This window comes from Ranitomeya variabilis, chromosome 5 (genome assembly GCF_051348905.1).
Source record: "Ranitomeya variabilis isolate aRanVar5 chromosome 5, aRanVar5.hap1, whole genome shotgun sequence".
Lineage (NCBI taxonomy): Eukaryota > Metazoa > Chordata > Amphibia > Anura > Dendrobatidae > Ranitomeya > Ranitomeya variabilis.
The window spans coordinates 265858755-266002933 of NC_135236.1; the positions used below are offsets into that span (position 1 = coordinate 265858755).

General features: G+C 42.6%; 1 protein-coding gene across 2 annotated transcripts; it reads left to right on the forward strand.

Annotated features, from left to right (window-relative positions):
* The first annotated feature begins 28428 nt into the window (after positions 1 to 28428).
* LOC143775732 (mucosa-associated lymphoid tissue lymphoma translocation protein 1-like) lies at positions 28429 to 92734 on the forward strand. 2 transcript variants are annotated; one of them, XM_077264222.1, is made up of 16 exons: positions 28429 to 28569; positions 42958 to 43056; positions 48702 to 48820; positions 49656 to 49809; positions 49939 to 50117; positions 53993 to 54089; positions 54171 to 54218; positions 66774 to 66800; positions 68105 to 68308; positions 77097 to 77274; positions 78293 to 78367; positions 82683 to 82810; positions 84768 to 84908; positions 89229 to 89380; positions 91917 to 92030; positions 92154 to 92734. In XM_077264222.1, exons 2-16 carry the CDS (start codon positions 43047 to 43049, stop codon positions 92487 to 92489), a joined length of 1962 nt encoding a protein of 653 aa, XP_077120337.1. In that variant the 5' UTR covers positions 28429 to 28569; positions 42958 to 43046; the 3' UTR covers positions 92490 to 92734. The 2 variants fall into 2 exon arrangements, with proteins under 2 accessions (XP_077120337.1, XP_077120336.1); XM_077264221.1 differs by having other exon boundaries at positions 28443 to 28576; positions 92154 to 92707.
* Positions 92735 to 144179: the final 51445 nt, after the last annotated feature.

A 144179-nucleotide genomic window follows, 5' to 3' on the forward strand; every position in this document is an offset into this window, starting at 1 on the left:
GCGGAAAATGGTGGCCTTACAGTGACGGAAGGGATGTTGCGTTGCTGACTAGCTTCATTGGCCGAGGGTGCTACAACCTTAAGGGACGTTTGGTAGTTACTCCAGGCTTGAAAATGCATGGTGGTTAAGTGTCTATGCATGCAACTAGTATTGAGACTTTTCAGATTCTGACCTCTGCTTAAGCTAGTTGAACATTTTTGACACATGAATTTGCGCTGATCAATTGGATGTTGTTTAAAAAAATGCCAGACTGCACTCTTCCTAGCATCGGATCCCTTTTCAGGGATTGCAGACTGAGCTTTAACCGGATGGCCACGCTGTCCTCCAACAGGTTTTGGCTTTGACACGCGTTTTGGCCCAGATACGGGACCGGCAGATGGAACCTGTTGCGATGTTGATGCCTGCTGCGGCCCCTCCTCCACCTCCGCTTCTGAACTACTGCCGCCTGCACCCTGTTCCCCCAATGGCTGCCAATCGGGGTCAACAACTGGGTCATCTATTACCTCCTCTTCGAGCTCGTGTGCAACTTCGCCTGTGTCACCGTGTCGGTCGGTGGTATAGCGTTCGTGGCGGGGCAACATAGTCTCATCAGGGTCTGATTGTGGATCAGTACCCTGAGAGGGCAATGTTGTGGTCTGAGTCAAAGGAGCAGCATAGTACTCTGGCTGTGGCTGTGCATCAGTGCACTCCATGTCAGAATCTACTTGTAATGGGCATGGCCTGTGAAGTGTTTCACTTTCTAAGCCAGGGACGGTATGTGTAAAGAGCTCCATGGAGTAACCCGTTGTGTCGCCTGCTGCATCCTTCTCTCTTGTTGTTGTTTTTGCTGAAGAGGACAAGGAAGCGACTTGTCCCTGACCGTGAACATCCACAAGCGACGCGCTGTTTTTACATTTACCAGTTTCAGAAGAGGAGGCAAAAGAGCTAGAGGCTGAGTCTGCAAGGTAAGCCAAAACTTGCTGTTGCTGCTCCGGCTTTAAAAGCGGTTTTCCTACTCCCAGAAAAGAGAGCGTTCGAGGCCTTGTGTAGCCAGACAACGAACCTGGCTCCACAGCGCCAGACTTAGGTGGAATATTTTTATCCCCACGACCACCTGATGCTCCACTACCACTACCATCATTACCAGCTGACAATGAACGCCCACGGCCACGACCTCTTGCACAAGACTTCCTCATTGTTTTAAAAACTTAACCAAAGTAACTTTATTTGTTGCTGTCAAACAACTTACACGGTGAGCTATAACTTCAGTATGATTTCAATATCCCTTTACAGGTTGGTGAGACCACAAGGAAAATCAGGCCCAATGTTACACACTCTGTTTTCTGTGGCACCAAATCACAGAGATGCCACACACGCAGGACTGTCACTCAAGCACAAATGTCAATATTAATCTCCCACCTATTTTTTATTTTTTTTTTTTCAGGGAGACTTTAGAAACCAAATAATAATAAAAAAAAAGGCTTTCTATGGCCCACTGAGTGAGAGATGGCACACACAGGAGTCAGGAGTGGCACACAAGCCCTGAGGCCAATATTTTTCTCCCACTGATTGATGTAGTGATTTTATTTCAGGTAGATTTTAGAACCCAAATCAAGCAAAAAAATTAATAGGCTTTCTATGGCCCACAATTTGAGAGAGAGAGATGGCACACCCAGGAGTCAAGACTGGCACACAAGCAGAAAGGGCAATATTAATCTCCCACTGTTTGAATTTTTTTTTTTTTTCAGGGAGACTTTAGAAACCAAATAATAATAAAAAAAGGCTTTCTATGGCCCACTGAGTGAGAGATGGCACACACAGGAGTCAGGAGTGGCACACAAGCCCTGAGGCCAATATTTTTCTCCCACTGATTGATGTAGTGATTTTTTTTCAGGTAGATTTTAGAACCCAAATCAAGCAAAAAAATTAATAGGCTTTCTATGGCCCACTGAGTGAGAGATGGCACACACAGGAGTCAGGAGTGGCACACAAGCCCTGAGGCCAATATTTTTCTCCCACTGATTGATGTAGTGATTTTTTTTTCAGGTAGATTTTAGAACCCAAATCAAGCAAAAAAATTAATAGGCTTTCTATGGCCCACAATTTGAGAGAGAGAGATGGCACACCCAGGAGTCAAGACTGGCACACAAGCAGAAAGGGCAATATTAATCTCCCACTGTTTGAATTTTTTTTTTTTTCAGGGAGACTTTAGAAACCAAATAATAAAAAAAAGGCTTTCTATGGCCCACTGAGTGAGAGATGGCACATACAGGAGTCAGAAGTGGCACACAAGCCCTGAGGCCAATATTTTTCTCACACTGATTGATGTAGTGATTTTTTTTCAGGTAGATTTTAGAACCCAAATCAAGCAAAAAAATTAATAGGCTTTCTATGGCCCACTGAGTGAGAGATGGCACACACAGGAGTCAGGAGTGGCACACAAGCCCTGAGGCCAATATTTTTCTCCCACTGATTGATGTAGTGATTTTTTTTTCAGGTAGATTTTAGAACCCAAATCAAGCAAAAAAATTAATAGGCTTTCTATGGCCCACAATTTGAGAGAGAGAGATGGCACACCCAGGAGTCAAGACTGGCACACAAGCAGAAAGGGCAATATTAATCTCCCACTGTTTGAATTTTTTTTTTTTTCAGGGAGACTTTAGAAACCAAATAATAAAAAAAAGGCTTTCTATGGCCCACTGAGTGAGAGATGGCACATACAGGAGTCAGGAGTGGCACACAAGCCCTGAGGCCAATATTTTTCTCACACTGATTGATGTAGTGATTTTTTTTCAGGTAGAATTTAGAACCCAAATCAAGCAAAAAAATTAATAGGCTTTCTATGGCCCACTGAGTGAGAGATGGCACACACAGGAGTCAGGAGTGGCACACAAGCCCTGAGGCCAATGTTTTTCTCCCACTGATTGATGTAGTGATTTTTTTTCAGGTAGATTTTAGAACCCAAATCAAGCAAAAAAAATAATAGGCTTTCTATGGCCCACTGAGTGAGAGATGGCACACACAGGAGTCAGGAGTGGCACACAAGCCCTGAGGCCAATATTTTTCTCACACTGATTGATGTAGTGATTTTTTTTCAGGTAGATTTTAGAACCCAAATCAAGCAAAAAAATTAATAGGCTTTCTATGGCCCACTGAGTGAGAGATGGCACACACAGGAGTCAGGAGTGGCACACAAGCCCTGAGGCCAATATTTTTCTCACACTGATTGATGTAGTGATTTTTTTTCAGGTAGATTTTAGTACCCAAATCAAGCAAAAAAATTAATAGGCTTTCTATGGCCCACTGAGTGAGAGATGGCACACACAGGGATGGCACTCTAGCAGAAATGCCAATCTTAATCTCCCACAAAAAAAAAAACAAAAAAAAAACAGGGACTGTCCTACAATTACTATCTCCCTGCAGTAATCTCAGCCAGGTATGGCAGGCAGCAATAAGGAGTGGACTGATGCACAAATTAAATAAAAAGTGTGGACAAACAAAAAAGATAGCTGTGCAGAAAGGAAGGAACAAGAGGATTTGTGCTTTGAAAAAAGCAGTTGGTTTGCACAGCGTCGTACACACACAGGCACAGCAACGCAGCTATCAGGGTCAGGGAGCCTTCTAGGGCAGCCCAATGAGCGACAGCGCTGAGGGAAAAAAAATGTAGCTTCCACTGTCCCTGCAAACAAAAGGTGGTGTTGGACAGTGGAAATCGCTACAGCACAAGCGGTTTGCAGCTTTATGTACCCTGCCTATCACTATCCCTGCTTCTGAAGAAGCGGCAGCAACCTCTCCCTACGCTCAGATCAGCAGCAGTAAGATGGCGGTCGGCGGGAACGCCCCTTTATAGCCCCTGTGACACTGCAGAAAGCAAGCCAATCACTGCAATGCCCTTCTCTAAGATGGTGGGGACCAGGACCTATGTCATCACGCTGCCCACACTCTGCGTTCACCTTCATTGGCTGAGAAATGGCGCTTTTCGCGTCATTGAAACGCGACTTTGGCGCGAAAGTCGCTTACCGCATGGCCGACCCTGCACAGGGGTCGGATCGGGTTTCATGAAACCCGACTTTGCCAAAAGTCGGCGACTTTTGAAAATAAACGACCCGTTTCGCTCAACCCTAGTGGTGTCTGGTTATCTTGATTTTTCTCTTGTGAAATTTCTCATCATGCGCACCAAAAAACGCAAATGCAGAAAAAAATGCATATAAACGCGTACAAACGCGGCGTTTTTTTAACCGCATGCGATACCGCATGCGTCTAAAAAACGCCGCGTTTGTACACGTTTATATGCGTTTTTTCCACCACTTGCGGATGCATTATAAACTCTGCGGATTTAAACGCTAATGTGAAACTAGCCTTAGTGAGGAGCCCTGACAGTGTCGGCCAGGAGGTTTAAATATATATATATATGTCCCCAGCCTGGACTGGTGATGTATATCTCCCCTCACTGGGAGCGCCTCAATAACTCGTACCTATAAGGGAATCCTTTCCGTCAACTATTTGTCCTCGGTGCAGTTCCCTGACTGACCTGGGGCAAGAGGTGGCGCCAGACAGCTGATCCCTGCTGCATCCTTCTCTCCCCTCCCCAGAGGTGAGTGAAGTCGACACACCCCTTCCCCTATGAGATCAGTCACAGTCTACTTTATGGAACTTTCTCCCCATCTCCCTAATGCATCTCTGGAGCTCAACCACAGTGATCTTGGTGTTCTTCTTTACCTCTCTCACCAAGGCTCTTCTCCCACGATTGCTCAGTTTGGCTGGATGGCCACCAGGTGTAGGAAGACTTCTTGTAGTCCCAAACTTCTCCCAATTAAGGATTATGGTGGCCACTGTGCTCTTAGGAGCCTTGAGTACTGCAGAAATTCTGTTGTAACCTTGGCCAGATCTGTGCCTTGCCACAATTCTGTCTCTGAGCTCCTTGGCCAGTTCCTTTGACCTTATGATTCTCATTTGGTTTGACATGCACTGTGAGTTGGGAAGTCTTATAGAGACAGGTGTGTGCCTTTCCAAATCAAGTCCAATCAGTTTAACCCCTTAGTGACAGAGCCAAATTTAAAAAATCTGACCAGTGTCTGACCAAGGAGAAGCCACACTTGTCATGACCCAGGTCGGGGTTTGTTATCTTCTCCCTGGGCTGGTCATGCGGGGGTTAACTTTCTCTGCCTCGCTTTGGGACGTGTTTGGCTATTTCAGTCCGCGGCTGCCGGCAGGCTGCATCAGTTATAGTTCCTGCCCTGGCTTAAACGGCTGACCCCGTTACACCCTGATACGTCCTCTGCCTGATTACTGAGTTCCTGTGTCTGCCCAACCCAGTTACCTTACTCATCTTGTGTCCGCTCCCCGTTCTGTGACCTATTGGTATTTGACCCGGCTTGTCCTCTGACCTGTTTGACTGTCTTCCGTCTCTGGTATCTCTGCTCCCAACTGGTGTTGACTTCTCCGTTGCTGACCCGGCTTGTCTGACTACTCTCCCAACACAATAAGCAATATAATCACCCAGAAGATCTACTCTGAATGTCTCTGACTAAATATCAAACAATTAACAGCAAAGTCAGCCCTTTAAATCCTAGTAAAACTTAGCATTTATTAATACACCTAAAAATAAAAACATAATTAAAAATTGTATACATAAAGTGCTCATGATTAACAGTGCACTAGATAAAAAATGGCACAATCTCACCCAAATTGTTAGCTGGCCCTCAGATACTGCTCCATATACCAAGAGACCAGATGATGGGGAGAAAGGACATCAAGACCAAATAAACGACATAGGGGGGGGAGTGGGGAACACGGGGGCCTCTTTTACCCTGTCGTGCCCTCTGCAATCAGCTCCCGCCCTTACAAGGGCAGTACCCAAGTGTGAGCCTATTTTTCAGTGCCCCTGGTCAGATATAGCCTCCCTGAATAAAAGTGTGTATCTTCCCTACGCGTTTCCCTACCCGTTTGGGGGGTTCATCAGGGGAAGTTTAACTGGGCTAAAGAAAACCGAACGAAGTCACCTGCAGTGGCAGGGTATGACCTCTCTGTATGCCGAGATACTGTGTATAAGAAAAAATGGTCTCCCACCTGTTCACTATTCACTGCCATTATATAGAGAGGGGAGATGGGTTGGAGGGTGGTGCTAATTTTTAGCGTCTGACATCACTTCCTCCTCCTATTCCAAGAGAAAAAAAAAAAAAATTATTTCTTTTCTTTATATTTAGTCTTATGTTTTCCATATATTTATTTGATACCCCTTATTCTCACTTACTTCTCTCATACCTTCTAGCGTTCTCTTTATAATCCGTTTCTACACATTTTCATTTTCTACAGCTTGTGTAGATACCATAGCAACCGTACCATGTGACCTAAGGTCCTGGTCAGCCCTAGTTTTCATTTTCTACAGCTTATGTAGGTACCATAGCAACCGTACCATGTGACCTAAGGTCCTGGTCAGCCCTAGTTTTCATTTTCTACAGCTTATGTAGGTACCATAGCAACCGTACCATGTGACCTAAGGTCCTGGTCAGCGTTAGTTTACTATTCCCCATGCGTTCTCAATAAGAGAATAGGAACCCGTCAGCTCATCTCGATTACCGAGCGTTATACATTCCCGACGGTTTCCTACATTATTTGCTAGGGTTTACACTAGCGCTGCGACGTCTATACAGACCATGTGACTTCAGGTCCTGGTCGGTGCTATTTCGCTTATGCGCGTGCGTACTAGAGACAATATCAGACTATCCGGTCAGCTGATCACATATACTGACCGTGGTACGTTAGTTATTTTCTGCAAATTGTGCAGGCGCAATGACGACCTATATACCATTTGACCTCAGGTCCTAGTAGGTACTCGTTTACCTGTATATTCTCAGATCATACCGAACACCCGGTCAGCTGATCACAGGTACTGACCGTGGTGTGTTGCTGACGGGTGTACTCAGTGGATAATTACGGCGCTCCTGGTCACATGACCCTCAGATCTCAATGTACCACCCATAGATTATTACGCTTACAATGTCTCTAGATGTAATTTAGCATGTTTCTGTACATCTCTATTGAACTAGGAGTATCAAACTAAATAAATCTATTTACTCTCAGAAACCAATTATTCCATTTCATATTACCCTTCATCCCCTTTACTATTAGGTATACTTTGTACAGTACTCCACTGTTAACGAAAAGCTACAATTTACATATATATCCAAATGTGTAGCGTCATGATACAGAATACAACAGTGAAAGTATCCACACCTATGTATGCTGCTTGATGCAGCCAAGGCTTATTATTTAAGATCATAAATAGATCTGTATAAAAGTTGCTTCTCTTGGCCCTGTTTAGCTACCATCATAGTACGAACACCGCATCGCCAAATGTGGGGACACTCTCATTAATGATTAGTCAGAGGGGGAGACTTGCTTATAAAAAGCAGCTGTAGTTAAGTTGTTCATTTAGTCCTTGGGGCCACTGGGTGTCCAGCCGATAGATCCAGCGGCACTCCCTCTGTAAAATCAGTCTGTCATAATTCCCCCCTCTCTTGGGCATTCTCACTTGGTCAATACCCATAAACTTGATAACTCCACAATCTCCGCCGTGGCAATTGTTCACATGTTTTGCCAATGGCGTGTCTCTCTCATTACGTATGTCCCCTAGATGTTCTCCCACTCTGCGTCTGAATTCCCTGATTGTTTTTCCCACATATGCTTTTCCACAGATACATGAGGCCTTATAAATTATTCCTGTTGTTTTACAGTTGATGAACTGTCTAATTGTGAAACTCTCCTGAGTGATATTGTTCACAAAACATTTTCCAGTTTGTATGGAATCGCATGCCACACATTGCCCACACCTATAGCACCCAGTGGGTTTTACCGGGAGCCATGTTCCTCTAGTCTCAGGTCTCTGTAGGTGACTGTGTACCAGTCTATCCTTAAGGGATCTTCCCCTTTTGTATGTAATTTGGGGAGTCGCTCCGATTACTTTCGCCAGGTCCTGATCCATTTGGAGAATATTCCAATGTTTCCTCAGGACATCACGTACTGCCGATGTCCCATTGTCAAATGTAGTAATTAAACGAATAGGCCCCACATTCTCCTCATTTCTCATTTTAGGTTTCAACAAAGCTTCTCTTGATTGAGTTTGTGCAAATTGGAATGATTGTCTCAGGACCCCATCCGGGTAACCCCTCCTATGAAATCTCTCTCTTAAATCGTCTGCCCAGAATTTGAATTCCCTTTTCTCTGAACAGTTACGTTTTAGTCTCAGGTATTGCCCCTTCGGTATGCCTCTTTTTTGGGCAACCGGATGATGACTCTCCCATCTTAATAGGGAGTTTGTTGATGTGGGTTTACGGTAGATGGACGTTGTGAGGACACCTTTATCAAGTGCTTTGGTGATACAAACATCTAAAAAGGGTAACCTGTCCGTCTCAATCACTGAGGTAAACCGAAGGCCTATTCTGTTGATATTAAGGGCTACCACGAATGCCTCAAACCTGTCCCTCGTACCACTCCACAAGACAAAAACGTCGTCTATGAATCTCACCCAGAGATCCACAAATCTGGTGAATTCCTCCATAACCTCTGAGAAGACTAGTGTGTCCTCCCACCAGCCCAGGAACAAATTTGCAAAACTTGGCGCTGCCGGATTACCCATTGCAGTGCCCCTGAGCTGGTGGTAGGTGTCTCCATCAAAGGTGAAGAAATTGTTTTTGAGAGAGAAATCTAGGAGTTCCAAAACAAATTGATTGTGTTTTATAAACTGGCATCCTCTAGATCCAAGGAAATGTTTAACTCCTTGTATCCCCTGATCATGGGGTATAGAGGAGTATAACATTTCCACATCTATGCTAGCCAAAAACGTTTCTTGGTCAATCGGGATACCCTCCAATTTCTGTAACAGGTCTGTTGTATCACGGATATGTGAAGGCAACGCTGTCACAAAGGGTTTTAGGATGTGATCAACATATATCCCCAAATTATTGCAAATACTCCCTATACCAGAGACTATCGGTCTCCCTTTTAGAGGGGTATACCCTTTGTGTACCTTTGGAAGGCTATAAAACGTGGCCATGATCGGGTACCTGGGCAAGAGAAAAGCCAGTTCATCTTTACTAATCAATTGATTCTCTTTTGCTCCAAACAACAAATTTTTAAGAGTGTCAATACTTTTTGTTAGAGGGTCACCCCTGACGATTTCATATGTCATGGTATCCTGGAGAAGAGAGAGGCACATTTCCTTATACCGTTCAATATCCATTATAACAATATTGCCCCCCTTATCGGAGGGCTTAATTGCTATAGAGTTATCTTGTTCCAAATTTTGGAGGGCTTTCATCTGCTCTCTAGAAAGATTATGTTGTACATGTGGCTTTCTCATCTCTTTAATATCTTTCGTCACCAAATTAAGGAAGACATCAATCGCCGATACATCCCCTCCACCCGGGGGCATTTTAGTGCTTGGATTTTTAAGGGGGGTAAATGGACCCAAACCTAATGACATTGGTGGCACCTCATCAAGTTCTGCTAGACACTGTACATCAGATAACAGCTCAGGGGGGATATTATACTCACGACAGATTTTCTGATCCTTATCCTTAAAAAACTTGTGCCATCTAAGTTTTCTAACAAAAAGGTTCACGTCTTTAATGACATCAAAGGTTACCATGTCAGTTGTGGGCACAAATGATAGCCCTTTACTGAGAACTGTCATTTCAATTTCTGTAATGGGTCTCTGAGATAAATTAATAATTTGTAGATCTATTCCTTGTTTGGAAAATTGTTCCGATTCCTCAGGGGGTATGCCCGGTCTAAAAAACCCCCTCTTGGTGAAGATGCTGTGTACCTCTCTTTCCCGGAGTACCCTCTTTGTCTGCCTTTCTGTCGCCCCCTGCTGTTTCTCTGTCTACCGTCTGTATCTGATAACTCGGTATCTGTTGATGAAATATCCGTTTCCCTCTCCCTCTCTAGTCTCGCTCCCATATACTGATACACCTTATTATCCTTAAAGTCCTGTAGGTCTCTACAGAACTGTTTATGCTTTCTTTCTTTAAGATGATACTGAAATTTTTCAATTGTATTTTGTAGGGCTACCTCTTTTACACCAAAATCCCCCTCTGTTTTAAACTTCTTAGTGATGTCTATTTGTTCCTTAAGTTTACTATTTAAGATTTCAAAATTACATTTCTCCTCATTCACCAAAATTTGCATGAATCTTAGAGAACTGGCAGTAGCCTCTTTTTCCCATTTACTCATCAGCTGTGGAGACCGACAACGAGGTGCAGGCAATAAATTAATTCGTAGGCCTCTGGGTACTATGTTATTTTTTATGTAGCTCTCCAGACTCTGTATTTCCCACCAAGAGGAAATCTGTTCTTTATAGACCTTAGTAAGGTCATTAAAAGCTGCTGCGTACGTGGGAGTATACTTCTTCTGACAGAAAGTTTTTTCAGAAAATATATCTTTGGCCTCATTAAGCCATGATTCTGTATCCGGGCAAGACGATAGAAAACCGGCCATAACAACCACAAATATATTAACAGAATAAGCAATATAATCACCCAGAAGATCTACTCTGAATGTCTCTGACTAAATATCAAACAATTAACAGCAAAGTCAGCCCTTTAAATCCTAGTAAAACTTAGCATTTATTAATACACCTAAAAATAAAAACATAATTCAAAATTGTATACATAAAGTGCTCATGATTAACAGTGCACTAGATAAAAAATGGCACAATCTCACCCAAATTGTTAGCTGGCCCTCAGATACTGCTCCATATACCAAGAGACCAGATGATGGGGAGAAAGGACATCAAGACCAAATAAACGACATAGGGGGGGGAGTGGGGAACACGGGGGCCTCTTTTACCCTGTCGTGCCCTCTGCAATCAGCTCCCGCCCTTACAAGGGCAGTACCCAAGTGTGAGCCTATTTTTCAGTGCCCCTGGTCAGATATAGCCTCCCTGAATAAAAGTGTGTATCTTCCCTACGCGTTTCCCTACCCGTTTGGGGGGTTCATCAGGGGAAGTTTAACCGGGCTAAAGAAACCCGATCGAAGTCACCTGCAGTGGCAGGGTATGACCTCTCTGTATGCCGAGATACTGTGTATAAGAAAAAATGGTCTCCCACCTGTTCACTATTCACTGCCATTATATAGAGAGGGGAGATGGGTTGGAGGGTGGTGCTAATTTTTAGCGTCTGACATCACTTCCTCCTCCTATTCCAAGAGAAAAAAAAAAAAATATATTTATTTTCTTTATATTTAGTCTTATGTTTTCCATATATTTATTTGATACCCCTTATTCTCACTTACTTCTCTCATACCTTCTAGCGTTCTCTTTATAATCCGTTTCTACACATTTCTAGGAGTGAAGGCAAGAGGCATTTTCTGTAAGGCCGGTGTCACACTAGAGAGTTTTACGGACGTATGAGAAGCGCAAAAACTACGCATTGCACACGGACCAATGAGTCTCTATGGGGCAGCTTCTATCTGGTGTATATATTTCACAGCCGTATTTTACAGCAGCAGAATATCGCAGCATGCTGCATTTGTCAGCGTACTGTGCAAAAAATCTGCCAATGAAAGTCTATGTCAGTACTCTGAACATTTTTTATTACCTTTTGTGCATTACTACCCTTTTCCAAGATGGTGTATTTGGTCTCATGTGCACTGTGTCTTCCTGCTATAAAACTCCACCCCAGCCTTCAGTCTGTGCTAGAGTATTCTGCCTTGCATCCAGCTCCTGACCTCTGGTGACTCCCTGGCTATATACCTGCTCCTGTGAACCTGTGTGGTGATCCTGCTACTCTGCTCTGAGTTCCTGCTGCATACACCAGTTTCCAGTAATCCTCCTTCATCTGCTGCTCGTGTTTACTTCCATCTGCATTTGCTGGACATGTAAGCTGTTGCAGCTCTGCAAAAACCTGAGACTATTACCCAGGCCTCCCTGGTTCTGCTAAGATATTATTTGAACTCCCTTATAAGCATATCTGTGTTTGGACTAAGACAAGGACTTATTCGTGTCAAGTATCCTCAAGAATAACTATGCTTCATAGACTTTCTGGGTGTTTGCATTTTCCTCTGAAGTTCCCTATAGACTGCTAAGCTGCGTTTAATATTTACACCAAGTGTTGTGGACTTGAGTTTCTTTCTGCACCTGTTTGAATCACCGTGTGATAATATAAACTTTACCACTTATAAAACTGTGTCCTGTAGTTGTCTTGTTCCACGCAAAGAGTCTCCTGAGTTATCCCCTATAATTATTACAGGATACTCTAGCCCCAAAATAGACTGCTGGAACAATGACTGCAGAGAGCAGATTAGAGCTGGTGTTTTCCATAATTAGATCACTGCAAAAAGATGTGGAAGGTCTGAAAAAGAAGTTTGGAAGCTTTGGACACAATCAACAAGTGTTTGGACAGACTTTGCAGGACTTAAGCACCCGCATGGCAGCCCAGGAAAACAAACTTGCTGGCATAGAGTCCCAGTATGGACGGACTTTTCAGGACATAAGCACTCAAATAGCTGCACAAGCGACTTTACCCTCTGGGCAACCGCCACCAGCTAGCCCACCTAAGTTGCCCCCATTCAGATTTAATGGTGATCGCGACAAATTTCATGGCTTTGTGAATCAATGTTTGCTATATTTTGATGTGCATGCTGACCGTTTTCCTAATGATAGATGCAAAGTATTGTGTGTAATAATGCTGCTGACCGCACGAGCGCTCGCCTGGGCGAATCCGATGATTGAGTATCGTGACCCACGGTTAATTAACTTGGATGATTTCTTGGCCGCTATGGCATTAATGTTTGATGACCCTAATCGCCGTGCAACCGCTGAATCTGCTTTATTGTCTTTACGCCGGGCTAAACATTCTGTTATTGAGTATGCTACTGAATTTAGGAGATTAGTGGTAGATACCAATTGGGACAGTTATGCATAATTGCCAATTTTTAAAAAGGGTCTGTCTAGTATTGTAAAAGATGAACTAGCTCGCTCTGAGTCACCACAAGAGCTAGAGACATTTATACAGCATTGTGTGCGCATAGACATTCGCCTTACTGAGCGTAGGCAGGAGAAGTTTGCTGCATATAACCGTATTTCTAACTTTTCCCTTCCTTCCAAAGAGCCTGCAGGTTAAACATCTCGGGAGGAGGAGGCGGTGCCCATGCAAATTGATTCCGCTCAGAGGCGCGAGATCAATGAGCGCTGGGAGCATCGCCTTCGTGAAAGTCTATGTTTCTACTGCGGACAGTCTGACCACTTCTTGATCAATTGTCCTAAGTGTCCTAGATGGCCTAACAAGGTGCTAGCAGCAGTAAGGGAGTATGACAACTGTGATGATGAATCTGACATCTCTGAATGTAGCCTGCCTTTAAACGCTGTATTCCATTCACTTTCTATGACTTCACCCCCCAAGGAGCTTAAGGAAAAGAACTCTCACTGTTCTCTCCCTATTAAGATCCTGTGTTCAGGACAGTGGATTTCCAGTGCAGCTATGATTGACTCTGGTGCAGGTGGCAATTTCATGGATATCGCATTTGCCAAGGAACATGGTATTGAAATTCAGCAAAGAGCCTCTCCAATTACCATGGAAACAGTGGATGGGTCACCTTTAATCTCTGGGCCTGTGGATCAGGAGACCGTACCCCTTGAAATTGTGTTGGAGCCTAATCATCAGGAGCAACTTTCTTTCTTGCTAATTTCTTCTCCTCATTTTCCTGTGATTTTAGGCATTCCTTGGTTGCGTTCTCAGAACCCAATTATCAACTGGGAGACCAAGGAGATTATCTTTCCAACAAGGAGCAACTCAGCGTTAACAGAAGCTGTCCCTGAGTCCACGGCTACGGAACCACATGTACAGGTATTTTCTTTACCTCCAGCATATAAAGAGTTCTCTGACATCTGTGACAAGAAGAATGCAGATCAGCTTCCTCCACACAGGCATTATGACTGTCCCATTGAGCTGCTTCCTGGAGCAGCTATTCTTTTTGGTAACGTATACCCTTTGGCGGCACCTGAGCTTCAAGCCTTAAAGGAGTATATTGATGAAAATCTGGCCAAAGGCTTCATACGTCCTTCTTCCTCACCAGCAGGGGCACCTATATTTTTTGTAAAAAAGAAGGATGGGACCCTGAGACCCTGTGCTGACTATCGGGAACTCAATAAGGTAACCGTACGAAATCAAATCGTTACCCTTTGCCTCTGATTCCCGAATTACTGGAAAGAGTCCGCCATGCAAAGGTGTTCTCTAAACTGGATCTTCGTGGGGCTTATAATTTGGTGCGTATTTGTCCAGGGGATGAGTGGAAGACAGCATTTAGATGCCGGTATGGACACTTTGAATATCTTGTGATGCCCTTCGGGCTTTGTAACACCCCTGCAACGTTTCAACACCTTGCTAATGACATTTTCAGAGATTTGTGGGACCAGTTTGTGGTGATCTATTTGGACGATATACTAATCTTTTCTGACTCTTTACAGAAACATGAAGAACATGTCAAAACTGTTTTAAGACGTCTGAAAGAGAACCATCTGTATATTAAGCCAGAGAAATGCGAGTTCCATCGTTCTGAGATACAGTTCTGGTAAGATTCAGGCTATCCTTGACTGGCCGGTACCCAAGAACGTTAAGGAGGTCCAACGTTTTATTGGTTTTGCAAATTTCTACAGACGCTTCATTCGAAATTTTTCTGATATTGTCCGTCCCATTACTTCCTTGACAAAGAAGGAGGAAAAGCCCTTTAAGTGGTCATCACAGGCTCAAGAAGCTTTTGATCGGCTTAAGATCTGTTTCACATCAGCACCGCTGTTGATACAGCCAGATCCAACACTTTCTTTCATTGTGGAGGTGGACGCTTCTGATAATGCTTTGGGGGCTATTCTCTCCCAAAGAACTGGAGAGAAGGGTCTGCTACATCCTTGTGCTTTCTTTTCCCATAGACTAACCTCAGCAGAGAAGAATTATGACTTGGGAGACAAGGAATTGCTGGCTATTATTGCGGCTTTCAAAGAATGGAGGCATCATCTGCAAGGAGCTGCACAACAGATCATAGTGCTAACTGACCATCGCAATTTAGAGTTCCTTAGATCAGCTAGATGTTTTCTCGTCAGGCTCGTTGGAACTTATTCTTTAATCAATTTAACTTTGTTATCTCATACCGTCCAGGTTCTCGTAATGGGAAGGCTGATGCTTTATCCCGAATTCATGCTGCGGATTCCGTACCTGGAGCCCCGTCCAATACCATTCTATCTGAGGCCAATTTCATCGGAGTTATCCACGATCAGGACTTGTGGAAGGAGTGCAGGGAGGCCTATGAAGGTGATGTATTTCTGGCCAACCCACCTGTGGATATTAATTTTGTCTTTAAGGGTGGCATGTGGTTCAAAGATCGACGTTTCTACATCCCTGAGGCCGTCCGTCTGCAGATCCTCAAGTTGGTACATGACTCCAAGTTGGCTGGTCACAGGGGGGTACAGAAGACACAAGAGTTCCTGAGCCGATTCTTCTGGTGGCCAACTTGCCTGAAGGATACCAAGGACTATGTTCCCTCTTGCGAGGTATGTGCTCGTTACAAGACTCCTCATGTGGCACCTACGGGTCTTCTACAACCATTACCTGTTCCGTCCCGCCTTGGGGGTCTATATCAATGGACTTTATTGTGGAGCTGCCTACTTCGGGGGGCATGAATACAATCATGGTGGTAGTTGATCGCCTGACTAAAGCTACTCTATTTGTTCCGTGCACCGGCCTCCCCTCAGCTAAAGATACAGTGAACTTGGTTATACAGAATGTCTTTCGGTTGCATGGGGTTCCGGATGAGATCATCTCTGACCGTGGAGTACAGTTCACTTCAAGATTCTGGAAGGGGTTTTGCTCTGCACTCAATATTAATGTCTGTCTCTCTTCCGCTTACCATCCCCAGACAAATGGTCAGACTGAGCGTACCAACCAGACGCTGGAACAATATCTAAGATGCAATGTCAGCCATCTCCAGGATGATTGGTTGGAGTTAGCCGAATTTTCATATAACAATTCTCAGAGCGCCTCCACTAAATTTACACCTTTCTTTGCCAATCTGGGTTATCATCCGTGTAACTTACCTAGGTCTCCAATTAATTCTCCGGTTCCGGCAGTGGAGGAAAGGCTGACTGCGATGAGGCAAAATCTGGAGGTTCTGAAGGAATCCCTGACCACAGCTCAAGAACGTTATAAGAGATCGGCTGATAGATTCCGTAAACCTGCACCCATGTTCAAGGTAGGAGATTCCGTGTGGTTAGCAATTAAGAATCTGAAGTTAAACGTTCCTTCACAAAAACTTGGACAGAAATTCATTGGCCCTTTCAAGATCAACGGTATTGTGAGCTCTGTGGCTTGCCGGCTGAAGCTGCCTAGGACTATGAAGGTACACCCAGTTTTTCATGTATCTTTACTAAAGCCTGTATCTCCTAAAACCTTCCAGGGACGTGTTGTGCCACCTCCGCAGCCTGTGGTGATTGATGGGCAAGAACAATTTGTGGTGGAGGAAATTGTTGATTCCAGGATTTGCAGGAATCGGCTCCAATATCTGATAAGATGGCAGGGATATCCCCCTAAGGAAGACTCCTGGGAACCTGTGGAAAACATAAATGCCCAACGGAAGATTTCTCGTTTTCATCAGAGATTCCCTGATAAACCAGGTCCAGGATTGTCCTGAGGCCGCTTCTAAGGAGGGAGTAATGTCAGGACTCTGAACATTTTTTATTACCTTTTGTGCATTACTGCCCTTTTCCAAGATGGCGTCTTTGGTCTCATGTGCACTGTGTCTTCCTGCTATAAAACTCCACCCCAGCCTTCAGTCTGTGCTAGAGTATTCTGCCTTGCATCCAGCTCCTGACCTCTGGTGACTCCCTGGCTATATACCTGCTCCTGTGAACCTGTGTGGTGATCCTGCTACTCTGCTCTGAGTTCCTGCTGCATACACCAGTTCCCAGTAATCCTCCTTCATCTGCTGCTCATGTTTACTTCCATCTGCATTTGCTGGACATGTAAGCTGTTGCAGCTCTGCAAAAACCTGAGACTATTACCCAGGCCTTGTGCTTAGATATTATTTGAACTCCCTTATAAGTATATCTATCTGTGTTTGGACTAAGACAAGGACTTATTCGTGTCAAGTATCCTCAAGAATAACTGTGCTTCATAGACTTTCTGCGTGTTTGCATTTTCCTCTGAAGTTCCCTATAGACTGCTAAGCTGCGTTTAATATTTACACCAAGCGTTGGGGACTTGAGTTTCTCTCTGCACCTGTTTGAATCACCGTGTGATAATATAAACTTTACCACTTATAAAACTGTGTCCTGTAGTTGTCTTGTTCCACGCAAAGAGTCTCCTGAGTTATCCCCTATAATTATTACAGTCTATGGGTGCGCAAAAAATACGGATTACACACGGACCAGCAGTGTGACTTGCGAAACATACGCCAGACATCTCCAGGTGACAGGAAATATGCCAAGCCCTCAATCAGGAAGCTTAGACATGCTAATTAGCTGAAACAGCCAGACAGACATCCCGGAAGTCTGGCGCATGCCTCCACGGAGTTGCAAGCAGCATGGCATCTATCATAAATGTCGATATGCTCCTGGTCCTGGTCCAAGAAAGGCTCGAAATTTGGGACCAAAGTGATTCCAACTATGCTAACCGGGCAAGGAAAGAGGCTGCTTGGAGGACCATCTGTGGGATCCTTTTCCCAGATTATGAGTAGCAGCCACGTGAGGGACAGAGGCAAATAAGTACACTCATGTTTCTCAATTAATATTGTAAACTGCAGTAAGAACAATATTTTTACACTATTATTATTTATCTTATTCTGATTTTGTATGTATATTGCAGCATTTCTGTAATGGTGCAGGACATGATAAAGGGGTTATGTACAGCGTTTATAGATGTCGCTTACAGTAAGCAAATTTACAATGACAGACTGGTACAGAGGGGGAGGACCCTGTCCTTGTGTACTTACATTATATGGTGTCCTCCTTTTATGGGATTGTGGTATTTGTGTGTTAAATTTGTTTATTGAAGATATTTGTTTAGAAATGCTGCTTACTAGGGCATATTACAATCTGGTAAATCACTGACACCTTGTTGTACCACTGTGCACAATGGCCTTATACATTATTTTCATTGCAGTGGAAGATGTTATGAGACGTTGGCGCAGCATGCGGGACCAGTACCGGAGAGAAAGACAGCAGCGGGCCAGAAGTGGGTCATCTGCTCTGGCAAAAAGAAAGTATATTTATTTTGGCCGGCTGTCCTTTCTGGATCCCAGTATGGATTTCAGACCATAAGTACAAACCTCACACCACATTACACATATGTTTGGAATGCTCATAGATGATTTCTAAAATTGAATTTTTAAATTTTCATAACAGAACACAATCCAACCTTACTGAGAGGGAGACAACAGGGTCCGAATCGGAGCCATTAATCGATCCGGTTGGGGAAGAGAAGAGGTGGCTGGCCGATCTTCGGCTCCTACCATGTTCATCCCTCTTGATCCATCTTCGGCAGCCCCTCATGTTCCACATCCACCTGGGCCAGATGATGCAGCCCCACACACAGATGCACCAGCTTCAGGGATGCCTGAAGATCCTGGCCTCAGCAGCAGCCCCACTGTTCCGCTGGAGGCCTCCCCACAGCCTGCTGTGACCTCACGCCGTGGCTGCAGAAGGAGAGAGCTAATGGAAACCCAAAGGAATGTGGACACTGGGATGTTAAATTATTTGGCCAGGGCTGCTCAGGATGATGGTGAGGAGACATTTTCGCGAAGCCTGGCCCGGTATTTCCGTACCATACCCTGTGAGGTGAGGCTACGTGTGAGAGGGTGCTTTCAATTCCTTCTTGATGCATGCACCCCCCAAAATAGTCCTTATGATTTTAGTACAGAGAGAGGTGAGGAGCTGTCAACGTGTAATGTCCTGCGTATGCAAACAAATCAACCAGTGCATGCTCAAGAGGGATCTGAAGCACCTCCTCCACGTATGACTACACCTCAACCCTTTCCCGAAAATAACCCGCCAATGCCTACACCTCAACCCTTTACCCAACATAACCCACCAATGCCTACACCGTACCAAATGGCACCCTTCCAGCAACCTTACCAATATGGCCACTTGTCTAGAACCAGTGTTGGAGGCTGGTCCCAACCTGGGTTTGGATGACATGGCCATATTGGTGGGGGTTATAACTCACGTGAGGAGTACTATAGTCATGATGCCCATAGTATCCACCCTTATGGCCAGTACTCATCTGGGCAATCTGAGCATAGGCAGATTTTGGAGCAGGCCCAACAGAGAAGCCACCAACAGGGTGAAGGACAATTGGCCCAACAAAGGCCTTGAGAGCAGCAATCCGAACTGCCGCCATCACCTCCACAAACGTATCAGAATCTTTAAAAAATTATTTGTTGTTGATAATTTTGTGTGATATACAAAAATTATTTAATCTGCTGTGATAGCAATGTTATTTGTTTAATTTTTTACAGTTTGGCCAAGTTTAAATGGCCACAAAAGCCATATGATGTAAATATGGTGTTCCAAAAAAAAAAACTTTTGGCTTATGATATAATTTATAAACAAACTTTAAAAAGCCAATTTCTTTGTGTTTGACAAATCATTATTACACCATACACAATTCAAACATTTTGAAACATATCACATTTAAATAAAAAAAAAAATAAAAAAAAAAATTACAACATAGAGACAGCATTATCTTGCCAGGGAGTAGCACCCTGAGGAGAAACAAAATAATTTGTATAAATATCCCTAACTTTTAGGCCAGAAAGGGGGATGCCGCTGAGGAAGTACTTGTGGTGTAGGCCTACCCACATTGGCCAACATGCCTTCACCACTATCAGCATACTGTTTTTTGCTCTTTCATCCCCTTTCAGACACTCGTCCATAAAAATTGTTTGTATATATATTGGGCCTGTATGTTGGTTTTTTGTATTTTGTGTCCATGTTGAATTTAATAAAATTTATATTTAACCATAGTTGTGGTTGGCCCCGTGTAGTTATACGAGTCCTGAGCTCCTCTCTTCTGTATAGGTATTATGTTCCCATTAGGAGCGACTCTTATTGCGTAATGCAATTTCAGATGTTATAAGGATATCCGATATGTCAGTCCTTGTTAATCAGGCCCGGATTTGGGTATATGCCCTGCAGTCTCAGGCATCTGACTGTCCCTCATTACCACCGCTCCTCTGAAAGAAAGGGGTGTGTCCAGGGGCATGGCCAAAATTTACTTCGGCACGCTTAGTGCGCTGCGTGATTTGTCGCTGTTTCTGCTCTTCAAAGGTTGGGGGTGCGCCTGGAGGGATAACAGTGTTGAAGTGTGGTGGTGCATACAGATGTCATGTGTCACTCAATATGCCATCTATATATATAATTGTCTAAGGGGTACTTCCATCTGTCTGTCTTTCTGTCTGTCTTTCTGTCGGCAACTTCCGTCATGGAAATCCCGTGTCGCTGATTGGTGTCGCCAGCTGCCTGTCATGGCTGCCGCGACCAATCAGTGACGGACACAGTCCGATTAGTCCCTCCCTATTCCCCTGCAGTCAGTGCCCAGCGCCCGCTCGCTCTATACTCCCGTCCAGTCACCGCTCACACAGGGTTAATGCAAGCGGTGACGGATCGCGTTATACCGCGGGTTACGCACTTCGTTACCGCTGCTATTAACCCTGTGTGCCCCCAACGTTTTACTATTGATGCTGCCTATGCAGCATCAATAGTAAAAAAATCTAATGTTAAAAATAATAATAAAAAAAAAACCTGCTACACTCACCCTCCGTAGTCCGACGATGCGCTCGCACCTTCCGCCAGCTTCCGGTCCCAGAGATGCATTGCAAAATTACCCAGAAGACTTACCGGTCTCGCGAGACCGCTAAGTCTTCTGGGTAATTTCCCAATGCATCCTGGGAACGGAAGATGGCGGCAGCCGCGCGCACATCGCCAGAGCGCCGTTGGATCCCAGGGGGTGAGTATGTAACTATTTTTTATTTTAATTCTTTTTTTAACAGGGATATGGTGCCCACACTGCTAAATACTGCGTGGGCTGCGTTATATACTACATGGCTGCTATATACTACGTGGGCAGTACTATATACTACATGGCTGCTATATACTACGTGGGCAGTACTATATACTACATAGCTGCTATATACTACGTGGGCAGTACTACATACTACATGGCTGCTATATACTACGTGGGCAGTACTATATACAGTACTACATGGCTGCTATATACTACGTGGGCAGTACTATATACAGTACTACATGGCTGCTATATACTACGTGGGCAGTACTATATACTACATGGCTGCTATATACTACGTGGGCAGTGTTAGATACTGCGTGGGCTGCGTTATATACTACATGGCTGCTATATACTACGTAGGCAGTGCTATATACTACATGGCTGCTATATACTACGTGGCCAGTGTTACATACTATGTGGCCTGTGTTTTGTACTGCGTGGGCTGTGCTATATATTGCGTGGCCTGTGTTTTATACTACGTCGCCTGTGTTATATACTACGTGGCTCCTATATACTGAGTGGCCTGTGTTAAATAGTACGTGGGCTGTGTTATATACTGTTTGGGCTGTGTTATATATTGCGTGGCCTCTATTAACGCATTGGGCATTCTACTATATGTATGAATGTATATAGCAGCCATCAGAGGTGTATCTAGCTCTTCCTGCACCCGGGGCAAAGGATCAGTTTGGCGCCCCCCTCAGATTTCTGCCCCCATAATGTCCTCAGATTTCTTCTGCCCCATAATGCCTTCAGATTTCTTCTGCCCCATAATGTCCTGATTCCTGCCCCCATCCCCTCCCTTCCCAGGTGCAGTTGCATGTGTTGGAGAAATCTGAGGAACATATGGGGGGGATGGGGCAGAAATCAGGAAATTAGGGGGGCAGAAGAAATCTGAGCACATTATGGGGGCAGAAATCAGAACATTGCACCCATCCAGCCCCCTGGCCTTGCTTCAGTCCTCACATAGTAGTATATAGCCCAGCCCACATAGTAGTATATAGCACAGCCCACACAGTAATATACAGCACTGCCCACACAGTAGTATACAGCACTGCCCACACAGTAGTATACAGCACAGCCCACACAGTAGTATACAGCACAGCCCACACAGTAGTATACAGCACAGCCCACACAGTAATATACAGCACAGCCCACATAGTAGTATACAGCACAGCCCACACAGTAGTATACAGCACAGCCCACATAGTAGTAAACAGCACAGCCCACATAGTAGTATACAGCACTGCCCACGTAGTATACAGCAGCCCACGTAGTATATAGCAGCCCACATAGTATATAGCAGCCCACATAGTATATAGCAGCCCACGCAGTATATAACACAGTCCACATAGTAAATAGCAGCCAACGTAGTATATAACACAGCCCACATAGTAAATAGCAGCCCACGTAGTAAATAGCAGCCCACGCAGTATATAACACAGCCCATGTAGTATATAACACAGCCCACATAGTAAATAGCAGCCCACGTAGTATATAACACAGCCCACGTAGTACATAGCAGCCCACATAGTAAATAGCAGCCCACATTGTATATAGCAGCCCACGTAGTATATAGCAGCCCACGTACTATATAACACAGCCCACGTAATAAATAGCAGCCCACGTAGTAAATAGCAGCCCAGATAGTATATAGCAGCCCACGTAGTAAATAGCAGCCCACATAGTATATAGCAGCCCACATAGTATATAGCAGTCCACGTAGTAAATAGCAGCCCACGTAGTATATAGCAGCCCACATAGTAAATAGCAGCCCACGTAGTAAATAGCAGCCCACATAGTATATAGCAGCCCAAATAGTATATAGCAGTCCACGTAGTAAATAGCAGCCCACATAGTATATAGCAGCCCATGTAGTAAATAGCAGCCCACATAGTAAATAGCAGCCCACGTAGTATATAACACAGCCCACGTAATAAATAGCAGCCCACGTAGTAAATAGCAGCCCAGATAGTATATAGCAGCCCACGTAGTAAATAGCAGCCCACATAGTATATAGCAGCCCACATAGTATATAGCAGTCCACGTAGTAAATAGCAGCCCACATAGTATATAGCAGCCCATGTAGTATATAGCAGCCCACGTAGTAAATAGCAGCCCACGTAGTAAATAGCAGCCCACATAGTATATAGCAGTCCACGTAGTAAATAGCAGCCCACATAGTATATAGCAGCCCACGTAGTAAATAGCAGCCCACGTAGTATATAACACAACCCACGTAGTATATAGCAGCCCACATAGTAAATAGCAGCCCACATAGTATATAGCAGCCCACGTAGTAAATAGCAGCCCACATAGTATATAGCAGCCCACGTAGTAAATAGCAGCCCACGTAGTATATAACACAGCCCACGTAATAAATAGCAGCCCACGTAGTAAATAGCAGCCCAGATAGTATATAGCAGCCCACATAGTATATAGCAGTCCACATAGTAAATAGCAGCCCACATAGTATATAGCAGCCCATGTAGTATATAGCAGCCCACATAGTAAATAGCAGCCCACGTAGTAAATAGCAGCCCACATAGTATATAGCAGCCCACATAGTATATAGCAGTCCACGTAGTAAATAGCAGCCCACATAGTATATAGCAGCCCACGTAGTAAATAGCAGCCCACATAGTATATAGCAGCCCACGTAGTAAATAGCAGCCCACGTAGTATATAACACAGCCCACGTAATAAATAGCAGCCCACGTAGTAAATAGCAGCCCACATAGTAAATAGCAGCCCACGTAGTAAATAGCAGCCCGCATAGTATATAGCAGCCCACGTAGTAAATAGCAGTCCACATAGTATATAGGAGTCCATGTAGTAAATAGCGATACCAGAAAAAACCAGCGCACAGCCATAAGAATATACAATTTAGAGGGTGCAAATAGCAGTAGTAATAACACAGTAAAAGAAAAAGAAGAAAAAGACACTGCTATAAAGAAACGCACACCATGAATATTATATGAACATACAAAACAACACTTTATTGGCATAAACAATAAAAACAATTAAAATCAATACGTCACTACGGACCGTCTGGACAACCAATATATATATATATACACCCAATAATATATAGCCTGTCAACAAATCACATTTACTTAGGCAGTTACAATAATGGCATCCTACCTAGCGGCTCATAGGGAATCTAAATAACCACAAAAGCTCCCATGTGCATAGTGGGACATGAGTGGAGCTATAAGGGCATAGTGCCCACAGCAAGATGCAACCCACCTATGTTGAAACAAGCTGAAGTGTCCAGGGGGCCGAGTGGACCGTGACCCCACGCGTATCGCCTCCCGAATGAGGCTTCGTCAGGGGAAGTTCCTAACCTACCAATATAACAGTGTATAAATACATGCATCATTAATGTCTTAGGCACCTACCGGTGTGTCAAAAACTCGTTATCCGGGGGCGGGGCTAGCGCGTCACTCCCCGCCGGAAGTGACGTGCCCCACAAGGCATAGCGGTGAGAGACGCAGAGCGCCTGCGCACATAAGGGATAGATACCGAACAAGAATTGCGCATGCTCAATAGAATGCGAAATAGGGAGAAGCGTACTCAAGAGTATAAAGTGTGCACCGCTCCAGCGCACGTACATAAGACAATAGACCTATAATTGGATCGCATCTGCATCATAGTAACCAGGAGGGCATTATCAAGGATGACACAAATATCCAATAGGAAGCAACATCCGTGAGGGATAGAATGGTGTTGCGATAATACGTTCGCATACCCATGAAATCCCAGCCAAGAGCCGCCAGGATAAGAGATCCAGTCGGATAAACTCATCTGTAAGACCGCAATAATAGATGAATGGATTAGTGCACATACAAGATTGCATAATGGAAAAAACAATAATACAGATGTGCCCACATATAAGTGCAATAAGCGACCACACTGCGTACACCCAGGCATAATTCCCGAGCACATGCAGATGGGGGGGCAAAAACAAAATTAAAAATGATGAAAAATGAATAAATAAAGGGACCCCTTATACCAAGTACCGATCCAACAATTAAATATGAAAAGGAGAGTTTTTATAAGGAATAAGATTTATTAATGCTTTAATATGGATCAAGAGGGTGTGTGGAACAACCCAACCAATGTCACAGATGTCACCATACCACACACCATGGTCTCCACCTACATGCAGGCACCACAACAGCTTTTGTATGTTCATATAATATTCATGGTGTGCATTTCTTTATAGCAGTGTCTTTTTCTTCTTTTTCTTTTACCATGTAGTAAATAGCAGCCCACATAGTATATAGCAGCCCACGTAGTATATAGCAGCCCACGTAGTATATAGCAGCCCACGTAGTAAATAGCAGCCCACGTAGTAAATAGCAGCCCACATAGTATATAGCAGCCCACATAGTATATAGGAGTCCATGTAGTAAATAGCAGCCCACATAGTATATAGCAGCCCACATAGTATATAGGAGTCCATGTAGTAAATAGCAGCCCACATAGTATATAGCAGCCCACGTAGTATATAGCAGCCCACGTAGTATATAGCAGCCCACGTAGTAAATAGCAGCCCACATAGTAAATAGCAGCCCACATAGTATATAGCAGCCCACATAGTATATAGGAGTCCATGTAGTAAATAGCAGCCCACATAGTATATAGCAGCCCACGTAGTATATAGCAGTCCACATAGTATATAGCAGCCCACGTAGTAAATAGCAGCCCACGTAGTATATAGGAGTCCATGTAGTAAATAGCAGCCCACGTAGTATATAGCAGTCCACATAGTATATAGCAGCCCACGTAGTATATAGCAGTCCACATAGTATATAGGAGTCCATGTAGTAAATAGCAGCCCATGTAGTATATAGCAGTCCACATAGTATATAGCAGCCCACGTAGTATATAGCAGTCCACATAGTACCGGTATATAGCAGCCCACATACTATATAGCACAGGCCACGTACTATTTGTCTGCTATATACTACATGGCTTCTATATACTACGTGACCTGTGCTATATACTACATGGCTTCTATATACTACGTGGCCTGTGCTATATACTATGTGGCTGCTATATACATACATATTTTAGAATACCCGATGCGTTAGAATCGGGCCACCAGCTAGTATATCATATTTATTGATAGTTATACACCTTTCATAAGGGAAATACTGTTACAGATGAGAAGGCCTTTGTTTATCATTGGCCACATAGAAGTCTATTTGTAGATAAAGAGTACTAATCCTTTTCTATGTGTTATTATAGAACCTTTTTGTGCTACATGAAAAAAGAGAAGAGCGATTTAGGTCAGTAAAGAAAAGGAAACCTACGTTTTGCCTTTCATTTTATAATAAACAGCTGCACAGTGAAAGAAAGGTGATTGTGCATGATAGAGAAACGTTTCTGTCATTTCTTCTGGTGAGAGAAAAAGGAAGCGACAGTGAGACAGGAAGTAACATCTCTTCTTTCCCCAGAGTAAAACACCTTTCACACAGATAGACTCCGATTTCTAAAAGGGGAACCACAGCGACTAAATCCATGCAGTACAATGCAGAATAAAACTACTACAGGGATATAAGGTATCTGCTTGCTTGCCAATCAGCATTCACTCTTACATCATAAGTAAGGAAAAACACTACATTCCCCATAAAGTGCAGGAAACCTATGGAAATGTAAAATTTAGCTAAAAAAAAGTTTGTCATCAAGATATCACTATTTAAACTAAGCCCAAATAAAAACAATACCTTTGTTGTAGTAAATGCTGCCTTTGTTGTGTCAAAAAAACATCTTACTGTTAAACTGTAAAGCGCTGCGGAATATGTTGGCGCTATATAAATAAAGATTATTATTATTATTATTATTATCTTTCCATTTGATTTGCAAATTAGGGTGCTTGGTGTACCTCTGGTGTGGCCAAGAGAATTTTGGCACCATTCTGCCACCCCAATGTTCATAAATGGCCTCTTCATTCTGTGCTGATTGACCTTGCTCCCTCAGCCAGAGCAAGCACTGCATGAAAAAAAAATGCCCTGGCATGTGTGCTCACAGCATAATAACAGGAGCCAGCGTGTATGCTCACAGGAATATCTGCGGGTGCTGCTGGGTGCTCTGGTATAGGCTAAGGAGAGAGGAGGATTGGGTGGAGGATTGCATGGATGCAGCATAGAGGAGAGCGGTCTGTGAGCACAAACGCCGGCTTATGGATTAGACAAGAGAAAGATATGCATACCAATGCGATCCACCGAAAGAATAACTTTATTTGTACAAATAGCAATACAGCAAGGCAAGACACACATTTAAAAACTTTAAAAACAAAAAAACAGAAATCAAGCAAAAATGGCTGATTTTTGCTTGATTTCTGTTTTTTTTTTAAATGTTTTTAAATGTGTGTCTTGCCTTGCTGTGTTGCTATTTGCACAAATAAAGTTAATCTTTCGGTGGATCCCATTGGTATGCATATCATTCTCTTGTCTAATCCATAATTGTGTCTTCTATATGCATATGGTTGATCCCTGAGTGATATTCCTTTTTGCGGTACCCGCTTGTTTTTTTTTGTATACACAAACGCCGTCTGTGTTGAGTTTTTGCAGCGTTTTTTTCTGCACCACAAACCAGAGTAGTAGCAGTTAAAATGCTATGTACAGTACCTGTGTTTTGGTCACATTTGTACACATGTATTTTAATTGCATTTTTCACCTATTCATTTTAATGGGTGAAACACTGAAAGAATTGACCTGCTACATCTTGGGAAAAAGAAAAAGTGCAGCAGGGCTCAAAATATATGTGGGAACAAAATGCAGCGTGCGAGTGAGGTTTCAGAAATCTCATTGCTTATGCTGCTACTGTAAAACATTGTACATTTTACTGTAAGGAGAAGATGGGTCACTCACCGCCATGCGTTAAAATAAGCTTTATTGTTGTTCCAAGCAGAGATTATGGGGACAATGTGGCGAGTGCCCATTTTCTCCTTACATTACTATTGGACTATTTCCTGGTGAGCCCCATCAAGATGGCTAATCATCTGAATCTAGTTACTTTCATCATTAGGCCGTCATCACATTAGCGTATAGCATCGGATACGATATGCTAATGACACTTGGCTCAAACTCTGCTGGGAGCGTGCTCTGTGCTCCGATTCTCTCGCGTGTCGGAATGACATATTCTTCTCAAATGTTGCTGTATATAAAGACAATTGCATACGCCCGTGTGGCTGCATAAGTAGCGTGTAATATACTGTATAGTGTGTGATGTGGCTGCTGCTCCACATACAGGTGTCATAATGTCACATTGTGCTACGTTTCTGTAGGGACTTCACGCGGCGTCACATGATCCTGCTTATTCTCTAGTTTCACTTTCGCCTCCTTTTTTATTGGTTGCGTCCGCTGCTTATTTTTCCTAATAAGCAACCAGACAAGGAAGTATCTTGCTGGAAGTGTCACCGTGAGCTGCCTGCTGGAAGGTTCTGAGCGAGTACAGTGATCTCTTGTCAAATCTCCTCTCGTACAAGTTTGGTCTTAAGTCAAGGACAAAGAGGAAAATGAAAGATCAGGTAACAGGTGGGTTAATGGGGCCAGACGTAAGGGCTGAAGTTGAGTCACCATTAATAGCAGTTATTACCCTAACCCTATACATATGTTACATCTGGCTACGTAAAGGAAGCGTTAATAATCTGTGAAAAATGTATATCGGTGGGACTAGAGACAAAGCGGACGGTTGTGTCCAGATGTGAGCACCAGGCGCCACCACTGGGTACAGGGAACTAATAAAAGGGCAGGAAGGTAGTACAGCAGTCAGCACAAAGACGAGTCTGGGTTTAATGCTTACAGTCTAATGTCAGTGTGTGGAGCAGGGTGGTGCAGAGGGTATGGGTGGCACAGGTACAATATGCATTGGGCAGTGAGGAATAGCAAAGTGATGTACATTGTAGCTTAACAGCCTTCAAAACCTACATTTTCCGTGAAGTTAACCCCAATAGCCAACTTCTCTCCGTGTCATACACACCACTTCAATAAGCCAAGATATGTGCAATTGTCTCAAGGAGTCTACAATCCGCAGCTCTCCCTGTCCTTCTGAAATGTAAAAGATTTTATTTAAAGAATAATCTGTTAAATCAAAAATGCAGAAATGTCTGTAAAGTCTTAAGGATATTTGGTTGGGTTGCATTTTTGTGAAAATGACATCTTAGTTTGGCGAACGGTTTATTTAGATTTACAAACCAAGTGAAATATCTTGGTGTGTTTTATATTTGATTTGGGTGTATTTGTTGTGTTAGGCTTAGGGTGCTTGCACATTGCGCTTTACCTTTCGTGGGTCACATCGGGGCTTGGGTCTGAGCCCTCCACCCCGCAAAACAGGATTCAGAGTGACCTATGTGCCAACAGCGCCATATACAGTGTCGGACTGGGGTGCCAAAGGCCCACCAGTAACATTGACTTTGGGGGGCCCACTTTTCACTTGCATATAAATATTACAGTACCCTTGTTCACAAATTTACCTATATCTCTATTTCATAATAAACTGGGTAGCGTGGTTAATGAGTGATGAGATGTTGCTTTTTTCTGTACAGAGTGAATCAAGTGATTTATGCCAACTACTGCCTACACAGTGGGTTTAGTGGCCCAGATCCGCAGAGGGGCCCACCAGAGGATTCCCCTGTTCCCCTATGGGCCAGTCGAGCCTGGCTATATACTATAATGGTGCTGAAAGAGCGAACGTGCCCCATCAGCGCATACATCCAAATACCATTTTGCAGGCGGTGTTCGGATGCAAGCCCTGATGGGACCCACGAATATGGAGGAAAGCATCATTGGAAAGCACCCTTAGTTCACCACTATTGTAGAAGTCAGTAAAATCAATTCCATGTGTGTATTTGGTGTGGCTTAGTTCACCAATATTGTACAACCCAGGAATACATTGCCTCCATCTTTAAAAACAGTCTGGTCACCTAGGACAATGGCCCTACTGGGCCCTCCATTGATATCAGTGACTTGAGCCCCTATTAAAATGTTGCATGTAACATTTCTGTAAAAAAAATCCATCATTTAATACGGATACAAAAATGACATGATGTTATTTCCTTTTGGATCACAAAATTTGCCCAACACATTAACATTAAATTCAATGTTTTAATGGAAACGGTGAGAAAACTGTCAAAAAAGATGGCGAAAGGCAAACTCTATCATAAAAGGGCATTTCAGTAATTTCTTCGTGGTTGTTTTATATGCACACGTTTTTTGTCTAAGCAATGACATAGTAATTCTTATCATGAAGAAAGGAAAACATTTTCATTATTGAATACACGCAGAAACAGACAGTTTAAAAACCTAAGGTATCATGATTTTAGCTGTATTTTTATCATACCAAAATTAAGTTATAAGCATAAATCAGATGCACCCTGAGGTACTCGCTACCCGATTCTTCTACTTATATTATTATTATTTATTTATAAAGACCCAACCAGCTTACGATCTGTGAAGAATAGACTGCACTGTTCTTAAAGGGAATCTGTCAGCACGTTTTTCTTCTATAATCTGAGAGTACAGTACAATGTAGGTGCAGAGAGCCTGATTCCAGGTATTATTATTTATTTTTTGATCATCATTTATTCCATGGTGCTGCACACGAGAAGGGGTTACATACAAAACACAAAGATAAAATTTGGGGAGCAAGCTAACAATGATCTAGGCTGGTACAGAAAGGAGAGGGCCCTGCCCTTGTGGGCTACCAATCTGTTTGCTAGGCTATGTGCTGTAGTTTCAATAAAATTAGTATTTTATCAGCAGGAGATTATTAATGGAGGATTAGGTCTCACGTGCAGGCCAGTCAGGCTAATTTTGTAATCCTGCAATGCCACTGACTTGGAAGTTTTCTGATAATGCTCAGTGTACACAGGAAGCTGACGATCAGGGGCATGGGCGAGGTTATATACCGCTCAGCATTGTGACCACTGCTACATCTACAGCAGAGAAATCAGGGATTCTATCCAAACTATAACTAGCAGTCCAGTAAGAGATACATTGCCAGAATCAAGCTCTCTGACCCTACATTATTCATCTCTTAGATTGCATAGCAAAAACCTACTGACAGTCTCCCTTTAGGGTATGTGCACACGTTGCGGTTTTTGCTGCGGATCCGCAGCGTTTTTGACGCTGCGGATCCGCAGCAGTTTTCCATGCGGTGTACAGTACAATGTTAACCTATGGAAAATAAAAAAATGCTGTGCACATGCTGTGGAAAAAAACGCGCGGAAACGCAGCGGTTTATTTTCCACAGCATGTCAATTCTTTGTGCGGAATCCGCAGCGGTTTTTCACCTGCACCAATAGGAAACTGCAGGTGAAAAACCGCAGCGGAAACCGCAATAAAAACCGCGATAAATCGGCAGTAAAAAACGCAGTGGTTTTGCACTGCGGATTTATCAAAACCACTGCGGAAAATTCCGCAATGGAATCCGGAGCGTGTGCACATGGCCTCAAAGGGACAAGTCTGTGCTTACTCTTTGTGACAGAAACCGACTAGACTGTTTCTGGCCTTGCACAATGCACTTGAATTGAGCCCTCCAGAAACAGTCTAGTCGGATTCTGGCCAGGATCATGTATATCGAATACTTGTGGTCATGTGACTGCCGGAGAATCCTCACAGTGTGCAATGTGTGTGCTGTGAAGATTCACAAGTCTGTGGTCCCATAGAGTGACTAATGAATCGGCTGCCTCATCACATGGTTGAAATGGTGAAAAATGATTCACAAGACCTGATCCAGGAGCCACTTGGGTAATCTGTGGCCATTGGACAGGAGCCCTGAGAAGCGCTTGTTACCTGATGGCATCCATATGCTCTTTCTTCGATTAGCTGGCCTAACACAATGTCATTGATGTGACATGACACACTTATGACGTCACAACAGGTCAGCTATTTAAAGGAAGATCTGTAGACACCGACGTGGCCGATGGGCCCGATCCTGTGACTACACTCACACCATCTCTCCAAATCTTCATACAAAATTTACAAAATGATTGAATAAAGATTGTTTTTTTCACACCACATTTGTGGTATGCAGCTGAGATATTGCTTTAGGGTATGTGTCCACGTTCAGGATTGCATCAGGATTTGGTCAGGATTTTCCATCAGTATTTGTAAGCCAAAACCAGGAGTGGGTGATAAATACAGAAGTGGTGCATATGTTTCTATTATACTTTTCCTCTAATTGTTCCACTCCTGGTTTTGGCTCACAAATACTGATGAAAAATCCTGACCAAATCCTGATGCAATCCTGAACGTGGATACATACCCTTATACTGAAAAAAGTAGATTGTAAAATGTTAATTGCCATATGTAATAATGAAGCATCTGATGTTATTCTATACACCAGAGATGGGTAACCTGATGTAATCCTGTCTGACATGTGATACAAGAAGTTGCTTTGGTATGTGCTAGACCCGTAGAAATGTAATACATCACAATAAAAAGAAGCTTCAGCTGTATTCATCATGGGAGCCCAGCCATTCACAAAAATGACAGAAGGGGTTTCCCCATAACACCTACTTACTTTTTAATTGTGGAAATTCCCTTTTCTGTTAACTTATTTTATAAAAGCTATCATAAAGCTCAGTCTGATGCAGGGATTGTGCCCATCAGATCTGGAAATGACTGCAGATTTCTGATGATGCAGCTATTGGGACTCTCGGATATGCCCACGCATAGCAGTTCATGGTCCTAGAAATGGCCTGAGTTTACATAAAATACGGCAGACGGTCAGATTGTAGGCAGGATTATATATAAGGGCAGTCCTATGTGAGTAGATGCTCATCTAATCACAGTTCTGCAAGAAATTAGACACCAAGAGCATATGTGTAGTCGTGTCCTGGTCTCCCATCACATGAAAACAGTATTCATTGCTCTTCATACCTGCTTCCTGTGTACACTGTACATTGTCAGCAAGCTACTAATTAAAGGTGGGGGCGGGGTTATACAGAGTAGCCTGACTGCCTGACACCAGTGATGTAGTCCTCTAATGTTAATCTCCTGCTGATAAAATGCTGATTGTATTGACACTACAGCACACAGCCGAATAAGAGACACATCCTTTTGAATCGGGCTCTCATTCTCTACATTTTCCTGCTTTGACGTTGAATAGCAAAAACCTGTAGACAGATTCCCTTTAGGAGAGTTGCTTGGGCAAAATTAGAATCTTATTGGTGGCTTGGTAAATGAAAAAGTAACAAACAGAGCTATACTCTCCTACCGGCACTTACCGGGACCCAATGCAGATTGCTCCAGTGTCTGCCCTTACACCAGGTGGAAGTCGTCACTGTTCAAAGCGGCAGGAGGACCACTGGGACCTGTGATTGGCTGCTGAGCTGGATGTCTTCAGCGGCGCGCCAGCAGTGATATAACCGATGATGCTCAGTTGATGGCAGCTAATCACAGGTCCCAGCTGTCTTACTGCAGCTTTGAATGACTTTTTCTAGCGTAAACTCAGACGACATAATATCCTGCGCTGGATCCCAGTGTCGGTAGCTGAGCATAGCTCTGTTTGTTATTATTGCATTTATCAAACCACAGATCGAATTTGAATTGTATCCTTTAACCAATGTCATTATCATGGTATCCAAAAAAGTCCCTCTAGACAGACATCAATAAAACGTAAATATTTTACTCAGTCCAAACACAGTCCGTCTATAGTGTAATATATGCTGACCACTTCTCTAACGATATCTGCTACATACTGCATATCGATAACAATTATCACCGAAAGGAACAGATTTCCCTCAGCCAGAAATGACCAAAGACTAAAAAGTTTATTATTTATACACAGAAAAACAACCAACCAACACACAGTATTTGGACACTTTTAGACGAATATATTAGAGGTCCTTTTTTTGCTCTTGGGCAATCCCTGCCATACCCAAAGTTATCATTCTCCAACTCCAGCTTGAACCATGGAAGATTTGTCGGCATCCATAATATGGGACCAAAAAGTTGCAGATTTGTTACATCTTTGTCGCGTTGTTTTATCACAAGACCTGAAAGGTGTCCTAAAACCACCAAAGTGAATGAGAATCCTGAACACTCATGCAGACGTTGCTTATTTTTCCTTGCAGATTTGTTGCAGATTTAAATCTGCAGCATGTTAATTCTTTCAGCGTTTTTTGTACAGATTTCACCCATACTAATTTGTGGGGAAATATCTGCAACAAAAACGCTTAACAAATATTGAAAAAACACACTACATTCACACTACTGTTTTTTCGGACTGAGTACTGTTCATGAAAAAACTGACAGCAACCAGACCAATGTTATTCAATCGGACTGTTCAGATGAATGTTTTTTTCATGAACCAAATGTCCACATGAAAAAAACCTCAGCATGCACTATTCCGCATTTCAGACTCCCCTAATTAAGTCTATGGTTGCGGGAAAAAAATGTGGGTCCCCTATGGATATGCCATATAGCAGCCAATTTTTATGGATACATTGTAATTCTTTAACACAAGAAACTATATATGGGTTTGTAAATCTTAATAACTGCTAATGTATAAAAACAGATGCCATATGGGATGTATACAGACGACAATACTGATGAAAATCGAACAATATTTCAATTGCTCCTGCGAACTAATCCTCAAAAGGATTTTCCAATCTTATAATACTAATAATATCTGCAGAATAGGTAATTAATACAAGTTCGATGTGACTTCCCAACCCATCAACTCTTTTTATCTCCGGAGATGGCTGGATGTTAAAGATTTTAATAATAGCATAGTGATAATATAGCACCTTGCGTGAAATTAAAACATCAGTTTTAAAGGGAATCTGTCAGTAGGTTGTGGCTGTGTAATCTGAGGACAGCATGATATTGGGGTTAAAGTGCTCATTTCAGGGATGTGTTACTTATCAATCTATGTGCTTTTATTTACTTACAATAAAGGTTTTATAACCACGACATTATCAGTGCTGGAAAACAGCTGCACCTGAGCACTGGTATGACTCCGCCTCCTCCTGTGATAAGCAGCTCCGTGTCTATAGACTATGTACATACAGAGCCTGGTGTGGGCAAGAGCTGCTTTCTGAGCTCTGCTACATGATAAATCTAAGAACTCTGTGTCCCAACTGCTGCACCAACCAAGTGATCGTTGGAATCGGGGTCACTTTTCCTTCATTTTGATGCTCTTCGATGAGGTAGCAAGAACCTGGTGACAGATTCCCTTTAATTAGTAATGGCAGACACTATAACAACTTTTTAAAAAAGGGCTGGATGATTTCCTTAGTACATTGTGGGTTTTTGATAATTTAGTGACAAAAATGTATAATTGGTGGAGAAAGGTTAAACCTGATGGGCCTAGGTCTTTTTTTAAGTTATGTAACTATGTAATTATGTAACTAGTCATACAAAAAACAGCTCTTCTGTGCAGGCACACTCTACAAAAAACAACTTATGAGTGTATCACACTGACGCGTTTGGTGCTTATTTTTTCATCGGATGGGTTTTGTAGTGCATACTTGCCCAGAAGAACTTTTCTTTTTAAATAACTTTATACTAGCTGCTGGATTACCGCTACACTACTATTCACATATCCACCTAGAGACCGGCTGGGATATCTCCATGCACCCATAATATACAGCCTTCATGCCAAAGACTGGAATGACCATATAGAAGGCTGATGAGTTTAATCATATGTATAAATATACACATGTACAGATCCAGAACAGCACAGCTCAATTCAAAATGCGCCTGATATCTACGTTCAGAAAATAAAGAAGTATAGGTGTTCAACAAATTGTTTTTTAAATTTTGAACTTTAGGTTTTATTTGTACATGTCAAGAGAGAAAAGTGTCTTGACTATCAGAGGTACAAAATGTTCAAGAATCCCTGACTGCATGTCCATTGGTCTACTCCATACTCCACTCCATAATCTTAAAGTATGGTTGAAATTATTGGTAGAATACAAAAGGAAAATAAAAGACTTACGGTACTTGAAACCTGACTGGGCTATAACTTCAGGTGTTTACTAAATACAGATAATCTGGTGAAAAAATCCACGAATGGACAAAATTAGCAAAATGTCTATTTGTCTGAAAGTTGGAAATTGCTATGGGTTATTCTCTTACTGGTTTGAAAAAAAAATGTCACAAATTGTTAAAGGGAACCTGTCAGTAGATTGTCACACCCCAATTAATGTTAATTATGGAAAGTTTGTGTATGTTAATTTAATTGATACCTTTATTTTAGAAATTCTTGTTTCCTTTTTTGAGAAATCAATTGGCAAATTTTTATGCAAATGAGCCACAAGTGCAGCGGGGTTGGCATTGCACTTACAGCTCTCCGGCCTCTCTCACTATTTCCCCACCTTTCAGTTGTTTCCCCTAATTGAGATCTGGAGTATGTGCCCTCAATTCCTTAGGTGGTGCATGCGCAGATTGATAGTCTGGCTCTCGCAACGTCATCAGAAGGAGTGATGTGCTTGCGTGAGGTCTTGGTTAGGGCGGACAAGAGTGACCTGTCAGTCAGTGACAGGAGGCATGCGGCAGATGGGGAAATAGGGAGACGACTGGAAGTGCATTGTCATGCAGATGGATTTCTCAAAAACAGAAACAAGGATTTCTAAACCCAAAGTATGGATTTAATTAACATAAGCGACTTTACATAGATTACCGTACATTAGTTTGGAGGGTAAAAATAAGCTGACAGGTTCGCTTTAAAATGACCTGTAAGTGTTCTGATTAGTTGTGTGGTGCCTCCCAAATATTGCACCTTACCTTTCTGGAGAATAGATGACTTTGCAGTGTGTATAGAGATGTCGTAAAGTCATCTAAACAGTTAAAATGCTCCCCCGCAACACACTTATGGGAACTCCAAAGGACTGTGCAATTTCCAGTTAAGGCTAGCAGAGCCTCAGGCAGCTGATGGTCGCGTGACACAATACGTGCAGCACCTTCAGGTAGCGATAACATACCACAGGGTGGAACTAGGACAAGCCTGCTGCTTCGTGCACCTCTAGCTAAAAAAGTTTGATCACGTTGAGCTTCTGGTTCTAGCAGAAATCACTGCTATAAGATTGCTGTAAGAAATATTAGAACAAATGCTTGTCAACATCAAATGCTATTTTTTTTTTACTCCAAGGGCTTGTTCACACTCTGCATTTTTGCCCCACATTTTTCAACTGTAAATAAAAGCTGCACTTTACAGTACTGAAATCTCATGAACAAGCTACTTATTGTTTCTGTGCAGATTTGAACAATAAGGCCGGGGTCACACTTGCGAGTATGATGAAAGAAACTCGTGCAAGTCTCTCGCATCAATACCCGGCACTGCTGCCAGCACTCGGGTCCGGAGCGTGCGGCTGCATGTATTTCTATGCAGCTGAACGCTCCGGTCTCGAGTGCCGGTGGCAGTGTCAGGTATTGATGCGAGAGACTCGCGCGAGTTTCTTGCATCACACTCACAAGTGTGACCCCGGCCTTAAAGAGTTTGGTTTTTTTTCCAAATCCAGAGCATGGTATTTCTTTCAGCGTTTTTGCAGCATTTTTCAAAGAATTCAAATAAATTGGAAAAAAACACAAGTATATGTTTCAAATACGTGCACATTTTTACCCTGCACTCCTGGTCGTGCACAGTGCGCCTCTGAAGTTGGGAAACCTACAACCATTGGCGCAATGATGTGATTGGAGAAAGCCGAGCGCATGCGCCAGATTTGCAGAGAGTTGGCAATGATGTCAGCTCTTGCAAATCATGTTATCACGCTCACTGAGGCTTTTTTTTTAATTTAATTCTTTATTTTACACAGGAGGTACCTGCTGCTGAATACAACTCCTATCATTGTCGCCTGGTCGTGCTGATCTCAGGGAGACCAGGTGACAATGATGAGAGCTGGGATCAGCGCGAACTGTACTGCTTTTCCTAGGCACCAATACATGGCACACAGATGTGAAACACGGACACACGGACAGCAAACGGATACACGGATGTCAGTATGGATGGCACATGGACACAGACCATGCATCTCACCAGCACTGGTTTTTCCTGTACAGGAATCACCAGGACGTGTGAAGGAGGCCTAAGAGGTAGTTGACAATTTTACCCATGCCAGAAAAAAAATAGGATTTTTGAAAATCCTATTTCAATCCATGATCAGTTAACCATCTTAAGCAATCTAGAGCAGGAAATTTCTAATAGTATGTATTTAGAGAAGGACTGATCTCAGCATGATCAGAAGTCAATGATGAGAGCTGCCTTCTTGTTCCCAGGCCCTGGTACGTGTCTCGTTGATGACAAATGGATGTCATCCATGCGTCATCAGTGTGTACGTGTGAGTCATGCATTTTGTTCATGCTGTGCAAAAAACTTGAAATGTCTGTGGGTTTTTCACACAGACACACCGTCCGTGTGTAAAACCAGACGTGCACACCACCATGGACTACAATGGGTGTCCCAATGTCCGTATTTGTGGTCCTTAAAAACTGACTGCATATGGCAACAAATAATGGACGTGTGAAGAAGGCCTTATGGTTATTGTGCCTTCCTCAGGGTGAGCGCTGCAGGAAAATAGACTGAACTACATTATTTATTCATCTATCTGGACTATATACTTTGTAGTTATTCCTAGGATGGCAACTTCCGCCATTAGCACATACCGATAACATCATGTGCCAATTGTTGTCTTTTACCTGCTTTGCATAGGCATCCAATACTCCCTCTTATTTCTCAACAGGAATCAGGTCACTAGCTTTATATTGTCATCACTCCACAAGGTTATCACGGCAACCTGGAAAACATCAAACCGTTCTAAGTATTCTAATCTCCTGGCTCTTTTTGTTAATTCTCATCACTCAGCAGTTGGCAGATTCATTTCTCGGAGAGACTGTTCTATTAACCTTCGTTGTCATGAACGTCGCTCGTCAACTGAAGTTATATTTAAGGTAGCTGCTGAGATGGGCGTGGGTCTGATCATGGGTAACCTAAAAGGGATGAATCATACAGTAAATAAAGGTTAAGACCAAGACCAATGCTGTAACCTGACCATAGTGAGCCCCAGAGCAAAATTTCTAACAGGGCCCCATCTATCCCAGGCTGTTAAAAGTATTGGTCTTCTCATATGGTCCAAAGAGACCTTTTGGGGCCTCCAAAGCTTCAGGAGCCACGTACGACCACAATCCCTGCATTCACTTTAGTTACACCTCTGGCTAAGATGTCTCACCCCCATAGATCTACATCAAGTTGGCTTACAAGAAAGATGCAAGATTGAGGTTATATCTTAAATTGAATCTGTCAGTAGGATCAACCCTCGTAAGCCTTCTATGTGGGCATGTAGGTCATAGAAAGTTGAATAAAACAATACCTTGAAATCGGCAATTCAATGTTTTATTCCAGAGAGATCCATGTTCTTCTTGTATGTAAATGATCTGTTCAGGACTATGAAATTTGTCTTCAGAGCTTATTTTAAATGAACGGGAGTTACCAGTGTGACCCATAGACTTGCATGGGTTAGATTGTTCTGTGACTCATGAGCATGTCTCCGATTTTTGGGGGTTTATTTGCGAACAGTTGGTCCACAAAAAAAGACTATAATGGGTGCATGTTTTATCAGTGGAAGACACTGATAGAACACGTTAGACAAAATCATGAAAGGGGCCTTAATTATAGGATTGATATATCTAGGTTTCCTGCAATACAGCAGAGCTGTCAGCAAATGTTCCACCCTTCCTGACTCTCTCAAAACAAGAGTCAGCCACTTACGATGAGTCTAATGGCCATTCTAAAAACGTATTATAAAGATTGTTTTTTCATGTAGACAGAAATCTAAACATAAGAAAAAATCTCTTTATGATTAAAATAGTTTATTAAACAGAAAATAAATCATAAGTTATGTTTATTAATAGGAATTTCTCCAATTCTCTGATACCTTTCATCTCTCGGACGGCAGGGGACAATAGAATCATCCAGCAAAATTAAAGGGGTTGTCCACTACTTGGACGTGTTCGGTGTCAGCACTTGCGGTCCCGCGACTGTTCTGACAATCACTACTGGGGTCACTGTCTCTGTCTTCAGACAAGTTGAACATGAAAAGGAAGTCCGGGATGCAGCTGATCTCGGACTTCCTCTTCCTGCTTATTTCAACAGGAAGCAGAGACAGTGACACCCTCCCTGATTGGGCGCCGGTGTCACGTGTCAGGAGCTTCGGAACCGCAAGTGCCAGCACCGCTATAAGAGCCCTAGCACGGGTGGTGAATATAAGCTTTATTACTTTATGGAAGCTAAGCGTGGGGTAGGAGAAGTTGTCCAAGTACTGGACAACTTCTTGAATTATGACTGATTCAAGTTTGAGTAAATGTGTAAAGATATCTGGCAAACCTTACATCTGTGGATCCTGCTAGAATCAGTGGAATCCCCTTTTTAGCAATCCAATGCGTATTACATAGTTGTGGCCCTCAAAAATGTAATAGAGCAAATACATTTTGGTTAAAAGTTCCCTAATATCACATTCTCCATTCTAAGGTTCACAAATGTAAAGGAATGTGGAGTGGAAAGAAGAAGTTCCAAAATTAGCAGATAATGTAGTACTTTTTCCTGTACTTATGTAAAAAGGAAGTCATGTGTCATAGTTTCATAAACATTGGTCTCTGGATGTGGGATCATTCACTCTTAAAAGCTGCTGAAATCGATATTCAGATTTGTCTTCAGTTAGGATCAAATTACACCAGATGCCTATTGAAGTCTATTGAGAGAGTAAGGCCGGAGTCACACTAAACGTATGCTGAGAGTCGCACGAGTGTAATGTGAGTACAATCCGATTTCACACACCTACCATCCGATTTACATCCGAATGCAGTGTGATTGCAATGCGATTTTAACATGAGCTATACATATATATATATATATATATATATATATATATATAAGATAGATAAAATAGAAGCCGGTAATTCATCTGCCGCGTACAGTAAAATCACACTGACGGGTTAGAATAGAATAGATATATACACATAGAATACATATATACAGATGACATATGTATATATATTATTTAGATAGATAGAAGAAAAGCCAGCACTTCAGCATCCGCGTAGTGTAATAATACTTCCCACCGCGCTCGCAGTGCCCTCAGAACACCAATGTGCTATACAGTAATGACTGTCTTAATAGCCTACTCCTGCCCTTCATGCTATTGAACTGCACTATGCACTTTACTATGTAATTGCTCGATGAAATTAGGGTGCACATGCCATTCTCTACCTGATCTCTTATTTAAATTTGTCTCTTGTAATGTTATCATACTGAATCTATGTTACATGTACATATACGATTGTATTGATGATGCTTGATGTAATACATTTGTACTTTTTAAATTATTATCTGGACCGTATTGCTCCAAATTCTCTTTTCTTCCAATTCTGCTTTATCCTGACGTGTCCTTTTTCAATGTTCTGTCTGGGACCTTTCCACATGGCTTTAGGTCCTCATGGCAGTTTTTTGTTAATGGTTCCTTGTGTGGTTTGTATTTATCTAATCATAAGCAGGCAGCAACACAGCAGAAAAAGAACACCCCCCCAAAATAACTTAGGCTTCTCAGTGAGATGTACTCATGCAGCACTGGTCTCCTGGTCTAACCTCCTGCATGATTAGAAAAGAGATTAGAGCACAGATGACTTTAGCTCTGTCGCATTACAATCCCTTTTATCTGTTCCCCTCCTCTCATAGCACTGTAAGCAGCCTGTGGGGCCAAAATGTGCTACCATGTCTTGCAAGGTCTCTGGACATCATTGTGCACATCTGTGATAATCTTAATATCTGATGATTTTGACAATTTGCTTTGCAAGTGCATTCAGCCTGGCAGAACATTCCTCAGATAACCATTAATTATCTCATTGATACCATGCCAAGGCATGCGGGTGCTTGTATTTCTGCGCATGTCGCTCTTGCTGGATACTGAATTATTCAATATTTTTGCAAATTTTGTTTCCATTTGCATATCGATAATATGTCTATCAATCCTGTGATTTCCATAATTCCACAACTTTTCCTTCATGATGTTTCATTTTCAATGTTGAGGAGTGTATATAGAGAACAGACATTAAAGTGAAGCAAAAGATTTATTCATTGAATTAAACATAAACCACAAAGGAGTTTGGGAATATATACTGCTAAATCAACATCTGTGACGTCCAATAAAAAATTATATTGTTGTATTGTGTTGGGAAGAAAAATCGATGTAAATACTTCTACTTCCTAAAATGTACAAAAGTATTATAGGAGTGATGCTTTTTATATTAACTAACCAGAAAATATATATTTGCAAGCTTTCAGAACAGGGGCTCCTTCTTCAGGCAGGTTTACAAGTGAATTAATAAGATAAGAGCGCAACATTTAAGAGATATTACAACAGGACATTTATGGATGGGGTGATCATTCCTAAAGATAAGCCAAGGAAATTAAACTAAGGTTTTTGTTACAAATGTAGAGGTAGTAGGTGTGATGGCTTAGTGCTGGAGTCAGTCTGGTGGAGGTGTGAACTGTGCCCATGTAGCGACAGGGCTATAGAGTAAAATGGTGCCGGCAGAGCGAACGTGCGCTTTATTGCGCATCATTTTCTGGAGTATGCGTCTACTGGAGGTCGACACCCAGACGTAGTAGACTGCATATATAAGGCCACCCATACCACAGCTTTCTGCCTACGTTATATAGTGGCAAAGAGCTGCTAATCAGTGCTGGGGTTGTGGTTGGACTAGGAGGCATGAGGCCAGTTGTCCTTTACTTATGATCTCCTGCTGATATAACACTGATTGTATTGAAACAGCAAAACAATCTAATGAGTGACACATCGCTGTGAACAGGTGCTCTTCCACTACATCATAGTAATCTCAGATTACATAGAAAAAATCTGCTGACAGATTCCCTTTAATGCATTGTATGCTCTCTGATAACAGACCTCTTTTATCCCCAGCTACCCATTCTGATACAATGGAGAAATGCTTCGGAATGTTCCATCTGTGATGTTTCCCACATGTCCACAGGCTCTTCCAATGTATAACCATGCTGAAAGGTGAGAACAATATAATAAATAAAAACAATAATTGTATTGCTGGGTTTAGTTCATTCTGCATCTAAAAATCTGAATAAAAAGTGATCAAAAAATGTTTTGTACAACATAATGGTACTCGTTGCGCAAAAAATAAGCACATATACAGCTTTGTCAAGAATAAAAAAGTTACAGCTCTCAGAATTTGGAGGCAAATAAACACCCACTTTTTTTTATAAAAATGCATTTTTTATGTGTGATACCAAAAAAGCTATATAAATCTGGTATCACTGTGATCACATCGACCCAAAAAATAAAGCATCTTATCACTTATATCGCATGGTTAGCCACACACAAATAACAGTAAAAACTATTTTTGTACTGTTGTCCATTTGTTCACTCTGCCTCCCAAAAATCAGAATTAGGTTCACATTTATCCCGAAGTCTCCACTGAGCACTCAAATAAGGATTTCCATGTAAATCCCTAAAAACGCGATTCAGAAAAAAACCGTGACAGAACCACTCTATATATTGAAGAAGATGGCATCACTTTGGAAGCCATCTAGTCTCTGTCCCGGCCATTTTAGGTGTCTTTTTAGCTCACAAATGTGGTCGACCACTATTCTGCGAACACCTAAAAAGTCCAAAGTGTCTCGAATAGTGATTTCTCAGAGCATACTCAGGTGGTCTCTGAGTATTTTGGCGTGCGCAGAGATTTAGTTTGTCGATGCAGCTGCATGATTTGCAGCTGCTAGACAGCTTGAATACATGTGGGGATTGCCTGTTTGTTAGGGAATTCCCACATGTCTTCAAGCTGTCTAGCAGCCGCAAATCATGCAGCTGCATTGACATAAACTAAATCTCCGAGCATGCCAAAATACTCGGAGACCACTTGGGCATGCTCGGAGAAACTCAAGTAATGAGCATGCTCGCTCATCACTGGTCTCGATCTATCTCATTATAGGAATGGTTCCATCAGGGGTTTCTTCTGAGTCTCATTGTGTGGGATTTGCAAGGAAACTCCAACATAAGTGCTCAGTGTAGAACACAAGAATGTGATCCAGTCTTATTGTGGAACTGATCAAAAAATGTTATGTACCCCAAAATGTTATCAATAAAAACCATAACTTTTCTGGCACAAAACCAGCCCCCACTCAGGTCCGTCATCTGTCTCTGCAACTATTGGGGTTTTCCTGCGTTACTGATAGAACAAATTCTCTGGAAAAACGACACAGCTTCCACCCCTCAAATAAAATCTTGAATAATCTGCTCTCCCACATCCATATGCCCCCTCCTTCTGAGCCCCACTGTGCCTAAACCACAGTAAGTGGCGACATGTTTGGCATTATTGTAGTGGGGAGAAGGTAATTAACAACTTACGGGGTGCGTGTCTCCAGAAGCACAAGCAGCACACAATGTATGGGGGCATTACAGTATATGGGGGGCTCTACACTGTATGGGGCACAATGTATGGGCATTAAACTGGCATATTTGCAATTCTGGCGTGGATGCTACAAAATAGTCTCTGCAGATGTAGATTAATTAATTGAGAGGTGCAATTTCCAAAATGGGGTCACTTTTGGGGGTTTTCTGCTGTTCTGGCACCTTATAGGGTCTGAAAATGTCAGCCGCAACTATTCTAGGGCTCCACAAGCCAAAGTGCTCCTTCTCAACTGATCTCTGCTGTGTGCTCAAACAGTAGTGTACAACCACATATGGGGTACAGCCACGTTCAGTAAAATTGCATAACAAATTATGGGGTCAATTTTTGTCAATTACACCTTCCAAACACTAAAGAAGAAACTAGGTAACAAATTGTGGGGTCCGTTTTATTGTGCTAATTCTTGTAAAAGGGAAAAAATTGGGGCTAAAGAAACATTTTAAAGTAAAAATGACTATTTATTTTGTTTTAATTTGCATTTTTATTAATTCCTTTGTAGCACTTGAAGGGTTAAAAAAAAATACCTGACAGCAGTTTTGAAGTATTTGAGGGGTGCGCTTTTTAAAATATTATCACTTTTGGGAAGTCTTCAAAATATAGACCCCGCAATGTCCATATAAATCTAAATAGGTCCATAAAGAAACAGCTTTTGTAAATTTCTTGAAAAAAATTTGAAATTGCTGCTAAACTTTTAACCTTCTAACATCGCAACAACAAAAAAATCATGTTTGAAAAATTATATATATGTAAAGTAAATATATGGGAAATATTATTTATTAATTATTTTGTATAGCATGACTAACTGGCTTAATGATATAAAGATTGAAAGTTTGAAAATTGTGAATTATTAAATATTTTGCAAACATTCGGATGTTTTCACAAATAAACACAAAACCTATCAACCTAAATTTACCACTAACATAAAGTGCAATGTGTCACAAAAAAAACAGTTATACGTTGAAGTGTTCCAGAGTGATACTAAAGTATCAAATAATAATAATAATTATTACCAAATAAAGTGATACTAGTCAGATTTCAAAAATTTGGCCTGGTCATTAAGGTTAAAATTTGCTCAGTCACTAAGGTGTTAATGAATTGCCAATTAATTTTTGGATGAATGTATCATTTCCTAGATGTAGGGTTTTATAAAGCCCTTGTTTTAATTTTGATTTTATGGAAGCCTGATGAGGACCATGGGTTGTGGGCGCGTTTGTATGTTGAACAATAAATGAATTTACCAGATGGTGATTTAGTTATCATCACCTTTAGACCTGCACATTCATGATTCTACTTGCACAGCATTTAAAAGGTGCATTTTTCATAAAAGCCCTTATTGTGCATCATATGAGGTTGTATTGGACCTGGGGGTCCAGTACAGTGAGAAGCACGGTGGATTTTGCGTAGGTTTCCTTCGGGTTCTCCGGTTTCCTCCCACACTCCAAAGACATACTGATAGGGAATCTAAATTGTGAACCCCAATGGAGACAGTGATAATACGCTGTGTAAAGCATTGTGGAATATAATAGTGCTATATAATGGTACGTTCACATTTGCGTTGTGCGCCGCAGCGTCGGCGCCGCAACGCACAACGCAAACCGAAACGCAGCAAAACACATGCACAATGCTGCGTTTTGCGCCGCATGCGTCCTTTTTTTCATTGTTTTTTGACGCAGCAAAAATGCAACTTGCTGCGTCCTCTGCGCCCAGACGCGGGCGCCGCAGGGACGCATGCGGCGCAAAACGCAAGTGCGACGCATGTCCATGCGCCCCCATGTTAAATATAGGGGCGCATGACGCATGCGGCGACGCTGCGGCGCCCGACGCTGCGGCGCACACCGCAAATGTGAACGTAGGGTTAGCAAAGCATAATAATACTTGGTCTATTTTTGAGTTTTTTTACAATCAAATCTGTTGGCTTCATGTAGCAGTGAATTTTTTTTGTATTGTGCCCAAAGGAAAACATCTCAAGGTGAGAACCTAGAATATTTCTCTGCTAACTAGATAGATGTGTTTTAGAAGTTCTCGCACCAGCAAGCCAGCCTTCCTTTCTTCCTTTTCTTCCTTCCTTTCTTTCTCTTTTAAAGAATCAAATGGAGAATGCATGGAAACATTTAAGCACTGTCCGTGCTAAACAGCATTGATTGTTTTTATATCCTCATCTGCCTCTTTAATTTGCTTCTGTAGAGAAGAAAGAGTGGGTTGAAAAGCAGGACACAAGTTATTTCTGTTTATAAATAATTAGATTTTATTTACCAATACATAATTAAGGAGACAAAAACAAGGTACGGTACATATAATTGTATTCATAAAATGTATATTGGGTACATATAGAAGTTAGGAAATAGATCCCAAGGAATATAGGTTGATAATTGGGTCAGGGTACTATTAAGGTGATAATATCAAACATACCACAATATATGTTCAAGTATGGCCATATAAAACAAATTATATCTATTCATGTTAAAAGTAATAATATAAGACAAGGTTCAATGCATCAATGCTGCCTATGTATTGGACAACATATAAAGTAGCACTGGTATAATAAGTCATTTACCATGAATATTATCTAAAATCATTTGAAAAGGATTATACTCAGAAAAAGTATATTTGACAAGAGTGTATTAATAACAGGTATTTACCAATTGTACACTGCTCAAAAAAATAAAGCTAACACTAAAATCCCACATTCTAGATATCACTGAATGAAATATTCCAGTTGTAAATCTTTATTCATTACATAGTGGAATGTGTTGAGAACAATAAAATCTAAAAATGATTAGCGAAATCACAACTAATATCCCACGGAGGTCTGGAGTTGGAATGATGCTCAAAATCAAAGTGGAAAATGAAGTTACAGGCTGGTCCAACTTCAGTGGCAATGCCTCAAGACAAGGAAATGATGCTCAGTAGTGTGTGTCGCCCCCACGTGCCTGTATGATCTCTCTACAACACCTGGGCATGCTCTTGATGAGGCGGCAGATGGTCTCCTGAGTGTCAATCCTGGTGTTCTGTGGCAAATGCCAAGCATCATGCACGGTGTTCGGCTGTGAGCACAACCCCCATCTGTGGATGTCGGCCGCTCAGACCATCCTCATGGAGTTGGTTTCTAACCATTTGTGCAGACACATGCACATTTATGGCCTGCTGGAGGTCATTTTTCAGGGCTCTGGCAGTGCTCTTCCTGTTCCTCCTTGCACAAAGGCTGAGGTAGTGGTCCTGCTGCGGGGTTGTTGCCCTCCTACGGCCCCCTCCACGTCTCCTGGTAGCGCCTCCAGCCTCTGGACAGACACAGCAAACCTTGCCACAGCTCACATTGATGTGGCATCCTGGCTGAGCTGCACTACCTGAGTCACTTGTGTGGGTTGTAGAGAAAGTCTCATGCTACCACGAGTGTGAAAGCACAACCAACATTCAAAAGTGACCAAAACATCAGCCGGAAAGCATTGGTACTGAGATGTGGTCTGTGGTCCCCACCTGCAGAGCCACTCCTTTATTGAGTGTGCCTTGATAATTGCCAATAATTTCCATCTGTTGTCTATTCCATTTGCACAACAGCATGTGAAATTGATTGTCAAACAGTGTTGCTTCCTAGGTGGACAGTTTGATTTCACAGAAGTTTGATTTACTTGGAGTTACATTCTGTTGTGTAAGAGTTCCCTTTATTTTTTTGAGCAGTGTATATTTCCTGCCTGTACCTCGGCCGTGATCCCTAACATGCGTTTCGCGTTCTTTTCGCTTCCTCAGGGGGCTATTTACTGATTTCTATATGTACCCATTATACCTTTTATGAATGCAATTATATGTACCTTGTTTCTGTCTCTTTAATTCTGTACTCATAAATAAAATGTAATCTTTTAGCAATACAGACTATAGTCCTGCCTATTTTGCATGCTATGTTGAGTCGCTTACATATGGGTACACTATAATAAGATGTGGAACTGGTACTTTTTCAAAACTGTTTATAAATACGGTAATGTAACAATTTAGGGGAATGTTACTTAATAAGAAGAATTTTAGTTTTTGGACTCTTAAATTGGTTGGGTTACATGTACCACATTACTGGCATACGATAATAACTGATTCAATCTATATCTAGTACACAGACATGTCTGAAAGAGATAACACACTGAAACATTATGTCTTATCAATGATATGATATTTTAAGAATGACTGATTTCTAAGATATCGGTAAGTGGAAATAACACAACTTCTGCATTTTTTTGCATAGATATCCGAATCACAGAGCAGCCGGTGTGTGCCTGTGTTCCTTTGGACTTTCCCCTCACCCTGTGCTGCAAGGCCCAGGGTCCTACACTGCTGTATTATCAGTGGTTCATGCAGTCGGAGGTAATTTCAACACATTTGCTTGCATAAATAGCATACAATGTATATTTATAGAAAGTTAACCTCATGGAACAAGCATGTGTCAAACATACTTCCTTTTTCACTAGCTTATCTGAAACAAAAATAGATTTTCTCCCCTGTGAAAGTGCTACATTCACATTTCAGAATTATGACCATACAAGCAAGACGAGTGGAAGTTAAAATGCAAGTTCCCTTTAACTCTAGGCATAAAAGGTTTTATACCTGTCCGTTAAAAAAAAAAATGTAAGGTGTTAATGATTTTTTTTTTGAGGCTGAAGAAACTTATATAGATTACTATGACTTCAATTATCTAATAGTTTCCAGTGATTGTAGCTGATGTCTTCATACCAGAATTATGGGCTGTAATCAGAATAATTTATTATGGTTTTCCAATGTGTCCATAAAAAAATATTATTTGTCCTTGATTTTTTGCTGTACAGAAAAAACAAAAGTCAAGTTGCCAATCCTGTATGTGTCTTTCTAGTTATCTATCGAGCCATAGACATAAACCATTTTAATCTATCTCTCCACATTTATATTTTGGATTTTTTTCTTACCAAAGTGACTCCCTATAGAGATAACTTTAAGAAATAAAATGTATTATTTTTATTCGGTGATGTACAAAGTTGGCTAACTTTTCTTTATTTTTGCATATTTGGGGCCCAGAAAAGTCTTTAACTGTTAAACTCCTTGGCGACATGAGACAAACTGTCCAAGTGCCAAATGAATAGATATATACAATATATGTGTATTGAGCCCACAACGTATGTACAAGGTTACGGTATATCCCTACTAACATAAACTCCTTCTTCCCCAGTCCACATGTCAGGAAATCCCAGGGGCGACACAGCCTGATCTGCACATTCATGCCAGGCAAACAAAATTGTACATCTGTCGAATAAATGACAAAAACCACCGCATTTTATTCAGCAACTGGGTGAAGGTGAAAGTCCTGAAGAACATTCCTGCTGGTAAGACAGTAGAAGAGTTCCCGTCAATCCTATGGTCTCAGTTATTTCACACATTTATAGGATGCTTGATTTGGGCTTGACAATTTACAGGGTAAAGTGACTATAGAATTTGTGCTTGTTCTGTTTTAGGAGCCGTTCTTCCTAGCTGGAATGGTGCACCCATTATTGTTACGGAACCAGTCTCTGCACATGTGAAATCCAGTACCGCAGTGCGTCTTTGCTGCTATGCTCTGGGATTCCCTGCCCCAGAATACCAGTGGTATCACAATGGGCTTTGTCTGCCCCATAGAAACGAGAAGGAGATCAAGGTGCGAATTTGAAATGATATATTTCAATGAGAGCAATAAGTTTTAGAGCGTTTGTCCAGCACTTTCATTGAAACTATGAGGTTGAGGAAGTTTACATGATGGACTTTACATCTTCAATGAGATGATCACACAGCATGTAATAAATAGATGGCAAGCCGGAAAAGACATTTATTGTGTAACTGATAGGTGATAACCCTGTAAACATGATGTAGATTAGTGGGGTCTGGGTCCTGAATCCCCCCACTGATAGCTTGCACGCACTCATTTCTGCAGGCAACAGTATACAGATCTATTGATGTACTATCGATCACGTACACCTCTCTCTGCACTCATGTTACAATTGAGTGCTGTTGTAATAATTATAGGGGATAACTCAGGAGACTCTTTGCGTGGAACAAGACAACTACAGGACACAGTTTTATAAGTGGTAGAGTCTATATTATCACACGGTGATTCAAACAGGTGCAGAGAGAAACTCAAGTCCACAACACTTGGAGTAAATATTAAATGCAGCTCAGCAGTCTATAGGAAACTTCAGAGGAAAATGCAATCACGCAGAAAGTCTATGAAGCACAATTATTCTTGAGGATACTTGACACAAATAAGTCCTTGCTTAGTCCAAAACACATATAGATATGCTTATAAGGCAGTTATAATAATAATAATATCTTAGCTCTACCAGGGAGGCCAGGGTAATAGTCTCAGGTTCTTGCAGAGCAGCAAACAGCTTACATGTCCAGCAAATGCAGATGGAAATAAACACGAGCAGCAGATGAAGGAGGATTACTGGAACTGGTGTATGCAGCAGGAACTCAGAGCAGAGTAGCAGGATCACCACACAGGTTAACAGGAGCAGGTATATAGCCAGGGAGTCACCAGAGTCTGGAGCTGGATGCAAGGCAGAATACTCTAGCACAGACTGAAGGCTGGGGTGGAGTTTTATAGCAGGAAGACCCAGTGCACATGAGACCAAAGACGCCATCTTGGAAAAGGGCAGTAATGCACAAAAGGTAATAAAAAATGTTCAGAGTCCTGACAGCTGTTGATTGCATAAGTGAGTGCTTCTGAGCAGCCTTTTGAGACACCCCCACCAATCTGCATCATAGAAGTTATAACATATGTAAGAAGATGGAAGTGTTGCCCACATGACCTCTTGATAATATGTGTATTATTATAATGCATTTGAATGTGTAATGTGTTTAGTGACAAATGTTATTAGTAATAGAGTTGTGGTCTACCCAGCATTAGGGAGTTAATAGGGACAGTTAGGATTCAAATTGGGACTAGTCCAGAGTGGGAGGGGCTAAAGTGAAGGGATAAATGGAGTTTTCTATTTGGAAGGCATACAAGGCCTAGCATACAGCAAAGGCAGCCCTAAGGTCTGACCAGCCAGCAAAGCCTCATGAAGTGGGTGTGCTTGAAGTAAACGGAGACCAAGACAACAGATAGCATGATCCAGTGTAGAGACAAGAAAAAGTGATAGGCGGAGTAAGTGATTTATTGGAGATGTGATTTGGGGCAGAAGGTCCCAAGTTTGCAAGCCAGAGAGGTGACGGAACGCATCAGAGCAGAAAATGAGTGACAATGAGAGTGCGAAAACATGAAATAAAATTTTAACTACCAATTTTATTAGATAAATGTAAAATATTTGAAAAAAAACATACATAGCTGGGTCCTGAAAGAAATGATCTTTAAATTTAATGCTATAACGTGTGATTTACTTTCCACATATTGATAGAAAGATAAGAAACCTGACAAAAGAATGTCTAATGCTTTTCTTTATATAAGCCTTGATATATAGCAATCAAAATGTTGAGCGTCAACCAGGGGACTATAATTTGCATATATATATATATATATATATATATATATATATATATATATATATATATATATATATATATATATATATATCACTATATATCAGGCTCAAGAATATCCATGTATTTTGCACTATCCATCTTCCTCTCAACTCGGATTATTTTCCTTGTCCTTGCTGCTGAAAAACATCCCCACAGCATGATGCTGCCACCACCATGTTTCACTATGGGGATAGTGTTCTTGGGGTGATGACCTTTGTTGGTTTGGCACCAGACATAGCATTTCCCATGGTGGCCAAAAAGTTCAATTTTGGTCTCATCTGACCACAGCATCTTCCTCCATACATTTGTGGAGTCTCTCACATATATTTTTGCAAACTCAAAACAAGCCTTACAATTCTTGTGTGCAATTAAATGCTTTTTTTCTGCCTACTCTTCCCTCTATGGAGTGTACAGCTTATTGTGGTCATATGGACAGATATTCCAGTCTCTACTTGAGAACTCTACAGCTTCTTCAGGGTTAGCGTTGGTCTCTGTGCTGCCTCTCTGATTAATGCCCTCTTTGCTCGGGCTGAGAGTTTTGGTGTGCGGGCCTCTCTTGGCAGGTTTGTTGTGGTACAATGTTCTTTCCATTTGATGATAACGGATTTTATGGTGCTCCGGTGGTTCATTAGAGATTCTGATATTGTTTTATAACCCAGCCCTGAGTTGTACTTCTAAACAACTATTGTCCATGACTTGTTTGGAGATCTCCTCGGTCTTCATGATGTTGTTTGGTTAGTGGTGCCTCTTACTTAATGGTTTGCAGCCTCTGTGGCCTTTCAGAAAAGATGTGCATACACTGACAGACCATATGACACTTAGATTGCAGACAGGTGGGCTTCCGTTCACTAAGTATGTGACTTATGAAAGTAATTGCTTTCACCAGAATTGTTTAGGGGTGGCAAAAGGGGTGAATACATATGCACATGCCAATTTTTAGTTATTTGAGCTCATAAATTTAATTGATGCCTATATTTTCTCACTTCACTTTACCAATGTAGGCTATTTAGTGCTGATGCATCACACACAAATTGGATTACAAAAATATTTACACACAGGTTGTAATGTAACAAAATAGGCAAACAGCCAAGATGGGTGAATACATTATAAAGCAACTGTATTCCTCACTACATTGTTATTCAGTAAAAGAGTTTATTTTTTAATTGTTGTTCTCGTTTATTGAATTTGACAAGAACTGGTTCTTGCCAGCCAAAGTCACCGGCATCATGCGGCCTACAAGGGCGTAGCGCCCCCATAGCTAAAGTCCACACAGCCATCCAGGATCCCCACTTTCAGGTAGCATGCTGGGACGCGGAAGACAAGTACCTCGCCAAGGCCACCATCCTGCATCACGTTACACATATATGTAAAAAAGATATACAATTATAGGTACAGCAAAAAGCCGGCGGCAACTTGTATATAGTATCAAAGAATAATTACGGTACAATGTGTTATAGTAGTAACATGATACATAATAACAAGAACCGTAACAATTGGTTACATAATTAACATAAATCATATAGAAAAGAAGGTGTAAATAACCACATCATCTTTGGAGTAAAAGATAAACTTTATTGATTAAATCATAAAAAGTACATACAAAACGAACCAAAAACTGGTACACATACCAGAAAAGGTTCAGTAACTACAAAGTATAGCATATTTGGTCTGAAGAAATAGCTAAATTGAAATAATCATATGGGAAGTTATATAGGACCAATATAGGCTAAATAGTAAAGTGCAATAGCATTCAATACACACAATGGTCTATATTTCATATGGATCCCCATTTAAGGGTTCATACTAAAAATGAACAGAACCAAAAGGTACAGAATGATAGATAACATGATTACATTACCAAAACTGGAGTTTAGGACCAAGTGTTCTGAAGCAAGTTTCGGCACCAAAGCCTTTTTCCCGGTGTCCCCTGAAGAAGCCAAATGAAAAATGGTATCTGCATATTCACAGCTGCTAGTATGCAAACATAACGTTGATGTGTATATTTCATTGTAGATCAAATCACTAAGGCAAAGGGATACTGGAAACTACCTATGCCATGTGTCAAATCCACATGGAGAAATTTGGAGTGAACCAGCTGAACTAGCAATAGGTAAATCGTCTTTTACTTGAATTTGAGTTGTATGATGCAAGGTTATGTCATTTTTTCACAGTACCATTTCCTGTATTTCAGAAGATGCCATCATTCTGCAAGCTTCTCCACAGCCTTCAATATGTCCAGGTAGTAAATATACAGTATGTGACGTGATTAAGTTATTCTCAAACAGATTATATAGCGATTCAAGCCCTTGATGCCCATGGTATAACTATGTGTATTATTAAAGGTTCTATAATGTATTTATTTGTCAGTGATCATGTGCGCAGAGCAGTAATTCCCATGAAGTACGGAATGATTAATTCGCTACTTTACATGAAAGATTTACTGACCATACTCAAATTTGGACTGTACATACTTTGGGTCATGAGAAGTGAGAGTGCAATGAACCTCAGCAACAGCGGCGAGAAACATCATTGCACGCCTTTCTGCGCATCGGTAGTTTATACGCCGACTTGTCGCCCCCTCGGTCGTCTTCACTATGACATAGACTTGCTGCAATCCTTTCTGCGCGTCGGTAGTTTATATATGGTGTTCTCGCCGACTTGTCACCCCCCTCGGTCGTCTTCACTATGACATAGACTTGCTGCAATCCTTTCTGCGCATCGGTAGTTTATACGTGGTGCTCTCGCCGACTTGTCACCCCCTGGGTCGTCTTCACTATGACATAGACTTGCTGCAATCCTTTCTGCACGTCGGTAGTTTATACGTGGTGCTCTCGCTGACTTGTCGCCCCCTGGGTCGTCTTCACTATGACATAGACTTGCTGCAATCCTTTCTGCACATCGGTAGTTTATACATGGTGCTCTCGCCGACTTGTCGCCCCCTGGGTCATCTTCACTATGACATAGACTTGCTGCAATCCTTTCTGCACGTTGGTAGTTTATACATGGTGCTCTCGCCGACTTGTCGCCCCCTGGGTCGTCTTCACTATGACATAGACTTGCTGCAATCCTTTCTGCACATCGGTAGTTTATACGTGGTGCTCTCGCCGACTTGTCGCCCCCTGGGTTGTCTTCACTATGACATAGACTTGCTGCAATCCTTTCTGCATGTCGGTAGTTTATACATGGTGCTCTCGCCGACTTGTCGCCCCTCGGTCATCTTCACTATGACATAGACTTGCTGCAATCCTTTCTGCACGTCGGTAGTTTATACGTGGTGCTCTCGCCGACTTGTCGCCCCCTGGGTCGTCTTCACTATGACATAGACTTGCTGCAATCCTTTCTGCACGTCTGTAATTTATACGTGGTGCTCTCGCCGACTTGTCGCCCCCTGGGTCGTCTTCACTATGACATAGACTTGCTGCAATCCTTTCTGCACATCGGTAGTTTATACATGGTGCTCTCGCTGACTTGTCGCCCCCTGGGTCGTCTTCACTATGACATAGACTTGCTGCAATCCTTTCTGCACATCGGTAGTTTATACATGGTGCTCTCGCCGACTTGTCGCCCCCTGGGTCATCTTCACTATGACATAGACTTGCTGCAATCCTTTCTGCACGTCGGTAGTTTATACATGGTGCTCTCGCCGACTTGTCGCCCCCTGGGTCGTCTTCACTATGACATAGACTTGCTGCAATCCTTTCTGCACATCGGTAGTTTATACGTGGTGCTCTCGCCGACTTGTCGCCCCCTGGGTTGTCTTCACTATGACATAGACTTGCTGCAATCCTTTCTGCATGTCGGTAGTTTATACATGGTGCTCTCGCCGACTTGTCGCCCCTCGGTCATCTTCACTATGACATAGACTTGCTGCAATCCTTTCTGCACGTCGGTAGTTTATACGTGGTGCTCTCGCCGACTTGTCGCCCCCTGGGTCGTCTTCACTATGACATAGACTTGCTGCAATCCTTTCTGCACGTCGGTAATTTATACGTGGTGCTCTCGCCGACTTGTCGCCCCCTGGGTCGTCTTCACTATGACATAGACTTGCTGCAATCCTTTCTGCACATCGGTAGTTTATACATGGTGCTCTCGCCGACTTGTCGCCCCCTGGGTCGTCTTCACTATGACATAGACTTGCTGCAATCCTTTCTGCACGTCGGTAGTTTATACGTGGTGCTCTCGCCGACTTGTCGCCCCTCGGTCGTCTTCACTACGACATAGACTTGCTGCAATCCTTTCTGCACATCGGTAGTTTATACATGGTGCTCTCGCCGACTTGTTGCCTCTCGGTCGTCTTCACTATGACATAGACTTGCTGCAATCCTTTCTGCGCGTCGGTAGTTTATATGTGGTATTTGCATTTCACTTCTGCCGAATTTCTACTTCATTTGTTAAAAATGTACAGATCCAATTTGGAGGAGGGTGTTTTCATTGTGAAAACTTATTATAAAACAGAGTTCCTAAAATGAATTTCTAAAGAAGTTTGAAAACTGCTGTCCAAACCATGAATTTAGTAATTGGCGAATAAGCTGGAACGTACAGGAACATTATTGGTTAGCCATAATGGAGGACATTTTCTTTCGGACCATTTGAAGGGTCGGGTGTACAGTAACACGCCACGAACGTTACAGGCATTCTGAGAGAATGTACAGTGATAAATTCAGGCTATGACCCCAGACATCCTGCAGAACACATTTAACAGCACGTGCAGGTGTGCTTAGATGTGAATGGTAGACATTTTCAACACCTGCTTAAAAACATCAGTCTCTCATGAACCAAGTCCAAATTTCAGTACGATAGATCGTCTCTTTTAGGCTAGTTTCACATTAGCGTTTAAATCCGCAGTGTTTAAAACGCATCCGCAAGTGGTGGAAAAACCGCATATAAACGCGTACAAACGCGGCGTTTTTAGACGCATGCGGGATCGCATGCGGTTAAAAAAACGCCGCGTTTATATGCGTTTTTTTCTGCGTTTGCTTTTTTGGTGCGCATGATGAGAAATTTCACAAGAGAAAAATCAAGATAACCAGACACCGCCAATGGGACTACAGAGGGTGTGTATTAGGGAATCTCTATATATAGACCCTAGGGCTACTGAAATCTTAACAGTTTGCTACTGTATCCTGTGTCATGATGGATCTTCGCATGGAGAGCTTTTATTTCAACCTGGATTTAAGCATCAAGCTTTTTCTTGCCTGTGCTTTTGCTTGGGAGCAAGACAGATATCGCGAAAGATGGAGAAGGAGACAACGTAGGCGTTTTTGGAGACACCCCATTATCGAACTACGTGAGAGCCGTGGAGCCTATCACACGCTCTATGCCGAGCTTAATGCCAACCTGGAGAAATTCCAGGAATACACAAGGATGTCGCAAGACTTGTTCCGGGATTTGCTTGCTCGTGTCCAAGGAGCCATACGGCGACAGGACACCCAGCTACGTAGAGCTATTCCACCGGAGGAACGTCTGCTGGTTACATTAAGGTACGTTCCAAAAAAACCAATGAAAGTCCAAATTTTTTGTTTTCTGACATGTATTTTTTGGGTATTTTCCTTTCTTTCTTTAGTGTAACCACACCATAAGTAGAATAGATTGTAATGTTTCTTGGGTTTGTTTTACAGATTTCTGGCAACCGGAGAGAGTTTATCATCCCTCCACTTCCAATACCGGCTTGGAATATCCACCCTGTCCGGAATAGTTGCGGACACCTGTCGGGCTTTGTGGAATGTACTCCGGGATGAGTTTATACCCCTACCCACCATCGACATGTGGCTTGAAATTGCAGAAAAATTCTGGAGTGTTTGTGATTTCCCCAACTGTTTAGGAGCGGTGGATGGAAAGCACATCCGCATTATTAAACCTGCCAGAACAGGATCGGAGTATTTCAATTATAAAAAATATTTTTCTGTTGTGCTCATGGCAATAGCTGATGCGAGCTGTCGCTTCATCGCCGTGGACATTGGAGCTTTTGGTCGTGGCAATGATTCACAAACTTTCAAGAACTCGGATATGGGCCGCCGTGTGTATGGCAAAAATTTCAATTTTCCCCCGCCACAACCTCTCCCCAACACTCAAGGTCCACCGATGCCATTTGTTATGGTTGGGGATGAGGCCTTTCAGATGTGTGAAAACCTACTGAAGCCCTATTCCAGTCGGGACTTGAACCACACTAGAAGGATCTTTAACTACAGACTGACCAGGGCCCGAAGAACAGTAGAGTGTACCTTTGGCATTCTGGTCGCTAAATGGCGCATTCTTGCATCAGCCATAAATCTGAAAGTGGAAACAGTTGACGAGGTGGTCAAAGCTTGTGTGGTTCTGCATAATTATATAATGGCTAAGGAGCAACCCAACATTGAACTGGATGAACCAGTTGCACACCCACTGCCCGATTTCCAGCATCACCCGCTGCGGTCAACTGCGGCAGTTGGTCACATGCGGGACCAATTTGCTGCTTTTTTGATTCAGATATTGGACGCGTGTCATGGCAGGACGATGTTGTGTAAATGTCCTGTTGTATACATCTGTACCATTAATTTTCTGATATGAAAATAATATTTCTCATTAATAAACTTTAGTTTTGTTTGTGTTGACCGTGTTTTTCCTCTACAAACCAAGGCTGTCCTAAAACTGGCAGTATTTGGTCTGTATTTAACCCCTTCATGACCTTGGGTTTTTTCGTTTTTCCGTGTTCGTTTTTCACTCCCCTCCTTCCCAGAGCCATAACTTTTTTATTTTTCCGTCAATTTGGCCATATGAGGACTTATTTTTTGCAGGACGAGTTGTACTTTTAAACGACATCATTGGTTTTACCATGTCGTGTACTAGAAAATGGGAAAAAAATTCCAAGTGCGGTGAAATTGCAAAAAAAGTGCAATCCCACACTTGTTTTTTGCTTGGCTTTTTTGCTAGGTTCACTAAATGCTAAAACTGACCTACCATTATGATTCTCCAGGTCACTATGAGTTCATAGACACCTAACATGACTAGGTTATTTTTTACCTAAGTGGTGAAAAAAATTCCAAACTTTGATAAAAAAAAAAATTGCGCCATTTTCCGATACTCGTAGTGTCTCCATTTTTCATGATCTGGGGTCGGTTGAGGGCTTATTTTTTGCGTGCCGAGCTAGCGTTTTTAATTATACCATTTCGGTGCAGATACGTTCTTTTGATCGCCCGTTATTCCATTTTAATGCAATGTCACGGCGACCAAAAAAACGTAATTCTGGCGTTTTGATTTTTTTTCTCGTTACGCCGTTTAGCGATCAGGTTAATGCTTTTTTTTTATTGATAGATCGGGCGATTCTGAACGCGGCAATACCAAATATGTGTAGGTTTGATTTTTTTTTATTGATTTATTTTGATTGGGGCGAAAGGGGGGTGATTTAACCCCTTTCTGCCAGCTGACGGAATAGTACGTCAGCTGGCAGAACCCCCGCTTTAAGGTGGGCTCCGGCGGCGAGCCCACCTTAAAGCCGCGACATGTCAGCTGTTTTGTACAGCTGACATGTGCGCGCAATGAGCGCGAGCGGAATCGCGATCCGCCCGCGCCCATTAACTAGTTAAATGCCGCTGTCAAACGCAGACAGCGGCATTTAACTACCGCATCCGGCCGGGCGGCCGGATATGAGCGCATCGCCGACCCCCGTCACATGATCGGAGGTCGGCGATGCTTCTAAATGGTAACCATAGAGGTCCATGAGACCTCTATGGTTACTGATCCTCGGCAGCTGTGAGCGCCCCCCTGTGGTCGGCGCTCACAGCACACCTGTAATTCTGCTGTGTAGCAGCGATCTTATGATCGCTGCTACATAGCAGAGCCGATCAGGTTGTGCCTGCTTCTAGCCTCCCATGGAGGCTATAGAAGCATGGCAAAAGTGAAAAAAAAAAGTAAAAAAAATGTGAAAAAAATAAAAAAAATATAAAAGTTTAAATCACCCCCCTTTCGCCCCAATCAAAATAAATCAATAAAAAAAATCAAACCTACACATATTTGGTATCGCCGTGTTCAGAATCGCCCGATCTAGCAATAAAAGAAAAGCATTAACCTAATCGCTAAATGGCGTAATGAGAAAAAAAATCGAAACGCCAGAATTACGTTTTTTTGGTCGCCGCAATATTGCATTAAAATGCAATAACGGGCGATCGAAAGAACGTATCTGCACCAAAATGCTATCATTAAAAATGCCAGCTCGGCACGCAAAAAATAAGCCCTCACCTGACCCCAGATCACGAAAAATAAAGACGCTACGAGTATCGGAATATGGTGCAATTTTTTTTTATTTTTTTTTTGCAAAGTTTGGAATTTTTTTTCACCACTTAGATGAAAAATAACCTAGTCATGTTAGGTGTCTATGAACTCGTAGTGACCTGGAGAATCATAATGGCAGGTCAGTTTTAGCATTTAGTGAACCTAGCAAAATAGCGAAGCAAAAAACAAGTGTGGGATTGCACTTTTTTTGCAATTTCACTGCACTTGGAATTTTTTTCCCGTTTTCTAGTACACGACATGGTAAAACCAATGATGTCGTTCAAAAGTACAACTCGTCCCGCAAAAAATAAGCCCTCACATGGCCAAATTGACGGAAAAATAAAAAAGTTATGGCTCTGGGAAGGAGGGGAGCGAAAAACGAAAATGAAAAAACGGAAAAAGCTCCGGGGTGAAGGGGTTAAACTTTTATTTTTTTTTTATTTTTTTCACATTTTTTTAACTTTTTTTTGTAACTTTTGCCATGGACCTCTATGGTTACAATATACAAGCATCGCCGACCTCTGATCATGTGACGGGGGTCGGCGATGCGCTCATATCCGGCCTCCCGGCCGGATGCGGTGGTTAAATGCCGCTGTCTGTGTTTGACAGCGGCATTTAACTAGTTAATACCGGCGGGTGAATCGCGATTTCACCCGCCGCTATTGCGGGCACATGTCAGCTGTTCAAAACAGCTGACATGTCCCGGCTTTGATGCGGGTTCACCGCGGAGCCCTGCATCAAAGCAGGGGAGCTGACCTCGGACGGTATAGTACGTCCGAGGTCAGTAAGGGGTTAATATCAGTTTTTGTAATCCAAAACCAGGAGTGGGTGATAAAGGCAGAGGTGCTAGTTATTATGTTAATATCATAATTTACCTCTAATTGTTCCACTCCTTGTTTTGGCTTACAAATACTGATATAAAACACTGGCCACATACTGCTAGTGTTATGGCAATCATGTTGCTTTATTGGTAAGCTTGTTGACGTCATTGCGTCCTGATTCTGTTCTGCTGTATCCATTGGACACAGACTGAAGAGACAATGACTGTCACACTATCTATACTCATCAAGTCAGGTGTCAGAAATAATGAATTCATGATGCACATATAACAGCCTCATGAATTCACCATTTCTGACACCTGTGCAGGTGAGCATAGATATGCAGTGTGTGACCACCATCGTCCCTTCAATTTGTGTGTAATAGATTATGTACACAGAAGAGAAAATGGTGGTTATGCAAGGCAGTTCTCTACTCACCAGGTCAGGTGTCCTAACTAATGAGCTTTTTGACACCTGACCTGTTCAGTAGAGGTCTGCACTGTATTTCTACCATTTTCTCTTCAGACTGCCACACTAGTAACAGACAAGAAGAGATTATGGAGATAACACATCTAATATTTTGGGCCCACCTCATATCTGTATACTAAAGACACACAAACCTGCAGTCTTTTTTTTATTTATAACTACTGGAGATATGATGTGGGCCAAAAAGTAAGTGTAAGTGTGCGAAGTTTCGTGGCGCATGGTGTGTGTTGCCGGCGGCGGAAGACGCAATAAACCAAACATAATTGTGGCAAATCAAATTGTTTTTATTTTTTAACAACCAAAAAATTTATTTACTGCGCCGGCTTGGGGTAGAGTGATGTAAACGGGGGGTGTGAAGCACTGAGGCCTGGCTAACCGTGGATGACGCAGAGGTGGCAGGAGAAGGGGCAATGAAACTAGAAGAGTCTGGAAGTTCGGGGATGGGGCTTGACACATGAGAGGCTTGAGACGCACTGGAAGGGTGAGACAAACCTGACATTACAGACACATTGGGAGGTGAAGGGGGAGGAATGCTAAGAGTCCTCTGTTTTTTTTTGTGTGTTTTTTTTTGGTTTGCCTGGTTGTGGGAGGTCTTAGTGGGCTCATATGGCGTGGCGTGGTGGTGGGTGACCTGTTAGGGTCCGGCTGCACCGTGTCAGAGTCCATAGTGCTCGTAGATCGTGCAGCCATGCCAGAGTTCATAGTGCTCGTAGAGCGTGCAGCCATGCCAGAGTCCATAGTGCTCATAGAGCGTGCAGCCATGCCAGAGTCCATAGTGCTCATAGAGCGTGCAGCCATGCCAGAGTCCATAGTGCTCATAGAGCGTGCAGCCACGCCAGAGTCCAGAGTGCTCGTAGAGCATGCAGCCACGCCAGAGTCCATAGTGCTCATAGAGCGTGCTGCCATGCCAGAGTCCATAGCGCTTGTAGAGTGGAAGGCCATGCCAGGGTCCTGCTGCATCGTGGTGGTGGCGGTACGGAAGTCCATGCCAGGGTCCTGCTGCATCGTGGTGGTGGCGGTACGGAAGGCCATGCCAGGGTCCTGCTGCATCGTGGTGGTGGCGGAGGATGTCCAAACAGGAGCAGCGGATGTCATGGTGGTCGTGGTGGGATGTCCAACTGCACTCGGCATGGTGGTGGTGCTGTAGTGGTGTCCGGCTGTGGAAGGAATTGAGGTGGCCGTGCAATGGGATGCAGCAGAGGTCGGCATTGAGGTCAATCGTGACAGTGAAGGCACAGGTGGATATGCCGCCACTGTCTGCTGGAAATACCGACTCTGCTGCATAGCCTGCACGTAAGCAGCATTGCAGGCCTGCATGACACTCAGCTGGAGATCAGGAGTAAGGTGTTCCGACATGCCCTGCTCAATTTGGTTAAAAAAATGATGTGCTGGCCTCTGGAGGTCGGCTTTCACTTGATCAAGGCTTTTGCTGACCTCCTGGATACGTGCATTCAAGAGGTTATGTGAAACATCCATTCGGTCACCCAAAGCCTTGATTGCTTCGTGTAAAACCGAGCTCAAGTGCAAAAACTTGGGCATGAGTGACCTGTCCGAAGCCCGCTGCCGGGAGGAGCCCCCAAAAAAAAGGAGCAGTGGAAGAGGACTGCGAAAGGGGAAGACCTCATGGACCAGCTCCCTGGTCTCCAGTTAGTGTGGAAGGCCCACTTGCTGCTGCGCTGCTGGATGGCTGGGACGGGTCCGTGGCTGTCGGATGAAGGACCGCTCCAGAACCTGGGCCAACAGTAGTGCTGTATGTGCTGTGAAAAAATGAAAAAGAAAATTAATATCAAATATTTACCAGAAGCAAAATTCTGTGGAATATAAAAATACAGATTATGACAATACAATACAACCTGATGCACGTGATAAATACTTACGTTCTCTGGGCAAGGACCGGTCTTAAAAATGCCAGAACTCGATGGTATTTGTATCGTCTGATCCTTGCTCCTGAACCACTGGGAACACGGCTCTCTTGACGCAGGTCCTTGTTGAAGCGGTCCTTCATCGAACGCCAACATGTTTTGACTTTGGATACTGTTAAAAAAAAAAATGTGGTCAGAAAAAGGACTTTTAGCCGTGCTCACACAACTGTGTGTGCTGAGAGAAACTCCTGAGAGTTTCTTTCATCACACACAGTCGAGTGAGCACGGCCAAGGTCTCTGCTACTTCATACTGCAGTGCAATACTTACCAAATGCATTTCGGACCCGTGTTGGGGCGTTGTCTCAGCCATCCCACATCGCTTGGGCCACCTCAATCCATAAGCGCCGGATCGTGACGTTGTTTGAGAGCAGTGGATCCCGGGTGTCCCACAATGGGACTCGCTCCTGGACGAGGGAGATGAGGAGGTCATTCTCGATTAGATCCTCTTCCCGTTGTGAAACCTACAAATTAAATAAAGTCATTAAAGTTTCCTCAATTAACGTAAGGAAAAGAAAGAAAAAAGATGATGAGAAATGTCATGAATAGGAAAGTCAACATACAAAAGGATTCCAGAAGAAAAAAGTAAAGAAATACGAATAGAAAGAAAGAAAGTTTCAAGAATATTCAACTGAGGATACAGTAAACAGTCAGCCTTGTATACGTACCCGCTGCCATCTTTCCACCGGACCTTGACTCCGCTGCTCCTGCCCTGTCTCTGCCGCAGTAGAAGAGCTCTAAAAAAAAGGAAAAATCAAATTGTCACATGTGTCGATGTGAGTGAATACTTACCAATCTGACGAGGCAAGTACTCACCTCACTGACATGCTCCACTTCCGACTGTCCTGGGCGAAACTCCTCATGCGATGATTCCGAAGAAGAAGACATTCTGATGCATGTAGAAAGAAAGAAATGGCAGAAATTAGGACATGTAGAGAAAGAAAATAGAAAATAAAGGCATTGGCTAGGATATACTCACATTGTTCAGAGGCTTGTTTGCTCCAAGGTGCTGGGGTCTGTCTGCTCTGCTTGGCTGTCTGCTGAGAAGTGACCAGCAACTGTCCACTCCCTCCCTTTATCACCTTGATGGTGGGAGGTGGCTTATCAGTGTCTAGACATGTTTTTCCCTATTGAAACGCATGCGTTCATGAACGCAACCAAACGCATGTACTTATAAACGCATGCGTTCATATAGACAGCAATGCGTTTTTTTGCCGAAATCCTTGCGCAATCGACCACATGCGTTTGCCGGCGGCAAAATGACGCCTCTAAAAATTACTACATGTTGCATTTCCACGCCAAGCCGCAAGCGACGAGACGACGCATGCGTCGTCAACCGCGGCAAAACGCGAACAAATAAAAACACATGCGTCCTTAATGTTAAATATAGGAATACACAACGCATGCGGATATATGCGGTACAAATGCTGCGGACACAACCGCAAATGTGAAACCAGCCTTAGAAGTTTTAGAAGTGGTCAATATGGAAACCTAATCCACATTTTCTGGGGTTGTCCCAAAATAAAAACCTCTCTGGAGAATAATTTCTTATTAACAACATTTTAAAAACAAATAATTTTAATCTTAGTCCTCAATTGGCTCTCCTATCCTTAAATACAGAACAGATTGATTCTTCACAGAGACAAATCATAATCCACTTACTATTGGTCACAACATTTTTTATACAGGAAAGAAATATATCTTGGTACCGTGTTAGCCAGTAGATAGAAAAATATTTAGAATTGAGAGTCCTCAGTGGTTGATACCTTTTAATGGCTAACTGAAAAGATGGTAACAAATTGCAAGCTTTCGAGACTACACAGGTCTCTTCATCAGGCAAAGATTAAAAGAAATTCTGAAGAATCACATATTTATGCACAACATAGTATAGAAAAAAAAATGGAAAGACCCTGATATCCCTTCTATGAAGGATGTCATTGACAGAATGAATTTGCATAAGTCATTTGAATATAAATTAGCACAAGTTAATACCTGCTCAGATATGCTCAGATTAATTCTTAAGAAAATGGAATAGATGGTCAGAATCGTTTCCTTAAATGTTTATGCATTTATTTTTAATTGTAATTCTCTGAGATATTCCATTAAGGTTGGAAATATTAACAGATTTAATTTAATAAAAGTATCCTCTATCTTTTTTCCCCCTCCACTTTTGTCTTACCCCTCCCAACCAATTATTTCCTATTTCCCCAGTTTGTTATATTAAAATGTTAATAAAATTCTTTGAAAAAGTTACAGCAATTTTTCTGGGTAAAGTAGCGAGCGAGTGAATCTCCATGTATATTTTTTCAATTTGTGTTTCAATTCCTCAACATTTTATTCAGATATATTGCTAATATTGACTGAGAAGGTTTTTCGCTGATATTTACAAGCTACAACCTTGTACATAGCGAGTTCTGCCTTTAGCTGAATTGTTTCCAGTCTCCTGTGAGCTAAACACATCCATAGTTGTCAACATTTCAGGGAACAATTACATCCAGCCACCAAGCCCTCCTAAGAATGCCCCCTCCCAGTGTAGAACACGCATTTACATAAATCCCAAGCCAGGAGTCCTGGAAAATCTGGCACATCAGGCAAATACTGCATGCTCTTCCAAATTTGCTATAGTGTATCAGACTGTTCAGTGTACAGAACTTTTCCCAGACTGGATACAATTGTATCCATGTCAACACTGAGAACAGAACTAGATATGATTAAACACTGTAACTTGAAAATGTCTGGCACCAAAAAGGCAGATATTTTGTTGCATGGCATTTTTTTTAGAAAAATTTGCAAAGTTTTGTTATTTCATACCACTCTTAACACATTTCAAATGCAGTAGGGACATGGGTGAAATTAGCTATGGAAAAAAATCCAGACTGAATTTAAAGGAAATCTGTCACAAGGTCTCTGAGAGCACCATAAAGTAGGGACAGAGACCCTGATTCCAGCGATGTGTCACTTACTGGACTGCTTGGTGTAGTTTAGATAAAATCACTGTTGTATCAGCAGGAGATTATTATTATCGTTAGAGGAGTAGTAAACTTGCTGCCATGTAGTCCTCCAAATTCATGTGCTCTGTATAACCCCGCCCCCACCACTGATTAGCAGCTTTCTGTGTATGGGATGAAAGCTGCCAATCAGTGTTGTGGGCGGGGTTATACAGAGCTCAGCATTCAGAGAACTGCAGCAGAGAAAACAGTGATTGTGTCAAATGTGACAGGTCCTCTTTAACAAAGTTGCTCTAGTACTATAACGTATGTGATAGCCATAAATGTGGATAAGTGGATTCTCATGCAGATAAATAATGTTGTTCTGTCTTTACAGGACCAACTCCTAGACATAGGTACTATGGTGAGTACTATTCTCCACAGCTTTGACATATGCACTTATTCTTTGATAATCATGCAAATGACTAATTTCTTATTTGCATTTAAACCTACTGAATCATCAGTGAAGCAACTGAAAATGAATAAAGTTGCTGAGGTATAAAGGGAATGTGTCATCAGAAAATTACCTCTTGCTTAAATCAGAATTTATTTTTTGGGTTAAATGTACAGTATATATATATATTTTAGTTTTCATATCGCTGATTGATTTTAGCTTCACATTTCCTGTTCTTCACAGAAGACTTTTCAGCAATCATATTAACATCACAGACAGGGATACAATAAAAATAGCACCTCTATATACAGTGGATAACACAGGATCCTACAATTACAATCTGTGATGTTACAGCTCGCCTTCTACTCCTTCCTTCACAATGACCTTTGTCCAGAGCAGGCATGCTCTTTACAATTTCCATATAACTAAGTAGTGTCTGAGTCAGCCTATTGTGTCTAATGTTTGTGGCTTTCCTGAAAGAACAGAAAGAATACATTTAAATTAGGTATATTGATAAGATTGAATACTGTTAGATTTCTGAAAAAGAAAAAATATGTATTACAAAGAAAACCTAAAAAACATTGAACATGAAAGTCTGTTTTAAACAATAGGTCATTTCTGATAAATTTAATTTAAAGGGAACCTGTCATCAGTTTTAGCTAATATAAGATACGGCCACCACCTTTCAGGGCTGATATACAGCATTCTATAATGCTGTATATCTGCCCCCAACCAGACTTGGAAGAACTGAAAAATAAGTTTTATTATACTCACCTGCAGGGCGGACTGGTCCGAGGGGTGTCACTGGTCTTGGTCCGGCGCCTCCCATCTTCTTATGATTGTCGCCTCCCTGCTTGCTTCTTGTGGATGATGCATCCCTTTGTCATCCACACAGTCTGTGTGAATGATGCAGGGTCGCGTCATCCACAAGAAGCAAGAAGGAGGGCGGCATCGCAAGAAGATGGGAGGCGCCAGACCAAGACCAGCGCCACCCCTCGGACCGGACCGCCTCACAGGGGAGCATAATAAAAGTTATTTTTCAGTTCTTCCAGGTCAGGTTGGGGGCAGATATACAGCATTATAGAATGCTGTATATCAGCCCTGAAAGGTGATGGCAGTATCTTATATCGGCCAAAACTGCTGACCTGTTCACTTTAAGGGACTAACCCACAGTACACTGTAATTCCCTAAATAATCTATATTATAGCAATAAAACTATCTGCCATTTTAGTCAATATTATTAAAGCTCATATGGATTCTTTGTGACTTTACAGCGACTGGAAAAGTAGCGTTATTGATCGGCAACAATGGTTACTTAAATCACCCCAATCTGCTCGCCCCTATGGTGGATGTGTTTGAGCTGTCTGTCCTTCTCAGAAGACTGGGCTTCTGTGTGATTTCACTTGTGGACGTGACCCGTGAAGAAATGTTGGTATCTATTAGACAGTTTCTACAGCTTCTGGATAAAGGTGTATATGGTGAGTTTGTAGCTTATGAATTGCAATGGTGATCAGGGCTGTGGAGTCGGAGTCGGTGTACATTTTGGTATAACATGGACCAACTCCAACTCCTAAAATGTATAATAAACTGGGTACAATGCAGGATGTGCTGTAAATGTTTTCAGAAGAATTTAGGAAAGTTATGAAATGTCCTATAAATGTCTGTTCCTGATCTCAGGATCTCGGCTTCTAGTTGAGATGAATCTGTGCTGCACTTTATGTACATGCTCAGTAGTGAGGCCGTGCTGTGGGGTCGGAGTCAGGGAAATTGAGGAGTCGGAGGTTTGGCTTACCGACTCCACAGCCCGGAGAGAGCCTATCACTTTCATTAACAGTCATTGGTCATAAAGAAAGATTGTTACTAAGAAAAAATTATTTATTAGGAAGAAATAAAGTTTTTCTCTTACATGATGCTGGTTACAAATAGAGAACCACTCTAACTCTGTCCTGACTTTTCATAGCCTGTCCTGGTGTGGATATATATCTCCCTTCCAGGAACATTTGCATCATTAGCTAATAATACACAGAATTAGCTACTGCCAGTCCTCAGTGACTTTGTCTGAAGGTCAAGGAAGGGTGCTCAGTATAGAACTACCAATATGATCTGTGTTCCTTTCTTATTCTTCTTTGCTTTAAACAGACATAAAAATGTTTGTCCTATGAACAGTCCAAGCTAAGGCTCTGTTCAGTAGTGATCAGTTAGAACGGATCCAGCAACAATCTGCTGGCAAAAATAGTTGTGAAGACACAAGTTTAGTCTGTTTTTAAATAACTGATCTCTGCTGGATCCAGTAAGCAACAAACGAACAAATGAAAGAAAAACGGATGACTGTAACGGATCTATTTCAAAAACCTCAATATTAAAAAAATGGATCCAGCAGAGATCAGTTATTTAAAAACGGCCAAAAAGTTGCGCCTGCACAATTTTTTTGCCAGAAGATTGCTGCTGGATTTGTTCTAACTGATCACTAACAGACATGTGAACAGAGCCTTACGTTACATCTTTCCTTTGAGCTGTATGAAACAGCACTGTAAAAAAACAGTATAGGGGAATCAGCAGAGAATCATAACACCGTTCACCGGCAAAGGATGTAAAGAGCGCTATGGCAGTGTGATAGTGCAATAGGTATTTAAGGAGAAATTGTCACCAGGACAACATTTTCCAGTTTTTGCTCTTATTTTATTCCTACTCTGATTATTCTGTTTTTGCTTTTTTTTTTTTTTTTTTACGGTTTCAGAGCTATGGGCCTTTTTATTTAGTGGTAATTTTTATTGTCTTTACAAAGGGGGCGTGGCTCACTGGGTTTTCTGGGGGGGTGTCTTTAAATTGCTCTGCATTAATAGCCAGTGAGCCACGCCCCCTTGTTAATGACCATACAAATTTACCTCAAATATAAAGGTCCATATCTCAGGAAACATATGGCGGATTTAAATCAAAAACAAAAATTAATACTCATGGGGACCTGGAGGAAGAAACATGTGGTGTCAAAACATGTCATCCAAAAGGAATTGAATGTATGCAATACTGTTATTGAAGAAATCTGGAACTTTTTAATGGATAAATAAAAGGTAAATTTTACTCCACCATTGGACTGATCGCTGGAGAAACAAAAGCAAATTTTTTTTTCTTTACATGTGTGGATTTATCCCGATCCGTTTTCCGTGCGAATTGTAACCACAGGTTGGATGTATTCCTGTTTCTTCAAAGCGGTGACCTAGCTTTGCCAAAAGCTCTTATATTATATATATGTATATATATATATATACACAGTATATATATATATATATGTCAGTGACACACACATATATATATATATATATCTTTATATTTCATAGATAGCAGAATAGCCGAATAGCCGATAATTCATTTGTTGGCCTCTGTAAAATCATTGCAGAAGCCGAGAGGATAGGAGACATGGTTTACATACAGTAAACCATTGCAGAACAGTTGGATTTATATATGTCAGTGACTAATACTGTTAGTAGTATGTGTGTGTAAAATTTGGGACCTGTATGTATTTAATAAAAGAATGTTTTCATGGAAAAAAGTAGCATGGGCTCCCATGCAATTTTTTGAGCCAGAGAGGGAAAGCCAGTGACTGAGGGCAGATATTAATAGCCTAGAGAGGGACATGGTTATTGCCTGACCCTGGCTAAAAAATCTGCCCCCCCCCCGCCACCCCAGAAAAGGCGCATCTGTAAGATGTGCCAATTCTGGCACTTAGCCTCTCTCGTCCCACTGCCCTGTAGTGGTGGCATATGGGGTAATAAGGGGTTAATGTCACCTTTGTATTGTAAGGTGACATTATGCCAGCTTAGTAATGGAGAGGTGTCAATAAGACACCTATCCATTACTAATCCTAAAGTTTGTAAAGGGTTAAATAAACACACACATGCAGAATAAAGTATTTTAATGAAATGAAAGAACACACAGTTTTGCCATCTTCATTCTTCTGCGAATCCAAAGGATGCCCTCGATCTCCTGTAATACATACAAAATAAAAAAACAACAATATACCCATACCTGTCCGGCGTACAGTCCCAAGGCGTAATCCATATCTGGGGTATATACAGTTTACAACCGGGAGTGGTGCTAATGCTATCGGCCTGGCTGTAAACTGTGATGCTGTAAGAATCAGGCTGCACTCAGATGTCATCCGAGTGCAGTCCCATTTGAGAGAGTAGATTCAAACAGGGGCAACGGAGAGTGGACCCACTGGACCGTGACGACGAACCCCTCTCGGACGAGCTGACCAGGTGGACCGCCCCCTATACAGGGAGCGTTAGGGGCAGGCCCGTGAGGGACTATCGCCACGGAAGCTGGAGGGTCGACTGAGATAAGAAGGGTACACTGCAGGAACACAGGGACTGAAGGAAACAGCGGAGGAAACAGAGGGAATGGCAAGGAACTACTGAGACGAGGGAGAAGATGGGAATACTACAGAGACACGGAGGCTGACGAGACAATATGGAGACACAGAGGCTGACGGGAGCAAGGTGTGGTAAAGGAGCCGGGCAGGTACCGCAGAGAAACAGGAACTGAAGGAACAAATCAGGAACACAGGAAAATCAGGCAGGTACTTGCAGAGGAAGGAGGAGTCCCAAGGTCAGAAAGCTAGGAACGCACAGAGACCACAGGTGACCAGAAGCACTTGTAAACACAAATGATCATCAGGCACAGAGGAGCAGCAGGAAGCAGCTTATATACCAGCGTGAGAGCTACTTCCGGGTTACAGTCCTCCAGGATGACGGAGAGGACAGGAAGGAGTGCCAACAGAGAAATCAGATGTGCGCACGCGCAGAGCTGAATGCGCCGCGCGCGCGCACCCGGCGAGCTGCAGAAGCCGGGGGCGAGCGCTGCATGACAGTACCCCCGTCTTTACGCCCCTCCTTTTTAAGACTTGAAAGAAACCGGGACAAAATGCGAGGGGCCTGAATGTTCTCACGAGGCTCCCAGGACCTCTCCTCAGGACCAAAACCTTTCCAGTCAACCAAAAACAAAGTTCTCCCTCTAAGTTTTTTCATGGCTAAAATGTCCCTAACTTCAAAGACATCATCCTCGGAAACAGGCGAAGGAGAACAAAGGTTAGAAGAATGAAACTGATTAAAAACTACGGGTTTAAGGAGAGACACATGAAAGGAATTAGAAATACGCAGAGAGGCAGGCAACTTAAGTTTGTAAGAAACGTCATTAATACGAGACAAAACTTCGAATGGACCGATATAGCGAGGACCCAGCTTATGTGAAGGAATTTTGAGATGGATAAATTTAGAAGAAACCCAAACCTTGTCCCCAGGATGGAATATAGGAGAATCGAGGCGTCTTTTGTCCGCATGTCTCTTCATCCTGACTTGAGCCAACTCAAGGGCAGACTTGGTCTCCTGCCAGACCCTGGAGAACTCTCTAGACAGAAGATCAGCCGCTGGTACAGTAGAGACAGGAGGAACCGGAAGAGGAAGGCCAGGATGTTGACCGTAGACGATAAAAAATGGAGATTTGTTAGTAGCTTCGCTGGAATGGTTATTGTAAGAAAACTCAGCCCATGGCAGCAAGTCAGACCAATCATTCTGATGGGAATTGGAAAAATGACGGAGATAAGTTACCAAGGTCTGATTAGTACGTTCCACCTGGCCATTGGACTGCGGATGGTAGGCCGAAGAAAAGTCAAGCGAAATGTTCATAGATTTGCAGAGGGATTTCCAGAAGCGGGCGGTGAATTGAACACCTCGGTCAGAAACAATATGTAAAGGAAGACCATGAAGACGAAAAATATGGTGAACAAAAATCTTTGCCAATTCGGGAGCAGAAGGCAAACCAGGTAGTGCAATGAAATGAGCCATCTTGGAGAAACGATCCATGACCACGAAGATGACGGTACAACCAGATGAAGAAGGCAGGTCAGTGATGAAGTCCATCGATAAATGTTGCCACGGAGTGGAGGGTACCGGTAAAGGATGCAAAAGCCCGGAAGGTAGTTGCCTGGGAATTTTATTCTTGGCACAGGAGGGACAAGAGGCGACAAAACTTTGGACGTCCTTGGACAACGTAGGCCACCAGTAATAGCGAGAGATCAGACGGAGGGTTTTTTTGAGACCAACATGTCCAGCTAATTTGGAGGCATGACCCCAAAGTAAGACGCGTTCTCTGTTCTCTTCAGCAACTAAGGTCTTACCCGGAGGCAACGAGGAAAGAGAGAGAGGAGCAACTGTGATGACTCTTGCAGGATCGATGATGTGCGCAGGTTCTTCCTCCATATCCACCGCCTGGAATGACCTAGACAGAGCGTCAGCTCTGGAGTTTTTATCTCCTGGCAGGAAATGAAGTTCGAAGTCAAACCTGGCGAAAAACAAGGCCCACCTGGCCTGCCGAGGATTTAGTCTTTGCGCAGAGCGGATATATGCCAGATTCTTGTGATCTGTGTAAATTACAAAACGATGTAAAGCCCCCTCCAAGAGGTACCGCCACTCCTCCAATGCCAACCTGATTGCCAAAAGTTCTTTATCACCGATAGAATAATTCTTTTCAGAGGAGGAGAAGATCTTAGAGAAAAAACCACAGGGCACAAGACGACCAGAAGAGGATTTCTGCGAGAGCACAGCTCCAGCTCCAATTGCAGAAGCATCTACTTCAAGGATGAAGGGTTTATTGGCCACAGGACGATGAAGAATAGGAGCGGAGGCGAAGGCCTGCTTGATGGACCGGAAAGCCTCTTCGGCCTCAGACGACCATAGATGAGGATTGGCACCCTTCCGAATCATGGAGGAAATTGGAGCAGAAAGAGAGGAAAAGTGAGGGATAAACTGACGATAGTAGTTAGCAAATCCAAGAAATCGCTGAATTGCTTTCACTCCAAGAGGACGTGGCCAGTTGAGCACGGCAGAAACTTTTCCTGGATCCATACACAAACCAGCGTCGGAAATGATGAAACCCAAGAAGGGAAGAGATGACTGTTCGAAGACACATTTTTCCAGTTTTGCGTACAGCCGATTCTCTCTCAAACGCTGAAGTACTTGCCGTACATCTCTTCTGTGAGTAGACAGATCTGGAGAGAACACAAGGATATCGTCCAAGTACACTACAACACAGGTGTAAAGTAGATCCCGAAAAACATCATTTACAAACTCCTGGAAGACTGCGGGTGCGTTGCATAAACCGAATGGCATAACCAAATATTCATAATGACCATCTCTGGTATTAAACGCAGTCTTCCACTCGTCACCGGAACGGATACGGACCAAATTATAAGCTCCTCTGAGATCCAATTTGGTAAAGATTCGTGCTCCACGTAGACGATCAAAGAGTTCTGGTATGAGAGGAAGTGGGTACTTGTTCTTGATCGTGATAGTGTTGAGACCCCGATAGTCTATACATGGGCGAAGAGAACCGTCCTTCTTCTTGACGAAGAAGAACCCAGCTCCTGCAGGTGAGGAAGACTTTCGAATGAAGCCTCTGGCCAGATTCTCTTGGATATATTCGGACATGGCTTGAGTTTCGGTAGGAGACAATGGGTAAATACGTCCTCGAGGTGGAGTAGAACCAGGAACAAGGTCTATCGGGCAGTCATAAGAGCGGTGCGGCGGCAAGATCTCCGCCTCCTTCTTGTTAAAGACATCCGAGAAGGCGCAATAGGCTGGAGGAATTCCCGTGGATTCCAAAGCAGACCGAAAGGAGGACGCAGGCTTGACAGGAAGCAGGCACCTGTTCAGACAAGACTGTCCCCACCGTAGAACATCTCCAGAGCGCCAGTCCAGAGTGGGTTCGTGATCTCTCAGCCAAGGAAGACCCAAAAGGAAAGAATGAGACAATGAAGGTAAAACATAAAAGGCCAGTTTCTCACGATGAAGAGCTCCAATCTGAAGTTCAACTTCCTCCGTAACTAAGTTGACGGTCTCCCGCAAAGGCTGACCATCGACGGAAGCTATTTGTCTAGGAGTCTCCAAGGGTCTAACAGGTATCCCAAGCCTGTTAACAACCTCGAGCTGAACAAAGTTCCCAGCCGCTCCTGAATCAACATAAGCCTCCAGAGAAAAGTGACGGGAACCTAAATGTAGAATAACAGACAAAACCAGAGGTGGAGAGGAGTCATAACCACCTAGGAAGGCCTCTCTTACCTGTCCTAGGCGGAGGCGTTTCCCGACCTCTGAGGACAGGCGCGTAAGAGATGAGAGGCACTACCGCAGTAAAAACAGAGACCTTGTGCGAGTCTCTCCTTGCGGCGCTGCTCGGAAGACTCAAAGCGATCGACCTGCATGGGTTCAGGAGAAGATGAAGAAACCACCGGGGCTGTTTGAGAAAAAGAAGTCCCTCGAGCAATAGTGGTCTGGCGAAGAGGTCTCTTTTCTCTGGCAAGCTCGCGAGTGCGCTCCTGAAATCGCAGATCAATGCGTATGGCCAAGGAGATAAGATCATCCAAAGAGGTGGGAGTGTCCCGTCCTGCCAGCTCATCCTTAATCCGTGAAGACAAACCACGCCAAAACGCTCCAACCAAAGCCTCATTATTCCACCCAAGGTCTGAAGACAGAGTCCGGAAACGGATGGCGTACTGAGCTACGGAGAGAGTAGCCTGGCTAAGGTTAAAGAGGGACTCTGTGGTAGAGACCAGACGTCCAGGTTCATCAAAAACCTTGCGGAAGGTATCCAGGAACGGATTGAGTTGGGAGACCAAAGGATCATTACGCTCCCAGAGGGGATTAACCCACGCCAAAGCCTCACCCTCCAAATGGGATACTATAAAAACAACCTTAGCTCGATCGGTGGGATAAAGTAGCGGAGACAATTCAAAATGCAACTGGCATTGATTAAGAAAGCCGCGGCACGCTTTAGGATCCCCACCATACCGAGGAGGTCTAGCAAGTCGGGGCGAGGGTTGTGGCGCAGAGACAGGAGCGGAGACAGAGGCCACATTCTGGAGGGCGAGAAGCCGATCATTAATAGAGGCCAAAAAATTCGAAATATGGGACTGAGTGTCCCATTGTAGACCTAGCTCCAGCTGAAGGGCAACCAACTGCGGAGCAATACCAGGATCAGAAGGCTGTAAAGCCGCTAGGCGAGACTCCATGTTTTTTAAAAACGACATGATCCTAGTCTGGTTTTCACGCAAAAAGAGTAAGTCTTTTTGAGTAGCGGAAGCTCCAGCGGGGTCCATGGCCTGATGATACTGTGATGCTGTAAGAATCAGGCTGCACTCAGATGTCATCCGAGTGCAGTCCCATTTGAGAGAGTAGATTCAAACAGGGGCAACGGAGAGTGGACCCACTGGACCGTGACGACGAACCCCTCTCGGACGAGCTGACCAGGTGGACCGCCCCCTATACAGGGAGCGTTAGGGGCAGGCCCGTGAGGGACTATCGCCACGGAAGCTGGAGGGTCGACTGAGATAAGAAGGGTACACTGCAGGAACACAGGGACTGAAGGAAACAGCGGAGGAAACAGAGGGAATGGCAAGGAACTACTGAGACGAGGGAGAAGATGGGAATACTACAGAGACACGGAGGCTGACGAGACAATATGGAGACACAGAGGCTGACGGGAGCAAGGTGTGGTAAAGGAGCCGGGCAGGTACCGCAGAGAAACAGGAACTGAAGGAACAAATCAGGAACACAGGAAAATCAGGCAGGTACTTGCAGAGGAAGGAGGAGTCCCAAGGTCAGAAAGCTAGGAATGCACAGAGACCACAGGTGACCAGAAGCACTTGTAAACACAAATGATCATCAGGCACAGAGGAGCAGCAGGAAGCAGCTTATATACCAGCGTGAGAGCTACTTCCGGGTTACAGTCCTCCAGGATGACGGAGAGGACAGGAAGGAGTGCCAACAGAGAAATCAGATGTGCGCACGCGCAGAGCTGAATGCGCCGCGCGCGCGCACCCGGCGAGCTGCAGAAGCCGGGGGCGAGCGCTGCATGACATAAACTACTGAGGAATGAATGAAATGCTGGGAGTGGAGATTCAGTGACTAGCGGTGATGTCACTGAAGCTGCGCTCCCTCACAGCCTGAACTCAGATGAACTCTTGAGCATGGGAAAATGACAGCGGATTTTCCCACGCTCAAGAGTAAGTGTGACTCCAGCCTAAAGGAGAAACACAGACAGGCTTTGTATTTGCATAGCTATAACTATATGAATACGTGAGTAACAGAACTGTTTTGATTGTATTCCTGTATTTGCAAAATATTCTGAATGACACAATTTCTTCTTGTATGTGTACATTTATAGTATTGTAAGTTTGAATGACAGCTGTAATCAGCCTCTGCTCCTTTCTCCATGTAGCTTTGTTCTATTACGCTGGTCATGGATATGAACGCTCAGGGAGAAACTATATGGTACCAATTGATGCACCACAACCATACAGACCCGAAAACTGCATCAGTGTGCAAAGAATCTTACAGCAGATGCAAGACCGAAAGACAGCCCTGAATGTGATTTTACTGGACACCTGCCGGAAGTGGTATGGTGCTTAATATAATCTGATAATCTGAGATAAACTGTATATAAAAAATAGTGATGAGTGAACATTCTCGGATAAGGTGTTATAGGATAAGGTGTTATCGCTATCCGAGCATGCTCGAAAAATATGTTCTACTCCACGCGGCTGCATCTCTCGTGGCAGTTTTCATCAGCCGCAATACATACAGGGATTACCTAATAAACAGACAATCCATGCATGTGTTGTGGCTATCGAACAGCCAGGAGACATGCAACCGGCAGGGACTCAAACATATTTTTCAAGCACAGCGAAGACTCCCAGCACCAGAGCGTGCTCAGATAACACCTTATACTATAACACCTTATCTGAGCACATTCACTCATCACTAATAAAGACTAAATCTAGTCAATAAAATCTTTAGAATGAGTCTGTGACATAGGTCACATTAGTGCTCCAGCCAGAGCTTCTCATGTAGAACTCTCCGTACTGGTTAGGCCGGGTTCAGGCAACTGATCCATATTTTTTATGCAGAAAAATACATTTTTTTATCTATATTGTCATCCATATGTCATTATGGTTTCCGTGTTTATACACCCTTCAATATTGAAATTGCAACACCGAGAAGGAAGTCGTGGATTATGGAAATCACAGGATCGATAGTCATGTTAATGATCTGCAAATGATAAAAAAAAAAACTACATTTTCAAAACATCTTGATTTATTCAGTATCGACTATGAACGCCAGGAGCTGAAATCCCCACATTCCCCACTATCAATAAGGTTATTAATGGCTGTCGGAGGAACAGGTGTAAGTTCGCGCATTTCTGCACATGGCGCTCATGATGATGATGTGTTGGAAATGTTGTCTCCATTTTCTCATCATTTGCATATTTTTCCATGTCTATGGATCCTGTGAAAGCCATAATTCCATGACGTTTCCTTCTTTGTAGATAGAGTAGTAGATAAATTCTCATAGTGTGGATTCCATCATTTTAGATTTTATTGTAGAGTTGCCTCATATTTTTCAATTCTTGTTTAGGTACAACTCAGATTGTGCTTTATCCAAAGTGAGTCCTCTCAAGCCATTGGGCAACACGGTCTATGGATACGCCACGTAAGTCATGTGATGAGATCAGAGCAGATTGTTCTACTCGCCTTTGTGACTTGGGTAATGCTTAGTTAAGCTATTTTGTACAAGTTATGCTGAGGTTTTATTATAAAATATCCTCCATACACCAGTTATTGTATGACACAAAAATGACAAAGGTGAGTTTCAAGAATTCTGACCTGTCCACAGCATGACATAGAGGAGGAGATGGTGATCAGATTGATATACAGGTCCTTCTCAAAAAATTAGCATATAGTGTTAAATTTCATTATTTACCATAATGTAATGATTACAATTAAACTTTCATATATTATAGATTCATTATCCACCAACTGAAATTTGTCAGGTCTTTTATTGTTTTAATACTGATGATTTTGGCCTACAACTCCTGATAACCCAAAAAACCTGTCTCAATAAATTAGCATATTTCAACCGTCCAATCAAATAAAAGTGTTTTTTAATAACAAACAAAAAAACCATCAAATAATAATGTTCAGTTATGCACTCAATACTTGGTCGGGAATCCTTTGGCAGAAATGACTGCTTCAATGCGGCGTGGCATGGAGGCAATCAGCCTGTGACACTGCTGAGATGTTATGGAGGCCCAGGATGCTTCAATAGCGGCCTTAAGCTCATCCAGAGTGTTGGGTCTTGTGTCTCTCAACTTTCTCTTCACAATATCCCACAGATTCTCTATGGGGTTCAGGTCAGGAGAGTTGGCAGGCCAATTGAGCACAGTAATACCATGGTCAGTAAACCATTTACCAGTGGTTTTGGCACTGTGAGCAGGTGCCAGGAAGCATGAAGTGCTCCAAAATCTCCTGATAGCTAGCTGCATTGACCCTGCCCTTGATGAAACACAGTGGACCAACACCAGCAGCTGACATGGCACCCCACACCATCACTGACTGGGTACTTGACACTGGACTTCAGGCATTTTGGCATTTCCTTCTCCCCAGTCTTCCTCCAGACTCTGGCACCTTGATTTCCGAATGACATGCAAAATTTGCTTTCATCAGAAAAAAGTACTTGGGACCACTTAGCAACAGTCCAGTGCTGCTTCTCTGTAGCCCAGGTCAGGCGCTTCTGCCGCTGTTTATGGTTCAAAAGTGGCTTTACCTGGGGAATGCGGCACCTGTAGCCCATTTCCTGCACACGCCTGTGCACGGTGGCTCTGGATGTTTCCACACCAGACTCAGTCCACTGCTTCCTCAGGTTCCCCAAGGTCTGGAATCGGTCCTTCTCCACAATCTTCCTCAGGGTCCGGTCACCTCTTCTCGTTGTACAGCGTTTTCTGCCACATTGTTTCCTTCCAACAGACTTACCATTGAGGTGCCTTGATACAGCACTCTGGGAACAGCCTATTTGTTGAGAAATTTCTTTCTGGGTCTTACCCTCTTGCTTGAGGGTGTCAATGATGGCCTTCTTGACATCTGTCAGGTCGCTAGTCTTACCCATGATGGGGGTTTTGAGTAATGAACCAGGCAGGGAGTTTTTAAAAGCCTCAGGTATCTTTTGCATGTGTTTAGAGTTAATTAGTTGATTCATAAGATTAGTGTAATAGGTCGTTTAGAGAACCTTTTCTTGATATGCTAATTTATTGAGACAGGTTTTTTTGGTTATCAGGAGTTGTAGGCCAAAATCATCAGTATTAAAACAATAAAAGACCTGACAAATTTCAGTTGGTGGATAATGAATCTATAATATATGAAAGTTTAATTGTAATCATTACATTATGGTAAATAATGAAATTTAACACTATATGCTAATTTTTTGAGAAGGACCTGTATAGGTTTCTGGAGTGATCAAGCATAACTTGTAATTTATTGATTGAAATCGCTGAATATTCATGACAAAGCTGTCAGGTGAGTGCTCCGAGTCAGCGGTTGACAGCTCTTTGTATGTGCTCCTATACAGGGAAGTCTGTCAATCACTGATTAGGACCGGCTCATTGAATCCTAATCCCAGAATACAAATAATCAGACCCTTTTTCTCTCCTCTTTTTTAATTTTCTTTTCTCTTTCATTTTATCTTCCTCTTTTTTTTATTACTGCTCTTTGCTCTGCCTTTTTTTAACCCCAACCCCCACCCCTTTTTTTTCCATGTTGTTCACCTCTTTTTTTTATTCTTTTAATGTTTCTTTCCATCAGCAGTGAAATAATTTGAAGGCACGTGATAATTGCTTCCTTTTTGTTCCTACACTGATTGTAAACTAGTGATAAGATTAGCAGTGAGTAAAGGTGCCGTCACACTTAGCGACGCTGCAGCGATATAGACAACGAGCCGATCGCTGCAGCGTCGCTGTTTAGGTCGCTGTAGAGATGTCAAACACAGCAGCTCCACAACGATGCAGGAGCGATCCAGTGACGTAACGGCGACGCACTTATCGTTCTCACAGGTCGTTAGCTCCATGTAAAACATTGCTGACATCGTTGCTTTTGCTGTCAAACACGACGATACACGCCGACCTGACGACTAAATAAAGTTCTGGACTTCTAGCTCCGACCAGCGATATCACAGCGGGATCCAGATCGCTGCTGCGTGTCAAACACAACGAGATCGCTATCCAGGACGCTGCAACGTCACGGATCATTGTCGTTCTCGTTGTAAAGTTGTTTAGTGTGAAGGTACCTTAAAACCAGACTATCAGATAATGGATAGGTAGTGGGCTAAGGAAAGTAGGAGAATTTCAGAATTTTACTACAATGATAAGGCTCCTACGTGTCCTTTGGCACAGGTATAAAAGTGCATGAGGTCCCCAATTCTAAACATCACATAGGGCACCATTACAGTGTTCTCATTTCAGTCCCAGAGCTTTGGCATTTACCAGTTGAGGAGTACTAGAAGAAACATGATAAAACACAAAACCTTAAATTACATACTGCAGCTATTTACAATTAGGAATAATATAGAAACTGTAGTGTCACGGGTGGACATATCATTGGTGCAAACTGTGCAGCTACTACAGGGGCCCATGTATCACCTGTCAGGTTCCCTTTAATCTCTACTGTGATTGCAATTAACAGGTGAAGTAGTGCGTCAGGTCAGTACATGTTTTTTCTGCTTTGCCCCCTGGGCACTTGTGACGAATGCGTCTGTTACCTTTTGGATAAACTTATTTCCTGTTTGTCGCTCAAGCAGAAACAGATCACAATAGCGTTCAGTTTGTTAAATGCCAACTAATAATATTTATTCACTTCTGTCAATTTTACTGTGTCAGCCAAGAGACGTCATAAAAGCATGAATCATAACCCATTAAATTCCTCCTCTGAGAACAATCTACGGTAACTTGTTTTCTTCAGGACCAAAGTTTAACAGTTCATTTTTCCAAAATGATTAATACTCATTGAATGTAGTTAAATAATATATATCATAAATTTATTTTTTTAGATGATAGATACTATATGATATGTCCTGCAGGTGTCTAGGGGTCCTGGTCCTGAGACCCCTACCGATTGCTCAAAAAATCGCTTAGAAACATATAGGTTGTCAGGAAGAAGCGCTGAGCTTCTGTCTAACCAGGTATAGAGCCGTGTGTAAGGGCTCATAAACTTGGTATTGAGCCCATCACCGCCTCGTGCGTGCTCAGACATAAGCTGAGGGCTTCACTTAAGCCGACACAAACTGTATGAGGTCAGAACAATAATAATTATGATTATTCTGTCCACATACAGCATGCGTCTTGATGGCAGCACATCCCTTCTTTACAGTGATGATAATGTCTGTAAAATGCTGTGGAATTAATGGCGCTATTTAAGTAGGCATAGTCAATAAGGGGAAATGTCCTGACCTCAATGATTATTTACAAGCCCGTATAAACTACTGAATCAGCCAATGGACTAGTTTTTTGCACATTAATCGGCTGAATGGCAGCATGCTTACGTTGGCCAGTGATTGAGCACGAAAATGTGTGCAAGCTCCTGCAATGCATCTCCATTCATTTGAAGTAGAAGAAAGACATCGGACGCAAGGTCAGATGTATGCTCCTCTCTCGGCAAGAGCTGGCACAAAACTGAACTTTATTAGTACAAATAAAAGATCATGTAGAAGGCAGGAAGCGGGCGTTGCACAGCTTCTCAGCAGCGATTGTGTCAGTCTGTGATAGGTCCATGTTAGGTCTGTTCCATGTATGGTCTTCAGTGTATCCACCTCACATTCCAAGGATTCCAGGGCGTAGTTCCAGGATGTAGACGCCATCTTGCCACACCACATATATTACTAGATTATGTAAGGAAATAATTGATTTAATTAGCTATTCTCTCCTTCACGGTCGCTATGTTGTTAATTCAAGAAAGTAACCGTCTCCTTTATTCCCCTATAGAAGTGAGAATGCTGAGGCATATGAAGTTCAGGATGAGGCATTCAGCTCTGGAATCTTTATGACATATTTGAAGAAGCACATTCTGAAAGAACAGAAGGTTACGCACATGCTAGATGAGGTCCTTGAAGGTAAATTATATTGTGATAGCATTAATTACAACAGCATTAGTATAATCAATGTAACCTTTACTATACTAGTCTCAGGACCTGGTATCCCTCCTGATCTATAATCTCATACTGCCAGCCAATTCTTATCCAAAGTCCTGGTTGTCTGTAGCCATCAGCATAGGAGCTTAGTGCATACTGTTATACAGTAGACTCAGATAAGAGTTTGTCAGGCAGCATAAAACGTTCTTCGGTAATATCAATATCACATGAGTATTGAATCTTTAATTTTCTCAACCACTTATTGATGCCTAGGAACTGTACTCTCCTCTGCTGTACTTCAGCTGAGAAAATTGAGAAAATGAAGACCTTTCTTCCATTTATGTAGAGTTCTTTAACCTCTTTGGCCATACTAAGAATGAAGTCTCTATTTTTAAAATGTAGAATCTGTACAAAGATAGGGTATGGAGGACCACCCCAGGTGGAGGTGGACGAGAGCAGACTCTACGTATCATTTCAGTTGTGAAGAATGTAGACAGAGTGGTCTTTTTCCCAGGACCTTAGAGAGCCACCTTTCAAAGTAATATGAAGGGTTTCGACCTTCCACCTTCTCAGGGACTCCCACCAAGTGCAGGTTATTTCTTCGAGACCTATTTGCTAGGTCACCAACTTTAGTGATCAGCAATGAGATGTTGTGTATTGCTTTGCCAAGGTTTTGGGCCATCGGGAGAATCCTATTTGCTGTAGAGCGCAATCTCCCCTCTGACTACCCCACTCTTTCATTAACTCCATGCAAGTCCTGCTTACTAAGGGCTATGTCTCTCTTTGGGCCTCCCATCTGCTCACTAAATGTGGTGAAGTTACAGGCATTTACTGCAGTCAGCACTTCCCTAAGAGTGGGTTCAGGCAGTGACTGTCCCTCATCATCAGAGCCCGCTGTTACCTCTTTGATACAGGAGAGCTGAGGGAAGTCAGGCCAGTGCCAGGTGAGTGACTGCTATCTTTTTCATGGTTGCCCAAGTCATATTCTCTATTTTTGGGTTCTGGGCCAGAGCGTTCCCCGCTGCCATCTGTTAGGGAGGAAGATTGATGTAATATTGTGTGGGCAAACCTCTACAGGTATATGCCATCTCAAGTGCTCTGCTGCTGGCGGGAGTCTCAGCGGGTAATTGAACAAGGTCACCTCATGGTCCTACAAGTCTCTATCCCCTCTTTTGCGGCGGGTCATGTCAGCAGATGGCTCCTCAGACAAGGCTCAAGTATCCTCAAGGGTCTGGTGATGCAGTAGGTAGCCTGAAGAGACAGAGAGCTGCCGATAGTTAGGGATGTTTGAGTATTTGTGGCGGGAGCTCTTACACAACATGTCTGCAGTGCACCACATGCCGTTCAGGCCCCACCCCTGCTATTAGGTGTTTAATGTTTTTTAATGCTCTAAATGTAACAATTATAGAACATTAAAAACTTTCATTTTGATTGACCCCCCCTTATTTATTTATTCCCTCCCTAAAAAAACAAATAAAAAAAGTGTATTTCATAAAAAAAAGTTCTTTGGTTGTAAGCCATCTGAAATTAATGAAACCTTTGGCCTGATTGCAGCCCCTTTTTTACCAGGAGCTCCACTTCTCTTCTGTTGTCATTCTGACATAGTTAGAAGCTTATCATTGCCGTATATGAACGGGATTTGAAAAGACGCACTGACTAATGCTTTTTTTCTTGCAAGGTTTTCTTAATGCATTTTTTTTTAGAAATATTAGGAGAGGTGTAACATAAATATGATCAGATTTCCTGCTGTTCGGTGTTTTCCTTTGTATGTGGTTGATACTAAAAATTAAGCACCAGTACATGTGCTAACATCAGAAATAAGAACAATTGTCCTATGTACAACATCCAAATGACAGTGTGTATGAAATGCATCTGAAATGTTTTACATAAAAGTCTTATGTGCACCGTTGACCTCTCCATTTATTTTAACTCCATAAAGATATTGGCCGAGATCCTTTGGTAACTGGCAAACAAGTTATGGAAATAAGACACTCTCTAAAAGAGTCTCGAGCTTTGACTGACAAGATCTACTTTTCGGGAAGTGAACATCTGAACCGGACTGTTTGGGAACAGCGTGCTAGTAAGTTGGAGATTTGGCTCCCTCTGGTGTGTGCCGGCAGTCTGCATGATTTTGGGGAACAGGTGTATTTTCCTGGCATTCTCAAATACATACATATAACACATGAATACCTTCTTAATTATGTGAAGTAAATTGGGGTTCTGTATAATTCATGATACAAAACAATCCCTACAGTATAAAACATTTACCATATTTGGACCCTAATGCTATCCAACTCCATGACATACTTCTACGTCATTAAGTAGGCTTAAGAGCTGAGCCGACTCCACATTGGGCAGGTATGCACCTGCTCCATCAGCAGCGATTGGACCTCTTTTTAATCACTGCTTTTTAAACACTTAGTGCTGCTGTCAATCTTGGACAGTGGCATTTAGGTGGTGGAATTTTGTTCAAGTGCCCATTAGTTCCCCCCTCAATGCGATCATGGGGTTGCAAATTAGTGCTCTTCGTAGGAGACCGTGATTTTTATTATATACTGCAATACTGAAGTGCTGCAGCATATTGGACAGCGATCAAATGCAGGTTGGAGTTTCCTACAAGAAATTAAAAAAACTAAAAATTTTACAAAAATTATACAAATTTGAATCACCTTTCTTTTCCACATCCAAATAAAAAATTAAAAAAACATATTTGATATCATAACTTCCATAAAAGTCCATTCTATCAAAATCTAACATTATTTAAACGGTAAGTTAAAGGCCATAAATAAGAATAAATCGAAAAGGCAACATTTCAATTTTTCTGCATTTTACCTCTCTTGGATTTTTTTTGTCCTATTTTTCGGTGCATTATATGGTAAAATAAATTGTGTTATTCAAAATTACAACTTGTTTAGGTAAAAAAGGTAAAAGACTGACCATTGGAGTTCCAACACTGTTGAGAATAGTGGGCGACAAATTCTTGGGTTCGCCTAAAAAGTGGGAGAAATCGGCAAACGAGGGTTCATATGAATGCTTGTTCCCAACTATCAGCCTGTCGGTAATTATTTTTATTATTATAGCGCCATTTATTCCATGGCGCTTTACAAGTGAAAAGGGGTATACATAATAAAAAACAAACAATACAAGTCACGACTGGTACAAGAGGAGAGAGGACCCTGTCCGCGAGGACTCACAATCTACAAGGGATGAGTGAGGATACAATAGGTGAGGGCAGAGCTAGTCATGCAGCGGTTTGGTGGATCGGTGGTTACTGCAGGTTGTAAGCTTGTTGGAAGAGGTGGGTCTTCAGGTTCTTTTTGAAGTTTTCCACGGTAGGCGAGAGTCTGATAGGGTAGAGAGTTCCAGATTAGGGGGATGCACGGAAGAAATCTTGTATGCAATTGTGGGAAGAGGAGATGAGGGGGAGTAGAGAAGGAGATCTTGTGAGGATCGGAGGTTGCATGCAGGTAAGTACCGGGAGACGAGGTCACAGATGTATGGAGGAGACAGGTTGTGGATGGCTTTGTATGTCATGGTTAGGGTTTTGAACTGGAGTCTCTGGGTAATGGGGAGCCAGTAAAGGGATTGACAGAAAGGAGAGACCAGGGAATAGTGGGGGGACAAGTGGATTAGTCGGGCAGCAGAGCTTAGGATAGATTGGAGGGGTGCGAGTGTTAGAGGGGAGGCCACAGAGCAGGAGGTTGCAGTAGTCAAGGCAGGAGATGATGAGGGCATGCACTAAAGTTTTTGCAGATTCTAGGTTTTTGAAGGAGAGATCAGAGTCAAGGATTATCCTGAGGCAGCAAGCTTGTGGGACTGGGGAGAGTGAGCAGCCATTTACTTTAATGGATAGGTCTGTTGGGGAGTCAAGTGAGATGGAGGAAAGATGATGAATTCTGTTTTGTCCATGTTAAGTTTTAGAAATGTAGCGGAGAATAAGGATGAAATAGCGGACAGACATTGTGAGATTTAGGTTAGTAGGAAGGTGATATCTGCTCCAGAGAGGTAGATCTGTGTGTCATCAACATAGAGGCGATACTGCAAGCCGTGAGATTCTATGAGCTGTCCCAGGCCAAAGGTGTAAATGGAGAAGAGCAGGGGCCCTAGGACTGAACCTGACGGGACTCTGACAGATAGGGGGCGAAGTGAGGAGGTGGTGTGCGAGTGGGAGATGCTGAATGTCCGGTCAGTTAGGTATGACAAGATCCAAGATAGGGCCAAGTCTGTGATGCCAAGAGATGAGAGGGTCTGTAATAATAGGGAATGGTCCACTGTGTCAAAGGCAGAGGACAGGTCCAGGAGGAGGAGGACAGAGTAGTGTCGCTTGGCTTTGACAGTCAGTAGGTCATTGGTGACTTTAGTTAGGGCAGCTTCAGTGGAATGATGTGGTCGGAAGCCAGATTGTAAGCGGTCGAAGAGGGAACAGGAAGAGAGGTGAGAGGACAGTTCAAAATTCCAGTTGTTTTGAGGCATAGGGGAGAAGTGATATGGGGCAATAGCTAGATACAGAGGATGGGTCAAGAGAGGGCATTTTGAGGATGGGTGTGATTGAGGCATGTTTGAAGCATGACAGGAAAACACCAGTCCTTAGTGATAGGTTGAAGAGGTGGGTTATTTTTGGGATGAAGACTGTGGTGAGGTTTGGGATGAAGTGGGATTGAATCGGGTCAAGTGCACAGGTGATGAGATGTAATCTCGAAGAACGATCAAAATGCTGATTCAGGAGGTGCAATGATGGTTACACCAGCATAAAAATAATCATAATGAGCAGCACTTCACCCAGTGTAATCAACAAGTAAAAGACAACCAATCCACTTGTATGTAGCCGATAGGTGGTCGTTTAACATCCAGGATCTGCCGTCTAAAGGGGGCATTATTTTTTAAGTAGTATGGATGTGAATATTTCTAAACTTATGAAGTGATTTAATCAATTAAACAAAAATATTTTCCAAAAATCTAAATATTCTTTTTCAGTCAGTCAGTTCTTCCAAGGCCATGAGTTTTAATATTTTTGATAAATTTAAAGATAACTGAGTGAGTGTAGTTTGCAATTTTCATTTTATACAATTTTTCAACACTTGGAGAGAATTCTTGACTTAAATTTTAAATAAAAGAAATAAAGACTTTGCTGCACAGTTCCCTCTGATAACCTGAGCTTTATAAATAGCTGCTAAACTTCCTTATAATTAATACCCATAACTATTAGTAAAACATCAACTGTCTTTGGTAATCCCCATTTAAGTTCCTGTTACATTGTTTACTTTAGGAAGTGGTAATGCCTACAACCAGGGTGTCCGACACCGGTGTACTATTACGCCCGATGTCGGTAATGACTAAGACCTGATGGTCGAAACGCGTCGGCGTTGACCACCTGGGACCCCCATCTCTCTTTTTTGCAAATGTTTGCATTTTAAAGTGTTTCTAATAAATTGACTTTTAGAAGATCCATGCTGGAGATTTTTTCTTTTTCGATGTCGGTAAGGGGTTAAAGTTGGGAAACTAATTTTTTGGGTATGATTTTTTTACATGTCAAAAGCCTGGCATCTTGAGGGGGGGTGTAGACATTTTATATTCAAGATATACATGTAGATAAATAGATTAGACATTTATTACTAGTGGGATCGCTGTGAGATTCTTTTTTCTCAGTAGACAGATTGCAGTACAGTCAATCTAATATCCTGTCCTGAAAAATACTGATCATTAGCGCACAGTGTGACATTATGTAATCATGAGGATTACAACAAGTGACGTCACATCAGGCCTAGGTAAGGCCGACACAACTAGGAGGATCAGGATAGTACTGGTACGATGTAACACCTTTAATAGCAGGGAAAATCGGCAAAAAACTAAAATTACTCTTGCTCACAATTTCCATTATGGTTGCCCTTTCAACATTCATGTCAATGGATAAAAATACACAACTCTGAACTATGCAACTTTAGCATTTTAGAAAATATTTTTAATCCGTGTTTGTAAGCAAAAATTAGCAGTGGGTCCAAACATGTAAGGAGTACAGATCTGTTCATTATACTTTCTCCACCATTTTTTTCCATTCCTGGCTGTGGCCACCCCAAACAAACTTATCGAAATACTGCCATGTGAAAATTTGTCAAAAAATGGTTAGTTTTTGCTCTGATTTTATTCCTACTGCTCTCTTGACAATTCCATTTTTCCTTTTTTTAGCAAAGACCATAAAGTTTAGCACCAACTGAAAGGACTAGGTCTCTGGAACCGTATGAGAGATTTAAAAAACAAAAATAAAACAGAATACTTAGGTGAATCTCAGGAATAACATAAGAGCAAAAGCGGGTCACTTTTGAACTGGTGACATGTCCTCTTTAAACCATAGTTAAAATTAGACCAACATATTCTTAAACCTTTGTTCTTCAATATATTGCAGAAATCCCAAAACAAGTGGTAAAGTTCTCATGTGGAGTTGAAGCTGAACTGAGATTTAAAGTTGTGTTCTCAAACCTCATACACACTTTTGCAAAACTGACCCAGACCCCTCCTCATTTATCCGATGTCAGGATTATTCTCTACAAACCTACCGTAAGTCAGCATCTTAGTTCGTATAAAACTAAAACAAGGCTAAAACTTGTTTCACAATATAATGCATCCTATAATGGCCACGTTCTACTTAAAGGGAATCTGTCAGCAGGTTTTTGCTAACTCATCTGAGCGCAGCATAATTAAGGAAAAGAGACCCTGATTCCAGTGATGTATCACTTAGTTTACTGGTTGCAGCACTTGTGACATAATGAGAGTTTTCTCTGCTGTAGATGTAGCACAGCTCAGAAAGCTGCCCCCACCCACAGCACTGATTAGCAGCTTTCTATGAACACTGTAAATTGACAGTAAGCTGTAGCCAGCATTGGGGGCGTGTTTGGAGGCACGTGGGCAGCCAGTCCAGCAGTAATAATCTTCTTCTGATAAAGCACTGATTGTATTGAAACAACAACACACAGCCTAACAAGTGGCACATCACTGAAATCAGTGTCTCAGCCCCTGTTTCAGATTACATAGCAAAAACCTGCTGACAGATTCCCTTTAACAATTCTCCAGTCATACCATCTTATTGTTTCCAAACAGCTGTCATCCAATGTTCACTTAGATCTTTACTGGGTGACACTATAAAGACCTCACAGGCCCAAAGGCCTCTATTACTCTAGAAGGGGTCACCGGCACGTAATTCCGGACAGTTGCTAAAATTTCAATGCCCAATTATCCAGCCTTAGGTCTATAATTTTGTATGTTATCCTTGTTACGTTTCCCTGCATGTCATACAGAACACAAATGGGATACTTTAAAAAAAAACAGCAGTTAATTCAATGCAACCTTGTTTATTTGGAAATCATGTATCCCTTAATAGGAAAAAAGAGAAAACTGAAGAGCTGCTGAGCCAGTTCTGATCCAATACATTAATAATGAAAATATATTAACACAATACTGACACAGTGGCTGATGTTTCTCTCCAGCCTGGAACTTAGTGACAGCAGTATTCGGATGCCCAAAAAATGAAAGTATGAGAGCTGGACAGTATGGCCGTATAAAAAGGCAATGCAAGCGTAGGGCTTAAATTGCCGTTTCATACGTATGTCATGTTTTCATTCTTCTTGTGAATATAAGATTCTCCTTGCCGTTTTATGCGGACATAATATCTTGTCCCTTATGCTTTCTTTCCTTTATGTATCCAAATACTTTTGTGACCAACATCTAGGCTGAACCGAAATGTCAGCCACTGACTGAGTATTCTGGTAACATATTTTCATTAATGATGCATTGGATCAGTAGTAGTGGATCAACAGATGTATGATCTTCAATTCTTTATTTTTTTCACTATTAATGGATATACACTCACCGGCCACTTTATTAGGTACACCATGCTAGTAACGGGTTGGACCCCCTTTTGCCTTCAGAACTGCCTCAATTCTTCGTGGCATAGATTCAACAAGGTGCTGGAAGCATTCCTCAGAGATTTTGGTCCATATTGACATGATGGCATCACACAGTTGCCGCAGATTTGTTGGCTGCACATCCCAAAGATGCTCCATACAAGGCAGGATGGATCCATGCTTTCATGTTGTTTACGCCAAATTCTGACCCTACCATCCGAATATCGCAGCAGAAATCGAGACTCATCAGACCAAGCAACGTTTTTCCAATCTTCTACTGTCCAATTTCGATGAGCTTGTACAAATTGTAGCCTCAGTTTCCTGTTCTTAGCTGAAAGGAGTGGTACCCGGTGTGGTCTTCTGCTGCTGTAGCCCATCTGCCTCAAAGTTCGACGCACTGTGCGTTCAGAGATGCTCTTAGGCTTACCTTGGTTGTAACGGGTGGCGATTTGAGTCACTGTTGCCTTTCTATCAGCTCGAACCAGTCTGCCCATTCTCCTCTGACCTCTGGCATCAACAAGGCATTTCCGCCCACAGAACTGCCGCTCACTGGATTTTTTTTTCTTTTTCGGACCATTCTCTGTAAACCCTAGAGATGGTTGTGCGTGAAAATCCCAGTAGATCAGCAGTTTCTGAAATACTCAGACCAGCCCTTCTGGCACCAACAACCATGCCACGTTCAAAGGCACTCAAATCACCTTTCTTCCCCATACTGATGCTCGGTTTGAACTGCAGGAGATTGTCTTGACCATGTCTACATGCCTAAATGCACTGAGTTGCCGCCATGTGATTGGCTGATTAGAAATTAAGTGTTAACAAGAAGTTGGACAGGTGTACCTAATAAAGTGGCCGGTGAGTGTATGATTTTCAAATACACTTTATTGCATTAGGTGCCTTCTTTTCCTGAAGTATAAAATTCTGTTCTGACCATGTGAAGTATACACGGAAGTTCTGGTTAGTGTACTGGATCACAGAAGGCTCCCATTGAATCTCAGCAAAGATCTTGTAAACTCTGAGGCATTGATACAAAAAAATTACCTAACAAATGTTAATTTGCTGAAAATGCAATACCCCTTTAAGTTTTGCTTCTCCTTTAAAGTATTATCAAAATATGTTTGCCCGATAAAATGTTTTCTTTATTTTAATATTCCAGACACTTGTTAAACATCTAATTGTTCTTATGTGTCAATTAGGATTCTGTGGAATTATCAGACAACAGACTTGATCCAGTAGATTCCCTGCTGACCATGGATGAAGATGGAGAAGTGGACTATATGCTCAGGCTTTGCAGCCTCCAGAAGTACAAGGTGAGGAATAACCAACAGCTTTTAAACTTAGCACTGTGTTCTAAACCAGTGGTTGTCACCTATTATTGTGTCCAGCAAAATATTATATTGATTATTTCTATTGCGTTTTTTTTGTATTTTCAGAATAACATTATTATAAAAATTGACCTTCACTGCACAAATCTGGACACTGGAGAAAGACTTGAGGAAAGTTCTGAACACATAATTCCCATAGCTTGGATAGCCAGATTGTTAAACAAGACAAACCCATGTTGTGCGGAAAGAAATCAGACTAATGGAGCTGCAGCCAAAGACAGTATTCCAAGCTTAGAAAATCCACTAAAAACTACATCCATAGGAAAAAAGCCTCCACCGGCGCAACATCTTGCAAATGCTGTAGAAATGCCTAGCAGTGGCCAATCTAAATCGAGCAGTAGACCAGAGGAAAATGATGAAGATGACATATTGCCCATCTCGTGAACTCCTCTTCTTGAGTTTTTGTCTTTTCTGCCTGTACATAGGTCACAGGGGTACAACGTACGTGGTACATTAATGCCCAAGAAGTATATTTTCTTGTGTTTTCACATTTTGGATATCTGCAGATGAGGCTTCCATAATCTTTGTGGATCTTACTATCTGCTGAAGGAATATCACATCATTTAGCTTAAATGTAAAGCTATCTTTAAAAAGCACCATGGTAAAAAAAAAAAAAAGTAATTGTTTACTAATTTTTGTGCCAGTAAATAATTTGGTGCCATTATTAAGACCCTACACACTACGTTTGTGCCCATACACTGAGAAGGTATGCGCTTGATGGGGGCCACAGTCATGATGGATGCTGAGACATTTGTCCACCATAGGGTCTATTGTAAAGAAACGTATACTGGATGGTTGGCATTTCTTTGCAGTAGCCATTCATTATAGGAAAGCACCGTCTGCTGCACTTTCCTGTACATTTAAAGTACAAGCCAGACGGAAGCCAAGAAAACACATTTTTGGCCTTCATCTTGTGAATGGTGGCCTATGGCAATCTTACAGTATGCATCAGGAAAATCTCTTGCGACTAATGGTTTATGGTACTACTAGGAATTTTTGATGGCAATATATTGACTACCAAGGACATGAAGAACCAGAATACGTTTTCTAACGCACAACTTTTAGCTTAATTTATCAGGCTCTATTTACAGGGAATGAGAGGTGTGAACAAATCACCACCGAAAACATTCACTCCGCAAACAAAATGAAGAGTTCTCAATATACATAGTTTATTTATTTTAACTTATTACTAAGCTGGACTGTATTTCGGGCATCTCATTTCTTGGTTAGACACATCTCAGAAGTAAAAGGAGAAACAAAGTGGACTTCACTAATAACAATTCTAGTAAGTCTAGTGAGTCCTTGCCGACATTGTTTTTGCAGACAAAAGGTCTTTCTGGGATTTAGGTTTTGAAAGATTATGGTATATGCAAACTGCTTCTGCTCTTCACCTACAGTCAGGTATATGGTTGCAATCACAACTGGGCTTAAATACTTTATGGCCTAAGGACACTCATCATGTCTATATGCCCTTGTAGTTCACAAGACCACCCCTTTAAAGATCAGTTATGTTAACAAAACATCTTTGGAGATGATATCTTTTGAGATTTACTGTAGCCTTAATTAAGACAGATTTCACATATAGCATTGTATAATGCAACTATAAATCCTGGATTCCTAGACCTGGTATGTTAACCATTTGATATTTCACATTTAAATTTTTCTCATGTAATTTTTCAGTTTTTCTTCATAGTCGATAATGATTGCATTTGATTTATGGAAAGCTGCACACTCTACACTAATGCAGCTGGCAACATTCTACTATTAGAAAGCATTGATTTCTCCGTAAAATATCTATGGCTCATTGACTGAGGATAAAGCAGATTTAGAAAGATACAATAACCCAATATGTTTTTCTGCCAATCTGATTCATTCTAGTTGTTGCTTTTTGCATCCATCATTTCCAGGTCACAACTATTGCTATTTTTAATAGTTATGATAATTGTAATATTAAAACTATACATTGTCACATAATGTAAAGCTTGGCTTACCATATATATAACAAAGGCCAACATTTATCCAAATTGCATACTTTTATCCAACTAAAAATGTATGCTAGTCTAATTTATAGACATACCTTGTGACACATTTAGGACTATTTGACTTTTTTAATAAATATGTCACAAGACAGACTTTTTTTCTCATCTGCGACATATTTTACAACTTTTTTTTTACAAAATAAATCGCATATCAGAAATGTGTCTAAATGCGGGCTAATCAGTAATCTTCACTCCGTGTTTATCAACTGATGTTCACGGTGCAAGTAGCTCTAAATTCTGGGGCTAATGATTCATAAATATGTAAAAGAGCAGACAGAACATAATTTTGGACTAAAATGCATGAAAAAACAGGTTTAAGTCATTGATATATGTGGACCAGTGTGGGGAGATTTAATGGTCTTAAAGGGGTTGTCCAGTATAATGGTGTCAAAGATATATCCATGGGATAGGTCATCAATATCGCATCGGTGGCAAACCAACTGTCACACACAGTGTGGGAAAGACCAAGTGCAACATAAAGGGATGAGGGGAAAGGAGCCAAATACTAGGTAAGGGGATAGTGGAGATCCCTAGGCAGATCTAAAGTCACGCTGTCTGCCCTAAACGTCCCTATATAGGTTTTGCTCCTATCGCCAAGCAGGAACCTAATCCCTGCCTGACTCTGGTGATAAGCCCTGCTAAGGGAATGACGAGGTGTACACTAGTCTAGCCCCACTACCACTAAAGACAGTTGGGATAGCCGAACAAGGGGAAGACTTATCTTGAGTAGACTCAGAGATATAACACAGATGCCTCCAGCAACACCAAAGAGGAAGAATGCTGACTGCTATAGCTCCAAGCCTCAACAGGGGGAAATGGAAATATCACCGCCAACTCCCAGCAGCAGACTGGGAGTCTAAAAACACCCCGGTCCAGGTGCGTCAATTAGAGAAGGAGAAAGGTTGCCACTGGGTCAAAGAGTCAGAAGAGTTAAGAATGTGTCTACAAAGCCAAACACAGAGACCTTCTGCAGCTAGATGCAGTGCGACTGTCTGCAGCTTCTGACATACCCATGACACCAATACTCGGCACCTCCAACGATCAGCTGTTATCTTTTCTGCCATGGCCAGATGTAACAATAAATAGAGAGGAAAACCACAGCTCCGTTACACTGTTTAGCGCCTGCTCCAATGTACTGTAGGCCAGCTTCTAATTCATTAACTTTGGGGACACCAGTTGTCAGACCCCGCTCAATCTAATGTAGGTGACCTATCCTAAGCAAAGTTCATCAATATCATTGTAGTGGGAAACACCTTTAGAATGAAATTTGTGGGAGTAAATTATGCCATATTTATAAAATGGCAACCAAAGGCTTGGTGCCTCTTAGAGTAAAATCAAATCTCATCGTGCTATAAGTATTTTATCTGTTTTATAATAACTTACCGGTTAGCCAAGCCTGTCTATTTTTATCAACTTTTTTTTCAAACTGGCAAAGAATGAGAAAAGTCACAAATTTTATAGCATATATGGTGTCCTGAAAAATGTGCTATTTTTATACCACAAAACTGGCAGAAATCATTTGATAAATTCCCCCACAGTCTCATTCAGTTTTAAGCATAGTAATATTTTCTAAATGTCACCAGCTATGTTTTAGCAAATTGCAATTATAAATACTATTGTACCATAAGTCAGATCTTTGCAAACTTGCTGTGTGTAAACCCAGCCTAAAGATGGCTAGCTATTGACTTATATACCTGTCTGCTAAACAATCTATTTTTTTTAACCCCCCTTACACATGTATGCTCAGCTCAGCCATGTGTGCATGTATTCTTCATGGGAAGAACGAAATAAAGGTGTCCATACATTTTCAATAACTGTTGGCCAAACCGAACTCCTCATACACAATGCATGCTCCCGTCAGTTTGCCTGAGTTCTCAATAAGGAGAGAGGATTAAGCCACTGCAGGCCCCTCTGACAACAGTTTACATACTTGGAGAAGTATTAGATAATGAAATGCAGCATAGTTGGCTGGTCCTGGTATAATCATCGTCTTTGGTCAAACTTGTTCTAAAGTGTATGGGCGCATTAAAGAGACTGTGTCAGCACAGACTGACTGCTCAGACCAATTACTGGAACTCACTGCATCATGGCGTTGCCAAACATTTAAGTCCATCTTCCCACCAACTTGTTTTCCCTCTATCTCCACCCCCTCTTCTTTTGATTGACAGCTCTGGCTTAATACCACTCGAGAAGGCCGGAAATAGATGGAAATTAAGCAAGCGGGAAGTTGCAACTACCGTATTTTTCGGCATATAAGACGCACCGTAATATAAGACGCACCCCAAATTTGGGGTCAAAAATGCAGAAAAAAAGATTTTTTTATAAGATGGGGGTCCGTCTTATTGTCCGAATTTAAGATCTCTTACCTGAGGGCAGGCAGTGGCAGAGCAGGGTCACAGGAGGCATGGTGGTGGCAGAGGTGAGGTGATCCTGAGGTGCGGTGGGCGGAACGGCGTGCACCTGAGCAGGGTCCCATCCTGCTTAGGTGGGCGACGCCATGGCCTGGTGTCCATGGGGAGGTTGCTGTGGCGGTGGCAGACATGCGGTCACTTCCTCAGGTGCAGCGGCCAGGGTCCCTTCCACATTTGAGGTGACGCCACAGCAGTAGTGAAGGAGAGCAGCAGAGCTGGGTGGTTTTCCTGGTGGCGGCGGACTTACCGGCATTGTGGCGGCGACAGAGGTGTGGGCATGATGACATGATGTGGCACGGTGAGCTGTATGGCGTGAGCAGGTCCCATCCATATTTGAGGTGAATCCGCGGCCCGGTATTGATGGAGAGCAGCAGCGCTGGTGAGTTACGGTATTTTCCGGTGGTGGCGGCCATCTTGCTGAGGCCGCGCGTGCGCAGATTCACTACTCTGCGTCCCAGGGCTTCAGGAAAATTAACTCACCAGCGCTGCTGCTCTCCATCAATACCGGTCCGCGGATTCACCTCAAATATGGATGGGACCTGCTCACGCCATACAGCTCACCATGCCACATCATGCCCGCACCTCTGTCGCCGCCACAATGCCGGTAAGCCTGCGTTCCGAATATAAGACGCACCCCCCATTTTCCTCACAATTTTTTTGGGGAAAAAGTGCGTCCTATATGCCGAAAAATATGGTATATGTTTGGTAGCGCAAAGGGTGCACCAAGCCACCTATACTTGGTCTGTGCCGACAGAAACTGCCAGGAACTTTTGACATGTTGAAATCCAACATTGCTGACTCCTCTTTACATCAACATTTGTCAATGGGAAATAACCAGAACATGCCAACAAAAATTAAATGAACGGCAGGGGGGCGTTTGGTCAAAATTGTTCTAATATGAATGGCCATTTAAAAATCCGTAGTTGTTCTCACAGTCTGGCTTGCAGTATGGTTTTCTCAAGCAGATACACTAAATACAATTTTACTAATGTTTGCTTCTTCACTTATATTGTAGTTCTGTAGTGTATTATATTGTTGTGGAATATACGAACATGGTATACAATATACCATTACTGTCAGGAAGATTTTTTTTTTTTCTTAGGGAATATTTCTGCAGCCAATCCCTTAATTTTAGGTTTGCACTGTTTTTGAAAAATACTTAATTTTATGATATTTGTGCTTATGTTTGTATTGAAAATGAAGCTGATACTGAAGACTAAAATAATTTGCTATATATATATACAAAATGCAATAAAAAGATTTGCGTCTTCTTCAATTATTACCGTAGTGATAAATACTAATTTTGTCCTCCTGTTTGTGATCAGAAGACATATATATCTTCCATTAAATCTGTCAAACACTGTATAAAGTTTAAAAATGTTTGTAGGTAATGAAAAATGATTAGAATTGAGAGTCCTCAGTGGTTGATACCTTTTAATGGCTAACTGAAAAGATGGTAACAAATTGCAAGCTTTCGAGACTACACAGGTCTCTTCATCAGGCATAGACTAATACAAATTCTGAATTAGTCTATTATTATTATTAGTCTGTGCCTGATGGAGACCTGTGTAGTCTCGAAAGCTTGCAATTTGTTACCATGTTTTCAGTTAGCCATTAAAAGGTATCAACCACTGAGGACTCTCAATTCTAAACATTTTTCTATCTACTGGCTAACACGGTACCAAGATATATATCTTTCTTGTAGGTAATGACTAACATTAAAATAGATGTTGTCCTACTATTACTGTACTCTTTCAGATCAGGCAATCATGGTGTAATTTAAAAAATATTGCTCCTTTGTATTCATATTGCTGGTACCTATTTACTATGTTATAAAGGTATAAACCTGTTCGCGTACAATCAATCAACTACACACAAGTGCTTCTCACTAAATTAGAATATTAGCAAAAAGTTAATTGATTTCAGTTCTTCAGTACAAAAAGTGAAACTCATATTATATAGAGTCATTACAAACAGAGTGATCTATTTCAAGTGTTTATTTCTGTTAATGTTGATGATTATGGCTTACAGCCAATGAAAAACAAAAAGTAATTATCTCAGTAAATTAGAATAATTAGCAAAAACACCTGCAAAGGCTTCCTAAGTGTACACAAAGGTCCCTTAGTCTGTTTCAATAGGCTCCACAATCATGGGGAAGACTGCTGACTTGACAGAGGTTTAGAAGGCCGTCATTGATTGCTAAAGAAACTGACTGTTCACAGAGTGCGGTATCCAAGCATGCATACTAATGGAAAGTTGAACGGAATTAAAAAGTGTGGTAGAAAAAGGTGCACAAGCAACGGGTATATCCACAGCCTTGAAAGGATTGTTAAGAAAAGGCCATTCAAAAATTGGGGGGGGGGGGGAGATTCACAAGGAGTGGACTGCTGCTGGAGTCATTGCTCCAAGAGCCACCACACATATCCACGACATGGGCTACAAGTGTTGCATTCCTTGTGTCAAGCCACTCATGACCAATAGATAACGCCAGAAGCATCTTACCTGGGCCAAGGAGAAAAATAACTGGACTGTTGCTTAGTGGTCCAAGGTGTTGTTTTTAGATTAAAGTAAATCTTGCATTTTATTTGGAAATCAAGGTCCCAGATTCTGGAGGAAGAGTGGAGAGACAGACAATCCAAGCTGATTGAGGTCTAGTGTGAAGTTTCCACAATCAGTGATGGTTTGGGGAGCCATGTCATCTGCTGGTGTAGGTCCACTGTGTTTTATCAAGACCAGAGTCAACGCAACCGTCTACCAGGAAATTTTAGAGCACTTCATGCTTCCCTCTGCTGACAAGCTTTTTGGAGATGGAAATTTCATTCTCCAGCAGGATTTGGCACCTGTCCACACTGCCAAAACTACCAATGCATGGTTTAAAAACAACAGTATCACTGTGCTTGATTGGCCAGCAAACTCACCTGACCTTAACCCCATAAAGAATCTATGGGGTATTGTCAAGAGGAAGATGAGAGACAACAGACCAAACAATGCAGACAAGCTGAAGGCTGCTATCAAAGCAACCTGGGCTTCCATAACACCTCAGCAGTTCCACAGGCTGATCGCCTCCATGCCACGCTGCATTGATGCAGTAATTGAGGCAAAAGGAGCCCCAACCAAGTATTGAGTGCATTTACTGAACGTACATTTCAGTAGGCCAACATTTCAGATTTTAAAATCATTTTTCAAGCTGGTGTTATAAAGTATTCTGATTAACTGAGATAATGACTTTTGGGTTTTCATTGGCTGTAAGCCATAATCATCAGCATTAACAGAAAAAAACACTTGATCACTCTGTTTGCATTGACTCTATATAATATATGCGTTTCACTTTTTGTATTGAAGAACTGAAATAAATTAACTTTTTGATGATATTCTAATTTAGTGAGAAGCACTTGTACTATAATCCATACCATCAAGGACATACATTGAAATCACAGGGCCCTATAGCAAATATTCTATTTGGGCCCACCCACACAGCTAAAAAAATGCATTCCGTATATACTCGTGTATAAGCTGAGTTTTTCTGCACATTTTTTTCTGCTGAAAAAGCCCCCTCTCAGCTTATACACAAGTCAATTGTCCCAGAGGGCAGGTGGGGGAGGGGGATCAGCGGGTCACAAAGGCAGGAGCCGGCGGCTGTGGCTAAAGCCTGTGCCACTGCTGTAATAGCGCACAATGCCAGCCACAGCCTCCAACTTCCAGCACACATCCTGCTCACCTACCGGCGTGCCCTCACTGGCACTGTATCTCCTTTGTTTCGGCGCAAGCAGCTCTTCCTGTGCCAAGCGATGGCGTGGCCCCGCTCATTAAGGTAATGCATATGCACTCCTCTCCACTCCTATAGGCGGGGAGTGCATACTCAATACCTTAATGAGCGGGGCCACGTGATCGCTCAGCCGGAAGACAAAGCTGCTGGCACCAGAACAAGATGCATCAGAATGCACAGAAAGGTGAGTAGGATAAATATATTTTTTTATATGGAACATGCATACAGAGACCGGAGAGCCATGCATACAACGACAGAGACCGGGGAGCCATGCATACAATGACAGGGACCGGGGAGCTGTGCATACAATGACAGGGACCGGGGAGCCATGCATACAAGGACAGGGAATGGGGAGCCATGCATACAGGGATCGGGAAGCCATGCATACAACAACAGGGACCGGGGAGCCATGCATACAATGACAGGGACTGGGGAGTCATGCATACAATGACAGGGATGGGGAGCCATGCATACAATGACAGGGACCAAGAAGCCATGCATACAACGACAGGGACCGGGGAGCCATGCATACAGGGATCGGGAAGCCATGCATACAACAACAGGGACCGGGAGCCATGCATACAATGACAGGGACGGGGGAGCCATACAAACAATGACAGGGATTGGGGAGCCATGCATACAATGACAAGGACCAGGGAGCCATGCATACAAGGACCAGGGAGCCATGCATACAATGACAAGGACCAGGGAGCCATGCATACAATGACAGGGATGAGGAGCCTTGCATACCAGGATGGGGATGAGGGGACAATGCATACCTGGCTTATACTCGAGCCAATAAGCTTACCAGTATTTCGTGGCAAAATTATGTGCCTCGGCTTATACTCGGGTCGGCATATTCTCGAGTAAATATCTATTTTTTTTTTTACTGCAATGGGGATATATATAGTCATGGCCGAAAGTGTTGGCCCCCTTGAAATTGTTCTAGAAGATGAAGTATTTCTCCCAGAAATTTATTGCAATTACACATGTTTTATTATACACATGTTTATTTCCTTTGTGTGTATTTTAACAGCACAAAAAACTAAGAAAATAAGGCAAATTGGACATAATCTCACGTCCATAGGAGTGTAGAGCAGTGAATATCCTCTTTAATAGCGGGCACACATGAGATCGCCCAGCCGCTGCTGGAACCAGCGGCTGCAACTAACAGTGTGCCCTCTGTTAAAGAAAATAAATATTCACTGCTCCGCACACTCATAGTCCTGAGCATGGGATGCAGTGAATATTCAGGCAGCTAACCTTGGTGTGTGATGGAGTTGATCCCATTGAACAACCCTGACATTGTAAAACAACATTTTCCAAGAAAAGAAAAATAATTATGTGTCAGTAAGGGTATGAATATAAAAACAGACCTCATGTAAATACACTGAGGGTTTTATATTTCACTTTTCATCTTTCTTTCCATCCCCCTCCTTTATTTGTGTGTGGCTTTTTTTTGTTACATCATTTCCTTTTCTGCTACGATTTAAGGCATTTGCTTGTAATATGGAACCATGAAAGACAATGAATAAGAACTACCTAGTTGGAAAAGCATCAGACCTACTGAATTAACAGTGCCCAGTTCCCAGGGACTGCCTCTAATTTTTCTGAAATTAAATAAAAGTACAGTAAATTTTTATTTTTCATCATGCTGTCTTGGACCTGTTGCTGGATATTTGCCCGTACTGGATTAGGGGCCGTGTATACCTGGATTGGGGGCAATTCATAACTGGATTTGGGGGCCACATATACCTGGATGGGGACATACAGGGGTTGGACAAAATAATGGAAACACCTAACGTTTTGGCATCATAATCTTCGAACATGTTATAAACATACAAACTGTGACATATGGTAATGTATTGTAGTTGATTATTTGTGTTATGTGGTATGTGTATGTAAATTAACTGTTTGTTTTGCATAATTGTAAGAACATTGATGAGAACCTGATACAAATGGCAGACCTCTCGGATTTTCAAAGAGGCCAAATTGCTGGTGCTCGTATGGCAGGCGCTAGTGTAACAGAAAGCGCCCGAATGCTTGGCGTGTCAAGAGGTACTGTCTCCAAAGTAATGACTGCATTTGAAAGAGAAGGAAAAACGTCCACAGCAAAGCACAGGTCCGGCCGAAAGTTAAAGTCGACTGAGAGAGACCGTCGGGGTCTAAAGCGAATTGTGAGAGAGGATCGCAAAACCACGGCTCCAAAAATCACTGCTGAGCTCAATGAACACCTACAGAACCCAGTTTCCATGAAAACTGTTCATCGGGAGCTGCACAAATCTGGATTCCACGGAAGAGCTGCAATTAGAAAACCGCTGCTCTCAATGACAAATGTTTCCAAGCGTTTAGAATGGTGTAGAAACCTCCAGAATTGGTCCCTTGAGCAGTGGAAACATGTGATATTCTCATATTCTCAGACGAACCATCGTTTACCCTATTTCTGACCTCCAGCCGAGTGTACGTTTGGAGACATCCGAAAGAAGCATTCCATCCAGACTGCCTTCTCCCAACCGTAAAACATGGCGGAGGGGAACGCTATCTTTCAGGATGATAATGCACCAATTCATATAGCTCGAATCGTTAAAGCATGGCACGAGGAACAATCTAATGAAGTTGAGCATCTCATCTGGCCCCCACAATCCCCAGACCTCAACATTTTGAGAATTTATGGTCGATTTTAGAGATTCAAGTTAGACTGGAGGGTGTTTTAACTGCAGAATGGGCTAAAATTCCTTTGGAAATATTTCACACCTTGTATGAATCCATACCTCTGAGAATTGAGGCTGTAATCGCCTTAAAAGGTGGACCTACACCATATTAACCCCTTTCTGACATCGGACGTACTATCCCGTCGAGGTGGGGTGGGCCCCCATGACCACGGACGGGATAGTACGTCCAGCGCGATCGGCGGCGCTCACGGGGGGAGCGCGGCCGATCGCGGCCGGGTGTCAGCTGCCTATCGCAGCTGACATCCGGCACTATGTGCCAGGAGCGGTCACGGACCGCTCCCGGCACATTAACCCCCGGCACACCGCGATCAAACATGATCGCGATGTGCCGGCGGTGCAGGGAAGCATCGCGCAGGGAGGGGGCTCCCTGCGGGCTTCCCTGAGCCCCCCGCAGCAACGCGATGTGATCGCGTTGCTGCGAGGGTCTTACCTCCCTCCCTGCCTGCTCCAGACCCGGATCCAAGATGGCCGCGGATCCGGGTCCTGCAGGGAGGGAGGTGGCTTCACAGAAGCCTGCTCAGAGCAGGCACTGTGAAGCAGCCTGCGCTTCTCTCAGATCGGTGATCTGTCAGAGTGCTATGCAAACTGGCAGATCACCGATCTGTATTGTACCCCCCTGGGGCAAAGTAAAAAAGTAAAAAAAAAAATTTCCAAATGTGTAAAAAAAAATTAAAAAAAATATTCCAAAATAATGAAAAAAATATATATATATTATTCCCATAAATACATTTCTTTATCTAAATAATAAAAAAAACAAACAATAAAAGTACACATATTTAGTATTGCCGCGTCCGTAACGACCCGACCTATAAAACTGGCCCACTAGTTAACCCCTTCAGTAAACACCGTAAGAAAAAAAAAAAAAACGAGGCAAAAAACAACGCTTTATTATCATACCGCCGAAAAAAAAGTGGAATAACACGCGATCAAAAAGACAGATATAAATAACCATGGTACCGCTGAAAGCGTCATCTTGTCCCGCAAATAACGAGCCACAATACAGCATGATCAGCAAAAAATTAAAAAGTTATAGTCCTGAGAATAAAGCGATGCAAAAATAATTATTTTTTCCATAAAATAGTTTTTATCGTATAAAAGCGCCAAAACATAAAAAAATAATATAAATGAGGTATCGCTGTAATCGTACTGACCCGAAGAATAAAACTGCTTTATCAATTTTACCAAACGCGGAACGGTATAAACGCCTCCCCCAAAAGAAATTCATGAATAGCTGGTTTTTGGTCATTCTGCCTCACAAAAATCAGAATAAAAAGCGATCAAAAAATGTGACGTGCCCAAAAATGTTACCAATAAAAACGTCAACTCGTCCCGCAAAAAACAAGACCTCACATGACTCTGTGGACCAAAATATGGAAAATTTATAGCTCTCAAAATGTGGTAACGCAAAAAATATTTTTTGCAATAAAAAGCGTCTTTCAGTGTGTGACGGCTGCCAATCATAAAAATCCGCTAAAAAACTCGCTATAAAAGTAAATCAAACCCCCCTTCATCACCCCCTTAGTTAGGGAAAAATTTAAAAAAATTATTTATTTCCATTTTCCCATTAGGGCTAGGGTTAGGGTTAGGGTTGGGGCTAGGGTTAAGGCTACAGTTAGGGTTGGGGCTAAAGTTAGGGTTAGGGTTGGAGCTAAAGTTACGGTTAGGGTTTAGATTACATTTACGGTTGGGAGTAGGGTTGGTATTAGGGTTAGGGGTGTGTCAGGGTTAGAGGTGTGGTTAGGGTTACTGTTGGGATTAGGGTTAGGGGTGTGTTTGGATTAGGGTTTCAGTTATAATTGGGGGTTTTCCACTGTTTCGGCACATCAGGGGCTCTCCAAACGCGACATGGCGTCCGATCTCAATTCCAGCCAATTCTGCGTTGAAAAAGTAAAACAGTGCTCCTTCCCTTCCGAGCTCTCCCGTGTGCCCAAACAGGGGTTTACCCCAACATATGGGGTATCAGCGTACTCAGGACAAATAGGAAAACAACCTTTGGGGTCCAATTTCTCCTGTTACCCCTGGGAAAATACAAAACTGGGGGCTAAAAAATAATTTTTGTGGGAAAAAAAAGGATTTTTTATTTTCACGGCTCTGCGTTATATACTGTAGTGAAACACTTGGGGGTTTAAAGTTCTTACAACACATCTAGATAAGTTCCTTGGGGGGTCTAGTTTCCAAAATGGGGTCACTTGTGCGGGGCTTCTACTGTTTAGGTACATTAGGGGCTCTGCAAACGCAATGTGACGCCTGCAGACCATTCCATCTAAGTCTGCATTTCAAATGACGCTCCTTCCCTTCCGAGCCCTTCCATGCATCCAAACGGTGGTTCCCCCCCACATATGGGGTATCAGCGCACTCAGGACAAATTGGACAACAACTTTTGGGGTCCAATTTCTCCTGTTACCCTCGGGAAAATACAAAACTGGGGGCTAAAAAATAATTTTTGTGGGAAAACATTTTTGTTTTATTTTTACGGCTCTGCATTATAAACTTCTGTGAAGCCCTTGGTGGGTCAAAGCGCTCACCACACATCTAGATAAGTTCCTTAGGGGGTCTACTTTCCAACATGGTGTCACTTGTGGGGGGTTTCTACTGTTTAGGTACATTAGGGGCTCTGCAAACGCAATGTGACGCCTGCAGACCATTCCATCTAAGTCTGCATTTCAAATGGCGCTCCTTCCCTTCCGAGCCCTTCCATGCGTCCAAACGGTGGTTCCCCCCACATATGGGGTATCAGCGCACTCAGGACAAATTGGACAACAACTTTTGGGGTCCAATTTCTCCTGTTACCCTCGGGAAAATACAAAACTGGGGGCTAAAAAATATTTTTTGTGGGAAAAAATTTTTGTTTTATTTTTACGGCTCTGCATTATAAACTTCTGTGAAGCCCTTGGTTGGTCAAAGTGCTCAAAACACATCTAGATAAGTTCCTTAGGGGGTCCACTTTCCAAAATGGTGTCACTTGTGGGGGGTTTCAATGTTTAGGCACATCAGTGGCTCTCCAAACGCAACATGGCGTCCCATCTCAATTCCTGTCAATTTTGCATTGAAAAGTCAAACGGCGCTCCTTCCCTTCCGAGGTCTCCCATGCGCCCAAACAGTGGTTTACCCCCACATATGGGGTATCAGCGTACTCAGGACAAATTGTACAACAACTTTTGGGGTCCAATTTCTTCTCTTACCCTTGGGAAAATAAAAAATTGGGGGTGAAAACATAATTTTTGTGAAAAAATATGATTTTTTATTTTTACGGTTCTGCATTATAAACTTCTGTGAAGCACTTGGTGGGTCAAAGTGCTCACCACACCTCTAGATAAGTTCCTTAGGGGGTCTACTTTCCAAAATGGTGTCACTTGTGGGGGGTTTCAATGTTTAGGCACATCAGGGGCTCTCCAAACGCAACATGGCGTCCCATCTCAATTCCAGTCAATTTTGCATTGAAAAGTCAAATGGCGCTCCTTCGCTTCCGAGCTCTGTCATGCGCCCAAACAGTGGTTTACCCCCACATATGGGGTATCGGCGTACTCAGGACAAATTGTACAACAACTTTTGTGGTCCATTTTCTCCTGTTACCCTTGGTAAAATAAAACAAATTGGAGCTGAAGTAAATTTTTTGTGAAAAAAAGTTAAATGTTCATTTTTATTTAAACATTCCAAAAATTCCTGTGAAGCACCAGAAGGGTTAATAAACTTCTTGAATATGGTTTTGAGCACCTTGAGGGGTGCAGTTTTTAGAATGGTGTCACACTTGGGTATTTTCTATCATATAGACCCCTCAAAATGACTTCAAATGAGATGTGGTCCCTAAAAAAAAATGGTGTTGTAAAAATGAGAAATTGCTGGTCAAATTTTAAAAAGCTCACAACGAAAATTATATGTATATAGAGGGAAATTGACCAGTATAACAAAAAGAAAAAAACCCCCTGATAAAATCCAATACTTTATTAAATAACCAACACAAAACAAAAAATGCCCTATCTAATAGGTCAGCTACAATGTACAGGGAGGGTTATCAATCCCTAAATAACCCCTGCAACACGTATATCAGGTTGGAAAGTGTTAATAACACACGTGGTATATACTAAAACTAAAAGGGTGTACAGAAAAATATATAAGGTATCCCTACGGGCTAGGAATCAGTCCTAAAGATAAGACTACCTAGATGCGGAGGTTGGCACCCTTAAAGAAAACGAGAAATGGCGCCCCCGCTCGTACGATGACTTTCCCTGGTCTCCTGGCTACTCCCTATAAGGGATAGAATGTGAAACAGAATGCCAGATGGCTGTAGATAACTTGTACAGATAGATATGTGTAATATCCCTTAAACAGCGTCACAGGCCCTCCCTTCCAATGTGCTGTGAGGCCCAAGAATAGAATTAATTATATACACACATATCCACCATTAGAAATGGAGGGCAACAAAAAGACAAGCCAGAAAAAAAGAAAAAACCAGGGGAAAAAAATATCAACGCTGAGGACACCATCTAAATACAACCTGATTATAACTGACCAACACTAAAAAACATGCAAAGGTACATATGCCACATAATTGCTCAGATGGTACCACACACAGCTGGAACAGATACTTTGCAGACCCTCATAGTGCACAATAGAAGTTCATGTATAAGTACAAAATGAGATAATACTCATCTGCTATAGACCGCAAATAGTCCAGATGTGATAGCTCAGATTGATGATTTAATGGTGAGGGATATCTCACCACTCCTCTCGACGCGTTTCCCCCATGTGTTTGGGTTCATCAGGAGAGATTTAGATAAACATATGGCAGTGTAGATAGTAAGGAAAAAGGGCTGCGATAGTTACCTGAACGTACCTCCCATATATACACGCTCCTCCACACGCACTTCCTGTTTAACGAAGTGCTATGTAGTTACCAAGATGGAGCAGACACATACCTCGGAGAGCACAATGCTGAATTACACTGGCCGCCATATTTATGGAGCGCAGAACTGCCCCCATACTGTGACCAGTGTGCTGGCATGCTCTAGCGGCGCGCCAAGCGATAGCTAAGGACGGCGCATGCGCTAATTCTAAAAGGCTAGTGACGGCAACGGTAACTGGAGCGCACGTACAGCCGAACAGTCCCACAGGGGGGAGGAGCGCAGCAGGATGACCAAATATAACGCTAACCTGACCACATAGCCAGACTAGCGCCGTGAACAGTCACCCAAAACTGGTGCGCACGCATATATGATAATGAAGGTGGCAAAATGTGCCAAAATCACCAAAACTGGGCAAGAACACACATTGCCACCAGTAATAAACGGTGGATAGCATAATATGATACATACACTAAATTATATCTTGCTGACACATTTAAAATAAGAGCATTAGCTCATAATAGCACCAACCCCCATGAGACAAGCATGGAGGAAATATAACCCGCACAAAATGTGTATAGATAGACAAAGAGTGATGAAAAAACTATAAATAGATAATAGAACATGCCAGGCAATAGCCCGGGCTAAGGAGGTCTGGCCAGTGATAATGGGAAACTGACCTACAAAAAACAACAATAATTTTGCTGTTCATTCAGACCATCTGGTACAAGGGTCCGCAGCCTGAAGATCCATTGACATTCTTTTTGTAAAAGTAATTTGTCCAAATTACCACCTCGTGGGTTACGTCGCACCACTTCAAGGACGCAGAAGGAGATAGATCTAGTATCATTAGAATGGGTCAATCTGACATGCTTGGCCAGTGGCGTATCACGTTGATGTTTTATATCGCCGAGATGCTCGCCAACGCGTCTCCGTAATTCTCTCTTGGTTTTGCCAATATAATTAAGAGCCATGTATACCACTCCTTCAGACTTACAATTGGCAAAGTCCCTCATACAATAGATCCTGGCCGACATGGTACTCTTAAAGGTTTTTTCTTTTCTCACCCACGGACAGAATTTACAGTCACCACATTTGAAGGTGCCACAGGGCTTCCGATCTAGCCATGTGCCTGGTGGTTTAGGTCTGTCATAGAAACTATGAACCAATCTATCTTTTAACGATCTGCCCTTCTTGTATGTGATTTTTGGGGTGGGTGGGACAAAATCCTTAAGATCGGGGTCAGCTCTCAGAATCCCCCAGTGTTTTTTTAAAATACTCTGTACCACATTAGACTTATTGTCAAACATGCCAATGATCCTTGGGACCTCAGAGACATCAGTTTTAGGTGATGGATGAAGTAAATCACGACGGGCACAACCAGCCGCATATCTCCATGCCCCATTCAACACTCTACCCGGGTACCCCCTCTGGCTGAACCTACGTTTAAGGTCATAGGCCTGTGTAGTAAATTCTTGGTTGTCGGAACAATTTCTCCTAATACGCAGAAATTGACCTTTAGGGATACCCTTACGCAGGGATCCTGGATGGAAACTATCCCATCTGAGGAGACCATTGGTGGACGTGGGTTTTCTGAAGGTTCTGGTGGAGATCCCACCCCTATGATTTTTCTGAATATTAAGGTCAAGAAAATTGATAGACTCCTCATGTATTTCTGAAGTGAATCTCATATTGATTTCATTATCATTGATACATAAGATGAACCGATTAAATTCATCCACAGTGCCTGTCCATAAAATGAACACATCGTCGATGAATCTCGACCAAAATAAAATCTTCGGGAACCACCAGGCCTCATCCACAAAAATAATGGTCTCCTCCCACCAGCCCAGGAAGAGGTTAGCATATGATGGGGCACAGGGGCTCCCCATCGCCGTCCCCCTGAGCTGGTGGTAGGTCCTCCCATAAAACAGGAAGTAGTTGTGGTTCAAGATGTATGTCATAAGTTCAACAACCAACTTGTTATGCGGGGTACACTGATTAGCACGGGTATTAAGAAAAAATTCCATCCCCCTGATGCCTGCCTCATGTGGAATATTGCTATATAGTGCTTCCACATCAATGGACGCAAGATAAGTGTCCGTCCCAATGTCCATGTCCTCAAGTTTAGTAAGTAAATCCATAGTATCCCTCAAATATGAGGGTAATGAGGTCACAAATGAACGTAAAATACGATCAACATAGATCCCCACATTTTGACCCAAAGAGTCAACACCGGACACAATGGGGCGCCCTCTGAGTGGAGCAATCCCCTTATGTATTTTGGGAAGACAATAAAAGGCAGGCACCAGGGGAAGAGATGGGGAAAGAAAATCAAATTCATCCTTAGTAAGCAACCCACAGTCTAGACCCTTGGCCAGGATATCCGTGAGAATGTCAGTGTAGAGCAAGGTAGGATCCCTATTGAGGATTTCATATGTTTTTCTGTCATCCAATATCAACTGGCACATAGTCATATATTGGTCATGATTCATCAGGACCATATTACCCCCCTTATCGGAGGGCTTGATGACAATCTCTTTATTGTTTTCTAATTCAATTAAGGCCAGTGTCTCAGATTCAGTGAGATTGGATGGTGGATCCCACCTAATATCTTTGGGGTTAATCCTCAACAATTCCTCCTCTACCACTTTAAGAAAAATGTCTACAGAGTCCAACCCACCAGCCGGGGGCGCTCTAGTACTCTTCCGTTTAAGTGACGTAAAGGGGCCCAAGCCAACATTATGTTCATTCTCACTAAGCAGGTCAGTCAAGATATTAACAGTCTCAAGGTCTTCAACTGGAATGCCCATAGTCTCACATCTTTCCCTATCTTTCTGAAGATGAAACTTATGCCACTTAAGTTTACGTGCAAAAAGATTAACGTCCTTGACCCAACCAAATGCATCATATCTAGTTGTGGGTACGAAATTGAGGCCCTTGATTAATATATTGTATTCATCGTATGACAATTTATAGTTGCTCAAATTAACAATTTGTCCTGACCCCACAGGATTTAGGTCATTCTGTTTCTTAATGGGTATCCCAGTGGGGTCCTTTGCTCCAAAAAAGAGGAGGCAGATGAGGAGGGTAAAAGAGATGGGGGTATAGGTACTGTTGTCCCTGATGGTATTCCACCTGTTATAGTGGTTAAGGTGTTCACATGAGACCCTGTCTGTAACCGCATATCCCCTGTTGGTCCCATAGGGGCATCCAGATGCGTATTGTAATTCTGCCATCTGCGTCAAATTTTAACCCTTATAACTCCCTAACAAAAAAAAATTTTGGTTCCAAAATTGTGCTGATGTAAAGTAGACATGTGGGAAATGTTACTTATTAAGTATTTTGTGTGACATATCTCTGTGATTTAATTGCATAAAAATTCAAAGTTGGAAAATTGCGAAATTTTCAAAATTTTCGCCAAATTTCTGTTTTTTTCACAAATAAACGCAGGTACTATCACAGAATTTTTACCACTATCATGAATTACAATATGTCACGAGAATACAATGTCAGAATCACTGGGATCCGTTGAAGCGTTCCAGAGTTATAACCTCATAAAGGGACAGTGGTCAGAATTGTAAAAATTGGCCCGGTCATTAACGTGCAAACCACCCTTGGGGGTGAAGGGGTTAAACTAACTTTTGTTGATGTTTCCAGGTGTTTCCATTATTTTGTCCAACCCCTGTATATATCAGGATTGGGATCATATATACTGGATAGTATTAGTACAGAATTGGGGGACATTACCCCTATAACAGTGTCAGCAGCAGATACCCCCCTTCCCCATAACAGCGCATCATGACCACAATTTTTCCTTCAATTTTTTCTATTTTCCTCCTCTAAAACCTAGGTGCTTCTTGTGGTCCGAGGCATTATATGGTCCGAAAAATACAGTAATATTTGATTGCACACCCTTTATAAAAATAAATAACTGCAATCAATCGCTTCCTATAACCATCTAATAGCTTCTGACACCTCTTAAGTGGAATGTTGGACCTCTCTTCTTTTGTAAACTGCTACAGGTCTCTCATGTTTTAAGATCTCTAGACAGATGTTCAGTCGGATTTAGATCCGGACTTATTGTTTCCCTCTTCAGAACTCTACAGTTCTTTGTTTCCATCCATTTTTGGATGCTTTGTGAAATATTTTTGGGCTCATTTCCCTGCTGAAAGACCCAAGACCTAGGATAAAACCCAGCTTTATGATTCTGGGCACTAGATTGCGACACAAAATCTTTTGGTAATCTTCAGATTTTATGATGCCTTGCTCACAGTCAAGACACCTAGTGCCAGAGGCTGCAAAACAATCCACAAACATCTTTGAACCTCCACCATATTTGATTGTAGGTACTATGTTCTTTTCTTTATAGGCCTCATTCCATTTTTTAGGTAAACATTAGAATGTGCTTTACCAAAAAGCTCTATCATGGTCTCATCTGTTCAAAAGATGCTTTCCCAGAAGGATTATTACTTACTCACATACATTTTGGCAAACTGCAGTCTAACTTTTTTATGTCTCTGTGACAGCAGTGAGGTCCTCCTGGGTCTCCATCAATTGCATTTTATTTCATTCAAATATCAACTGATAGTTCATGCTGACACTTATGTACCCTGAGCCTGCTGAAGAGCTTGAATTTCTTTAGAACTTGATTGTGGCTGCTTATCTAGTTTATCCTTCATTGCAACTTTTCATCAATTTTTCTCTGCAGTCCACGGTGTAGGAGATTAAATTAAGTGCTAGCTGTAAACTTCTTGATTATTTTGCACACTGTGGACAAAGTAACATCAATATCTCTGGAGATGGATTTGTAACCTTTAAATTGTTGATATTGTTCAACAATTTTGGTTCTCAATTCCTCAGACAGTTCTCTTCTCTTTCTGTTCTCCATGCTTAGTGTGACACACAGAAACACAATGTAAATATTGAGTCAACTTCTCCCCTTTTTAACTGTTTTCAGGTGTGATTTTCATATTTCCCCTACCTGTTACTTGTCACAAATGAGTTTGAATGAGGAACACGTTTTAAACAATTTTGTTTACCCACAATTTTTGAAGGTGTCTACAATTTTGTCCTTCCCATGTTTGGGGTTTTGAGTGAAATTATGTTCAATTTGCCTTTTTTTCTCTTTTTTGTGTTTTTTTAGGAGAAATACTTCAAGTACTTCATTTTCTGGAACAATGTCAAGGGTGTCAACACTTTCGGACATCACTGTATATGTTGTGGTAGGTTGACTCACTCAGCTGCTTTCAAAGGAAGACACAGAAACACTTCTTGGGTTAATCACCTGCTAGTTAATTAAACATGACATAAACCATGGCAGGATTTAACAAAATAAGCATGGCCATTCTTGCATAACAGCAAAACAAAAGATAAATGAAAGCATAGTCCAAATATCTACTGAATTCACCCTACTCACAAACCTACTCACAAAAAAAAGCAAACCCTTTAAATGGTTGATTAACCCCTCAACACCAAACATGCTGGGGAGAAACTTCAGGGTTTCACATCACAAAAGGTGGCAATCTTCGTGACACATACCCCCCTGACAAACAGCACTAGTGACCGTGTCACAATATGTATGTATATATATATATATATATACACTCACCGGCCACTTTATTAGGTACACCATGCTAGTAACGGGTTGGACCCCTTTTGCCTTCCGAACTGCCTCAATTCTTCGTGGCATAGATTCAACAAGGTGCTGGAAGCATTCCTCAGAGATTTTGGTCCATATTGACATGATGGCATCACACAGTTGCCGCAGATTTGTCGGCTGCACATCCCAAAGATGCTCCATACAAGGCAGGATGGATCCATGCTTTCATGTTGTTTACGCCAAATTCTGACCCTACCATCCAAATGTCGCAGCAGAAATCGAGACTCATCAGACCAAGCAACGTTTTTCCAATCTTCTACTGTCCAATTTCGATGAGCTTGTACAAATTGTAGCCTCAGTTTCCTGTTCTTAGCTGAAAGGAGTGGTACCCGGTGTGGTCTTCTGCTGCTGTAGCCCATCTGCCTCAAAGTTCGACGCACTGTGCGTTCATAGATGCTCTTAGGCCTACCTTGGTTGTAACGGGTGGCGATTTGAGTCACTGTTGCCTTTCTATCAGCTCGAACCAGTCTGCCCATTCTCCTCTGACCTCTGGCATCAACAAGGCATTTCCGCCCACAGAACTGCCGCTCACTGGATTTTTTTTCTTTTTCGGACCATTCTCTGTAAACCCTAGAGATGGTTGTGCGTGAAAATCCCAGTAGATCAGCAGTTTCTGAAATACTCAGACCAGCCCTTCTGGCACCAACAACCATGCCACGTTCAAAGGCACTCAAATCACCTTTCTTCCCCATACTGATGCTCGGTTTGAACTGCAGGAGATTGTCTTGACCATGTCTACATGCCTAAATGCACTGAGTTGCCGCCATGTGATTGGCTGATTAGAAATTAAGTGTTAACAAGAAGTTGGACAGGTGTACCTAATAAAGTGGCCAGTGAGTGTATATCTACACTGCTCAAAAAAATAAAGGGAGCTCTAAAATCCCACATTCTAGACATCACTGAATGAAATATTCCGGTTGCAAATCTTTATTCATTACATAGTGGAATGCATTGAGAACAATAAAACCTAAAAATGATCAACATAAATCACAACTAATATCCCATGGAGGTCTGGAGTTGGAATGATGCTCAAAATCAAAGTGGAAAATCAAATTGCAGGCTGATCCAACTTCAGCAATGATGGGGGAGAGAGCTTCAGCTAACGCTCCTTCTCCCATCATTCCCCACTCTGCCTCTGACTGACACACTGCGGGTGTGACACACAGCCGCTGAGACAGAAGCAGGGAGCAGCGCAGGCACGAGTAGAGGTGAGGAGTGTGTGTTTTTTTTTTTTTACTAGACTGTGGGGCCATTCTCGGGGGGGGAGATGCGAGCTGTGTTATATACTATGTTGGCTGTGTTATATACTGTGTGGCTATGTTATATACTACGTGGGCTGTGTTATATACTGCGTGGCTGTGCTATATACTACGTGGGCTGTGTTATATACTGTGTGGCTTTGCTATATACTACGTGGGCTGTGCTATATACTGTGTGGCTGTGCTATATACTATGTGGGCTGTGTTACATACTATGTGCCTGCGTTATATACTACGTGGCTATGTTATATACTACGTGGCTGTGCTATATACTACGTGGCTGTGTTATATACTACGTGGGCTGTGTTATACTATGTGGCTGTGCTATATACTACGTGGCTGTGCTATATACTTCGTGGCTGTGCTATATACTATGTGGGCTGTGCTATATACTACATGGGCTGTGTTATATACTACGTGGCTGTGCTATATACTGCGTGGCTGTGCTATATACTATGTGGGCTGTGCTATATACTACATGGGCTGTGTTATACTACGTGGGCTGTGTTATACTACGTGGCTGTGCTATATACTACGTGGCTGTGCTATATACTACGTGGCTGTGCTATATACTACGTGGCTGTGCTATATACTACGTGGCTGTGCTATATACTACGTGGCTGTGCTATATACTACGTAGCTGTGCTATATACTATGTGGGCTGTGCTATATACTACGTGGCTGTGTTATATACTACGTGGGCTGTGTTATACTATGTGGCTGTGCTATATACTACGTGGCTGTGCTATATACTTCGTGGCTGTGCTATATACTATGTGGGCTGTGCTATATACTACATAGGCTGTGTTATATACTACGTGGCTGTGCTATATACTGCGTGGCTGTGCTATATACTATGTGGGCTGTGCTATATACTACATGGGCTGTGTTATATACTACGTGGGCTGTGCTATATACTACGTGGCTGTGCTATATACTACGTGGCTGTGCTATATACTACGTGGCTGTGCTATATACTACGTGGCTGTGCTATATACTACGTGGCTGTGCTATATACTACGTGGCTGTGCTATATACTACGTGGCTGTGCTATATACTACGTAGCTGTGCTATATACTATGTGGGCTGTGCTATATACTACATGGGCTGTGTTCTATACTGTGTGACTGTGCTATATACTATGTGGCTGTGCTATATACTACGTGGCGGTGGTATATTCTACGTGGCTGTGCTATATACTGTGTGGCTGTGCTATATACTATGTGGGCTGTGTTATATACTATGTGCCTGTGCTATATACTACGTGGCTGTGCTATATACTACATGGCTGTGTTATATACTACGTGGGCTGTGTTATACTACATGGTTGTGCTATATACTACGTGGCTGTGTTATATACTACGTGGGCTGTGTTATACTACGTGGCTGTGCTATATACTACGTGGCTGTGCTATATACTATGTGGGCTGTGCTATATACTGCGTGGCTGTGCTATATACTATGTGGGCTGTACTATATACTACATGGGCTGTGTTATATACTGTGTGGCTGTGCTATATACTACTTGGGCTGTGTTATATACTATGTGCCTGTGTTATATACTACGTGGCTGTGCTATATACTACGTGGCTGTGCTATATACTACATGGCTGTGCTATATACTATGTGGGCTGTGCTATATACTACATGGGCTGTGTTATATACTGTGTGGCTGTGTTATATACTAAGTGGGCTGTGTTATATACTATGTGCCTGTGTTATATACTATGTGGCTGTGTTATATACTATGTGGCTGTGCTATATACTACGTGGCTGTGTTATATACTACGTGGGCTGTGTTATACTATGTGGCTGTGCTATATACTACGTGGCTGTGCTATATACTATGTGGGCTGTGCTATATACTACGTGGGCTGTGTTATATACTACGTGGCTGTGCTATATACTACAGTATGTGGGCTGTGTTATATACTACGCGGGCTGCGCTATATACTATGCGGGCTGTATTATACACTACGCGGGCTGTGTTATATACTTTGTGGCTGTGCTATATACTATGTGGGCTGTGCTATATACTATGCGGGCTCTGTTATATACTATGCAGGCTGTGCTATATACTATACAGGCTGTGCAATATACTATTCGGGCTGTGCTATATACTATGGGGGTATATTATATTCTATGGGGGAGGCTGTGTGATATACTATCTGGCTGTGTTATATACTATTGGGGTATATATTATATTCTATGGGGGAGGCTGTGTTATATACTATGGGGGTATATTATATTCTATCGGGGAGGTTGTGTTATATATACTATGTATCTGTGTTATATACTATTGGGGTCTATTATATTCTCTGGGGGAGGATGTGTTACATTCTATGGGGGGTATATTATATTCTATGGGGGAAGCTGTGTTATATACTATGTAGCTGTATTATATATTTGGGGGGTACATTATACATTATATTCTATGGGGAGGCTGTGTTATATACTATGGGGGTACATTATATTCTATGGGGGAGGCTGTGTTATATACTATGGGGGTACATTATATTCTATGGGGGAGGCTGTGTTATATACTATTGGGAGTATATTATATTCTATGGGGGAGGCTGTGTTATATACTATGGGGGTATATTATATTCTATGGGGGAGGCTGTGTTATATACTATGTGGCTGTATTATGGAGGTATATTATATTCTATGGGGGAGGCTGTGTTATATACTATATTTCTGTATTATATATTTGGGGGGTACATTATACATTATATTCTATGAGGAAGGCTGTGTTATATACTATGGGGTACATTATATTCTATGGGGGAGGCTGTGTTAGAAACTATGGGGGGTATATTCTATTCTATGGGGGAGGCTGTGTTATATACTATGTGGATGTGCTATATACTATTGGGGGGTATATTATATTTTATGGAGGAGGCTGTGGTTTATTCTATGTGGCTGTGTTGTATACTGTGGGGGGTACATTATATTCTATGGGGGAGGCTGTGTTATATACTATGGGGAGCTGCATTATATTCTATGGGGGGCTACATTATATACTGTAGGGAGGTGGGCTGTATTATATTCTATGGTAGGCTACATTATATTCTATGGGGGCTGTATTAGATTTTATGAGGGATGATTGCATCATACTCTTTGATGGGGCTACATTATATTCTATGGGGAGGTGGGCTGTATTCTATTCTATTCGGGGCTACATTATATTCTATGGGGGGCTGTATTATATTTGTATTCTATGAGGGATGATTGCATCATAGTCTATGAGGGGGCTACATTATACTATATGAGGGGGGCTGCATTATATTATATGGGGGGTTACATTATGCTCTGTGGAGTGGCTGCATTATACTCTGTGGGGTGGTGGCTGCATTATACTATATGTGGGCTGCATTATTCTGTATCGAGGACTATGGGGAATACATTATACTACATGAAAAACTATGGGGTGCATTATACTATGGGAAATGAATTGTACTACTGTCAAATATAAAATACAGTCTGTATAGAGTCTTGTGCTTGGGTGCAAGGAAACACAGAAGACACAGGCTTGTTTAAGTAGTTCTTGTATTACTTCATACAAGTAAGGGTTAACACAGTTGCAGGCAGGAGACAAGACAGGCAGGAATAAACCTTAAGTCCATCTAGTCACAGAAACAGGTTAAAGGTTCTCTCTCTACTTCCCTTGCCAATGTTGATGGTAAGCTGAGGGATTCCTGAGTCTACACATGTCCAAGGATCTGAAGTAGAAGGTGGTTGGGATAATAAGTCCAAATCTTCGAGGAGCAAGGTGACAGGTAAACTGCATACTTGATTCTGAAGCACTGATTAAACAGCTGATGCTGCTTAAAAGGGCAAGTGGCAGAGAACAGGGCGGAAACATAGAAACTGTGAACTCCATGCTGGTTAAGGGCAAAGTAGATACAGCAGAACAGAAAGCAAAATGGCCGACAGGAAAAACTAGGTTCTATTAAAAATAATAGCAGATATAGCAAATGTCTAAAACCTTACAACTACATGGATGACTATGGCGGTGCATTATACTATATGGAGCACTGTGAGGATTGTATTATGCTATATGGAGGACAATGAGGAGTGTATTATACTATGTGGAGGACTGAGCAGTGTATTTTAATATATAGAGGGCTATGAGGAGTGTATTATACTATATGGAAGACTATGGAAAGTGTATAATACTATATGGAGGACTGAGGAGTGTATTATACTGTATGGAGGACTATGGGGCACATTATAATATGTGGAGGACTATGGGGTGTATTATACTAAACAAGTAAAATGCTGCATATTCATCGAGTGATTGGATTGTTTATGCCGGAACAAAAATCATTTTTCTCAGCAGCACATCACTGGTGTAAACTGTAGATGTGCTGCTGATAACATAATACTGTATGGTGATCTGTTAATGATCACTAGTGATCATTCTGTCCCCATCATTATTCTTCAGCCAGTGTAAAGAGGCCAGGAAACAAGCGTTGAACGACTTCAATATTGTCGATCACACTCATTTAGCGGCCTGAACTCAGCGCATGTAAATACAACTGAAATGCTTCTGTATAATGTGCAATATGTTAGCATTTGGGGCCCCATTTTAAATTTTGCCTAGGGCCCCACTTTGCCTAAAACCGGCACTGCCTCTGGGCAAAAGACCTGTCCACATCATTGACCAGTCATCGTAGACAGCAGCACCACTGTGTACGCTGTGGGTTGCCAGGACTTACTCTGGCCCTGACACACCTGAGACTTCTCAGACTCAACTCTAAAACCTCTCTATACTACAGGGCTTTTAACAATTGTAATCACAGCTACACCTGCGACTACAATGCCCCCTCATGGCCTCACTACGCCTCTGTGCACATCCTGGGGAGAACAAACAGTGCCCCCTAGCTTTAACAGGGGTCACTGCCTGACAATATATACAGTGAGGGAAATAAGTATTTGATCCCTTGCTGATTTTGTAAGTTTGCCCACTGACAAAGACATGAACAGTCTATAATTTTAAGGGTAGGTTATTTTTAACATTGAGAGATAGAATATCAAAAATACAATCCAGAAAATCACATTGTATAAATGATATAAATTTATTTTCATTTTGCATTGAGAAATAAGTATTTGATCCCCTACCAACCATTAAGAGTTCTGGCTCCTACAGGCCAGTTAGACCCTCCTAATCAACATGGTACCTGCATTAAAGACAGTCTTATCACCTTTATAAAAGACTCATGTCCACAGACTCAATTAATCAGTCAGACTCTAACCTCTACAACATGGGCAAGATCAAAAAGCTTTACAAAGATGTCAGGGACAAGATCATACACATGCACAAATCTGGAATGGGCTACAAAACTATAAGTAAGATGATGGGTGAGAAGTAGTGTTGAGCGATACCTTCCGATATCGGAAAGTATCAGTATCGGATTGGATCGGCAAAATATCGGATCTCGCCGATACCGATACCCGATACCAATGCAAGTCAATGGGACGAAAATATCGGAATTAAAATAAACCCTTTCTTTCCTTGTAGGTTCATTCTACATGAAGGAAAACAACTAAGAATAATGTAGGATGTATTGGGGGAGGTGGCGGAGACATTAAAGGCATACAGGTTTAGCCCAATCAAATAGAATAGCAGGAATTTCATTTAATTTTTTTAAGACATTCCGATTTACCAAGATATTGACTATGTGAATATTTTTTTTATTTTGTCAGATATTGATGTTTCACTACTTCCACGCCCTTCTCCTTTTTTTTACTTCTCCCACACTTTCTTCTTCATCATCCTCAGCAGCAGCATCTTTGACATCAACTTCTTCACCTTATTCATCTTCTTCATCTTCTACCTATTTTTTTTTTGTTATATTCTTCATATTCTTTTTTCAACTATTATTCTTCTTCATATTCTACTTCTTCATCATATTTTTATTTGTGACAGGCAATTCCTGCAGTTGTTATCTATGAAAGTTTGAAGATTACATCTTCCGTTCTGCCTGTCACAAAAGAGTTACAACAGGATTTGTCCGTGTTCAGTTTGGCCTGCAGCAGCAGGCTTTATCCAGGGGCACCACGAGGAGGAACGGACTCACCCCCACACACTGCTTAGTCTTCTTCTGCTTATAATTTAGATAATATCTTTTGCTCTGATGTTTAGTGTTATGCTTAATGTTCTTCTGCTCTTTGTTCTGCAGCCTCTTGTTCTTCTGCTTCTCGGTCTTCCATGTCGTCGTCTCCAGGGTCGTCATCTCCGGGGTCGTCGTCGTCTCTAGGGTCGTCGTCTCCAGGGTCGTCGTCATCTCAGTGGTTGTCGTCTCAGGTGTCGTCGTCATCTTAGGGGTGGTCTTCCGGGTCGTCGTCTTTAGGGTCTTGAACTTGGAAATGTAGCAGAAGGTACAAGAAGGCTGAGAAAATGCCGAGAACCAGCTGATGGAACTGGAACTCGGATGGCTACCCGAAGGTCCAAGAGCCAATGGAACTACCGAGGACCAGCTGACGTTACTGGAACCCGGTTACTAAGCAGGAGGTACCCGTGCCAGAAAGCACTACCAAGGACCACCTGACTTTGGTGGAACTCGGATACCCAGACAGAAGGAGGCACCTAAGCCAAAGGCTCTGCCCGGAACCAGCTGACGGTACTGGAACCAGGATGGGGAGCAGAAGGTACAAGAGCAAAAGACACTGCCGAGAACCAGCTGATGGTACTGGAACCTGGATGGGTAGCCGAAGGTCCAAGAGCCAATGGAACTACCGAGGACCAGCTGACGTTACTGGAACTCGGTTACTAAGCAGGAGGTACCCGTGCCTGAAAACACTACCAAGGACCACCTGACATTGGTGGAACTCGGATACCCAGAAGGAGGCACCTAAGCCAAAGGCTCTGCCCGGAACCAGCTGACGGTACTGGAACCAGGATGGGGAGCAGAAGGTACAAGAGCAAAAGACACTGCCGAGAACCAGCTGACGGTACTGGAACCCGGATGGGTAGCCGAAGGTCCAAGAGCCAAAGGAACTACTGAGGACAGCTGACGTTACTGGAACCCGGTTACTAAGCAGGAGGTACCCGTGCCTGAAAGCACTACCAAGAACCACCTGACGTTGGTGGAACTCGGATACCCAGAAGGAGGCACCTAAGCCAAAGGCTCTACCCGGAACCAGCTGACGGTACTGGAACCAGGATGGGGACCTATTCAAGCTTGTCTTCCTAGAGCCCCAACTAGCAGTGTTGGAGCAAAGGGTCAGCAGGGGGAGCAGAGTGTAGGCCGAAGCCTGCACTCGAGGCATTTGGTGGTCTGTTGTGTCTGCGTGGCGTTTGCAGGACACGATGCCGGCTACACAGCAGGGGAACAGCTGGCTTTGCTGAACCCCACTGACGCATTGGCGGGTGTTTTACTCTGTGCAGCCAGCACTTCCGAGCACCAACTGGCGGTGTTAGAGCCCAGGGTCAGCAGGAGGAGCAGAGGAGCAGAGTGTAGGCCGAAGCCTGCACTGGCGGCAGCTTTGTGTCTGCGTGGCGTTTGCAGGACACGTTGCCGGCTACACAGCAGGGGAACAGCTGGCATTGCTGAACCCCACTGACACAGTGGCGAGTGTTTTCTCTGTGCAGCCAGCACTTCCGAGCACCAACTGGCGGTGTTAGAGCCCAGGGTCAGCAGGAGGAGCAGAGGAGCAGAGTGTAGGCCGAAGCCTGCACTGGCGGCAGCTTTGTGTCTGCGTGGCGTTTGCAGGACACGTTGCCGGCTACACAGCAGGGGAACAGCTGGCGTTGCTGAACCCCACTGACACAGTGGCGAGTGTTTTCTCTGTGCAGCCAGCACTTCCGGGCACCAACTGGCGGTGTTAGAGCCCAGGGTCAGCAGGAGGAGGAGAGGGAGCAGAGTGTAGGCCGAAGCCTGCACTGGAGGCAGTTTTAGGTCTGTTGTGTCTGCGTGGCGTTTGCAGGATATGATGCCGGCTACACTATGCCCACTAATCCCACTGCGGGCCTGGGAGCCATGGGCATGCGCAGTGCATATCCTCGCCTCTCACTCCCCTCCCTCCAGCTTCTTCAGACTGTGTGGCGTCACGGCTGTGGCATGCTATTAGGGATCAGCTGACGGCGCACAGTCTGAAGAAGGCAGAGGGAGATGAGTGAGAGCCTGAGGTGAAGATATGCACTGTGCATGCCCATGTATGCCAGGCTCGCAGTGTGATTAAATCAGAAGACACTGCGAGGCGGGATCTCGGGCAGCGCGGCCGCACAGGCGCAGCCAGCCTGACACCAAATGATGGTGCGCTGCCCGTCTTCTGACATCATTTGGTGTCAGGCTGGCTGCGCCTGTGCGGCCGCGCTGCCCGAGATCCCACCTCGCAGTGTCGTCTAATGTAATCCCACTGCGGGCCTGGGATCCGAAGCTGATGGAAATGGTGACTGCTCATCCTCCACCTCTTCCACAACATCATCCCTTAGCGCTTGCAGTGCTTGTTGAAGCAGGCAGATAAGGGGGACAGTCATGCTGCTGACTAGTGCATCATCTGCACTCGCCATCCGCGTGGAATAATCGAAGGGACGCAAAACCTGGCAGACGTCCTTCATAGTGGCCCACTCTGTGGTTGTGAAGTCTGAACGGCGCGGAGTGCGACTTCTTTGCGCCTGATGCAGCTGGTACTCCATTACTGCTTGCTGCTGCTCACACAACCGCTCCAACATATGTAACGTGGAATTCCACCTGGTAGGTAGGTCACATATGATGCGATGTTCCGGAAGGCGGAATCGGCGCTGCAGAGCTGCAATGCGCGATCTTGCCGTGCTGGAACGCCGCAAGTGAGCACACTCTAGGCGGACCTTGTGCAGCAGTGCATCAAGATCCGGATAGTCCCTCAAAAAAACTCTGCATGACCAAGTTGAGCACATGTGCCAGACATGGGATGTGAGTGAGGTTGCCGAGGCCCAGAGCTGCCACCAGATTTCGGCCATTGTCACACACTACCATGCCTGGCTGGAGATTCCCTGGCACAAACCACACATTGCTCTCCTGCGCTGTGTGGCTTCGATTCCCCATAGAAATTAATTTCAAGACGGCCTGTTGACGTTTGGCCACGGCTGTGCTCATGTCGGTCGTAACAGGTAAACGTTCACGGGTCCATGTGGAGGTGGACTGTGACGGCTCCTGCAGCGATGATTCTGAGGAACTTGTGTATGAGGAGGAGTCAATGCCTACAGACTGGATTCCTGCAATCCTTGGAGTGGGCAGGACACGTCCTGCGCCACTCGCACGATCTGTACCCGGCTCAACAACATTAACCCAATGGGCAGTGAGGGAAAGGTATCGCCCCTGTCCATGGTGACTGGTCCACGCATCGGTGGTGAGGTGGACCTTGCTACTGACGGCGTTCAGTAGCGCATGTTTTATGTGTCCCTCCACATGCTTGTGCAGGGCAGGGACGGCTTGCCTGCTGAAAGCGGCTGGGCACATTGTTCTGTGGGACTGCCAATGCCATCAAGTCACGGAAGCTGTTAGTCTCCACCAGCCTGAATGACAGCATTTCAAGGGACAGTAGTTTTGCAATGCCAGCATTCAGAGCCTGTGCTCGGGGGTGGTTTGCCAAGAATGGCCGCCTTTTCTCCCATGCCTGTACTACCGATGGCTGTAGACTGGGCTGGGAGTGTGAGGATGACTGGGAACGTGGTGCTGTAGGTGGAATTACAGTGGGTCTCTGGACAACTGTGCCAGAGGTTCTTCCATGGCGATCCTGGGAGGAAGCCGAACCAGCTGTGAGTGAGCTGGAGGAAGAGGCAACACGAGCTGAAGAGGTGGTAGCTGCCGCTGTTGGTTGGCCTAGGTCTTCAGTATGTTTTTGTAACTCCACCGCATGCCTGGTCCGCACATGTTTCCACATATTTGAGGTATTGAGGTTGCTGACATTTCTCCCTCTTTTGATTTTATGATGACACACCTTGCATTTGACAAAGCAAATGTCATCTGCAACTGTGTCAAAAAAGGTCCAGGCACTGCAAGTCTTGGGAGCGCCCTTTTTGGCTTTTGAAAGAGGCATGCTCCTAACGGGTGCCGAAGTGGAGGCTACAGGCTCCGCAGTCTTCCCCCTCCCTCTCCCTCTTTGGCCCGTTCAGGGAATCTCTTCCTCAGAGCTGCTCCCACCACCTTCCTGTACCTCACGCCACGATGGGTCAAGGACCTCATCATCTACACTACCCTCTGCCACCAACTGCTCCTCCTGGGTAGTCTCAGCAGCACAGCACGCACCAGAAAGTGGCACCTGAGTGTCATCATCAGATGCGTACTGCGGTGTGGTGACCGGAGGCACTGGCCCACCCGCCTCTTCAGAGTCAGAGAGGCAAAGCTGTTGCGCATCACTGCACACTGCCTCTTCTTCCATTTCTCCAATGCTGCTTGGCTGGCCCCTGTTTCCAAGCCAAGAGATTCAGAGAACAGAAGTAGAGATGGCTCCTGTCCTGGGCTCTCTGACTGCCTGGGCAATTTGGCAGGTGGTGAAGAGACAGATGGGTGCTCTCCAGTGCTCTGTGCCTGAGAGGATGTGGCACTAATTGAAGTTGATGCGTTAGCTGCCATCCATCCGACAACGGCTTCAATTTGGTCTTCACGCAGCAGCGGTGTACGGCGCTCTCCTACAAAGCTGCGCATGAAGGACTGTTCCCTGCTGAAACTGGGTGATGATGAGTCACCGGTGCCCGCAGCAGGCACAGAATCCCCACGTCCTCTCCCTGCTCCGCGCCCACGCCCACGTGCCTTACTCCCTGCCCTCTTCATCTTGGTTGACTGATAAAGATAAGCAGAAAAGTACTAAGGGCTTAGTGTGCTTATTCCTGAACAGCTCCTAACAGGTATAAGAAACACTAATTTTCTAAAGTGTGGACTAGACTTTAATATGAGCTAATGTGGCCTACACAACTGTAAAGTGGTGTGTTTGGTGAACTTTATTATTTATTTATTTTTGGGGGGGCAGAACTGACTACAGGGCGAGCTGCACTCACACGGAGACCGTGCAGACAGCCGTAAATGGCGCTGCAAGGCCCAAAAAACCTCCTCTAGGTTATCCTATGTAGTGTTTTTCCACAATTTAGCTGGATACGGGTGGAAAGCCACTAATACGAATTATTTGTAAAAATGTGCAGCAGGCTGCACTACTAGCAAAAAAGGACAATGGATTTTACGGTGTGAGGCAGTGACGCACCCTGAGCTGAATACAACCGGCTGTGGCTGCACACAGACTACAGGGCGAGCTGCACTCACACGGAGACCGTGCAGACAGCCATAAACGGTGCTGCAAGGCCCAAAAAACCTCCTCTAGGTTATCCTATGTAGTGTTTTTCCACAATTTAGCTGGATACGGGTGGAAAGCCACTAATAGGAATTATTTGAAAAAATGTGCAGCAGGCTGCACTATTAGCAAAAAAGGACAATGGATTTTACGGTGTGAGGCAGTGACGCACCCTGAGCTGAATACAACTGGCTGTGGCTGCACACAGACTACAGGGCGAGCTGCACTCACACGGAGACCGTGCAGACAGCCGTAAACGGCGCTGCAAGGCCCAAAAAACCTCCTCTAGGTTATCCTATGTAGTGTTTTTCCACAATTTAGCTGGATACGGATGGAAAGCCACTAATAGGAAATATTTGAAAAAAATGAGCAGCAGGCTGCACTAATAGCAAAAAAGGACAATGGACAGAACAGTATGAGGCAGTGAAGCACTCTGAGCTGAATACAACTGGCTGTGGCTGCACACAGACTACAGAGTGAGCTGCACTCACACACACACACAGAGACCTTGCAGACAGCTGTGAAAACAGCGCTGCAAGGCAAAAGCAAGGTGAACACACAGCGGTTGCTAAATTAGCCTGGGGAAAGCACAATGAAGCAAATCGCTATCTCAACTGGCCCTCAGTCAGAACACAGCGTCCTATGCCTAACTGAATTCACAGCAGAGTGAGTGTTATGATGACCTGCTGGTTAGGAGCACTAGGAATGACCTGATGAGCAAACTAGTTATACAGGACAAGCTCTGGGAAGTGGGAGCTCTGCTGACCGCAACCCCTAATCCTATCACAACAACTAGAAATAGCCGTGGAGCGTATCTGACTCTGCCTAGACGCCTCTTCACAGCCTAAGAGCTAACTACCCCTAAAGATAGAAAATAAGGCCTAACTTGCCTCAGAGAAATTCCCCAAAGAAATAGGCAGCCCCACACACGTATTGACTGTGAGTTAAGATGGAAGTCACAAACACAGGAATGAAATAGGTTTCAGCAAAGGAGGCCAGACTTAACTAAACAGACTTGAGGATAGAAAAGGTATCTTTGCGGTCAGCATAAAAAACTACCAAAAAAACACGCAGAGTGTGCAAAAGAGACCCCACACCGACTCACGGCGTGGAGGTGCCACTCTGCATCCCAGAGCTTCCAGCTAGTCAGGCAGAATCATGATAGCAAGCTGGACAAAAAACAGTGGTAAACAAATAAGCTAGCAGGGACTTAGCTTTTGCTGGAGTAGACAGGTCATCTGAAAGATCCAAGAGCAAACTGAACCAGTACTAGGACATTGACAGCTGGCATTAAGTAACGATCCAAGTGGAGTTAAATAGAGCAGCCAGCCTAGGACTAAACGAGGTCAGCTGAGGACAGAACCTCAGAACCAGCAGCTCCACTCACAGCCACCAGAGGGAGTCCATGGACAGAACTCGCCGAAGTACCATTCATAACCACCGGAGGGAGTTCGAGAACAGAATTCACAACAAGTGAGCCCGAAATGGCGGCAGTGTTTTTTATAGTGCATCATGACATAATTTCAGCAGCCAATCACAGCCTTGCCAGTAGTTACATGCCCACCATGCTGAACAGAATGTGCCCACACTTGTAATCATTCCTCATTGGCTGAATTCATGCAGTTTGAATTCTGGGAACTTCCGATTCCGGTATCCGATATGCGGTAAATATCGGAACTCGGTATCGGAATTCCGATACCGCAAATATCGGCCGATACCCGATACTTGCGGTATTGGAATGCTCAACACTAGTGAGAAGGAGACAACTGTTGGTGCAATAGTAAGAAAATGGAAGAAATACAAAACGACTGTCAATCGACATCCATCTGGGGCACCATGCAAAATCTCACCTCGTGGGGTATCCTTGATCATGATGAAGGCAAGAGATCAGTCTAAAACTACACGGGGGAACTAATTAATGATCTCAAGACAGCTGGGACCACAGTCACCAAGAAAACCATTGCTAACACATTACGACGTAAAGGATGAAAATCCTGCAGTGCCCGCAAGGTCCACATGTACATGCCCGTCTGAAGTTTGTCAATGAATACCTGGATGATTCTGTGAGTGATTGGGAGAAAGTGCTATGGTCAGATGAGACAAAAATTGAGGTCTTTGGCATTAACTCAAATTGCCACTTTTTGGAGGAAGAGAAATGCTGCTTATGATCCAAAGAACTCCATCCCCACTGTCAAGCATGGAGGTGGAAACATTATGTTTTAAGGGTGTTTCTCTGCTAAGGGCACATGACTACTTCACAGCATCAATGGGAGAATGGATGGAGCCATGTACAGTAAAATCCTGAGTGACAACCTCCTTCCTTCTGCCAGGACATTAAAAATGGGTCTTTCAGCAAGACAATGACCTTAAACATAAAGCCAAGGCAACAAAGGAGTGGCTCAAAAAGAAGCACATTAAGGTCATGGAGTGGCCTAGCCAGTCTCCAGACCTTCATCCCATAGAAAACTTATGGAGGGAGTTGAATCTCTGAGTTGCCAAGCGACAGCCTCAAAATCTTAATGATTTAGAGATGATCTGCAAAGAGGAGTGGACCAGAATTCCTCCTGACATGTGCGCAAACCTCATCATGAACTACAAAAAATGTCTGACTGTTGTGCTTGCCAACAAAGGTTTTGCCACCAAGTATTAAGTCTTGTTTTCCAGAGGGATCAAATACTTTTTTCTCACTGCAAAATGCAAATAAATTTATATTATTTATACAATGTGATTTTCTGGATTTTATTTTTGATATTCTATCTCTCAATGTTAAAATTAACCTACCCTTAAAATTATAGACTGTTCATGTCTTCGTCAGTGGGCAAACTTACAAAATCAGCAAGGGATCAAATACTTATTTCCCCCACTGTATTTATCGCTAATCACCCTGGGGGTCTCACACTAACCTCCGGAGTAACATAACAATTGTTCAGGTAATCTAACATCCATGTTTAATAAGCCAAACATTACATGATGTCTCTTAGTATTATGATATTGATAAAGAAACATGAAGATTTACCATTGAAAACATTCAGAACACATTTATTCAATTTTTCATATGTAATTTTTGGTCATAATTACTTTACAGTGGATGTTGTCACAAGACATCACTTTTTGGCCACCAAGGTAAATGCTATGTCGGACGCCAAAACAACACAGCTCATTACACTAAGAACACCATCCCCACAAATAAACATGGTTGCAGCTGCTTCACTCTATGGGGATACTTTTGGGCAGCAGCTGGGACAGGGAAATGGTCGGAGTCAAGGGGAAGATGGATGGTGCAAAATATAGGGATATTCTTGAGCAAAACCTGTTTCAGTCTGTCAGTGATTTGAGACTGCGATGGAGCTTCAACTTCCAACAAGACAATGACCCATGTAGTTTAAGGGGAAATGTGTAAATATTTTGGAGTGGCCTAGTCAAAGCCCAGATCTTAATTCAATTGAGAATCTGAAGTCAGACTTGAAGATTGCTGTTCACCAGAGAAAACCATCTAATTTGAAGGAGCTGGAGCAGTTTTGACTGGAGGAATGGGCAAAAATCCCAGTGGCAAGATGTAGAAAACTCATGGAGACTTATCCAAACCAACTTGCAGCTGTAATTGCTGCAAGAGGAGGCTCTACAAAGTACTAACTTTAGGGGGGTGAATAGATATGCACATTGAAGTATTCAGTTATATTGTCCTATTGTTGTTTTCTTCACAATAAAAAGAAGACCAAATGTTCACAGTTGTAAACATATTCTTTACATGAACTGATGCAAACCCTCATAAAAAACAGTGAAATTCCAGGTTGTGAGGTAGCAAAACAAGGACAAGCCACTGTATATTTAGCCTGACTTGACATTACAACTGATTGATGTACTGATAGTGGTTCTTGTGATATATTCATGTACTAATGGTGGTTCTGGTGATGTATACATGTAGTGATGATGGTTCTGGTGTTGTATCTATTTACTGACGGTGGGTCTTGTGATGTATTCATGTATTTATGGAGGTTCTGGTTACTCTTTAATGTACCGATAGTGGTTCTGGTGCTGTATTCATGTACTGATGATCGTTATAGTGGCCTAGCTAAAGTATTTCCTGATGATGGTTCTGATACAGTATTTATGTACTAGCGATGGCTCTGGTGTTCTATGTATGTCCTGATGATGATTTTGGTTTTGTATTGATGATGGTTCTGGAAATGAATAAATCACCAGAACATCACTACATGAATAAATTAAAAGAACCACCATCCATACATGAATACATCACCAGAAACACTATCAGTTCGGGAATATTGTTTGTTTATTTTTTTGGTATTTTTGGGTGAAAAAGGTAACAAATCTAGTGACAGTAATCAGAGCTTGTTACTTAACCCATCGGAAGTAGAGGAGGGGGAGTTAGGGGATGCTACTTTAGTCTCTGACCCATGCCTTTACTTGGGTGCTGATTTCATTGGGGTGGTGGGACACCTCCGGATTTATCAGCTTAGGGTATTAAAATACCTTTTCCCAGTATTGGTGATGGCATATCACATCATGGGGGACCCTGCGTGATAAGCCATCATTTTATAAAATGGGAAAAGTTATTTGATATCATGCACAAAACCTTTGGACAGGAGAGTGTTTACATCCGTGTTTAAAGGTTTTGTCCAGTGTTTAGTTGTTGCTGCTGAGTACTGCAAATTATCTCTCATTCGCTTAAATGGAAGGTGGGGTAACGTCATTAATTGTTAACTACCGGACAACCCCTTTTAATGGATATTTCCTTTTTCATGGATGGTTAAGAAAAGCACTTCTGCAATTTACTGTTCATTAAAATGTGCCTTTGTTCTTGAGATGTTAACACTTTTATTTTGTTTACAACTCTTATCTAGGAGAATGACCACCTCTGCTGTCTAGCTTGTAAGCACTATGCTGTAGCATTCCAGGATTAGGAGGTTACAGCACCCTCCAGGCAACTTTCAAAACAATGCTTACATCCTCAACAGAAAAGAGCTTATAAGCAGTGCACATGTTCTGTTGTCTAGCAGGGGTGGTCAGTCTCCAAGACAAAAACTGTTAACAAAATAAAAGTGTTAATATCACAAGAATGGCTGAAAATTTTAATAAGCAGTAAATTGCAATAGTGCTTGTTTGTTCCAACATTATCCAACAACAGGTTCATACATAGAGCTCAGGGGTCCCCAAAGCAGATGTTCTAATTGAGCCCCTCTCCCATCAAAATGCCCACACAATGACTTTCTCCACAGTACCCTCCACACGCACAGTATGATGACCCTCCTATTCCCCACCTGAACTTCACTGGCAAGCTCATCAAGAGAATGCCAAGAGTGTGCAAAGCAGTCATCAAAGCAAAAGGTGGCTACTTTGAAGAACCTAGAATATAAGACATATTTTCAGTTGTTTCACACTTTTTTGTTAAGTATATAATTCCACATGTGTTAATTCATAGTTTTGATGCCTTCAGTGTGAATTTACAATTTTCAGTCATGAAAATACAGAAAAAATCTTAAATGAAAAGGTGTGTCCAAACTTTTGGTCTGTACTGTACATCCCATAGTCCTCCATACAGTATAAAGCACCCCATAGTCCTCCTTATAGTATTATTCACCCCATACTCCTTCATATAGTATAATGCACTCCATATAGTTCTCCATACAGTATAATGCACTCCCATAGGAAGACCTAAAAAATAAATTAAAAAAGGATTTCAAAACCCTATAGCATATCCATGTGCTATGGATAGGAGGCAATTTGAAAAAGATTCCATGCCTAATCCTAATCAAAGCAATGAACGTTCTATATGCCATGCATGTGAATTTTTTTTTCACATACTACAAAAATAAAAATAGTGATATGAAACATAAACGTTATTTCAGCAGTTGCTGTATGGTAAAGCCGCAGATAGTGAAATGACAAATGAGCTTGGGTATATCAGGATCACTTCAACAGAAGAAGGACAGCAGTGATCCGAGCATCAGTTTAAAATTTTAGTTTGGGATTTTCTTGTGAAATGCATTATTTTCCATAATCCAAAACATGTCAACGTTTCGAAGTTTACAGCAACTTTTTGGGATCTGTGACCAGTTCTAAACTAATTATACCTTACAATTTCCAGAGGGGAAATATTGAAAGTGCTATACAGATTGCACAATTTATTATGCGACTTGAATCATCATTCTAAATCCAAATATTTATTCTAATGTATGTAGCACTATCGAGGTTGTGCTGGGTTCTGTATTTAGTAAAATTACCAGAAGTTGAAACTAGATGTGACTAGATAATATGCCATATCCAGAGCATAGTGGCAGAAAATGACTTAAGACACTTCATACAAACTTAGATCACAGGCTAGCCAGACAGATCTATTAAAAAAGCTTTGATATTCAGGACTTTTCGTGTCATTTGATGTCAGTTCACGCAGCACCATCAATCACTCTCATTACCATTAGCTTATCAGTGGAAAGGTGCCATGTAAAAGGCAAGCGCTGAGTTTAAAGATTTGTCATCTCTCTTTCTGCCTTTTCTCCACAATGACATGTAATAGTTATCCATGAACTGTAACTTTCATCTAAGAAAAATCTGTGCATCATACACCACATTTTAAAAATATTTAGTTATTGAAATACCTTCTCGGTAAAATGCGAAATATCTATATAGTCATGAGCTTTACCAGCAAGTACATTATGACTACTTTTAATGTACAGCACTGTTAAAAAAACTGAGTATAAAATAAAGGAATTGCTCTGAAGATGGCAGAGAAACCAACCTTCAACTTTAACTCACAGTAAACACATGTACATAGAAGTGAATTTTAACGGTCATGCTTCAAATAATAGTGAAACCTAAAGGTTTTCAAAGGCCTGCCCTCTTATCTATTGCAATAGATCAATAACTGGTATGACTTCAACTTCAATTTAGTTTCTACATCCATTGATGGCTAATGTGCCATAACAATCCTCTACTCCGTCTACTGTAAGTTGCTCAAAAAAATCAAAAACTGCATTTGGAAAATGAATGAGTGAAGATGAAAGGAGTTTAGTGGTCACAACACTACAACAAGCGTGAACATATGCTTCAATTACAAGCCACAGATTGCCTGTCTGAGATAGCAACAAGCTGATACATAGGAAGGGATTATCAAAGGAAATTGATCAAGCTTTAGATGCAGTAACCACTGACTACTAAAGAAAATACATTTTAACAGCTTTGATAATGTTGCTGATAAATACCAGGTGCAATCATAAAATAATTTGAAATTAGTTTTTACTTACTAGTCGTTATGACATGGCATCTAGATATGTCAGTATTCTAGGTTGGTTACAGACTGCAAACTGAGATCTCCATCAATGATCTGGTACTGTAAATACGTATTAAGCTTGGTTCTGTTGTTTTATTTCTGCAGTATGAATGGTTCTGTTACTGTGTCTATGTAGCATTCATTTTTTTTACTGTGCCTAAGTAGTAAGTTTGGTTCAGTTACCGTATCTATGCAGTAACTTTGGTTCTGTCACTATACTTATATAGCAAAGCTGGTTTTGTGCTTTAATAAAAAGTAGGCTTACTTCTGTTAATATGCGGCAAGCTTGGATCAGTTATTGTACTTATGCAACACACCTATACTACAGACCCATGTGTACTACAACACCATGAAAAGAAACACATATCTGCAGAAACTGCTAGGCCAATATCCAAGATAAAATCACATCTTTATTAAAGCATGTAAAATAAAATACAGAGATGACATTAGTAGAGATACAAAATAATATGGCAAGAATACAGATGTATGAGATGGCAAAAAAGTACACCCTGCAATTTTCATATCTACCACAAAATGGCAGTGTATAACCAAAAGTGCAGAAAAAATTATTTGTGTACTGTCAATTAAAAACAATAAAATACTGGGGTAATAAAGTAATACAATAAAGCTGATGGTTATAAGGCACTGATTAATTCAATTAACATTTGTGCACTAATTCCATAAACATTTGTAGGTCCCAAAATAAGCCTCTTAATGGCTACTCAAAAAAGTAGTAAACAACCCTTGAAGTAGACACAAAAACAAGGGTTCCCACAGTATAACAGGCTAAGTGACATGAGGCACAACACTCCAGTTCTACCGTATGTCCCTGACTCCCTACTGTTTTTCCTCATGTCACTTTGACTGTATTCCTCTGATAACACAGTAACACTGTAGAAACACTTGTTCATATGTCTGCTTTAAGGGGTACTTATTACTTTTATGCTATGGTTATTATTAGGAACCTTTACATCGACCAAAAAGCAACAGCCCAAACGGAACACGGCACATTGCATGGTTCAAAGTAGAGCGAGGCATCAGACAAGGCTGCATCCTGTCACTATTTCTCTTCAATTTATATAATTTGAAAGCTATTTTCAAGAAGGATGGACTTGTCGAAAAGGAAGGAATCAAAATTGCTGGATGAATCATCAACAATCTTATATACGCAGGTGATACAACATTGATAGCAACAAGCGCAGATGGAATGAAGGACTTATTGCAGAGTGTCAAGCTGGAAAGTTCAAACATGGGACTGTTACTCAATATAAAGAAGACAAATATATTGATTACTGTCAGGTATGACCGGGACACATTTGAGATGGATGGCGACGAACTGAAAGTTATAAAGGACTTCAACCTACTCGAATCGATGAACACTCAAGACGCATCTGCATCACAGGAAGTCAGAAGGAGAATAGCTATGGGCAAATCAACAATGAAGTCACTGGACAAGGCCTTCAAATCAAGTAACATTTCACTGGCGACAAAGACACGACTCATATATTGTCTAGTCTTTTCTGTATTAAAGGGAATCTGTCACCTACTTTTTTGTATATAAGCTTCGGCCACCGCCATCAGGGGCTTAGCTACAGCATTCTGTAATGCTGTAGATAAGCCCCTGATGTTACCTGAAATAAGAAAAACAAGGCATATTATACTCACTTGTGGGGAGCGGTCCGGTGCGGTCCGGTCCGATGGGGGTCGCGGTCCATGTCCGGCGCCTCCCATCTTTATGCAATGACGTCCTCTTCCTTGCTTCCTGTCGCGGCTCCTGCACAGGCATACTTTATCTGCCGTGTTGAGGGCAGAGCAAAGTACTACAGTGCGCAGGTGCTGGGCTTCTTTGACCTTTCCTGGCGCCTGTAGATAAGCCCCTGATAGCGGTGGCCGATGCTTATATACGAAAAAGGAGGTGACAGATTCCCTTTAACATATGGATGTGAAATCTGGGCTACAAAGAAACAAGACAGAAGAAGAATCCACGCCTTTGAAATGTGGTGCTGGAGAATGATGTTATCAATACTATGGATGGATAATATTGGGACATACTAGAGATAGGGAATGAGAGTCTTAGAATAGGTATAGTTAGAATAAGGGCTTTTACAGGCTGGGAGGAGTCACGGATGGGTGTAGTGCAGGACAGAGCCCGGGTGGCTGTGCCCAGGGAAAGGAGAGGTGAAACAGCAGAGAGCGAGGCAGAGATTGCCAGAACCGGGCATAGATTGCCAGGACAGGACAGGACAGGGATTGTCCATTGAGGCAGACATTGCCAGGACCAGCCAGAGATTACCAGGATGAGACAGGGATTGTCCAGTGAGGTAGAGATTGCCAGGACCAGGCAGAGATTGCCAGGATGGGACAGGGATTGTCCAGCTGGCAGAGATTGCCTGGACCGGGCAGAGATTGCCAGGAGTGGGGCAGAGACTGTCAGGACGGGACAGGGATTGTCCAGTGAGGCAGAGATTGCCAGGAAGAACAGAGATTGCCGGGAAGACAGGGAAAGCCCCAGGAATGTCACTATGTATGCAATGTTCCACATCTATTATGCAAACCCTGTTGATGAGTAAAGGTGAACTATTAAGAATGAATATTGAATCCGGAATTGTTTGTGAGACCCGTGGATCTGGAGTCGGAACGACAGCAGCAGAGGGGACTCCGGCACCTCATGTTAGTGTTATGTTGCGCACGTTGCACCTACAACAGAAGGGACATCACATTATACTTCATTTGTGGGGCGCCAGGGTGTGGGAATGCTACAGTTAATTGCCATGACTACCACCTTGGCCACCTTACACTAACATAGCCATCATTGCTTACCAGGCATATGTTCATACTTTTAGTAGCATAAATATGAATGAGAGAAAGCTGTAATGAATTGTAATATGAGGCACATTTATCTGCCAAAAGTATAGAACTGTGACCCGTTACCAATGAAGGGGATGCACCACTCACCGGAGCATTTCACCACCTTCAAACATCTGATCATCCCTAGAATCTGTCTATGAATGCTACTGGTACTCACAAATATACTGTAAGTAAGCAATGCAAAGCAGTTGCCATGACCACTATTTCTTAATGTTGGCAAATATTAAATCCCCACAAAAATAAGGCTGATTTTTTTGTTGTTCATTTACATTTTTATAGAACATATCCTAAAAAAAAAGGATAATAAAATGTAATCTTCTCCGCTATCCAATATCTGTAACACTTTATAATTAAAAAAAAATTAAGAAGCAAATTAAAATACCCTTAAAATGTAGTTTGCAGGTAAGGAATAACCATTCTATATCTCACGTCTTGCATTAATATTCAAGATTCTAGTTAATGATCTGCTTGTGAATTATGTATCGTGTTCACAGACCAGAAATTTGTGCATGACCACAGTAGTGCATATTATTAGCGAAGTGCAACCGTTTATCAGCTGTCTTATCTTCACTTCGTGCTTATCACCTGTCAACATCATGAAATCAGATGGGCTGCACATTCTGTATCATTTGGGGAAAATGATATTCAGATAAATATTTCTCCTGTGCTACACAGAAGATAAACCCTCTTGAGGTTTCCTCTTCGTAGACACCTCATGGCAGGCCTTTGACACCCCTCTGAGTGTGACTTTTTTATGAGTCAGTTCTCTCAAATGCAGGTCTCTGGAGGAAGCTGTAAGATAGTCAGATATTTCAGGAATACATCAGCCGTTACACACACGTCTGACCAGAGGAGAAATCTTAACCTCAGAAGAGTAACACCAAAGATGTAAGCAGAAGCAGACAATATGATTCTTCCTGGACTCGTTAGCATTTCAGATAGAATAGGATGACATTTCAGAAACGACTTGTCTCAAATTTTACATTTCATATTTTTTAATTTGATCCTTTCATTGCCATAGTCATTATCAGGCAAGGTTTTGAGAAATGTCTATACTTAAAAATGTTCCTCCTAGAGATGAATGGATTTTTTAAAATTCAAATTTGCCGAATTTTCCCCAAAGCTGTAATTTGCGGTGAATAAACTCACAGAAATCTCAATATGGAAAGTTGATAATTTCTCAGAAAATACATGTGGGGGAGAGGAAAGAAAGAAGAACCAGCTGAATATAAGTATGTAAAGGGACAGGGAATAGGAGAGTCAGCTCACCATAATTCACTTCTTCGGATGAAGATTGAGTCCACGCAGTGAGTCACCCCAGCTCTGACAATGTGAAAGAACTTCTCCAGCGTGGTCAGAAATAAAACTTCACATTTATTGTAGATTCATTAAAAGTCTTACCAAAGTTCACGCTTAGCAAACTTGTTAAAACAATATAAACTTTGTTTATACCAATAACAGCATCAATAAAATAATACATTATAAATAGGGGAGAGAAAAGATCAAGTACAGGAAAAGACCATCAGGTATGGCTGAAGAGGTGGCTAAATTAACATCTAATACAACCCAGGGTAGTATTAATTAGTATCACAAACAAAGTGTATCACTAAACAATCTCTAAACACATTGGGTAGTTGTATATATATCTCACTAATCAATTGATCCAAACTGCAGACGGTAGTGGTCAAGCACCGTATAAATATAAGGTGCACTAGTGTAATAACAATAATGTGGAAAAAAACACTAATATATAAAGTCACAAGTAAACAGGGTGCTGGAGCACACCCGCCCGCAGTACTGGAACAAATCACTATGAAAACCAATGTGTAACCATGGGGTATATTTACCTGATAGAAGCCAACAGCCAGGGACCCACCACACCGATGCGCGTTTCGCTATGGAAAGCTTCGTCCAGGGGTGATTCATTAAAAGGACATATAATGGACACACTTGGAAGTCCAGGATGGCTAGCGACCGACGCGTTTCGACCGTGAGGTCTTAATCATGTTCTTTTACCCCTATGCAGGGATTTATATATCTGTTGCACACGATTCAGGTGTAATATAATTAATCAATTACTGCCAAGGCAGGAAGCAGAGTAACCAATCCCTAAAGCACAATCAGTAAGCAGTACATGAAACAGACATCCTGGAAAGCATACCTAGAACAGGGCTGCCACTAGGAAATTCGGGGCCCCATACTGGCAAAATTTTCAGGGGCCCCTTGAGACTCCGCCCAGGCTCCAACCCCAGCCCTGCCTCCACCCCTCGAACTGTCCACAGTCCCATCGCTCTCTTGGAAAAACTCCACTTCTCACCAATCACACATTAACAGTTCCCATCACCAGATCACACATATAGCCAGCAGCTATTGTTTGGCCAAAATATTTTGCTAATCTGCCACCACGACAAGGTAGACTCTTTCGGCCGGGCTCTACTCTACGCTAACCAATTAAAAATTTGTTAAAATATGCAATACAATTTAGGTATATTTTTATTTATTTTTCAATTTTTAAAATGACCAATAATATCACATCCAAAGGGACAAATACCACCACACCATGACCAGACACCATATTACCACCACATGGTTACATAGTTATTAAGGTTGAAGGAAGACTTTAAGTCCATGTAGTTCAACCCATAGCCTAACCTAACATGCCCTAACATGTTGATCCAGAGGAAGGCAAAAAAAAACCATGTGGCAAAGAGTAAGCTCCACATTGGGGAAAAAAATTCCTTCCCGACTCCACATACGGCAGTCAGACTAGTTCCCTGGATCAACGCCCTATCAAGGAATCTAGTGTATATACCATGTAACATTATACTTTTCAAGAAAGGCATCCAGTCCCCTCTTAAATTTAAGTAATGAATCACTCATTACAACATCATACGGCAGAGAGTTCCATAGTCTCACTGCTCTAACAGTAAAGAACCCGCGTCTGTTATTATGCTTAAACCTTCTTTCCTCCAGACGTAGAGGATGCCCCCTTGTCCCTGTCACCGGTCTATGATTAAAAAGATCATCAGAAAGGTCTTTGTACTGTCCCCTCATATATTTATACATTAAAATAAGATCACTACTTAGTCTTCGTTTTTCCAAACTAAACAGCCCCAAGTGTAATAACCTATCTTGGTATTGCAGACCCCCCAGTCCTCTAATAACCTTGGTCACTCTTCTCTGCACCCGCTCTAGTTCAGCTATGTCTTTCTTATACACTGGAGACCAGAACTGTGCACAGTATTCTAAGTGTGGTCGAACTAGTGACTTGAATAGAGGTAAAATTATGTTCTCCTCATGAGCATCTATGCCTCTTTTAATACATCCCATTATTTTATTTGCCTTTGTAGCAGCTGCCTGACACTGGCCACTGAATATCAATTTGTCATCCACCCATACACCCAGGTGTTTTTCATTGACGGTTTTGCCCAGAGTTTTAGAATTAAGCACATAGTTATACATCTTATTACTTCTACCCAAGTGCATGACCTTGCATTTATCCCCATTAAAGCTCATTTGCCATTTATCAGCCCAAGCTTCTAGTTTACATAAATCATCCTGTAATATAAAATTGTCCTCCCCTGTATTGATTACCCTGCAGAGTTTAGTGTCATCTGCAAATATTGAAATTCTACTCTGAATGCCTCCTACAAGGTCATTAATAAATATGTTAAAAAGAAGAGGGCCCAATACTGACCCCTGTGGTACCCCACTGCTAACCGCGACCCAGTACGAGTGTGCTCCATTAATAACCACCCTTTGTTTCCTATCCCTGAGCCAGCTCTCAACCCACTTACAAATATTTTACCCTATCCCCATTATTTTCATTTTATTTATCAACCTTTTGTGTGGCACCGTATCAAAAGCTTTTGAAAAGTCCATATAGACTACATCTACTGGGTTCCCTTGGTCCAGTCCGGAATTTACCTCTTCATAGAAGCTGATCAAATTAGTCTGACATGAACAGTCCCTAGTAAACCTGCGCTGATACTGGGTCATGAGGTTATTCCACTTCAGATACTCCAGTATAGCATCCCTTAGAATGCCCTCCAGGAGTTTACCCACAGTAGAGGTTAAGCTTACTGGCCTATAATTTCCGAGTTCAGTTTTTGTCCCCTTTTTGAATATTGGCACCACATTTGCTATACGCCAGTCCTGTGGTACAGACCCTGTTATTATGGACTCTTTAAAGATTAAAAATAATGGTCTATCAATGACTGTACTTAATTCCTGCAGTACTCGGGGGTGTATCCCATCCGGGCCCGGAGATTTGTCAATTTTAGTGATTTTTAGATGCTGCCGTACTTCCTGCTGGGTTAAGCAGGTGACATTTAATTGGGAATTTTTATCACTAGTCATTTTGTCTGCCATGGGATTTTCTTGTGTAAACACTGATGAAAAAAAGTCATTTAGCATATTGGCTTTTTCCTCATCCTCATCCACCATTTCCCCCAGACTATTTTTAAGGGGGCCAACACTGTCATTTTTTAGTTTCTTACTATTTATGTAGTTAAAGAATATTTTGGGATTATTTTTACTCTCTCTGGCAATGAGTCTCTCTGTCTCAATCTTTGCTGCCTTGATTTGCTTTTTACAGAATTTATTTAATTTTCTGTATTTATTTAATGCCTCATCACTACCTACTTCCTTTAATTCTTTAAATGCTTTCTTTTTGTCACTTATTGCACCCCTTACAGCTCTATTTAGCCATATTGGTTTCCTCCTATTTCTAGTATGTTTATTCCCATACGGTATATACTGTGCACAGGTCCTATCCAGGATGCTAATAAACGTCTCCCATTTTCTTTGTGTATTTTTGTGTCTCAGGATATCGTCCCAGTTAATTGCACCAAGATCCTCTCTCATCCGTTGGAAATTTGCCCTTCTGAAGCTTAGTGTCCTTGTCACCCCTCTACTACACATCTTATTAAAGGATACACGAAAACTTATTATTTTGTGATCACTATTCCCCAAGTGACCCCCAACCCTTATATTTGCTATGCGGTCTGGCCTGTTGGTTAATATTAGGTCTAGCAGTGCCCCCCTTCTTGTTGGGTCCTGAACCAGTTGTGAAAGGTAATTGTCTCTCATAGTTGTCAAAAACCGATTACCTTTGCTGGAACTGGAGGTTTCTGTTCCCCAATCTATTTCAGGGTAGTTGAAGTCCCCCATAATAATGACTTCTCCTTGAGTCTCAGCTTCATCTATTTGCTTTACGAGGATATTCTCCATTGCTTCCATTATTTTTGGAGATTTATAACAAACCCCTATCAGTAATTTATTATTTTTCCCCTCCCCTTATCTCCACCCACAGGGACTCTACATTTTCATTAAATTCACCTATATTATCACGCCGGATTGGTTTTAAGGACGATTTTACATACAGACACACCCCTCCCCCTCGCTTATCTGTACGGTCATTTCTGAAAAGGCTATAGCCCTGCAAGTTAACAGCCCAGTCATGGCTCTCATCCAGCCATGTTTCAGATATCCCCACCATGTCATAATGATGCTCCAACAACATTAATTCTAATTCGTCCATTTTGTTGGCGAGGCTTCTGGCATTAGTATACATGCACTTGATGTTCCTCTCTGTACCTCTATTCTTTCTTAAATTATTAACTGTTCTAACCCCACCCCCATGCCACCGCCACCCCCAACTTCCTTATTTGTGCCCAGGTCTCTATCTGCCCTATCTTCCCCTCCTATAAATTGAATACCCTCCCCCCAATCCCTAGTTTAAACACTCCTCCAACCTTCTAGCCATTTTCTCCCCCAGCACAGCTGCACCTTCCCCATTGAGGTGCAGCCCGTCCCTAGCGTAGAGCCTGTAGCCCACTGAGAAGTCGGCCCAGTTCTGCAGGAACCCAAACCCCTCCTTCCTACACCAATTCTTGAGCCATTTATTAACCTCCCTAATCTCCCGTTGCCTCTCTGGCGTGGCACGTGGTACAGGCAGTATTTCGGAAAATACCACGTTGGAGGTCCTTGCTTTCAGCTTGCAGCCTAATTCCCTGAAATCATCTTTAAGGACCTTCCACCTACCTCTAACTTTGTCATTTGTGCCAATGTGCACACATTGGCACAAATGTGTGACCTATAATACCAAATACAAGGAACAAATACTGCCACATCATGTCCAGATCACATATTACCACCACAGTGACTGACTAATAGCACATACAAGGAATAAATACCACCGCAACATGTCAAGATCACACATTACCATCACATGGTGATCAATAATACCACATACAGGGAACAAATACCGCCACACCATGACCAGACCACATAATACCATCACATGGTGACCAACAATACCACATACAGGGAACAAATACCACCACACCATGACCGGACAACATATTACCACCACATAGTGACTGAATACTACAATACTGAATACTACAATACTGATCATTAGTAAAAAAAAACAAAAACACAATACTATCACCAAAAGTGCCATTATACACAAGAGATCTGTACTTAGTATGCAGTGTCTGTGTACAGACACAGTGATCTCCGGTGACATTATACACAGGAGCTCTGTATATAGTGTCAGTGTACAGGTAATACAGTGATCACCAGTGATAATATACACTGGAGCTCTGTATATAGTGTCAGTGTAAAGGTAATACAATGATCACTGGTGGCATTGTATACAGGACCTCTGTATATAGTGCTGGTGTACAGGTAATACAGTGATCACCATTGCCATTGTACACAGGAACTTTGTATATAGTGTATAATGTCAGTGTACAGGTAGCACACTGACTCACCAGTGACGTCTCTAGGTGAAGTCCTTCAACTTCGCTTTTCATCTTCATCCAGCACAGACCACCATCACGTCTTCCAGCCAGGACTCGTCTCTGCAGGAAATAACACAGTTATCTAGAGCTCCGCTTACAGAACATATTGCTTAATTTTTTCCCAACTTCTACACTACCCCAGATGAAGAAAAAAAGGCGACATAGTGTCCCTCATCACAGTAACAGGACTGCCCCCCATTTAAAACAGTATCCTCAAAAAATAAAATAAATACATCACTGCAGTAATAATATCCCTTAATTAACCCCTATGTTAATAATATCCCCCATCCTGGCCCGTGTATGTCATTCCTGGCTCCAGACATATGTTCTCCCATTCTGCCCTCATGAGTATCCATTCTGCCCCCATATAATCTCCCCATCCTGCCCCATCTGTCTCATGATCCTGCCCTATCTGTCACATGATCCTGCCCCATCTGTCCCATGATCCTGACCAATCTGTCCCATGATCCTACCACCCCATCTGTCTCAATCGTATCCATCCTGCCTCATAATCCTGCACCATGTGTCTCCATCCTACACCATGATCCTGCCCCATCTGTCTCCATGCTGCCCCGTGTCTCACATCCTGCCCCCTGTGTCTCACATTCTGCCCCCTGTGTCTCACATACTGCTCCCTGTGTCTCACATCCTGCCCACTGTGTCTCACATCCTGCCCACTGTGTCTCACATTCTGCCCCGTCTCACATTCTGCTCCCTGTGTCTCACATCCTGCCCTCTGTGTCTCACATTCTGCCCCCTGTGTCTCACATCCTGCCCCCTGTGTCTTAGATCCTGCCCCATTGTGTGTCACATTCTACCCCCCAGTGTCTCACATTCTGGCCCCCTGTGTCTCACATTCTGGCCCCTGTGTCTCACATTCTGGCCCCTGTGTCTTACATCCTGCCCCCTGTGTCTTACATCCTGCCCCCCCTGTGTCTCACATTCTTGCCCTTGTCTCACATTCTTGCCCCTGTGTCTCACATTCTGGCCCGTGTCTCACATTCTGCCCCCTGGCTCTCACATTTTTCCCCTGTATCTCACATACTGCCCCATGTGTCTCCATCCTGCCCCCTGTGTTGTTTCCTTTCCTGCTCCCTGTGTTGTTTTCATTCCTGCCCCCTGTGTTTT

Excerpts from the sequence above, each read along its gene's own strand:
- LOC143775732 (XM_077264222.1), top strand. Across the intron at positions 50,118-53,992 it reads GAAACGAGAAGGAGATCAAG|ATCAAATCACTAAGGCAAAG; the intron begins GTGCGAATTTGA and ends ATTTCATTGTAG. Across the intron at positions 89,381-91,916 it reads TTATTCTCTACAAACCTACC|GATTCTGTGGAATTATCAGA; the intron begins GTAAGTCAGCAT and ends TGTGTCAATTAG.